Source organism: Pseudophryne corroboree, chromosome 4, assembly GCF_028390025.1.
Source record: "Pseudophryne corroboree isolate aPseCor3 chromosome 4, aPseCor3.hap2, whole genome shotgun sequence".
In the NCBI taxonomy this organism is placed as follows: Eukaryota; Metazoa; Chordata; class Amphibia; order Anura; family Myobatrachidae; genus Pseudophryne; species Pseudophryne corroboree.
In genome coordinates, this window is record NC_086447.1 from 918607466 (window position 1) to 918751644 (window position 144179).

Here is a 144179-nt window from a genome sequence, read left to right on the forward strand (position 1 = left end):
AATAGCAACACTCTAGTGTCCCGCAGTAATGCTTCTGCCCCAGGGGAGGGGTATTGGCTCCAGCTGAGGCCCGTTTTGGATAATTCATGAACATCTCAATTCATGAGGATCTAATACGTAATAACAGTTGAAGGCAATAAATAAACAGATCATTACTCAGAGCCACTGGCTGCTGACGCCCTGACACCTCTCTCCCTGACCGCTGGGTAACGGTGCTGGTTTGTGTTCAGTTGGGACCAAACCCTTCTGGTTACACAGGGTACAATGTGGCTGGTCAGTTTATACAGGCCGCACTACATCTGGGACCATAGCCAGATTAAGGTGGGGGCGTAGGGGATAATGTACCCCAGGCCCCCCAGCTGAAGAATACTGACCTCACTAGCTCTCCCTCTTGTGCAGCAGCAACAGTACAAGGCAGCCAGAATGTGAGCAGGACAGCATGCAGTGCAGGCATAGACAAAGGAGTATCAGGTTTCACGAGCTACTGCCAGAGCTTTCTAAACAACATAACTAGGAGGGGGGGGTGCGGTTGTAAGTGACTCAGGGGTCCCAGCTTCTCGCTACCTGTGTGTCTGGGTCCTATGTAACCTGTTATCTAATGAGAGCATTTGGATCTAGAGACACACACACACAGAGTCCTCCTGAGTCCTGTCCCAGTGTGTAAGTAGTATAGAGGCTGCTGCTATTGCATTTTTGCAAGATACATTATAGATTTTTATTTTTCTATATACATTTTAAGGTTGTCTTTGTTCCACTATAAGAAAACATTATAAAATAGGTGTCTCTCAATTAGATGGAGCTATAAACAGTACCCAGGCATTATTAACTTAGAAATTATTATTAGTTTAAATCTTATATACAGCATTGCTTTAAATTTTATACACAATCCATAGCTCTCTACATGACCCATTCCAGGAGGGACGAAATGCTCTCTACTTGGGACTTCCCTCCTGGAATGGATAATGTTGAGACGTATGCACAGTCTGATATACACCCTTCCTCCAGGGTCCCCCTGACTTAATTGCCCCGGGCTTAATCCAGCCCTGTCTGGGACGGGCAAGCTGCAAGGTGGGACCACCAGGCCCTGATAGTGCTTAGTAGTAGTTGCCAGTGATGATACTTTGCTACTGGAATTGGTTAGGTTCAGCTATAATGTGCATTGTGCGGCACTAAAGTCTACTCTATCTGCATGCAGGTGCAGAACATAGATTGGCAAAAGAAAAGAGCTTGGCTTCATTACATTGCTGCTAGCTGCCATCTATCTAGCACAGTCTATAAAATTAGTTGATTGGTTGCTATGGGCAACTTCACCTTATTTGTCAGTGGTTTGATACATCTCCTTAGACTATACAAGGAGCGTATTACTAAATTGATTGAGCACCATTTTATATTGCTGTTCTGAGAGGCATAGATTTGGCCAGCATTTGGAAGGCATGATGGTTCTTGTAGTGCCATTTGGAGGAACTAGGGGGTGACTCCAGGTGATTTGACTCAATTTAGATAATATTTTTGTATGTGTTATTATCATCAAGTAGCATAACAATAAGCAATCATATGAGCCAGAGTGGGTGCTGTTACCAGGCAGCGTTAGTGACCACCAGTATCAGAGAAGCCGTGCCGAGGTCTGGTGGTGTAACCATATCTGTGCAAATACATGTAACCAAGATCGCTGAATTTTCTATGACTCTGTAGCATTCAAGTAACCCATAGCAACCACATTTTCACTCTTAGTGCACATCTGTTTGGTTGAGACACCAGCATAGTGTAAACACTGCGTCACAAATATGCCTGGCAGTGTCAGGCCATGTTTTCGGTGTCTCCACTAATACAGATTAAGAGTTTATGAGGCGTGTGACATTATAGGGGGAGATGACTGGCCAAGATCACGTCTCTGGGGTGAATAACTTGCAGCAACACATGTCTTCTAATTAGCTGGAGCCAGGGGGTGAAGGGGGGTGGGCGAGAGCAGGAGACAGCTGCTCAGAGAGATGGAGTTATTGTTTTGCCTCCCAACTATGGTGTAACAGGAACAGATGAATAGTGAGATCTTTGCCTACGCTGAGTGACGCTGTGAAATGCAGATTAGCTGCCCAGTAAATATTATCTTCTTTGTATAGCGCCAACATATACCGCAGTGTTGTACAATGAGATTACTGTTCAGTCCCACTCTGACGTTTCCAATCTAATTGTCTTGCTCCAGCTCCCAAATTACTACACACCCACACCTCTTTAATCACAAGCAAAGTAACCTACCACTATGGCTTTGGACAGCCGGAAGAATGAAAGCACTCAGAAGCGACAACACGTGAGAACATACAAACTCCACACAGATTGCAATTTTATGCTGGTGCTTATTGAGAAACCCGAGGACCGCAGCAGCGCTAACCACCATCAGTGAGTTACTGGTGCCAGTGAATTTATGCAACATTTCCACTATCGCAGATCGTTTTGATGGTGCAATTGTGCGCACGTGCACCGCTGCTATGCGAGCGTTTCTGTCCATGGTGTATTACATCACACATGGGGACAACACACATTGAAAAGAAGCGTGTTCATTGCAATCGCAGCACTGAATAGCAAAAAGCATCTATCGCATCGGAAACATCAATACTTGTGAACCATCCGTATCCGATGCCCATCCTCTTTACTATTTCATGTCCCCCAATTGATAATTTTTTTAAAAATATTTATATATATATATATATATATACACACACACACACACACACACAAGGCTTTTACACATTAAATGGCTGCACACCGGCCCTTGCAGAAAGAGCCTCATTACTGTGTTCATACCGTGTTGGAAACCATATTCCGTGAAACAAGGAATTCCTCTCCCGGTTACGTGATTTACAAAACTTTATTAACAACGTAACATTACAATCAGATCGTCTACGTTAAATTGCTTCAATCATTTGCTTATTGGAAAAAAATACAAAAATAGAAAATCAAAAGTATCAAAAGAAAGAAACAAAAAGAAGAATGTTGCTACTACAGGAAAGGATGAAACGGCACAAGGAGAACACGTTCTAGTATTCAGGGTTCGGAGAAGCCGCACGGCTGGTTCAGTCCAGGTTTGTTCATGAATTTTAATTCCATAACACCACATTTCCGGATGGCATGTGCCAATCCAGTCTCTCACCTCAGCGCGTGTGTGGCCCAATCAGATGAGATTTGGTTGTTCGTCTCCCAGGATGTCCTTCTGCGGTTGCTACAGCTTATTGGCAGGAGGGGGGGATTTATCAATCATTCCGATGAGGCAACCAGATTATGGATATCATCTATCCTGTACATTGTACAACATGCTAGCTGATTGCCCATAGCAACCAACACCCCCCTTGTTCTCTTTAGAAGAACTGTTGAATCTCCCCCCATAGTGCAGCTGGAAGGGGATTACTGATAGATATCGATCTTCCAAACACAGATTCCGTAATGCCTGACAGTGACGCTACAGCATGCAATAGGATCACTGTCTGGCAGTGCGGCATTTTTAGGGCCACAGGTGGTGTTCTAGGCGGGTAATGGACCCGATATCACAGGTATAACGCTGCATCATGATTATGGGCAGATGTACTAAGCCTTTTAAAGTGAGAGAGTGGAGAGAGAGAAACTATCAACCAACCAGCTCATTTTTACAGCCTGTAGTATGGCAGTTAGGAGCTGAGTGACTTGTACTTTATCTCTCTCCACTTTCTCTCCAGAGCTTAGTACATCTCCCCCAAAGGAGGTGACCTTGGACATGAGAGAACTATGTTGAAAGACTGACAGCAAGACTATTACTATAAACTGCCACTAGAGGGTGCCAGACCCCCAGTAAGTAAAATCTCAATGAATCAGCCCATATAGGAGCAGTGGCCCCAGTGGGCAACTCCGACAGATCTCATTACCCACTAGTGACCAGTCTCGTAAAGGATTTATTTCCGTGCACAGATATCTCAAGGGAATGGAAGCCTAAAGGCACTGTGGATTGTACGGCTACAGGAGACCTATACAATCAGATACAACCAGATTGTACGAGTCTCACCCTCTCTGTTCTAAGGCAATACTTGTAATTTCCATCTATGTTTAAGGCACAATTCTTATTTCCTGAATGATAACAGCATTCTCCTGTATACTGGTGATTATTACTATGTAATTACATATACCGGTGACTAGCCCCCCGGCCACGCAGTGTGACGCTGTAAGCGCTATCCGTGTACTGATATAGAATATCCTTCCCCCTCCTCTCACATGACAATAACGACCAGTAGTTTATATAGAGAATTTCTCTGTTCTATATCGGCACACGGATTCCTGGACTGTAGAGCAGCCTGTAGTGTCCGGATATCTGCTGCGGGTTACATTCTGCCTCCCGTCTCCCCCTTATTTCTGTTCCACCTTCCTTACAAACTGCTGGATGTCTTTCGCCAGAATCTCCGGCTCCTCGAAGGCAGCGAAGTGACCCCCTCGGGGCATGTAGCTGAAGGAGACGATGTTGATGTATTTCTGCTTGGCCCACAGGAGGGGACAATGCAGCAGGTCATTGGGGAAAGAAGCGATGCCCGTGGGGACCTTGACGAGTACTCTGGAAGACATTAGGAGACAGCGATAATAAATAGCATGAACATCACCATTACATAAGCCACAGACAGCCAGACTGAGCGTTACGGGGCACAGGGGTCTATGTAATAAGACTCGCAGAGAGAGAAACAACCATACAGTCAGCTCCTATCACCTTCCAGGCTTAATACATCTGACCATACCCTGATATTTCTCTAACGTCCTAGTGGATGCTGGGGACTCCATAAGGACCATGGGGAATAGACGGGCTCCGCAGGAGACAGGGCACTTTAAGAAATAATTTGGATACTGGTGTGCTCTGGCTCCTCCCCCTATGTCCCTCCTCCAGACCTCAGTTAGAATCTGTGCCCGGACGAGCTGGGTGCTACTTAGTGAGCTCTCCTGAGCTTGCTATAAGAAAGTATTTTGTTAGGTTTTTTATTTTCAGGGAGCTCTGCTGGCAACGGACTCCCTGCATCGTGGGACTGAGGAGAGAGAAGCAGCCCTACTCTCTGCAGATAGGTCCTGCTTCTTAGGCTACTGGACACCATTAGCTCCAGAGGGATCGTACAGAGGATCTCACCCTTTGTCGTCCGATCCAGGAGCCGCGCCGCCGTCCCCCTCGCAGAGCCGGAAGACAGAAGACGGGTGAAAGAAGCAAGAAGACTTCGAAATCGGCGGCAGAAGACTCCAGTCTTCACTGAGGAAGCACACAGCACAGGGAGGGGGGGGGGGGGGGCGCCCTGGGCAGCAATTAGGACCTCTTGGCAAAAGATGGACATATATACAGTTGGGCACTGTATATATGTATGAGCCCCCGCCATAATATTGTACAGAAACGTGGGACAGAAGCCCGCTGCTGAGGGGGCGGGGCTTCTTCCTCAGCACTCACCAGCGCCATTTTTTCTCCACAGCACCGCTGAGAGGAAGCTCCCCAGGCTCTCCCCTGCAGATTCACGGTAGAAGAGGGTGAAAAGAGAGGGGGGGGGGGGGGCATATAAATTAGGCGCAAAAACATAATATACAGCAGCTACTGGGTTAACACTAAGTTACTGTGTTATTCCTGGGTTATAGCGCTGGGTGTGTGCTGGCATACTCTCTCTCTGTCTCTCCAAAGGGCCTTGTGGGGGAACTGTCTTCAAAAAAGAGCATTCCCTGTGTGTGTGGTGTGTCGGTACGCTTGTGTCGACATGTCTGATGAGGAAGGCTATGTGGAAGCAGAGCGGGAGCAAATGAATGTGGTGTCTCCGCAGACGGCGCCGACACCTGATTGGATGGATATGTGTGGAAGGTTTTAAATGATAATGTTAATTCCTTGCATAAAAGGTTGGATAAAGCTGAAGCCTCAGGACAGTCAGGGTCCCAACCCGTGCCTGATCCTATGTCGCTTAGGCCGTCAGGGTCTCGGAAGCGCCCACTATCCAAACTTGTTGACACAGATAACGACATGGATTCTGACTCCAGTGTCGATTACGATGATGCAAAGTTACAGCCAAAATTGGCTAAAGCCATCCGTTATATGATTATAGCAATTAAGGATGTGTTGCACATCACAGAGGAAACCCCAGTCCCTAAAAAGAGGGTACATATGTATGGGGAAAAGAAGCCACAGGTAACCTTTCCCCCCTCACACGAGCTAAATGAGTTATGCGAAAAGGCTTGGGAATCTCCAGATAAAAAACTGCAGATTTCCAAACGGATGCTTATGGCGTATCCTTTCCCGCCAACGGACAGGTTACGCTGGGAATCCTCCCCTAGGGTGGACAAATCTTTAACACGCTTATCCAAGAGGGTAGCCCTACCGTCACAGGATACGGCCACCCTAAAAGATGCTGCGGATAGAAAGCAAGAGGGTACTCTGAAGTCCATTTATACACATTCAGGTACCGTACTAAGGCCGGCAATTGCGTCGGCCTGGATGTGTAGCGCTGTAGCAGCATGGACAGATACCTTATCTGAGGAACTTGATACCTTGGACAAGGATACTATATTACTAACCCTGGGGCATATAAAAGACGCTGTCCTATATATGAGAGATGCTCAAAGAGACATTAGCCTACTGGGCTCTACAATAAATGCAATGTCGATTTCTGCCAGAAGGGTCCTGTGGACTCGGCAATGGACAGGCGATGCCGACTCGAAAAGGCACATGGAGGTTATACCTTACAAGGGTGAGGAATTGTTTGGGGAGGGTCTCTCGGACCTGGTCTCCACAGCTACTGCTGGAAAGTCTAATTTTTTGCCATATGTTCCCTCACAACCTAAGAACGCACCGTATTACCAAATGCAGTACTTTCGATCACAAAAAGGAAAGAAAGTCCGAGGTGCGTCCTTTCTTGCCAGAGGCAGGGGCAGAGGAAGGAAGCTGCACAACACAGCTAGTTCCCAGGAACAGAAGTCCTCCCCGGCTTCCACTAAATCCACCGCATGACGCTGGGGCTCCACAGGCGGAGCTAGGCCCGGTGGGGACGCGTCTCCGAAATTTCAGCTACAAGTGGGTTCACTCCCAGGTGGATCCCTGGGCAATAGAGATGGTGTCTCAGGGATACAAGCTGGAATTCGAAAAGATGCCCCCTTACCGATAACTCAAATCGGCCCTGCCAGCTTCCCCCTTAGAGAGGGAAACAGTGTTAGCTGCAATTCACAAATTGTATCTTCAGCAGGTGGTGGTCAAGGTTCCCCTCCTTCAACAAGGAAAGGGTTATTATTCGACCATGTTTGGGGTACCGAAACCGGACGGTTCGGTCAGACCCATATTGAATTTAAAATCCCTGAACATATACCTGAAAAGGTTCAAGTTCAAGATGGAATCGCTCAGAGCGGTCATTGCAAGCCTGGAAGGGGGGGATTTTATGGTGTCTCTGGACATAAAGGATGCATACCTGCATGTCCCCATTTATCCACCTCATCAGGCGTACCTCAGGTTTGTGGTACAGGATTGTCATTACCAATTCCAGACGTTGCCGTTTGATCTCTCCACGGCACCAAGAATATTTACCAAGGTAATGGCGGAAATGATGGTGCTCCTGCGAAAGCAAGGGGTCACAATTATCCCATACTTGGACGCAGGGCCGGTACCGGGGCTTCGGGGCCCCAGGCGGCATTGGGGGGCGTGGCTTCATACAGGGGGCGTGGTCAGTTACGCCCCCTGTACTGCTGTAGGATGTGCGGTGCGCGATGACGTCATCGCGCACCGCACAGCAAAGGTCCTTTCCACAAAGGTAAACTAGACGCTAAGCGTCTAGTTCCCTTCGTGGAGAGGACCTTTGCTGTGCGGTGCGCGATGACGTCAACGCGCACCGCACTTCATTACAGTGAAGGTCCTCTCCAGGAAGGGAAATTAGACGCGTAGCGTCTAGTTTCCCTTCACTGCGGGCAGCCCACGAAGGGAAACTAGACGCGTAGCATCTAGTTTCCCTTCACAACAGAACGGACAACGGGACAGCGGGCCACGGCAGCGGGGGGGCACCACAGCAGCAGCGGATCTTGCCATGGTGCGGCGCCCTCCGGATGGCGCCGGCGCCCTCCGGAAGGCGGCGCCCCGGGCAAAAGTCCTGCTTGCCCGTGGGAAGATCTGCTACTGCTTGGACGATCTCCTCATAAAGGCGAGGTCCAGAGAGCAGTTGCTGATCAGCGTAGCACACTCTCGGGAGGTGTTACAACAGCACGGATGGTTTCTAAATATTCCAAAGTCGCAGTTGATTCCTACGACTCATCTGGGCATGATTCTGGACACAGACCAGAAGAGGGTTTATCTCCCGATGGAGAAGACTCAGGAGCTCATGACACTGGTCAGAGACCTATTAAAACCAAAACAGGTGTCGGTGCATCACTGCACGCGAGTCCTGGGAAAGATGGTGGCATCGTACGAGGCCATTCCCTTCAGCAGGTTCCATGCGAGGACCTTTCAAAGGGATCTGTTGGACAAGTGGTCCGGATCACATCTTCAGATGCATCGGCTGATCACCCTATTCCCCAGGGCCAGGATGTCTCTCCTGTGGTGGCTGCAGAGTGCTCACCTTCTCGAGGGCCGCAGATTCGGCATTCAGGACTGGGTGGGGGGCAGTCACACAGGGAAGAAGTTTCCAAGGTCTGTGGTCAAGTCAGGAGACTTGCCTTCACATCAACATCCTGGAACGAAGGGCCATATACAACGCCCTACGTCAAGCGGAGACCCTGCTTCGCGACCAAGCGGATCTGATTCAGTCAGACAACATCACCGCAGTGGCTCATGTAAACCGCCAGGGCGGCACAAGGAGCAGGGTGGCGATGGCGGAAGCCACCAGAATTCTTCGCTGGGCGGAGAATCACGTAAGCGCACTGTCAGCAGTGTTCATTCCGGGAGTGGAGAACTGGGAAGCAGACTTCCTCAGCAGGCATGACCTCCACCCGGGAGAGTGGGGACTTCATCAAGAAGTCTTCGCGCAGATTACAAGTCGGTGGGAACTGCCACAGGTAGACATGATGGCATCCCGCCTCAACAAAAAGCTACAGAAGTATTGCACCAGGTCAAGAGACCCTCAGGCGATAGCTGTAGACGCACTAGTGACACCATGTGTGTTCCAGTCGGTTTAGGTATTTCCTCCTCTTCCTCTCATACCCAATGTGCTGAGAATCATAAGAAAACGAGGAGTGAGAACAATACTCATTGTTCCGGATTGGCCAAGAAGGACTTGGTATCCAGATCTGCAAGAAATGCTCACAGAGGACCCATGGCCTCTGCCTCTAAGACAGGACTTGTTGCAACAGGGGCCCTGTCTGTTCCAAGACTTACCGCGGCTGCGTTTGACGGCATGGCGGTTTAACGCCGGATCCTAGCAGAAAAAGGCATTCCGGATGAGGTTATTTCTACGCTGATAAAGGCTAGGAAGGACGTGACGGCTAAACATTATCACCGTATATGGCGAAAATATGTTGCTTGGTGTGGCCAGGAATGTCCCCACGGAGGAATTCCAGCTGGGCCGTTTCCTTAACTTCCTACAGTCGAGAGTGACTTTGGGCCTAAAATTAGGTTCCACTAAGGTCCAGATTTCGGCCCTGTCTATTTTCTTTCAAAAAGAACTGGCTTCTCTTCCTGAAGTTCAGACGTTTGTAAAGGGAGTGCTGCATATTTAGCCCCCTTTTGTGCTTCCAGTGGCACCTTAGGAATTTAACGTGGTGTTAAGTTTCCTGAAGTCACACTGGTTTGAGCCACTTAAAACCGTGGAATTAAATTTCTCACGTGGAAGGTGGTCATGCTATTAGCCTTGGCTTCAGCTAGGCTTGTGTCAGAATTAGCGGCTTTGTCACATAAAAGCCCCTATCTGGTTTTCCATATGGACAGGGCAGAATTGCGGACCCGTCCACAATTTTTGCCAAAAGTGGTGTCATCTTTTCATTTGAACCAACCTAATGTGGTGCCTGCGGCTACTCGTGACTTGGAGGATTCCGAGTTACTAGATGTGGTCAGAGCTTTGAAGGTTTATGTAACCAGAAGGGCTGGAGTCAGGAAAACTGAGTCGCTGTTTATCCTGTATGCATCCAACAAGCTGCGTGCTCCTGCTTCAAAGCAAAATAATTGCTCGCTGGATCTGTAACACGATTCAGCAGGCTCATTCTGCAGCTGGATTGCCGCTGCCAAAATCAGTAAAAGCACATTCCACAAGGTAGGTGGGCTCTTCTTGGGCGGCTGCTGGAGGGGTCTCGGCATTACAGCTGTGCCGAGCGGCTACTTGGTCAGGTTCGAACACTTTTGCAAAGTTCTACAAGTTTGATACCCTAAAAAAAAAAAAAAAAAAAAAAAGAATCAGCTGCGCAAATTAGCAGGGAAAAAGATATTGAAAAGGAATTAGAGAGCCGATGTATAAATATGATAGATTTAATAACTAAAAATAATAATAGCTAAAATGTGACAATACACCAATAAAAATGAAAGCACACCTTGACTCAATGTATCAAATTCAATAGACACCAGCTGTGTCAGTTCTCTAGATAGAAAAGTCCACTGAAATTAAAGTCCAGCTGATGTTTAAAGCTGTGAGTGGTAATAGCCGCAGAGCTGGAGGCTGGAGGTACAGTGAATAACCATATGGATGAATGTCCCAAATATTCAGATTGCGGGTAAACTCGGTGTTGAGCACAGTACAATACCTCTCCTTTTGTGGGCTGGTTCCAGAGCCGAGCGTCTTCGGCGAGGTGTCCTGCAGTGCCCACTGATGCGACTGCCGCAATGGAGAGGGAACCGTGAGTTCACTGGCGGAGAGCCGTATGATGATGTGAACGGCTGGAGGGAGAGACCCAAGTCCGCGGCTATTCAGAAATCTCTGTGGAGAGTATGAGGCGACTAGCGGGGAGAACAAACCCGCAGTTACTTCCAAGAACGGTTACCTTGGCAAGGTGTGCTGGAGGAGGCGTGGCCTAACGCGTTTCGTCACGTGACCCGTGACTTTATCAAAGCATACTCCTTTGATAAAGTCACGGGTCACGTGACGAAACACGTTAGGCCACGCCTCCTCCAGCACACCTTGCCAAGGTAACCGTTCTTGGAAGTAACTGCGGGTTTGTTCTCCCCGCTAGTCGCCTCATACTCTCCACAGAGATTTCTGAATAGCCGCGGACTTGGGTCTCTCCCTCCAGCCGTTCACATCATCATACGGCTCTCCGCCAGTGAACTCACGGTTCCCTCTCCATTGCGGCAGTCGCATCAGTGGGCACTGCAGGACACCTCGCCGAAGACGCTCGGCTCTGGAACCAGCCCACAAAAGGAGAGGTATTGTACTGTGCTCAACACCGAGTTTACCCGCAATCTGAATATTTGGGACATTCATCCATATGGTTATTCACTGTACCTCCAGCCTCCAGCTCTGCGGCTATTACCACTCACAGCTTTAAACATCAGCTGGACTTTAATTTCAGTGGACTTTTCTATCTAGAGAACTGACACAGCTGGTGTCTATTGAATTTGATACATTGAGTCAAGGTGTGCTTTCATTTTTATTGGTGTATTGTCACATTTTAGCTATTATTATTTTTAGTTATTAAATCTATCATATTTATACATCGGCTCTCTAATTCCTATTCAATATCTTTTTCCCTGCTAATTTGCGCAGCTGATTCTTTTGTTTTTATTGTCTTCAATCAAACACCCACATAGTGTTTTTCAGCTGCGCATTTATCAGGGGAATTTGATTTATTCAGTCCGTGAGGCGCTGTTAAAGCAGTTTATTGTTGTTAAGTTTGATACCCTGGCTGAGGAGGACCTTGTGTTTGCTCATTCGGTGCTGCAGAGTCATCCGCACTCTCCCACCCGTTTGGGAGCTTTGGTATAATCCCCATGGTCCTTACAGAGTCCCCAGCATCCACTAGGACGTTAGAGAAAATAAGATTTTACTTACCGGTAAATTTATTTCTCGTAGTCCGTAGTGGATGCTGGGCGCCCGTCCCAAGTGCGGACTTCTTCTGCAATACTTGTATATAGTTATTGCTTAAATAAGGGTTGTGTTATAGTTGCATCAGGGTTGATCTGATGCTCTGTTGTTTGTTCATACTGTTAACTGGGTAAGTTTATCACAAGTTATACGGTGTGATTGGTGTGGCTGGTATGAGTCTTGCCCTGGATTCTAAAATCCTTTCCTTGTACTGTCAGCTCTTCCGGGCACAGTTTCTCTAACTGAGGTCTGGAGGAGGGACATAGAGGGAGGAGCCAGAGCACACCAGAATCCAAATTCTTTCTTTAAGTGCCCTGTCTCCTGCGGAGCCGGTCTATTCCCCATGGTCCTTACGGAGTCCCCAGCATCCACTACGGGCTACGAGAAATAGCTTTTAACGGTAAGTAAAATCATATTTTTGGCAATGCTGTATACCAGGCTGAGCAACAGGATTAGGTGGTGATATTGCACCGCACGTGGCCATTTGAGGAGAGCCGCCATTATCTACCAGCCGGTGCAGGAGGAAGACAGCGGCCACCTGCAATCATCTGCGTCGCATGCAGTTGCAACTACTTTAGCTCCTTTTTGGCGCAGTCCCATCTGAGGTTTTATGCTATTATCAGCCCTTCTCCTGGTGTTCAAGTCTGCGCCTGAAGAGAGTGATTAACCAATCGTGCAGCATGTCTGCATCACGCCCTGAAGATGGACCATCTTTGTGCATCTGAATAGCCCCCTCCAAGTCACCGCCAAGGACAGCAACAACGGCTCTGCATGAACACGCTGTGTAACGCACGCTCTGTATGAGCTTTTAAGGATTTTCCGCGCACACACAGTGACAGTCGCACAACTCCGTGAACTTCGGCATTGTCCTAAATGTCTGACGTATCTATACCAAGTATTTTAGATGGGAATCGCTCCAGCAGAACACATATCAGATTTTGCCCTTTAACCTCAGTACTTTCTAATAGACATATTTTCTCTTACGTCCTAGAGGATGCTGGGGTCCACATTAGTACCATGGGGTATAGACGGGTCCCTACTCCCCCCTTAAGTCCCTCTATGCCCCTCCTACCAGACTCAGTTTAGAAAATGTGCCTGGAGGAGCCGGTCACAGCTAGGGGAGCTCCTAGGAGTTTTTCCAGTTTTATTATTTTTCTGAGTTAGTTAGGTACAGGCAGACTGCTGGCAGCAGCCTCCCTGCTTCGTGGGACTTAGGGGGGAGTAGGAACCAACTCTAGAAGTTAATGGTTCTCTATCTCCGCTGACAGGACACTGAGCTCCTGAGGGTGCTGATTGCAAGCCCACAAGGCGACTGCTCACTTCCGCAGCACGGCCGCCACCTCCTAACAGAGCCAGAAGAAAAACAGTGGCGAGTGGAAAAGGCGACACAGGGGTTAGAGCGCGGTCCTGACAGGCTGCACTCCGGCAGCTCAGCACACACTGGATGTATGGCGCTGTGAGGGGCTTCTGGGCCATCACAAATATCCTAACACTGGTCAACTATGCTAACGGGCTAATCCCGCTGTTAGCAGCAAGATACCTCAGGCCAGTATAATTCTATAAGTGCGGGAAGACGCGCCATTACAGGGCCATCTCCTTCGGCAGGTTTCAGGCAAGGACTTTTCAGTGGGACCTTCTGGGCAAGAGGTCCGGGTCCCATCTTCAAATTCATCAGAAAATAAGCCTGTCCCCCCAGAACCAAGGTGTCTCTCCTGTGGTGGCTGCAGAGTGCTCACCGTCTAGAGGGTCGCAGGTTCGGCATTCAAGACTGGGTTCTGGTGACCACGGACGCGAGCCTCCGAGGATGGGGAGCAGTCACACAAGAAAGAAACTTTCAGGGACTATGGTCAAGCCAGGAGGCTTGTCTACACATCAACATACTGGAATTAAGGGCCATATACAATGGCCTATGACAAGCGGAAAAATCTTCTTCGCAACCTACCGGTTCTGATTCAATCAGACAACGTCACAGCCGTGGTTCATGTAAACCGCCAAGGCGGGACAAGGAGCATAGTGGCAATGGTGGAAGCCACCAGGATTCTTCGCTGGGCGGAAAATCACGTAAACGCTCTGTCAGCAGTCTTCATTCCGGGAGTGGACAACTGGGAAGCAGACTTCCTCAGCAGACACGATCTCCATCCAGGAGAGTGGGGACTTCATCAAGAAGTTTTTGCAGAGATAACAAGTCTTTGGGGATTTCCTCAAATAGACAAGATGGCGTCACGCCTCAACAAGAAGCTTCGGAGGTATTGTGCCAGGTCAAGGGACCTTCAGGCAGTAGCGGTAGACGCCCTGGTGACACCATGGGTGTTTCAGTCGGTCTATGTGTTCCCTTCTCTTCCTCTCATCTCAAAAATATTGAGAATCATAAGATGAAAAAGAGTGCAGACAATACTCATTGTTCCAGATTGGCCTCGAAGGGCCTGGTATTCGAATCTTCGGGAGATGCTCGCAGAAGATCCATGGCCTCTTCCTCTCAGGGAGGACCTGTTGCAGCATGGGCCCTGCGTGCTCCAAGACTTACCGCGGTTACGTTTGATAACATGGCGGTTGAACACCGAATCCTAGCTGGGAAAGGTATTCCGGAAGAAGTCATCCCTACTCTGATAAGGGCTAGGAAGAGGTGACGGCAAAACATTATCACCGTATCTGGAGGAAGTATGTATCTTGGTGTGAAGCCAAGAATCCTCCTACGGTAGATTTCCATCTGGGCCGTTTTCTCCAATTTCTACAGACAGGAGTGGATATGGGCCTGAAGTTAGGCTCCATTAAGGTACAGATTTCGGCCCTATCTATATTCTTTCAGAAGGAATTGGCTTCTCTCCCAGAAGTCCAGACTTTTGTAAAGGGAGTGCTACACATCCAGCCTTCTTTTGTGCCCCCAGTGGCACCATGGGACCTTAACGTGGTGTTACGGTTCCTAAAATCTCACTGGTTTGAATCTCTTCAAACGGTTGAATTAAAATTTCTCACTTGGAAAGTGGTCATGTTGTTGGCCTTGGCATCTGCAAGGCGGGTGTCCGAATTGGCTGCTTTGTCTCACAAAAGCCCCTATCTGATTTTCCATGTGGATCGAGCAGAGTTGAGAACTCGTCCTCAATTTCTACCAAGGTGGTTTCGTCATTTCATATGAACCAACCTATTGTGGTGCCTGTGGCTACAGGTGACTTGGAGGATTCCAAGTGCCTTGATGTAGCCAGGATGGCTCGGGTTAGGAAAACAGAGGCACTGTTTGTCCTGTATGTTGGCGCTCCTGCTTCTAAACAGACCATTGCTCGCTGGATCTGTAACACGATTCAGCAGGCTCATTCTACGGCTAGATTGCCGTTAGCAAATTCGGTAAAGGCCCATTCCACTAGGAAGGTGGGCTCTTCTTGAGCAGCTGCCCGAGGCGTCTCGGCATTACAGCTTTGCCGAGCGGCGACTTTGTTGGGGTCAAACACTTTAGCTAAATTCTACAAGTTTGATACCTTGGATGAGGAGGACCTCCTGTTTGTTCAATCGGTGCTGCAGAGTCATTTGCACTCTCCCGCCCAGGCTGGAGCTTTGGTATAATCCCCATGGTCCTTACGGAGTCCCCAGCATCCTCTAGGACGTAAGAGAAAACAAGATTTTAAACCTACTGGTAAATCTTTTTCTCCTAGTCCGTAGAGGATGCTGGGCGCCCGTCCCAGTGCGGACATATTTCTTCAAGGCTTGTATATAGTTGTTGCTTACATAAGGGTTATGTTACAGTTAAGATCAGTCGTTGGTTGATACTGTTTTGTTCATACTGTTAACTGGTTCGTATATTCCATGTTATACGGTGTGATTGGTGTGGGCTGGTATGAATCTTGCCCTTAGATTAACAAAAATCCTTTCCTGGTACTGTCCGTCTCCTCTGGGCACGGTTTCTCTAACTGAGGTCTGGAGGAGGGGCATAGAGGGAGGAGCCAGTGCACACCCATTCTAAAGTCTTAGAGTGCCCATGTCTCCTGCAGAGCCTGTCTATACCCCATGGTCCTTACGAAGTCCCCAGCATCCTCTACGGACTAGGAGGAAAAGATTTACCGGTAGGTTTAAAATCTTATGTTTTAACCTATTGAGGTTGTTATATCAGCGCCGGGCTTATACTGTATTATTACACGGCCTACTGAAGCTCCTTATACTCTGTCTCTCTCCGAAGGTACTCTGGGGGAAACTGTGTCTGACATTTTCCTGTCTGTCTGTGTGTGTATATGTATATATATATATATATATATATCACATTATCATGTCTAGGGAATCTGTGTCTTTTGCAGCAGACTGTCTTTCTTCACCTGGTGAATCTATTCCATGTACACAGGATTGCAGTGTGCTTTCCTAGCCCTTTGAATCTGAACCCCCCATGGGTGGATTCTTTGAGGAATGATATCACAGATTTCATCTAGGATGTCATATAATTAGTGATGAACGGATTCGGTTTTACTCGGTTCTCAAAACGGCATCTTATTGGCTATCCAAAACACGTGACATCCGTGAGCCAATAAGATGCCTTTTTGAGAACAGTTAAAAACCGAATCCGCTCATCACTACATATAATGAGAAGCAAACGCAGGTTTTGAAGAATTCTGTAGAAGTATTGCAGTGTTCAACTCCGACTACCTCATCTAGCAACCCTCCTATTTACCGTAAGAAGCGTGCTCTTGCCCAGATAATGCAAGCTGACACTGATACCGACTCTGATACAGGGGACGGTGATGGGGATATGCAGGGGGGAGATGCATCCCTTGCTAAGAGGGTGCAATTAATAACTGAGGCCATTAGGGACATTTTACACATTACTGAGAAAGTGCCTGAGCAGGTTGAGGAGGCTTACTTTACAGACAATAAGAAATCCTCCCTTACATTTCCTGCGTCCAAGGAATTAAACGTATTGTTTGAAAAATCCTGGGAAAACCCGGAGAAAAAGTTCCAAATCCGTAAAAGGGTTCTCATTGCTTTTCCTTTCCCTGAGTATGGGAAACTCTGCCTGTAGTAGACGCTTCTGTATCTAGGTTGTCTAAAAAGGTGGTTTAACCTGTCCCTGGGTCCACCGCTTTAAAAGAGCTGTCTGACTGCAAGATTGAGACTACGCTCAAATCCATATACACTGCTAATGGTGTAGCTTTAAGACCCACTATTGCTTGTGCATGGATTTCTAAAGCCATAGTAAAGTGGTCAGGCACATTAGTAGAGGAATTAGATTCTATGTATAGAATTGACATTGAATTATTTTTACGTCACATACAGGATTCCACAGGTTTCATGGTGGAAGCCATGAAGGACCTTGGACATCTTAATGCGAGGGCTTCTTCCATGGCTGTCTCGGCACGCAGGGGACTCTGGCTGCGCCAATGGTCTGCGGATGCAGAATCCAAGAAAAGTGTGAAGAATCTACCCTTCACAGGTCAGGCTCTGTTTGGGGAAGCATTAGACGCGTGGATCTCCACGGCAACTGCGGGTAAGTTGACTTTTCTTCCCTCAGCAACACTGGCAACTAGGAAATCTTATCCTATGTCTACAATGCAGTCCTTTTGGACTGCGAAAGTTAAAAAGTCCAAACCCCCTTCCACTTTCTTTAGAGAAGGTTCGGGGAAATCCGAAAACCTGCACCAATAGGTTCCCAGGAACAGAAACCTAGTTCTTCTTCCTCAAAATCCTCGGCTTGAAGGTGGACCTCCCAGCCTGGAGATCGGGCAGGTGAGAGCAAGACTAAGAACTTTCAGTCATGTCTGGGCGACCTCATGCCTGGATCCCTAGGTACAGAATATTGTTATCCAGGGGTGCTGACTGGAATTTCAAGATCTCCCACCTCACAGATTCTTCAAAACAGGCTTACCAGCTTCGCTGACAGAAAGCGCTATCCTACAGGAAGCCATTCAAAAATTTCTAAGGTCAAATGTCATTGTTCCAGTTCCACCTCACCTAACACACAAGGGTTATTACTCAAACCTGTTTGTGGTACCGAAACCGGATGGTTCGGTCAGGCCAATATTGAACCTAAAGTCATTGACCCCTTATTTGAGGGAATTCAAATTCAAGATGGAGTCTCTGAGAGCGGTGATCTCAGGTCTGGAGGAAGGAAAATTTCTGAGTATCCCTAGATAAAGGATTCGTACCTTCACATTCCGATCTGGCCACTTCACCAGGCGTATATAAGATTTGCGCTACTGGACTGTCACTATCAGTTACAGGCACTACCGTTTGGCCTATCCACGGTACTGAGGGTGTTCACCAAGGTCATGACGGAAATTATGGTGTTCCTCCGCAAGCAGGGTGTGAACGTAATTCCTTATCTGGACGATCTGATGATAAAAGCGTCTTCCAGGGAGAAGTTGTTACAGAGCATTGCTCTCTCGATTCAACTGCTCCAGGATCATGGATGGATCCTGAATCTTCCAAAGTTGCATTTGGAGCCGACAAGGAGGCTGTCCTTCCTGGGGATGATCCTCGACACGGATGTACAGAGGGTGTTTCTACCGGAGGAGAAAGCGTTGGTGATTCCAACAATGGTCTGGGATGTCTTGAAGCCAGCCCGGGTGTCAGTTCATCAGTGCATTCGCCTTCTGGGGAAGATGGTGGCCTCCTATGAGGCTCTACAGTACGGACAATTTCATGCACGGTCCTTCCAACTGGATCTCCTGGACAAATGGTCGGGATCTCATCTTAACATGCACCAGATGATACATCTGTCGCCGAAATCCAAGATTCTTGCTCCTCTGGTGGCTGCAAACTTATCACCTACTGGAGGGCCACGGGTTCAGGATTCAAAATTAGATCCTTCTAACCACGGATGCGAGTCTCATAGGTTGGGGAGCAGTCACCCAAGGGGAAAACTTCCAAGGAAGGTGGTCAAGTCTGGAATCCATCCTTCCGATAAACATTCTGGAACTAAGGGCCATGTACAACGGCCTTCTACAAGCTACACATCTTCTAAAAGATCAGGTCATTCAAGTTCAGTCGGACAATGTAACGACAGTGGCTTACATAAACCAACAGGGCGGAAAGAAGAGCAGAGCTGCAATGTTAGAGGTAACAAGAATCCTCCTCTGGGCAGAAAAGCACGCGGTGGCGCTGTCAGCAATCTTCATTCCGGGAGTGGACAACTGGGAAGCAGACTTCCTCAGCAGACACGATCTCCATGCAGGAGAGTGGGGCCTCCACCCGGAGGTGTTCGCGGAGGTGACAGGTCAAGAGACCCACAGGCAGTGGCGGTGGATACCCTGGTAACTCCGTGGGTATTCAAGTCAGTGCATGTGTTTCCTCCACTTCCACTCATCCCAAGAATTCTCAAACTAATAAAGAGAACAAGAGTTCAGGTGATTCTCATTGCTCCGGACTGGCCAAGAAGGGCTTAGTAAGCAGATCTTCTGGAGTTACTGCTGGAAGATCCGAGGCCTCTTCCTCTTCGAGGGGACCTTCTGCAACAGGGGCCATTCGCTTATCAAGACTTACCACGGCTACATTTGACGGCATGGAGGTTGAACACCAGATCTTAGCTCGGAAAGGCATTCCGAACAAAGTTATTCCTACCCTGATACAGGCTAGGAAAGGAGTTACGTCTAAATTACCATCGAATTTAGAAAAAGTATGTGTCTTGGTGTGAATCCAAGAAGTTTCCTACGGTGGAGTTTCAACTTGAGCGGTTTCTCCTCTTTCTGCAAGCAGGTGTGGATGTAGGCCTGCGTTTTGGCTCCATAATAGTCCAGATTTCGGCCTTGTCCATTTTCTTCCAGAAACAATTGGCTGCCCTCCCTGAGGTTCAGACTTTTCTGAAAGGGGTTCTGCACATCCAACCTCCCTTTGTGCCTCCTACGGCACCTTTGGATCTTAATGTGGTGCTGCAGTTCCTGCAATTGGATTGGTCGAACCTTTACAGGAGGTTGATGTCAAGTTTCTTACTTGGAAGGCAGTCACACTATTGGCATTGGCATCTGCTAGACGTGTGTCTGAATTGGGGGCATTGTAATGCAAGAGCCCCTACTTGATTTTCCATGAAGATAGAGCTGAGCTCAGGACACGTCAGCAATTTCTTCCGAAGGTTGTGTCGGCTTTTCATATCAACCAACCTATTGTGGTGCCAGTGGCTACTGACTCCTCAATTACCTCAAAGTCCTTGGATGTTGTGAGGGCTCTGAAGATTTATGTGCAGAGAACTTCTCGTCACAGAAAGTCGGATGCTCTGTTTGTCCTTTATGATCCCAACAAGGTTGGGTGTCCTGCTTCTAAGCAGACGATTTCTCGCTGGATCAGGTTTACTATCCAGCATGCTTATTCTACAGCAGGATTGCAGTGTCCAAAATCTGTTAAGGCCCACTCTATTGTAAAGTGGGTTCTTCCTGGGCGGTTGCCTGGGGTGTCTCGGCTTTACAGCTTTGCAGAGTGGCTACTTGGTCAGGGTCGAACACGTTTGCTAAGTTCTACAAGTTCGATAGCTTGGCCTCTGAGGACCTCAAGTTTGGTCAATCGGTGCTGCAGGAGCCTCGGTGCTCTCCCTCCCGTACTGGGAGCTTTGGTACATCCCCATGGTACTAATGTAGACCCCAGCATCCTCTAGGACGTAAGAGAAAATAAGATTTTAATTACCTCCCAGTAAATCCTTTTCTTGTAGTCCGTAGAAGATGCTGGGTGCCAACCCAGCGCTTCGTTTTCCTGTTTGTTACTTGGTTAAGTACTGCATTGTTACTTGGTTAAGAACGGCTGAACAACAGTAGATGAATTGTTTCAAGCTGGTTAGCTTGGCTTTCTGTTATGTGTGAGCGGGTGTGAATCTCACCACTATCTGTGTATTTCCTTTTCTTAAAGTATGTCTGTCTCCTCGGCCACAGTTTCTAGACTGAGTCTGGTAGGAGGGGCATAGAGGGAGGAGCCAGCCCACACTATTAAACTCTTAAAGTGCCCATGGCTCCCAATGGACCAGTCTATACCCCATGGTACTAATGTGGACCCCAGTATCCTCTACGGCCTACGAGAAAAGAATTTACCTGTAGGTAATTAAAATCCAATTTACACTTTATATATGGTTTTAACCTCAAGATGCCATCTATTAAATACACTTCATGCATGGCGCACAGAAGTTACTACACATATATAACTGGGGCATCATTCGGACCAGATCGCTGCTGTGCGTTTTAGCACAGCAGCAATCGGGTCTGAACTGTCCATGCGCCGACCGGCAGAGGCGTTCGCTGGGCGGGAGGGCGGCTATAAGCTGCCGTTTAGGGGGCGAGATCCGGCCAACGCAGGCGTGGCCGGACCGTAAATTTAGCACAGCTACGATCAACTCTGAATCTCCCCCTGCATCCAGGGCAGAGCACAGATATGTCATGCACAAGGGAACTGAAAATAAAACTAAAGTAACTGGGGAGAGAGCAATATAGTTAGTAAATGTTGCAGGGGGGCGTGTGTAAATGACATAATAAAGTTACCTGCAGGTGGTCCATAACCTATATATAATATGTATTTGTGTCCTTATTACACACAATATGCAATTAGCGGCGAATCGCGGCAAATTTTCGCCCGTTTTTTAATTCGACACAATTCGACCGTCCAATTTCAGAAAGTGGTTGCCGAAATTCACCATATTCAATGGAAAACGGATTTGACAGTCCCGCGGGCGAAAAACAGCCGATTAGGCGGATTTTGCTGCGATTTAAAAAAAAATGGGAAAAACGGTAAAAAACCCGGGGGGAAAATTGCGTGGGGTCCCCCCTCCAAAGCATAACCAGCCTCGGGCTCTTCAAGCCGGTCCTGGTTCTAAAAATCCGGTGGAAAAATGGACAGGGGATCCCCCGTATTTTTAAAACCAGCACCGGGCTCTGCGCCTGGTGCTGGTGCAAAAAATACGGGGGACAAAAAGAGTAGGGGTCCCCCGTATTTTTTACACCAGCATCGGGCTCCACTAGCTGGACAGATAATGCCACTGCCGGGGGTCACTTTTATACAGTGCCCTGCGGCCGTGGCATTAAATATCCAACTAGTCACCCCTGGCCGGGGTACCCTGGGGGAGTGGGGACCCTTTCAATCAAGGGGTCCTCCCCCAGCCACCCAAGGGCCAGGAGTGAAGCCCGAGGCTGTCCCCCCCATCCAAGGGCTGCGGATGGGAGGCTGATAGCCTTGAGGAAAATGACCGAATATTGTTTTTTCCAGTAGTACTACAAGTCCCAGCAAGCCTCCCCAGCAAGCTGGTACTTGGAGAACCACAAGTACCAGCATGCGGGAGAAAAACGGGCCCACTGGTACCTGTAGTACTACTGGAAAAAAAATACCCAAATAAAAACAGGACACAGACACCGTGACAAGTACAACTTTATTACATACTGCCGACACACACATACTTACCTATGTTGACACGCCGACTGCCACAGTCTCCGACGATCCGAGGGTACCTGTGAAAAAAATTATACTCACCTGATCCAGTGTCCAGAGATACATCCACGTCCAGAGTATAATCCACGTACTTGGCAAAAAAAAACAACGCAAAAACCCGATCCAGCGGACTGAAAGGGGTCCCATGTTGACATATGGGACCCCTTTCCCCGAATGCAGAGACCTCTCCGTGACAGCTGTCACTGAAAGGTCTCTTCAGACAATCAGCGAGTGCAACGTCCTTGCACTCTGCTGATTGGCTGTGCGCGTCTGAGCAGACAGCGCATCGCACAGCGCCCTCCATTATATTCAATGGTGGGAACTTTGCGGCTAGCGGTGAGGTCACCCGAGGTCAGCGGCTGACCGCGGGTAACCCCCCGCTGACGGCAAAGTTCCCACCATTTAATATAATGGAGGGCGCTGTGCGATGCGCTGTCTGAGTTCAGACAGCGCACAGCCAATCAGGTGAGCGCCACGAAGTAGCGCTTCCTGATTGGCTTAAGAGACCTTTCTGTGACAGCTGTCACGGAGAGGTCTCTGCATTCGGGGAAAGGGGTCCCATGTGTCAACATGGGACCCCTTTCAGTCCGTGTGGTACGGGTGTCCGGTTTGTTTTTTTGACAAGACCGTGGATTTATCTCTGGACCCTGGAACAGGTGAGTATATTTATCTTTTCTTTTCAGGTACCCCTGGATTCTACTTGGAGAAGAGGACCGATGTCGGCGTGTGAACATAGGTAAGTATGTGTGTGTCGACGTATGAAATAAAGTTTTACTTTCACGGTGTCTGTGTCCTGTTTTTATTTGGGTATTTTTTTTTCAGTAGAACTACAGGTACCAGCGGGCCCGTTTTTCTCCCGCATGCTGGTACTTGTGGTTCTCCAAGTACCAGCTTGCGGGGGAGGATTGCTGGGACTTGTAGTACTACTGGAAAAAAACAATATTCGGTCATTTTCCTCAAGGCTATCAGCCTCCCATCCGCAGCCCTTGGATGGGGGGGACAGCCTCGGGCTTCACCCCTGGCCCTTGGGTGGCTGGGGGGGACCCCTTGATTGAAGGGGTCCCCACTCCCCCAGGGTACCCCGGCCAGTGGTGACTAGTTGGATATTTAATGCCACGGCCTCAGGGCACTGTATAAAAGTGACCCCCGGCTGTGGCATTATCTGTCCAGCTAGTGGAGCCCGATGCTGGTGTAAAAAATACGGGGGACCCCTACTCTTTTTGTCCCCCGTATTTTTTGCACCAGGCGCAGAGCCCGGTGCTGGTTTTAAAAATACGGGGGATCCCCTGTCCAATTTTTCCCCGGATTTTTAGAACCAGGACCAGCTCGAAGAGCCCGAGGCTGGTTATGCTTTGGAGGGGGGACCCCACGCCATTTTTTTTCGGGATTTTACCATTCCAGCTATAAAAAAAAATATATATATTTTTTTTTTTTTTAATATAGAAATAATACTTGTGCCTCCAAAAAAGACAAACCAAGTACCTAATCCCTTCTAATATAAATAGATATGCTATTACCAAAAAAAAATACACCCAAAAAAACATGTTTACATTTTTTTTATTGGTTTCACCCTCCAAAGTGTGGCGGATTGAAAAAGACGAATTTACTGTCTAAAAGCACTGTTGTCGAATTTCCAAACTTCAATTGAATATACTTTGGTCGAATTGCAGCATTTGTATCATTGCAAAAAAGTCGAATTTCAAAAAGTCGAATTTTTAAAGTCCGTTTTTTTTTAGAAAAGTACTGAATTGCATTGGCGAATTTTTTGGGGGGGCGAAAAAGTGCAGTTTTTCACCAATTTCGGGAATTCGCCGCTAATTGCATATACCCCAAAGACTCCACTATGATCCCCTTACAGCTCCGACACTAGTGAACGCACAGCAACCTGCGCAGTACGAGACACGTACCTATCATGTTTGGACACGCCAATTCCTTTGCCGATGTTCTCCTTGTAGAACCTCATGGAAGACACAATGGAGCCGGTCAGCCAGTAAATCATGATGTTGGTCAGAAGGTCGTCCAGGGAGAACTTTCTATAATGTGTGGAAACATGGCGTCAGCGCGGGAAGTAATCACCATTTACAAAAAAAGCTAAAAAGGATTAAAGCGGAATTAATTCTAAACACAGCCTCATATTATACTTTACACCAGGGATGGGGAACCTTTGGCCCTCCAGCTGCTGCTAAACTACACGTACTAGCATGCCTTGCAACAGTTTTGCTATTTGGGCATGCTAAAACTGTAGCAGGGCATGCTGGGATGTGTAGTTCAAAAACAGCTGGAGGGCCAAAGGTTCTCCATCCCTGCTTTACACCATAGATTCGGAATACTGTACAATAGAGATTTCCTCGTCTACCTCTCCAGGCCTCCGTCCTCATAATCACGGAAATCGGGTTCTGTCCAGGTCGAGAACTTCTCCAGAATATACGCGGCGAGCCCAACGGGGGAGTTATTTAATCCGCAGCCTGAAGGAGAAACATTTGACATTGAAAATATTACTAACACCTGTTCTACCCATTATTCACACGGGAGTGTCATTTTCACGGTTGTACATATAAATGAGTTAAATAATTTGGTAAATCTATAGAGATGTAAATTTGAGACGTGTTGATGTAAGTAAATACACTGCTCAAAACAATAAAGGGAACACATAAACAACACAATGTAACGCCAAGTCAATCACACTTCTGTGAAATCAAACTGTCCACTTAGGAAGCAACACTGACTGACAATCAATTTCACATGCTGTTGTGCAAATGGAATAGACAACAGGTGGAAATTATAGGCAATTAGCAAGACATTCCCATTAAAGGAGTTGTTCTGCAGGTGGTGACCACAGACCACTTCTCAGCTCCTATGCTTTCTGGCTGATGTTTTCGTCACTTTTGAAAGCTGGCGGTGCTTTCACTCTAGTGGTAGCATGAGACGGAGTCTACAACCCACACAAGTGGCTCAGGTAGTGCAGCTCATCCAGGATTGCACATCAGTGCGAGCTGTGGCAAGAAGGTTTGCTGTGTCTGTCAGCGTAGTGTCCAGAGCATGGAGCCGCTACCAGGAGACAGGCCAGTACATCAGGAGACGTGGAGGAGGCTGTAATAGGGCAACAACCCAGCAGCAGGACCGCTACCTCCGCCTTTGTGCAAGGAGGAACAGGAGGAGCACTGCCAGAGCCCTGCAAAATGACCTCCAGCAAGCCACAAATGTGCATGTGTCTACTCAAACAATCAGAAGCAGACTCCATGAGGGTGGTATGAGGGCCCGACGTCCACAGGTGGGGGCTGTGCTTACAGCCCAACACCATGCAGGACGTTTGGCATTTGCCAGAGAACACCAAGATTGGCAAATTCGCCACTGGCGCCCTGTGCTCTTCACAGATGAAAGCAGGTTCTCACTGAGCACATGTGACAGAGTCTGGAGACGCCAAGGAGAACGTTCTGCTGCCTGCAACATCCTCCAGCATGACCGGTTTGGCAGTGGGTCAGTAATGGTGTGGGGTGGCATTTCTTTGGGGGGCCGCACAGCCCTCCATGTGCTCGCCAGAGGTAGCCTGACTGCCATTAGGTACCGAGATGAGATCCTCAGAACCCTTGTGAGACCATATGCTGGTGCGGTTGGCCCTGGGTTCCTCCTAATGCAAGACAATGCTAGACCTCATGTGGCTGGAGTGTGTCAGCAGTTCCTGCAAGACGAAGGCATTGATGCTATGGACTGGCCCGCCCATTCCCCAGACCTGAATCCAATTGAGCACATCTGGGACATCATGTCTCGCTCCATCCACCAACGCCACGTTGCACTACAGACTGTCCAGGAGTTGGCGGATGATTTAGCCTAGGTCTGGGAGGAGATCCCTCAGGAGACCATCCGCCACCTCATCAGGAGCATGCCCAGGCGTTGTAGGGAGGTTATACAGGCACGTGGAGGCCACTCACACTACTGAGCCTCAATTTGACTTGTTTTAAGGACATTACATCAAAGTTGGATCAGTCTGTAGTGTGTTTTTCCACTTTCATTTTGAGTGTGACTCCAAATCCAGACCTCCATGGGTTAATAAATTTGATTTCCATTGATAATTTTTGTGTGATTTTGTTGTCAGCACATTCAACTATGTAAAGAACAAAGTATTTGATAAGAATATTTCATTCATTCAGATCTAGGATGTGTTATTTTAGTGTTTCCTTTATTTTATTAAGCCATGGATCTTGGCGTTACCCGAGGATCTCCCGTAGCCGATACGGTAAAAAGTGACAGGACCATTTTTGATGTTTATTAAATTCTACCCTCTGGAGGCGCAATCCAAATTTTGGTCCGTTTGGGTGTTATCGTTCACGCAACACAAGCCACGCATCGGTAATGACGTCATTATGTCAACCCCCTTTTCATCCCATTAGGGAATTCTAATTGCGTTGTTTTCCTATTTCCCACCTGCAGAATACATACGTTATATTTCATCTGCCTAACATATCGGGAGGTAAGAGAATTAGTGGTAGTTACAAAAAAACAAGTTACTGATAAATGTTTTAATGTTAGGAATGTATTCTGCATAGCCTTTGTGTGAGAAACAGCCAATCGCTGCCTATCTGCGCCCTACAGTCTATGCAATGAGCCCCCTGGGCACACAATAGTTAATCTGTGAAATAATGGTGTATATGGAAGTGACTGGAGCAGATTACGAGTAGACACACACACACACACACACACACGCAAAAAGGTACTGCACACACACACACACTCACACACACACACACACACACACACACACAGCCAGTGACTGACTTGGCGTACTGCTGCTAGTTCATTAATAATTGTCTTTAACAAGAGCAGATGTCGTTAGGAAATGGATCAAAGTTCCATTTAGCAACCAATTTACATTGAGGTGAAAGAGCCTGACCTCCGATCAACGGGCTTTATTCATGAAAATGACACCGCAGATGTTCCCGGTGCCATGTATGTGTTCCGTCAGCGCACAGTCTGCGTCATCAGAACTTGCGGATCATTCAGATATTTGCAATTAACCCTTTAAAAGAACGCAGCTAGGCTCACAGGGAGCTGTTCCAACTCTGCTCGTAGGTTAAAGGATAAAGAGGTCACTTAGCGGACACGTGTAATATAATACAACCAGTCACAGCTCATGTTTCTATCATAATCTCAGAAATAAAACATAAGCCAGAACAAGGGTCACGGCCTCTGGTAAACCGGCTGCGATTACAGAGGAGACAGAGATTGTGCAACAGGACAAAACACCCGCACTGGTTGGAGATACAAGTGGCCAGGTATTTAGTAATGCATTCCGCCTCCTAACTAGGAAACGTAAAACATATTCTCTTTTTAGGACCCATCTTTGGTTAAAGGCATATAAAGGCAGCCGGCAACCATGCGTGGATCTCGGTGGTCCTGAAAACATGGCCTGTTGGGGTACTGAGCACTTGAGGATTAATGGTATCATCAACATAGGTCTTTGTAGTATCAGAGCTGGACCGAGATCTCTGTAAGAGTCTGAGGAGGATATTTATCAAGTCTTGGAGAGAGCGATACAGTATCGACCAATCAGACTGCGCTAGAAAAATGACAGAAGCCAATTGGTTACTTTGAGCAACTTCTCAATGTTTTCTTTCTCCAAGGCTTGATACATCTCCCCTGAGTGGGTGGTCCAGTGGAGAATTTGCCCATAAAAACCGATCAGCGTCTGCCTATCATTTTAGAGAGTATACTTGCTAATTGCTAGCTAGGAGCTCATTGGTTGCTATGGGCAACGACTTCACCCTTTAAAATAATTGATCTTTGGCCAGTTCCCAAGCAGCATTCCAGTCGAGACCTATAACCACCGATCTAGAACAGGAGAAGGCAACGCGTGGTACTCCAGCTGCTGTGGAACTATATATCCCAGCATGCCCTGCCACAGTTTTTCTGTTATGGCATGCTAAATCTGTGGCAGGGCATGCTGGGATGTGTAGTTCTGCACATTGACTACCCCTGATCCAGTACCTCCTCTGATCGATGGCATATGTTATTAGGCATAGTATATATTGTGGGGTGTTGCTGTATACTGTAGTATTACCTATACCTGACACTCGTATACAGAACATATGCTGCCTTATCTGTGTTCCCACTCAGGGCTGCGTACGTCGCCAGTGCCAGATAACATGTAGGATGTCTCACCGATCAAGAAGCACAGATGGCACCAAGAATAGCTGGAGCCAGAGGTATTATTCTATGTAAAAGTGCGCTACGCCCTAAGTAAAGATGGCTCCCGCCCCCTCACATCATAGTAACACACATGGGTGGAAATCATTCATGTGCAGTGAATATTTTATATTTATAAACACTGGTTACTGTAACGTTCATCATCAGCTAATAGGGATTTATTATTACTGTTTAGTTATATGGCGCCACAGAGCGTACGCAGCGCCGCACAGAGTAACATATAAAACATTTCACAATAACAAGGTATTCCATCATAAATACAAGAAATATACGTTATGGTAAGAACTTACCGTTGATAATGGTATTTCTCCTAAGTCCACAGGTTCCACAGGATAACAATGGGATATGATGGAGCGACAGTGGATTTGCACCAATCAGTCAAAGCTTTCCGGCCTCCCAGCATGCAACGGGCCCATCCATATATCCCCGCCCCCTGGCTCAGGCAAATCAGTTGTATTCCAAAGCTCAAGGCAGGAGCATCATAGATAGCCCTAATCAGGCGAGAAGAACACACATGCACACCCTTCCGTACAAGAAGGAAGAGGTTAGTGAGTAAATAGGATCCTCAAATCAGGTGCGTCAGGGTGGGATCTCTGTGGAATCTGTGGACTTAGGAGAAATACCGTTATCAACGGTAAGTTCTTACCGTAACGTATATTTCTCCGGCAGGGTCCACAGGTTATCCACAGGATAACAATGGGATTTCTCAAAGCAGTTTAGTGGTGGGGACGCTCCTGATGCTCAGGAGAATCCTTTGCCCGAATTCAGCATCTTGAGAGGCAAAGGTATCCAAGGCATAATGTCTAATGAATGTGTCAACGGAAGCCAATATGGCTGCCTTACATACCTGTTCTGTTTAAGCACCACATTGTGCTGCTCATGAAGGACCTACCTTATAAGTAGAGTGAACAGAGACATTAGCCGGCCCAGGGAGATCAGCTTGAGAATATGCTTGGTCATCCGAAGTCATCTTGCCAGTGTCTGCTTACCAGCAGGCCATCCTCTCTTGTGAAATCCATACAGAATGAAGAGAGAATATGGTTTTCTGATGACACTGGTACAATCCACGTAGATCCTTAATGCCCGTATTACGTCCAGTGATGTATCTCCCGCAGACAAGGCCCGGAACCTAAAGGCCGGGACAACATTTTCTTTGTTAAGGTGGAACTTAGTCATCATCTTAAGAAGATACCCAGATCTAGTTCTGAGAACTACTTTATCTAGATAAACAATCAGAAATGGGGAACAATATGACAATATCCCTAAGTCTGATATTCTTCTAGCTGACGCCCTAGTCAATAGAAATGACACTTTAGCTGTCAACCATTTATGATCCATAATATTAAGTGGTCCAAATGGGGCAACTTGAAGAGCTTCCACGACATTTGTAGGAGAAGCAACCCAAGGTTGCATGCGCAGCATACCCTGGAAAAAAGTACACACATCCTGTAAGTTGGTCATTTACTTTTGTTACTCTACAGTCGGTGCCGACCCTTGCTCTCTCAAGAAAGACATCTATTCCTGCCTGAAGGAATGCTAAGACCCTGAAAACTCTGGAAAATATTTTTGAGGTCCCATTCACCTACAGCACCTGGTATTCATAGACTCACCAGGCCCAACACTGCATAGCTTCCAAGATCTGGTGAGATTGGGCATATCCAGTGTGGTGTGGCTATAGATTTTCTTTCACTGCACCAATGAATATAGGCTTGCCATATTTGGTGATAAATGCGAGCTAAGAAAGGTTTCCTTGCTCTGAACACTGTTTGAAAGTATCCTCTTGACCTCAGGATAGAGGTTTCATTGGGCACGCTGTTAAAAACAGTTGATCCACATGTCTGTGATAACCAGGACCCTGCGTTAGTAGGTCTGAACGTTGATGGAGCAGAAGTAGAGCATCCATTGCTATTCTCTGCTGGTCTTCCTGTTTAAACTTTCTCACCACCCTGGGTAATAGTGTAATTAGAGGAAAACCCATCCACCAGATGAAGGTCCTGTCTCACCGATAAGGCATCCACAACGATCGCCCTGGGATCCTTTGTTCTTGACCCGTATGGGAGCACTTTGTTGTTCAACCAAGACGCTATGAGATATATCTCTAGTAAGCACCTCTTGTTTACTAGAGTCCGGAAGATCTCTTGGTGTAGAGCCCATTCACTTCCCTGAATGGTGTGTTGACTTGAGAAAGTCCGTTTCCCCATTTAGGATTCCCGGAATGAGAACGGCGGACAAGGTTGGATGATGAAGTCCTGCTCACTTAGGTATCTGACTTACCTTCTTCATCACATTTCGGCTGAGAGTTCCTCCTGGATTTTGATGTACACTACTGCCATCGCATTGTCCGAGCTGAACTGGACTGGTTTTCACTGAAGACCTTCTTACTTTTATCATAAGTGCCATAGTCCGTCTTTATTATCTGATGCAATCCATTAATCTTACAACACTCTGTATTCCCAGCTGGTCCCTCCAGGTACCAACCAGGCCCACACTGCTCCTCTTCCATGATCCAATGAAATCTGGGCATATTCAGTGTGGTGTGACTGTAGATTCTACTTGGTAAGAATCAGATGCTGCAGAGACCTGGGGGTAAATTTACTAAGGTGGGAGATTTTTTAGAACTGGTGATGTTGCCCATGGCAACCTATCAGATTCTACTTACCATTTATCTAGCTGCTTCTAGCAGATAATGGATATAATCTGATTGGTTGCTATGGGCAACATCACCAGTTCTAAAAATCTCCCACCTTAGTAAATTTACCACCTAAGAGTGGAATTGTGTATATTCCCTTCTGTCTGCAGATACCATCAAACCCATCCACGCATTGCTGCGTCAATGGATACCATTTGACTGTGTGGTGAGTCCTGAATCCTATAGTGAACCCTGGATATCTTGTTGCGAGGTAAAAAATTACTCTCTGCAGCCTGATTCAATACAGCCCCCAAGTGAGTCATCCGATGTGACGAAACTGGAGACGATTTTCCCCAAGTTATTGTTCACTTGCCCCTGCAAACTCGTTATTGCTGTTGCCGATGACAAAGAGCAATCTCTGTGACTGTCTAGGTATGAGAAAAAACATTAACCCCTGCTGGCGGAGATAAGGTGTTCTTACCCCCATATTCCTGGTAAATACTATGGGGACTGTGGCTAACCCAAGGGAAAGGCCTAGAACTGAAAATGCTGTTTGGAGGATAGCAAACCTTGGATAACACGGATGGACAGTGGTCTAGGAACATGTAGGTAAGCGTCCTGTATATCCAGGGATACCATAAAACCCCTGGCTCCATGCCACACATAAGAAACGTAACTTCCAAATGTATTTGTTCAGCATTTTAGGATTGCGCATGGTCCGAAATTACATATTAAAACCAGGTTGAAGTAAAACCTTGTCCTTGTTTGCCATAGGAACTGGAATGACTATTCCTGACCGAAGCAATTTATGACCAGCTTCTTGCAAAGCCATGACCTTCGTCTCTAGCCGAGACAGGCTGTTTTGAAGACGAAGGCATACCTAAAGATACCGTGCCAGATCTGTGTGACCTGAGGATGTCGGCCCCCCCAACCTGGGGTCTCTCAGGCGGAGTCCATACCATCAAACTGATGGTTTAATTTTTCTACAGCACCTGGTATTCCATGATGGTCTCCCATCCGAGTACTAACCAGTCCCAACCCTGTAGATCTTCTGGTAGCCCATTGCTTTCCTAGTCTTCGACTTGTTAGATACCAAAAGAGCGCCGAAATGCAGAACTGTTAGGTTTGAACTGTATGTGGAAGGAACCTGACCTTCTTAGAGTCTGCTTCTGACTCCAGAATATCTGTCAATTCTTACCAAAAAGAATAATTTCAGAAAAGACAATGATTCCACCTACAGCACCTGGTAGTCGTAGATGTTTCCCATCCAAGTACTCACCAGGCCCAACACTGCATAGCTTCCAAGATCTGGTGAGATTGGGCATATCCAGTATGGTGTGGCTGTAGATCTCCACGTACCCAGCTAAACTGCTCTACGAGCAGGTATAGTTAAGGCTGATGCCCTGGAGTAAATATTTTGTCCATATCTAATGCAGTCCTTCGGGTAGCCCAAACATATGAGCCATATGAGATTCTTGCGCTACTGAAAAATCTCCTTCCATTGCATCAGCCCAGGCAACCACTGCCTTTGCCGTTGACTGCCCTAGACAGGAAAAAATAGTTTTTTTTGAAACCCATCTACTCTCCTATCCATGATGTTGAAAGCAAAGCTAATGTAGATTATACATATCTACGTTAGGAGCCACCTCCCCTTTTTTTAAACAATTCCCAGCTGGAAGCGGATCATTGGAATTCCATTTCTTAGGAATTCTAAATTCTTATTGGGCGTAACCCAAGCCTCTTCCATGATTTCCGTCAGCTGATATGACCCTGGAAACTCAGGTTTTGGTATGTTTAAACACAGGTGCCTTGGTTTTTAACACAGGATCTGCTGTATCCTCTAAGGATAAGATGGCTTAATTGCTTTAATTAACTCAGCTATATTCCAGAGCTGAGACCTGCCTCTTTTTCACATGATGAAGTAGAATAAATTGGGCTTTCATCTTCTGATGAATTTAAACAATGTGTAGCCTGTGATGGTGAAGGTTTACTTACCACTGTTTCTGAGAAGCTGCTGCTGCATGTAAGGGCTAATAGTGTAACCCTATACCTGGTACAGGATTTTGGGGGATTATCCATTTAACTTATTGGATAAAGCTTGTGCAAAGATAGCCCAAGAAGGATACACTTGTACCTGTATCCGCCTTGTATCCCTGCTGAGCTAAAACATTATGCATACAAGCCATCCTGGACCAGCTCATAAGAGCTTTGCAAAACAAACATGGTATGAGTGTCCTCACCATTGCCGTTTTATTACATAATAAACAATCAGCACTTCCACAGTGTACTACACAATTTTGTGACTGGAATCACTTTAACCTTTTTTCTTTAAAATGATATCCATCTGACCCTACTCATGCACCAGCATTGAGGATCTGTAAAACAAACTGACAAACATATAGTAAAGTCAGCATCATACTAGCAGTCGGTCACATGTTATACATTAGTATAATAAGCAATATGAGTACAACATCAACTACAATCACATTTTAAGTATGCAGAACACATTTACTGAATCATGTTTAACAGAACTAACGTATTCAGGCGCAATGCGAAAGAAACAACAGTAATGGAATACAAACTCATATGCAATATGCACTTATCTAACTTATTCGTACTCAAAAGGTAGATAGAGATTTAGGGGTACATTATCTAAGCAGTGATAAGAGCGGAGAAGTGAGCCAGTGGAGAAGTTGCCCATGGCAACCAATCAGCACTGAAGTAGCATCTATAATTTGCATACTATAAAATGATACAGAGTTGCTGATTAGTTGATGTGGAAATTTCTCCACTGGCTCACTTCTCCACTCTTATAACTGCTTAGTAAATGTAACCCTTAGTGCTGTATAACCCGTACTCAGTAGAGTGGGATACAGGGAGACTCACCTCGCTTCCAGGATCGATCATACGTTAGCGAACGCTGAGTGGATCCAGATACTACTAGTGTACACGGACGCACCAGTCACACAGCCGCCTATGGTGCGACCGGATCCTCTCGTGGTAGCGCTGAGTGAACACAGACGCTCCAGTCACACAGCCGCCTATGCTGCGACCAGGTCCCATCGTGGTAGCGTCTGAGACGGAAGTGAGGAAACAGTTTGTGGCGGAAACTGGGCATGAACCGGGGGGAGGGGCGACCAGGAAGGCGTCTGACACCCCCTGCCGACATCAACCATAGGGATCGCGGCCTCATGCTATTACTGGGGCCTCTGATCCCTAAGGCCTAGCGCTGGTGCACCCGCGGTGGCGGCGCGTCAGCTACTGTTTGGTATTCTCCTTCCAATACAGTGCGGCTGTGTCCGTATTCTCCTTCTAAGCAGAATCGATGCCTTACCTTCTCCCCGTGCTCCGGCCACAGCCTGGTAACGTCTGATGGACCTGCTAGTATATCCGACACAGACGCCCGCCGAAACAGCACTGTACTTGTGGGTAAGCGTTGTCACAACCCGGCGGAGAGTTGTTGGAGCGACTCTTTCTAACATGCGTGTAAGACGCTGTTTAGAAAGGTCACTCAAAAAACTAGTAAGACTATAACAATAATATAAGAAAGCTTATGGCTGCTAAAAAACCAGCAGCCCTCTGACCATGGTCCGGCTCCTGCCGCACCAAACAAAAAGCTGATTTGCCTTAGCCAGGGGGATATATGGACGGGCCCATTGCATGCTGGGGGGCCAGAAAACTTTGGCTGATTGGTGCAAATCTGCGTCGCTCCATCTTATCCCATTGTTATTCTGTGGATAACCTGTGGACCCTGCCGGAGAAACAGTGGAATTTCATGGGGGCTGTAACTATGACACATTGTTAATACCCCTGTGCATGGAACTCCTCCCCGTGTGGGCGGAACTTGCCATGTAGTGAGCGCCGCTGATCCGAAGCTCAAACCCCACAAATGTGACATTGGAACAAATAAGGCCTCAGGCAGAAACACGAGCCTGGTCTTTCCGGATAGGCCACCCACAGAGGTGCGCTCTTCCTCAGGACAGCAGGGAGGGATGCGGGGGGGGAGGAAGGTCTGTGCGGCCAATGCACGCTAGTAGTTACGTCATACAGTTTTTGTGGTAGTATAAAACTACAGGTGAAGACACAGCTGGTCGTACACTGTCAGCGATGCTTATTTCTGGCTCTGGCCTGGTACACTTGTGGGTAGGATGAAGAATACCTGGAACGGATTGTTAGATAGGCTCTGCCTCTAAGCTTTAGGACACTGCAACTTCCCCATTTTGAGTCATCTCTTCTAGGCATGGCCTACTCCACCCATGGTAACCTATGTAACGCATCCAAAATGGCTGCCTCGTCTGGTTCTTTCTGTGGGTGGGTTATGTAACCTGTGGTATTTAATAATCTAAGTGGCTGCATTAACCTGGTATTAAGCTCGTTGTGCCAGTTATGTTCACTGTTTTTGGGTTTGATTTTCTGTAATACTAAACCCCTATGCAGCGATTTTCCTGCTTGTAAAGTCATGATACAAAAAAGCGCTACATAAATTAAACTATTATCATCTTCACTAGTCACCAGCCCGCCAAAATGACGGAACATAACAGTAATGTCATCGCCAGCGGCTGTGCGCGCTCGAACGCAGCAACACTTGAATTGCTCCCTCAGGCGCCATCTAGTGGCTGCCGGCGCGCAGCACACTTTAATTCCACCCCTAGAGGTGAGGAGCAGCGTTATCCTTTTATTATATAGGATTTTACATTTAAAAAAAAAAAAAAAAGCTTTTACAAACATGTCGCCCAGTTTATACTTTCACAGATTTTACACCAATGTTTCCTGGCCCATTGAAAAACATGAATTTGGGATTTTTACTGTACCTGCAATAACGGAAGTGTTTGTTCTGCGCTGTATCTGCGCAATGCGTTGGCAGTTTTATGCCTTTCACAGCTGCACAATTAAATTGTTTGTTACGGATAAACAGCTTTTAAAAACCAGAACTGTTGGGAGCGATTCCCAGCTCCGCTAGCAACAGCTGCCATCTTGGCCGGAAGGTACCCAATACTGATGGAGAAGTGGCATCTACACGGTCTGACTAGTGAACGGATAATTCAGAGGTCAGTATAATGTGAGTGCGGTATATAATGTACCAGAAAGGCTGCACCGATTACACCAACATTCCATATTGTCTTGTGCGGTTCTCGATTAAAAGATTTGACATACTCCGTATAACGGGTAGCATGAAAACCCGCCAACTCTTCCCTCTAGCACCAAGTACAGATCCTTAATATAAAGTTTTTTGTTTTGTTTTGTGTTATTTTGGATGTTTCATCACCTGTGACCCCAATTAGTGGTAACGTAGACTCTTGTGGTCTCACTTCACTCACCATCAAGGATACCATTCTCAATCTTAGCCCAAGTGGATGGTAAACCAAGTAAAAAGTTTTGAATTTTTTTTTTCTTTTTTTAAAAACCCCCAAAAACAGTGCCTGGATTAGGTGTGGGACAGACGGATTGTCAGCTCTTCCCCATAGTGAGGCCTCTCACCTGCGGTGTCGGGCTTGGTGGCCTGGATGTGCATGTACCCGCTCTCACACATAGAGTAGTTGACGACTTTCTTCGTGAAGGGGAACATCCGCCTTACATCCTCATCCTGGAACCCGAACAGCCCCGGGAAGTACTGACCCAGCAATATGGAGAGCAGCACGAGCAGTTTACCATTGAACGCATCCACCATGTTCAGGTGCAGACCCTTCACGTTGCTTAAAGGACACACAGATAAAATAAAAACATTGGAAATAGAATTTGCGTTTCCCTGATCATGTGCCAGTCATTCGCGTACAGCTGAGGCAAAGCAGCGATGGCGGAAACAATTTGCCCACTTTTGAAATTTATCTTAACTTTAGTAGCTGCCAAATTACTTTGCCAAAGAACTGAAGGAATCAGAGTGAGGACCTCCCCTTCTCCTGTCCCCTCGTACTTCCCACCAGCCTCCCTCCCCCAATCTACCACTGGCCTGAGCCCTACACCACCAGGGCTGGGTTAACATGGAGGCCACAAGTGTGAGGCTTCCAAGTCATTGTGAAACCCAAGCTGGTCAGTGTAACCCTGGTGCCTCTCTAGCAGGGAAGGGGGCACTAAATATATAAAGTACAGGTTGAGTATCCCATATCCAAATATTCCGAAATACGGAATATTCCGAAATACGGACTTTTTTGAGCGAGAGTGAGATAGTGAAACCTTTGTTTTCTGATGGCTCAATGTACACAAACTTTGTTTAATACACAAAGTTAATAAAAATATTGTATTATATGACCTTCAGGCTGTGTGTACAAGGTGTATGTGAAACATAAATGAATTGTGTGAATGTAGACACACTTTGTTTAATGCACAAAGTTATAAAAAATATTGGTTAAAATGACCTTCCTGCTGTGTGTATAAGGTGTATATGAAACATAAAAGCATTCTGTGCTTATATTTAGTTCCCATCACCATGATATCTCATTATGGTATGCAATTATTCCAAAATACGGAAAAATCCCATATCCAAAATACCTCCGGTCCCAAGCATTTTGGATAAGGGAGACTCAACCTGTACTGGGACTGTAAAGGTGGGATTTGGGGGCTCCAGCCTCCTTGTTGCCCCAGCCCCCACAGCAGCGTTACCCCAGCCCCCACAGCAGTATGGGAGAGAGACAGCGATGGGCTGGTACCCTCTCCATAAGTGCGCCAGTCTCGTGCCGACCAGCCTATGGCTCTGTCCAATCTGCCTAGTATTTGGGCTGGTTGGAGAGTTTGCCGCCTTTCAGCTGGTCACACATTACAGTACGGGCCCGAAAACGCCCTCAACCCAGTCATAAAACCAATACATAACAAAATGGACAGAACCCACAGGAACCCAACAGGAAGTCCCGTAAACTGGACTATAAGGGCAGCCTGACTGGCTGATACTGGAATGGGGCGGGCTTTGTTCCTCCAATGTGAGGGACTGGTGGTGCACTGTCCTGGATGTAGGGATACCGAAACATAATTACATAGAATAAAGTAATTGCATATAATAGTGTTCCCAATGCAAAATACTGGGGTGTATGTTTAAAACCCAATTATTATCTGTCTCAATGGCATCAACATAAAACATGAATAATCCAATACATTAGTGATTTACATAGGATTCCCAGTGGATCCTTACCTAGGAGCGATCTGTGCAAGATTTGTGCAGATAGTGGCTCCCCAATCTCCCCCCTGAGCGTAGAACTCCCGGAACCCCAACCTCTGCATCAACTTGTAAAAGATCCGGGCGACAGCGACCGAGTTACATCCTGGGAGAGGGAGAGACACAAATAATGACATAAAGACCATAATTGGTGACAAATGTTTGCCCAAATTTACTATCAGACCCTGCTGAGAATCCCTAACAATACCGACGCTATAGACTGAGCTCTCACGAGCAGGGCCCTCTTCCCACATGAGCTTTTCCTTCCCTCACTTACACTGTGATCTCCTCTCCGCTGCCTACAATAGCACCTACCCATCGGGTGCTGCCGCCCTGCTGCTTACTGGGTGCTATGACAGCTGCTACAGGAATATCTATAAACTGTGTCTCTATCCTGCAATGCTCTGCGCTGTTCATCCTGTTTTGTTTATACTGCAGCGGATCCTTTGTGGCACCATATAGGAGGAAGAAGAAGAGGAGGGGGAGGAGTAAAAGGAAGAAGAGAAAGAAGAAGAAGACGATATGGTGGAAAAGGAAGAAGACAAGGAGGAAGAGGAAAAGTAATCTCAGTAATCACAATATTATGCTGGCCTAGAAAGATACATTACTTTAGATTTCCTATGAGGAAGATGTTCGGATAGTTGTCCTCCCCATTTGTGTGTAACGTTGCAATATCTGGTTCCTGAATTCTTGTTCTACCTAAATCCTGCAAACAGAGCTGCATTTGGGAGTAAGACACATATTTTCTTTGGGCATATAAAAACCCAGAGAAGAGAGACACAATCATTTGTGAGAACAACGACGCTCAGCTGCGGCTGCCTAAGCGGTCTCTGGCGCGTTTCATTAGAAGATGCCACGGAGATAAAAGGCATTCCTCCCGTCTCAGTAATACCTTGCTTGTGAGACGCCTCCGAGAATCCATATCCGGGAATGGATGGGCAGATAACCTCAAAGTGTTCACTCAGACCGTGGCTGGTGGGATCCGTAAGGAGCGGGATTATTCTGTAGAACTCGTAGAAGGATCCTGGCCAGCCGTGGACCATGATAAGGGGCTTGGCTTTGCGGCCGGGTGGGAGGTTTACCGGCTTCACGTGAAGAAAGTGAATGTCAATACCTGGCGGAACAGACGAGCAGTAAAATTGGTTAGACCTACATAAGAAAACCATATTGACAGTATATCACAATTCCACACAGCCACTAGACATAACAGGATGATAATTACAGGAAACACACGGTGCCCTCTATGTAATATCAGAGTTGAAGAACGCAAATATATCCGCTCAGTCTGCTACGCAGTGTTCCGGGTCAATGTGTAAAAAGTAATAAGCCTGCGACAAGTCGGAGGTGCGGGACTTCGTGCGAGTCTGACTGGATTGGTAAAGCGCCAATAAGTAATACGGCAAAATCAACCTGATTTTACCGCGTGACTGACAGCCGCTTTAAAATTCCGTCCAGACTCGCACAAAGGGGGTCATTCAGAGTTGTTCGCTCGTTACCGATTTTCGCAACGGAGCGATTAAGGCAAAAATGCGCATGCGGTTAGTATTTTAGCACAAAACTTGGTAGATTTACTCACGTAGAAGTGATTGTAGTGTGATTGACAGGAAGTGGGTGTTTCTGGGCGGAAACTGACCGTTTTCTGGGAGTGTGCGGAAAAACGATGGCGTGTCAGGGAAAAACGCGGGAGTGTCTGGAGAAACGAGGGAGTGGCTGGCCGAACGCTGGGCGTGTGTGTGACGTCAAACCAGGAACGAAACTGACTGAACTGATCGCTATTTGTGAGTAAGTTTCGAGCTACTCAGAAACTGCTAAGAAATTTCTATTCGCAATTCTGCTAAGCTAAGATACACTCCCAGAGGGCGGCGGCCTAGCGTGTGCAATGCTGCTAAAAGCAGCTAGCGAGCGAACAACTCGGAATCACCCCCAAAGTCCGCACCTCCAGCAACACACGGACTTATTATATTTTACCCCTTGACTCCGTTACGCTAAAGCATTAGGATGTGTATAAACACGTTATATCAAATGCAACATGGACAGTACAGCGGAGATTTAAGAGACTAGTTGTCAAAGGATTCTGGCAAAAAAAATGGTGAAAACTACAAGGAATCCCTCGCACCAATGGTGACGCGCATAACCATAAATGTGTCACACTTTGCATGTGTCAGAAATTGCGCAAACACGTCCTATGTTAGATGGCTCTCTCGCACTCCAGGCACAGTAATGAGAAAGTGGCAGAAGCACGCAGCCCGGTTTCTGGCCAGACCCACGCAGGATAAGTTACGCCAATGTAGCGCTTCGTCAGGCACTTTGCAGGAATGGGCGGCTTCTAACCCTTCCTGCAGCTGGAGTTTCTTCCAAGGGGGGTGGTATATTCTGTTGACATTCGTAATGTCCTATGTCATCCCTGGTGGTCTAGTGGCGACATACCTGGTCCAACAGCTCCAGCAAAGTCTTCCCAGCTTCAGCGGTGATGTCAGGAGGACTTTCAGTGGATCCTGTGCGCCTTCTAGCGGTAAGTATGACTGATCCTAACCCCTACACCTCTATACAGTATAGTGCCTAACACCCCCCCCCCAGTGCCTAACCCCTAACCTCCCCTCCTGTATCGTAACCCTCCCCAAAGTGCCTAACCCCTAACCTCCACTCCTGTAACATAATCCTCCCCCTAGTGCCTAACCACTATCCTCCCCTCCTGTAACCTAACCCTCCCCCTAATCTCCCCCCCTGTAACCTAACCCTTCCCCTAGTGCCCAACCCCCTAACCTCCCCTCCTGTAACCTAACCCTTCCCCTAGTGCCTAACCCCTAACCTCCCCTCCTGTAGCCTAACACTCCCCCTAGTGCCTAACCCTAACCTCCCCTCCTGTATCCTAACCCTCCCCCTAATATCCCCCCCCTGTAACCTAACCCTTCCCCATTGTGCCTAACCCCTAACCTCCCCTCCTGTATCCTGACCCTCCCCCAAGTGCCTAACACCTAACCTCCCCTCCTGTAACCTAATCCCCCCCCTAACTCCCCTCCTGTATCCTGATCCTCCCCCTAGTGCCCACCCCCTAACCTCCCCTCCTGTAACCTAATCCCCCCCCTAACTCCCCTCCTGTATCCTGACCCTCCCCCTAGTGCCTAACCCCTAACCTCCCCTCCTGTATCCTGACCCTCCCCCTAGTGCCTAACCCCTAACCTCCCCTCCTGTATCCTGACCCTCCCCCTAGTGCCCAACCCCCTAACCTCCCCTCCTGTAACCTAACCCTTCCCCTAGTGCCCAACCCCCTAACCTCCCCTCCTGTATCCTGACCCACCCACTAGTGCCTAACCCCTAACCTCCCCTCCTGTATCCTGACCCACCCACTAGTGCCTAACCTCTAACCTCCCCTCCTGTATCCTGACCCTCCTCCTAGTGCCTAACCTCTAACCTCCCCTCCTGTATCCTGACCCTCCCCCTAGTGCCTAACCCCTAACCTTCCCTCCTGTATCCTGACCCTCCCCCTAGTGCCTAACCCCTAACCTCCCCTCCTGTATCCTGACCCTCCCCCTAGTGCCTAACCCCTAACCTTCCCTCCTGTATCCTGACCCTCCCCCTAGTGCCTAACCCCTAACCTTCCCTCCTGTATCCTGACCCTCCTCCTAGTGCCTAACCTCTAACCTCCCCTCCTGTATCCTGACCCTCCCCCTAGTGCCTAACCCCTAACCTTCCCTCCTGTATCCTGACCCTTCCCCTAGTGCCTAACCCCTAACCTCCCCTCCTGTATCCTGACCCTCCCCCTAGTGCCTAACCCCTAACCTTCCCTCCTGTATCCTGACCCTCCCCCTAGTGCCTAACCCCTAACCTTCCCTCCTGTATCCTGACCCTCCTCCTAGTGCCTAACCTCTAACCTCCCCTCCTGTATCCTGACCCTCCCCCTAGTGCCTAACCCCTAACCTTCCCTCCTGTATCCTGACCCTCCCCCTAGTGCCTAACCCCTAACCTTCCCTCCTGTATCCTGACCCTCCCCCTAGTGCCTAACCCCTAACCTTCCCTCCTGTATCCTGACCCTCCTCCTAGTGCCTAACCTCTAACCTCCCCTCCTGTATCCTGACCCTCCCCCTAGTGCCTAACCCCTAACTTTCCCTCCTGTATCCTGACCCTCCCCCTAGTGCCTAACCTCTAACCTCCCCTCCTGTATCCTGACCCAAACCCTCTGCTGCCTGTCAGTGCAGAATGTTGAAATTTCACGTTTGACACTGGGAACACGCCGACATGCTCCATGTTGACATTAAGGGCGGGATTCAATTCTTTTCACCCCTTTACACACCCGTTCTGTTTCATTATTTCAGCTCGCTACCCCCGGAGTAGCGAGGCACCCAACCCTTTACACAGCTAAACCCGATTACTATAGGCGCGATAACGGAGATCATTTTAGAAAGGAAATTGGGCGTGATATATCACTTGAATCTCACACTAAATGTCTACATCATAATGGTTGACACTGTTATGCCGACATTAGGAGTACATCCTCTTCCAAGTATGTGGGAGTGATCTTGTGATTCCTGCAGCGACCAGACTCTTCCCCGGCAGACGTACAGTAGGAACATGGGCGCACATCATGCGTAAGGGCCTGTGCTGATCTTATGCTGCGCCAATTACACCCTCCACACCAGTGGCAGTGAGCTACAAGGCAGCGATGCCCACTCCATATTCTGTGGTCACGTCGATGCTTCATTGCTATCCGTACGGATATCTTGAGCGGCGCTGTATACAGATCAATAAGCCCCTCGGATGGTGCTAATTAGCGTCGTATTCGCATTGCTTGTCGTTGGGAAAGTAAAATCAGATTTTTTCACAGATAAAAGCGCGTGATAAATAAATACTTCAAAAGAGGCGACGCGAGAATCTGCATATTTTAAAATTAATTAAACATGAACTATTTTTACAAGTGCCGTCCGTCTGTAACTAATTCTGGGAGAATCATATTTAATTAAAACCCTACACTTTTCCCACGTGTAATATTCCCCCTGGACGTGGGCAGAAAGTAGGGCAAAAATGACAGAAGATAATGGAGGCGAGGGAGGTAATTAGACCGCACTCATTAACGAGGATCTGTAAACCTGCTCAGCGCGTCTCCGCTCACAGATAATCTGTCTGCATCATGGCGAGGCGTTTATAAACAGTTATCTAACGTCTATCTGATACTGTAACCGTACAGGGGTTGTCATTCCGAGCTGATCGCTAGCTGCATTTGTTCGCTGTGCAGCGATGAGGAAAAAAAAGGCACTTCTGCGCATGCAGCGCAATGCGCACGCGGGACGTACTATTACAACGAACGATGTAGTTTCACACAGGGTCTAGCGAAGCTTTTAATTCACACTGCTGGCCGCAGAGTGATTGACAGGAAGTGGGCGTCTCTGGGTGTCAACTGAGCATTTTCAGGGAGTGTTCAGAAAAACGCAGGCGTGCCAGGAAAAACGCAGGCGTGGCTGGGTGAACGCAGGGCGTGTTTGTGACGTCAAAACAGGAACTGAACAGTCTGAAGTGATCGCAAGCGCTGAGTAGGTCTGGAGCTACTCTGAAACTGCACAAAAAACAAACTTTGCCGCCGCTCTGCGATCCTTTCGTTCACAGTTCTGCTAAGCTAAAATACACTCCCAGTGGGCGGCGGCATAGCGTTTGCACGGCTGCTAAAAACTGCTAGCAAGCGAATAACTTGGAATGACCACCAGGGTTAGTAAATAGCTGCATACAAAACATATTTGCTGAATTTATAAATAGCACTAAGGGCCTAATACAGATCTGATCGCAGCAGCAAATTTGTTAGTTAACAGGCAAAACTTTGGGGGTCAGACCCGATCGCTCGCTAGTTTTTTTGCAGCGGTGCGATCGGGTCTGAACTGTGCATGCGTATGCATTGCAATGCGCAGGCGCATCGGCCGCCGGAGACGGGCATCACCGGACAGCGATGGTTATTACGAAGAAAACGATCGCAGCGGCGATCGCAAGAAGATTGACAGGAAGAGGCTGTTTGTGGGTGTCAACTGACAGTTTCTAGTGAGTGTCCGGAAAAACGCAGCCGCTTGGAGGGAGGATTCCGGACGTCAGCTCCTGGCCGGATCATTGCAGCGGCTGAGTAAGTCCTGAGCTGTGCAGAGACAAGCGTTCGCACCCCTGCACATGAACTACCCCCTCCCCCTGTAGGCGGCGACTACCTGATCGCAGCACTGCAAAAAAAATGCCTGCATGCGATCAGGTCTGAATCACCCCCTATGTGCACTGCATGTGGGGCAGATTTAACATGTGCAGAGAGAGTTAGATTTGTGTGGGTTCTATTGTTTATGTGCAGGTGTGGCAGATGTAACATGTGCAGAGAGAGTTAGATGTGGGTGGGTTATATTGTTTCTGTGCAGGGTAAATACTGGCTGCTTTATTTTTACACTGCAATTTAAATTTCAGTTTGGACACACCCCACCCAAATCTAACTCTCTCTGCACATGTTACATATGACCCCCCCCCCCCCCCCCTGCAGTGCACATGGGGGCCGATTCAGACCTGATTGCTGCTGTGCGTTTTCGTACAGCAGCGATCAGGTCTGAACTGCTCATGCGCCGCAGTGCGCCAGCGCATGCCAAACAGCCGACGGCTGTCATAGCCCTGCGATCACCTCTGCCTGATTGACAGGCAGAGGCGGTCGCTGGGCGGGAGGGGGCGGGCCAGCGGAGTTTGGCCGCCGTTTAGGGGGCGCCATCTGGGCAACGCAGCTGTGCCCGGACGGTCAAAGACCAAGAAAATGAAAAGGAGAACATACTGTATTACGGCCACATTTCTCCAATAAGCTCCCCACTTGTAAGATTTAAGGAACCAACTATGTACTGGGGAAATACGGCACTCGGCACCTTATCCACGAATGAGCACAGATGGATAAATCAAATTAACTGAGGAACGAATTGAGTAACCTGCGCTCAAACATGGTTATCTTCAAATCCTGAACCATTAGTGTGAATTGAGGACAGAGTTTGGGAACCTTTGCACTAGGGTGTGGGGCTCAAAACATAATACACTGCTCAAAAAAATAAAGGGAACACTAAAATAACACATCCTAGATCTGAATGAATGAAATATTCTTATTAAATACTTTGTTCTTTACATAGTTGAATGTGCTGACAACAAAATCACACAAAAATTATCAATGGAAGTCAAATTTATTAACCCATGGAGGTCTGGATTTGGAGTCACCCCTGATCCAACTTTGATGTAATGTCCTTAAAACAAGTCAAAATGAGGCTCAGTAGTGTGTGTGGCCTCCACGTGCCTGTATGACCTCCCTACAACGCCTGGGCATGCTCCTGATGAGGTGGCGGATGGTCTCCTGAGGGATATCCTCCCAGACCTGGACTAAAGCATCCGCCAACTCCTGGAGAGTCTGTGGTGCAACGTGGCGTTGGTGGATGGAGCGAGACATGATGTCCCAGATGTGCTCAATTTCATTCATTCAGATCTGTTATTTTAGTGTTCCCTTTATTTTTTTGAGCAGTGTATAATCAGAGGAGCGTTGAATAGGACTCATGTACACTACAGCTGTAACTGTTCTGAATATAGTCAGTAAATTAAAAAAAGTAGCACATAAGTATACAGACAATGGTGCGTAAAATGAGCGCACATGATATGTAAAAGATTGTTACTTCATTTAATGAAGGAAATCAAAATATCCTACACCTGACATAAAGGCAGGTCTGATCTTCCCGCACGTTCAGCAGTTACATGAAGCCTATATACTGTAAAAAGGTAAGCATGGCATCAAGACAGAAACAGACAAAACTGCAACATTTTTTTTTTTTTTGAGAAAAATGTTTATTCATTTTTAGCGTTTAACAACGCATGTGGAAAGCAGAAGATACATTCAACAAAAAGAGCACACATTGCGTTCGGTTACAATGAAACAATAACAACATATCTGCACAAAAATGATAGAGATATTGAAACAGATCAATCAAGGAGGCATGTCTGAGTATGTGCAACCACGATAGGCTGGAAGAAGGCACATTGGAAAGCCAACGAAGGGCAAGAGATTACCTCTCATTGAAACAACAACATGGAATACAAGAGAAAAGAAAAATAGAAGGTAGCAGAAAGAAGAAGAAAAGAAAAAGGGAGAGATAAAAAAAAAGGGGGTGGGGCTTCGGCTTGGTCCCCGGAGACGAAGCCATGCAACAGGTTGATATGTAGTGAACATGAGCACGGAGTAATAGAACTCGTAAGCAGAAACATAAGCCATAGGGTATTATATGGTAGCTAACGGCGGTTCAGCACCAAAGAACGTCGTCCAGGGAGTCAGAGTTGCAGTAAAGTGAGTAAAGTGGACAGGGGTATCGTGGAGCACTGCTGTGATACGTTCTAGCCTATAAGTTTGCCAGATAGCGTTTATAGTGGCAGGAACAGTAGGGGGTGACACTGATTTCCAGTTAGCCGCAATTTGGCATTTAGCTGTATTCAAAATATGCTTAACTAATTTCTGCTGTTGGCGGGGGGGGGGGGGGGGGGGGGTGAGGTAGCGGACGGGAGAGCAAATTGTAGAGAGGTGATGTCGGAACTGATATCCCCAGAATGTCAAAGATTAATTTATGAATTTTAGTCTAATAAACTTTAATCCGTGGACAACTCCACCATATGTGCAGCAGGGTACCACGTTGACCACATAGGCGCCGCCGCCAACACCTATCTGAGCAGGAGGGGTAGATTGAATGAAGACGTGCAGGTACCAAGTACCAACGATAGTATAATTTGTAAGAATTTTCTTTAATTCGAACTGAAATGGAGCTCGTGGAGATTTCTGTCATGATAACGGACCAGTCCTCGGTCGTCAGAGTCTCACCCACGTCCCCTTCCCAGGCCAACTCATGCGGTTCCTTTTGGGGCAAATTATGAGCAAGCAAAATTTGATATATGGCTGAAAGCAATCCCTTGGTTGATCGGCCAGTGTAGCACAAAGATTCAAAGCTCGATTTACCTCCCGAAGAGGATGGTTTGGGGAGAGAGGAAAAAAAGTGGCGTAGCTGTAAGAACTGATAAAAAGCTGAGTGTGGGAGGCAGAATCGGGATTGTAAATCAGCAAACGATGGGAACGAATGAAGGGGAGCAGCGTCCAATAGGAATAGTACGTTGTAGTTAGTCCAAGAATCAAACGCTGAATGGTTTTCAACCGGCGGGAAGCTAGAGTTATTCCACAGAGGGGTGAGGAAGGGGTGGAAGGAACACAACTGGTAGAGCCGCGAACAAAGGGCCCAAATGGACAGAGTAAATCGTACAGTGGGCAATAAAGAGGAAGCCGTTGGGTGGGTTTTCGGGTGACGCCATAATAAGCTATAAGAAGACTACTTTTGAAGTGAGGCTGCTTCTAGATGCGTCCAGACTCTATGGCCAGGGATAGCGTGCCAAAGGACACACGCAGTTAAGTGAGTAGCTCTATAATATTTAAGGAGATCAGGAACTCCCACACCTCCCGCCAGGTGGTGCTTTTGGAGAATACGCATCTTCACCCTGGGTCTTCTCCCCGCCCAGATAAATTTAGTAATATCAGCTTGAAGATTTTTAAGAATTTTAGTAGGGATATGGATGGGAAGAGTTTGCCACAGGTACAGCAGACGCGGTAGCAGGGTCATCTTAACAGCAGTCATTCGCCCAAACCAGGATAGGATATATTTATTCCACGTGGTCATATCGTGTTTAAGAGAAGAGAATAATCTGGGAAAGTTGGCAGCATAGAGGCCAGAATAAGATTTAGTTAAATTGATACCCAGGTATTTGAGTTGATCAGATTGCCAAGTACACTGGAAGGAAGCCTGAAGAAGTCGGAGGTCCGGGTCCGGAATGTGCAAGGCCAAGATTTCGGTCTTATCTGAATTTATGTTATAGTTCGAAAAACGGCTGTATGTAGAGATTTCCTCCAACAGGTTTGGGAGGGAGATATGTGGGTCCGTAAGGGTAAGAATAACGTCATCGGCATACAGTGCTATTTTATGATTCTGATTACCCAATATATTACGATTGAATCGAATTTTAGCTGCCAGCGGCTCCATAATGAGGGCAAAGAGCAGGGCGAAAAGGGGACAACCCTGTCGGGTGCCATTTCTTATAGGAAGGGGATCAGGAGATAAGCCTTTGACTAAGATGGAGGCTGAGGGATTATGATAAAGCGAAGTGACGCCTCTGTAAAAGGCCCCATGCAAGCCCATATTGATAAGCGTCTGTTGCAAAAATGGCCAGGCTACCCTATCGAAGACCTTTTCTGCGTCAAGGGCCACCACCAGGGTCAGAAGAGACTTGTCCTGCGCCAGGTGAATAAGATCAATGAGGCGCCTGGTGTTGTCCGCAGCCTGTCTACACTGGACAAAGCCGACTTGGTCTGGATGAATAAGGGAGGGTAAGAAGGGAGCAAGTCTGTTGGCCAGGATTTTAGCAAAGAGCTATAGGTCAATATTTAGGAGTGAGATAGGTCTGTAGTTCTTCATCTCTAAGGGATCCCTATCCGGTTTGGGAATAATAATGTTAGCTCTGGTGGTGGCTTCATCAAAGGAGCCCCCTTCTAGGATTGAATTAAATAGAGATTGAATAATGGGAAGCAAAGGGGTCGTAAATTTTTTATAGTATAAGGCGGTGAAGCCATCGGGACCAGGGGCTGCAGAACGGCGTAGTTGTTTAATGGCCGCCGAGATTTCCTCTATAGAGATAGGGGCATTAAGCTTCGACACGTCTGACTCGGAGAGCTTAGGGAGACTACAAGAGGAAAGATAGTGTTGAAGTCCGATGACATGGTTGGAGTCAGAGTCAGCAGCAGGCGGAAGATTATACAAAGATGTATAATAGTCCCGAAATTGGGAGGCCATACGCGTCGGGTCAAACGTAGTGGAACCGTCAGCGCATCGTAGAGAGCCAATCCGGTTTTGGGTGCGCTTCGCTCGCAGCTTCTGGGCAAGCAAAGTGTCAGCCTTATCAGACTTCTCATAGAACCTCTGGCGTGTCCACAAGAGCGCCTTGACTGCCTTTTTGGTTAGGATTTGGGACAATTGGCCCTTAACTGCCAAAAGTTTGGAGTATGTTTTTTTCTTGGGGCGGCGTTGATGGAGATGGGTCAGGGCGACAAGCTCCGACTCCAGTTGTCGGATACGCTGTGTCTCGGCTTTCCTCTGGGCAGATGAAAGGCTTATAAGGAAACCGCCAATGGTAGCCTTGTGTGCCTCCCACAACAAGGAGGGGGCGATGTCCGGAGATGCATTATCAGAGTAATAATGTGTCAGTGTGGTAGTAATATCCGCAACAGTGCATTTCTTGAGGAGAAGGGATTCATTCAAGCGCCAGGAGCGGAGAGAGGGGTGCGGGTCTCAAAGAACACCGCCGAGTGGTCCGATCAGGAGATGGGGAGCGTCTGAGCACTGAGGAGTTTTCGGGTCGTGTCGCGGTCGACAAATGCATAGTCAATACGGGTATAGAGATCATGAGGCAGGGAGTAGTGGGTAAATCCCCTCGCCGAGGGGTACAAAGTTCTCCAACCGTCGTATAGGTTATAGAGTGACAATTGAGATTGTAGACGATTAGCTAGGTTGTTGGGAGTAACCGGAGTAGCGCCAGAATGGGACCTGTCCATAAGGGGGTCTATAGTAACATTACAGTCTCCACCAATGATAGTCATACCAGTAGGGAGCCGGGAAAGGCTGTCAAAAAAGGCAGTAAAAAGGGAACCCTGCTGCACATTAGGAGCATAAACAGAAGCCAAAATAAGAGGAACCTGGTTATAGGAACATGAGAGGATAATGTAGCGGCCCTGGGGGTCCGACACAGTATCATGGACAACTATGGGAAGGCCACGACGTATCATGATAGCAGTGCCCCTACGTTTAGCAGGCATATTAGAGTAGTAAACATGTGGAAATTGTTTACAGGACATAGAGGGGTGGGGGGATTTAAAATGAGTCTCCTGAATTAAGATAATGTCGGACTTCCGTCTATTAAATAATTGGATAGCCATGGCTCGCTTGGTGGGAGAATTAAGGCCGTTAGCATTAACCAACAAAATGTTAAAAGTCATGGTGGGAAAAGATGCGGGTGAAAACTGCAACATTTCAATGGCCATGAACTACTGGTGAAACTCAGAAAATTAGAATATCGTGCAAAAGTTAATTTATTTCAGTAATTCAACTTAAAAGGTGAAACTAATATATTATATAGACTCATTACATGCAAAGTGAGACAGCTCAAGCCTTTATTTGTTGTAATTTTGATGATTGTGGCTTACAGCTTAAGAAAACCCCAAATCCAAAAACTCCAAAAATTTGAATATTACATAAAATAAAAAATAAAATAAAAAAAAAGAAGGATTTTAAATACAGAAATGTCGGCCCTCTTAAAAATAGGATTTTGGTTATCTACCGGTAAATCCTTTTCTCGTAGTCCGTTAAGGATGCTGGGGTCCACATTAGTACCATGGGGTGTAGACGGGTCCACCAGGAGCCATTGGCACTTTAAGAGTTTGAGAGTGTGGGCTGGCTCCTCCCTCTATGCCCCTCCTACCAGACTCAGTTTAGAAACTGTGCCCGATGAGACGGACATCTTCGAGAGAAGGATTTAACACAGATAGTGGCGAGATTCACACCAGCTCACACATAAAAGGCACGTCAAGCTAACCAGCTTGAAACTCAGCAACAGCTGATACATTACTTACCAAGTAACAATGCAGTACTCAACTAAGAACAAAGTCGTACTGAACCAGATAACCACTGCAGGATAACGAAGCGCTGGGCGAGCGCCCAGCATCCTCTACGGACTACGAGAAAAGGATTTACCGGTAGGTAACCAAAATCCTATTTTCTCTTACATCCTAGAGGATGCTGGGGTCCACATTAGTACCATGGGGATGTACCAAAGCTCCCAGAACAGGAGGGAGAGCATGGAGGCTCCTGCAGAACTGATTGACTGAATTTCAGATCATCAGAGTCCAAAGTATCAAACTTATAAAACTTTGCTAACGTGTTCGACCCAGACCAAGTTGCAGCTCGGCAAAGTTGCACTGCCGAGACACCCCGAGCAGCCGCCCAGGAAGACCCCACCTTCAAGTAAGGGCTTTTACAGGATAAAGCCCCCAATTCGGACACGCGTCTAGCAGAAGCTAAGGCCAACAACGTGACCACCATCCATGTAAGAAATTTGACCTCAACCTCCTGTAGAGGCTCAAACCAATCCGACTGGAGTAACTGCAACACCACGTTAAGGTCCCAAGGCGCCGTAGGTGGTACAAAGGGAGGTTGGATGTGCAGAACTCCCTTCAAAAAAAGTCTGAACCTCAGGGAGGGCAGCCAATTGTTTCTGGTAGAAAATAGATAGGGCCGAAATCTGTACCTTCACAGATCGCAACCTCAGGCCCACATCCACACCTGCCTGCAGGAAGAGGAGAAAACGTCCGAGTTGAAACTCCACCGTAGGAAACTTCTTGGATTCATACCAAGAGACATATTTCTTCCAAATACGATGGTAATGTTTAGACATTACCCCTTTCCTAGCCTGTATCAGGGTAGGAATGACCTTCTTCGGAATGCCCTTCCGAGCAAGAATCAGGTGCTCAACTTCCATGCCGTGAAACGTAGCCGAGGTAAGTCTTGATAGACGAACGGCACCTGCTACAGCAGGTCCTCCCGAAGAGGAAGAGGCCTCGGTTCTTCTTGCAGTAGATTCAGAAGGTCCGCGTACCAAGCCCTTCTCGGCCAGTCTGGAGCAATGAGGATCGCTTGAACCCTTGTTCTCCTTATGAGTTTTAGGATTCTTGGGATGAGTGGGAGTGGTGGAAACACGTACACTGACTGGAACACCCACGGAGACACCAGGGCGTCCACTGTTTGTGGGTCCCTCAACCTGGAACAATAACGCTGAAGCTTCTTGTTGAGATGAGAGACCATCATGTCTATTTGGGGTAATCCCCAAAGGTCTGTAATTTCCTTGAATACCTCCGGATGGAGACCCCACTCCCCTGGATGGAGATTGTGTCTGCTGAGGAAGTCTGCTTCCCAGTTGTCTACTCCCGGAATGAAGATGGCTGATGGCGCCAACGCATGTTTTTCGGTCCAGAGGAGTATTCTTGTCACCTCTGACATTGCCGCTCTACTCTTCGTTTCGCCCTGTCGGTTTATGTAAGCCACTGTTACGCTGTCCGACTGCACTTGAATGGGCCGATTATTTAGAAGAGGGGCCGCCTGAAGAAGACCGTTGTAGACGGCTCTTAGTTCCAGGATGTTGATGGGCAGGCCTGCTTCCAGGCTTGACTACCGTCCTTGGAAAGTTACTCCTTGAGTGACTGCTCCCCAGCCCCGAAGGCTCGCATCCGTGGTTAGGACACAATCCTGAATCCCGAACCTTCGGCCCTCCAGAAGGCAAGATAATTGCAACCACCAGAGGAGCGAAATCCTGGCCTTCGGCGATAGACGAATTCTCTTGTGCATGTGGAGGTGAGATCCCGATAACTTATCCAGAAGATCCAGTTGGAAGGTCCGAGCATGGAACCTCCCGTACTGGAGAGCTTTGTAAGAGGCCACCATCTTTCCCAACAGGCGAATGCATTGATGAACAGACACCCGGGCTGGCTTCAGGACATCCCGGACCATAGTCTGTATCACCAACGCCTTTTCCTGTGGAACAAACACCTTCTGCACTTCCGTGTCCAGGATCATTCCCAAAAAGGACAACCTCTGGGTTGGTTCCAAATGTGACTTTGGAAGGTTCAGAATCCAACCATGACTCTTCAGGAGTCGTGTTGTGAGAACAATGGACTGCAGCAGCTTCTCCTTGGATGATGCCTTTATCAGCAGATCGGCCAGATATGGAATGATGTTCACCCCTTGTTTGCGGAGGAGAACCATAATCTCTGCCATCACCTTGGTAAACACCCTTGGTGTTGTGGAGAGGCCGAATGGCAGGGCCTGGAACTGGAAATGACAGTCCAGCAATGCGAAACGGAGATAAGCCTGATGCGGCAGCCATATCGGAATGTGGAGGTACTCATCCTTGATATCCAGGGATACCAGGAATTCCCCTTCTTCCAGACCTGATATCACCAGCTAGAGAGACTCCCTCTTGAACTTGAACTCCTTTAGAAAGGGGTTCAATGATTTTAGGTTGAGAATGGGCCTGACCGAACCATCTGGTTTCGGTACCACGAAAAGGTTAGAATAGTGGGGGTCATTCCGAGTTGTTTGCTCATTATATTTTTCTCGCAACGGAACGTTTAGTCGCTAATGCGCATGCGCAAAGTCCGCAGTGCGACTGCGCCAAGTAAATTTGCTATGCAGTTAGGTATTTTACTCACGGCATTACAAGGTTTTTTCTTCGTTCTGGTGATCGTAGTGTGATTGACAGGAAGTGGGTGTTTCTGGGCGGAAACTGGCCGTTTTATGGGTGTATGCGAAAAAACGCTACCGTTTCTGGGAAAAACGTGGGAGTGGCTGGAGAAATGGAGGAGTGTCTGGCCGAACGCTGGGAGTTTTGTGACGTCAAACCAGGAACGAAACTGACTGAACTGATCGCAGTTGCCGAGTAAGTCTGGAGCTACTCAGAAACTGCTAAGAAGTGTCTATTCGCAATTCTGCTAATCTTTCGTTCGCAAATCTACTATGCTAAGATACACTCCCAGAGGGCGGCGGCTTAGCGTGTGCAAAGCTGCTAAAAGCAGCTTGCGAGCGAACAACTCGGAATGAGGGCCAGTATCCTGTGGTTTGCGAATGAGGAGGAACTGGCACAATGGGCCTAATTCTGAGTTGATCGCAGCAACAACTTTGTTAGCAGTTGGGCAAAACCATGGGGGTCATTCAGAGTTGTTCGCTCGTTGCTGATTTTTGCAACAGAGCGATAAAGGCAAAAATGTGCATGCGCACGGTACGCAGTGCGTATACGCTAAGTATTTTAGCACAAAACTTAGTAGATTTACTCACGTCCGAACGAAGAATTTTCATAGTTGAAGTGATTGTAGTATGATTGACAGGAAGTGGGTGTTTCTGGGCGGAAACTGACCGTTTTCTGGGAGTGTGCGGAAAAACGCAGGCGTGCCAGGATAAAATGCGGGAGTGTCTGGAGAAACAGGGGGGTGGCTGACCGAACGCAGGGCGTGTTTGTGACGTCAAACCAGGAACGAAACGGGCTGAGCTGATCGCAGTGTAGGAGTTTGTCTGGAGCTACTCAGAAACTGCTAAGAAATTTCTATTCGCAATTCTGCTAATCTTTCGTTCGCAATTCTGCTAAGCTAAGATACACTCCCAGAGGGCGGCGGCCTAGCGTGTGCAATGCTGCTAAAAGCAGCTAGCGAGTGAACAACTCGGAATGAGGGCCCATGTGCAGTGCAGAAGGAGCAGATATAACATGTGCCGAGAGAGTTAGATTTGGGTGGGGTGTATGCAAACTGAAATATAAATTGCAGTGTAAAAATAAAGCAGCCAGTATTTACCCTGCACAGAAACAAAATAACCCATCCAAAGCTAACTCTCTCTGCACAGGTTATATCTGCCCCCCCTGCAGTGCACATGGGCCCTCATTCCGAGTTGTTCGCTCGCAAGCTGCTTTTAGCAGCATTGCACACGCTAAACCGCCGCCTACTGGGAGTGAATCTTAGCTTAGCAAAATTGCGAACTAAAGATTCTCAAAATTGCGAATAGAAATTTCTAAGCAGTTTCTGAGTAGCTCGACACTTACTCTGCCACTGCGATCAGTTCAGTCAGTTTCGTTCCTGGTTTGACGTCACAAACACGCCCAGCGTTCGCCCAGACACTCCCCCGTTTCTCCAGCCACTATCGCGTTTTTCCCAGAAACTGCAGCGTTTTTTCACACACTCCCATAAAACGGCCAGTTTCCGCCCAGAAACACCCACTTCCTGTCAATCACACAACGATCACCAGAACTAAGAAAAACCTTGTAATGCCGTGAGTAAAATACCAAACTTCTTAGCAAATTTACTTGGCGCAGTCGCAGTGCGAACATTGCGCATGCGCAGTTTGCAGAAAATCGCTGCGATGCGATGAAAAAGAACGAGCGAACAACTTGGAATGAGGGCCATGGTTTTGCCCAATTGCTAACAAACTTGCTGCTGCGGTCAACTCAGAATTACCCCCAATGACCTGTGCCTCCACCAACTTTTGGACAGCTTCTTGTAGGACAGTGCTGTCTGCCAGCAGAGTTGGTAAGCCTGATCTGAAAAAACGATGAGGAGGGAGACTTTGAAATTCCAGCCTGTTTCCCTGGGATACAGTATCTATCACCCAGGGATCTAGTCCGGACGATACCCAGATGTGTGGTCCACCGTCATGCGGAGGACTTTGGCGTACCTGAAGCAGGCTTTTGTTCCTGGGAACCTGCAGCGGCAGGTTTCTTGGACTTAACTCGACCTCCCCTAAAGAAGGTATTGGACGGTCTGGCCTTTCTAGGCCTGTTAGGCCGAAAGGACTGTGTTGCAGGTGAAGAGAAGGATTTCTTCGGAGCAGGTGCTGCTGAGGGAAGAAACTGAGACTTACCTACCCGCTGTAGCCGTGGATATCCACGCGTCTAGAGCTTCCCCAATGAGAGCCTGAACTCTATATTGTAGGGACTCTACACTTTTTCCTGATTCCGCGTTGGCCGACCACTGGCGCAGCCACAGTCCCCGACGTGCTGAAACAGACATGGAAGATGTTCCCGCAGCCATGGAACCCAGGTCTTTCATGGATTCTGCCATAAAACCTGCAGAATCATATATGTTGCGTAAAAAAACAATGCAACATCATCCTTATCCATCGTATCCAAATCCTCAAGTAAGGTAGCCGACCACTTCACTATTGCCTTTGCAATCCATGCACTAGCAATAGTGGGACGTAATATGGCCCCAGAGGCAGTATACAGTGATTTAAGTGTGTTATCAATTTTCCGATCAGCCGGCTCCTTTAAGGCGGTAGATCCTGGAACAGGTAAAACCACCTTCTTTGAGAGTCTGGACACAGATGCGTCAATAATCGACGGGTTTTCCCATTTTTTTCTATCCTCCTCAGGGAAAGGAAATGCCACCTGTACCCGTTTAGGGATCTGGAATTTTTTCTCAGGGTTTTCCCATGCGGACCCCCGCGACACATCCCCATCACCGTCGGTGGTGTCAGAATCGGTATCCGTGTCATCGCGTGTGACATGCACAAGCGCACGCTTATGGGGGTATATAGCGGAGCGTCCTGAGGTACCAGACAAGGGCCATACAGCCATAGAGGTCTGCAATACCTGGGTTGCAGATTCATTACTAGCAACCCTGTCAGAAATCTGAGAAATCCAAGATTTGATAGAGGAAAACCACTCTGGCTCCCTTGCTGGTATCTGTGCTAAACCAGTGCTATCCTGATTACATGTAATGGGATCATCCTGGGAGGACAAATCCTCCTTTAGCTATGTCCAGGGACACTGTGTCATATGCAGCATATGACACAGTGTCCCTGGACATAGCTAAAGGAGACCACCAAACATTACACACACACACACACACACACGTGAGGGCAGACAGAGTTTCCCCCCCAAGAATGGCAGAGAGACACAGAGATTGGAGCCAACCCACACACAGCGCTTTTACCAAAGGGAGACCCCTTATCAGCGCTGACTGTGCACCTTAATAGGACACACAGTCAAATTACAACCTCCCCTCCCTTCTACAACCCCCTGGTACCGTGTACAGAAAGCTGGAGTTGCTGTGGAGGGACCTGATTCTCCTTCCTGCAGGCAGGAAAATGGCGCTGAAACGCTGCTGGGTCCACTCTGAGGAGAAGCTCCGCCCCCTTAATGGCGCTGTCTTCCCGCTCTTCATGGATTATACTGGCCTGAGGAATTAGTGCTGGCTGAGATCCGAAGATCTCGACAGGCTTCTGGACCAGTGCAGGGGGTAAGCGCTGGCCTAGGGCGCCCCTTACAGCGCCGCACCATGTACTGCTGAGCCTTCCCAGGAGCACAGCTGTCGCCATCTTCACACCGGCCCCCCGCTTGCTAGGGGGGGTTGGTGTCTCACTCGCCACTTCTTCAGCTCTGTAAGGGGGTGGCGGCATGCTGCTGGGGCGAGCGATCCCCTGTAGCGGGGAGCGATCCAACCCCTCTGGAGCTCAGTGTCCAGTCAGCGGAGACAGTGGCTCAGACCCCGCAGGGTGAACACTGCTCCCCCCCCCCCTCAGTCCCTCGCTGCAGGGAGGCTGTTGCTAGCAGCCTCCCTGTAAAATAAAAAACTCTAACAAAACTTTTTACTAGGAAAACTCTGGAGAGCTCCCCTAGCTGTGACCGGCTCCTCCGGGTACATTTTCTAAACTGAGTCTGGTAGGAGGGGCATAGAGGGAGGAGCCAGCCCACTCTCTCAAACTCTTAAAGTGCCAATGGTTCCTGGTGGACCCGTCTACATCCCATGGTACTAATGTGGACCCCAGCATCCTCTAGGGTGTAAGAGAAAGTATGATCATGCATATGTACTCAGTACTTGGTTTGGGCCCCTTTTGCATGAATTACTGCCTCAATGCGGTGTGGCATGGATTCTATCAGCCGGTGGCACTGCTGAGGTATTATGGAAGACCAGGATGCTTCAATAGCGGCCTTCAGCTTTTCTGCATTGTTCCTCTCATGTCTCTCATCTTTCTCTTGGCAATGCCCCATAGATTCTCTATGGGGTTCAGGTCAGACGAGTTTGCTGGCCAATCCAGCACAGTAATCCCACGGTCATTGAACCAGGTTTTGGTACTTTTGGCAGTGTGGGCAGGTGCCAAGTCCTGCTGGAAAATGAAGTCAGCATCTCCATCTCTTGTCAAGCTGCTCCTGAACAACAAACAACGTCAGAAGCGTCTTACCTGGGCTAAAGAAAAAAAGAACTGGTCTGTTGCTCAGTGGTCCAAAGTCCTCTTTTCTGATGAGAGCAAATTTTGCATCTCATTTGGAAACCAAGATCCCAGAGTATGGAGGAAGAATGGAGAGGCACACAATCCAAGATGCTTGAAGTCCAGTGTGAAGTTTCCACAGTCTGTGTTGATTTGGGGAGCCATGTCATTTGCTGGTGTTGGTCCATTGTGCTATTTAAGTCCAGAGTCAACGCAGCCGTCTACCAGGACATTTTAGAGCACTTCATGCTTCCTTCAGCAGACCAGCTTTATGGAGATGCTGACTTCATTTTCCAGCAGGACTTGGCACCTGCCCACACTGCCAAAAGTACCAAAACCTGGTTCAATGACCGTGGGATTACTGTGCTCGATTGGCCAGCAAACTTGCCTGTCCATAGAGAATCCATGGAGCATTGCCAAGAGAAAGATGAGAGACATGAGACGGAACAATGCAGAAGAGCTGAAGGCCGCTATTGAAGCATCCTGGTCTTCCATAACACCTCAGCAGTGCCACAGGCTGATAGAATCCACACCACGCCGCATTGAGGCAGCAATTCATGCAAAAGGGGCCCAAACCAAGTACTGAGTACATATGCATGATTATACTTTTCAGAGGGCCGACATTTCTGTATTTAAAATCCTTTTTTTATTGATTTTATGTAATATTGTCATTTTCTGAGATTTTGGATTTGGGGTTATCTTAAGCTGTAAGCCACAATCATCAAAATTATATCAAATAAAGGCTTGAAATGTCTCACGTTGCATGTAACGAGTCTATATAATATATTAGTTTCACCTTATAAGTTGAATTACTGAAATAAATGAACTTCTGCACGATATTCTAGTTTTCTGCGTTTCACCTGTAATTCACAAATACCAGTGTTGTCCACAATTTGCGTCATATTTCCGGACGACCATAAATACAGCAGAATTCTGCATACAAAAAAGGTACCTTCAATTTTGGTCTTGAAATGCGGGTACTGGTTAATGATTTCCAGTTGTTTCTCCCAGTTAAACGTATTCCTCCAGTAAGACACCACTTTCCTGAGATGGGTGGAGTTGACTCCGTAGTTAAACCGGCTGCCCTCTAGCGGCTCGGAGAAACGCGTTTGGTCAATCCGACTAAATAAGTCCTGCAGAAGTGGTAAAAGCGGAGGACATAATTACAGAAGTGAAACCAAGTGGAACCCCACCCCGGCACTTTAAAACCCCGATCATGCAGCCGGCATTCTCAATTTAAAAAATTAAAGCGGTGAGATGAATACGAGCTGTAAATGACCTGTCAAGTTATTTTCTCTTACGTCCTAGAGGATGCTGGGGATTCCGTAAGGACCATGGGGTATAGACGGCTCCGCAGGAGACATGGGCACTTTAAGGCTTTAGAATGGGTGTGCACTGGGTCCTCCCTCTATGCCCCTCCTTCAGATCTCAGTTAGATCCTGTACCCAGAGGAGACTGGATGCACTGCAGGGGAGGTAACCTGAATTTCTCTGAAAAGACTTTTATTAGGTTTTTTATTTTCAGGGAGCTCTGCTGGCAACAGGCTCTCTGCATCGTGGGACTGAGGGGAGAGAAGCAGCCCTACTTAACTGATAGGCTCTGCTTCTTAGGCTACTGGACACCATTAGCTCCAGAGGGTCGGAACACAGGTGTCGTCCTCGCTGTTCGTCCCGGAGTCGCGGCGCCGTCCTCCTCACAGAGCCGGAAGATAGAAGCCGAGGGAGTATTAAGAAGAAAAGAAGACTTCACAGGCGGCAGAAGACTTCAGATCTTCACTGAGGTACCGCGCAGCGGTCACGCTGCGCGCCATTGCTCCCAACACACACACACACAGAAGGCACTGTAAGGGTGCAGGGCGCAGGGGGGGCGCCCTGGGCAGCAATTATTACCTCAAAAACAGCACTGGCACAGGTCTCAGATACTGCGGAGGCAGTATAGTATAAAACCCCCGCCAGTATAAAGAAATTGAGCGGGACCGAAGCCTGCCGTCGAGGGGGCAGGGCTTGATCCTCCAGCACTAACCAGCACCATTTTCTCCACAGCATACTGCAGAGAAGTGCTCCCGGACTCTCCCCTGCTGAACAATAACGGGGCAAAAACGAGGTGGGAGGCACATTTATTTGGTGCAAATTGTACATATATATATATATATATATATATATATATATATATATATAAAGCGCTGTACAGGCTGGGACCTTGGTTTCAGTATATTGTGGCGCTGGGTGTGTGCTGGCATACTCTCTCTCTCTGTCTGTCTCTCCAAAGGGCCTTATTGTGGGTCAGTCCCCATATTTATTTATCCCAGTGTGTGTGGGGGTGTCAGTACGTGTGTGTCGACATGTCTGAAGCGGAAGGCTCGCCTTGGGAGGTAGCAGAGCAGATGGTGGTGGTGTCTCCGTTGGCACAGCCGACACCTGATTGGGTGGACATGTGGAATGTTTTGAATGCTAATGTGGCTTTATTACATAAGAGATTGGACAAAGCAGAATCCAAAGACAAGCAGGGAATTAACCCATGGCTTTTACTGTGTCATAGGACCCTTCAGGATCCCATAAACGTCCCTTTACCCAGTTAGCAGACACTGATACCGACACGGATTCCGACTCCAGTGTCGACTAGGATGATGCAAGGTTGCACCCATGAGTCGCGAAAGTATTCAATATATGATTATTGAAATAAAAGATGTTTTGCATATCACAGAGGACTCCTCTGTCCCTGACACGAGGGTCGGCATGTTTGAAGAAAAGTAACCTAACTCATCTCATGAGCTGACCGTTTTATTAAAAAAAAATGGGAGACTACAGGTTCCCAAGAGAATTATTATGGCGTATCCTTTCCCCTCAAAGGACAGGTTACGGTGGGAATCCTCACCCACGCTGGACAAGGCCTTAACGCGCTGGTCCAAAAAGGTAGCACTACCGTCCCCTGATACGGCGGCCCTATAGGATCCTGCGGATCGTAGGCAGAAATCTACCTTAAAATCAATTTATGCGACTACGGGAGCCCTGTTTAGACCTGCAGTAGCGTCGGCATGGGTGGGTAGCGCAATTACAGCTTGGGCTGATAACTTGTCATCTGACATTGACACCCTAGATAAAGATAGTATGGTGTTGACCTTAGGTCACATCAAGGACGCAGCACTATATATGAGAGAGGCTGCGAGAGATATTGGGCTTTTGGGTTCAAGAGCTAATGCCATGGCAGGTTCTGCGAGAAGGTCCCTGTGGACCCGTCAATGGACTGGTGATGCTGACTCAAAGAGACATATGGAGGCTTTACCTTACAAGGGTGAAGTTTTATTTGGGGAGGGCCTCGCGGACCTGGTTTCCACAGCTACCGCGGGTAAGTCGTCTTTTTTGCCTTACGTTCCCCCACAGCAAAAGGGAACACCCCAATAACAGATGCAGTCCTTTCGGTCGCGTAAGTTCAGAAAGGGGCGTGGCTTTCTTTCCTCGCCAGAGGTAGAGGGAAAAGAACACCGGCTACGGCTAGTTCACAGGAAACATGTCCTCCCCGGCCTCTACCAAATCCATCAAAGAGGTGCTCCCACACCGATTTTCAAATCGGCCTTGCCAGCTACTTCCCCGGAGAGGAAAATAGTTTTGGCTTCCAATCTAAAGCTGTGTCAACAGCAAGTGATTATCATGGTTCCCCTAGTGCAGGGGTGGGGAACCTCCGGCCCGCGGGCCATATACGGCCCGCAAAGCCGTTTGGTCCGGCCCACCAGCTTGTGTCAGTGAGACACGCTGCCGCTCAGTCCGGCGGCAGCGTGTCTCAGCTGTCAGAACAGGGAGACAGGGAGGAGAGCGCGGCTGTCGAGTGGGAGCGGCGGCGTGTAGTACTGCAAACCAGCCGCCGGTCTGTGAGCCAATCAGAGCTCGCGGACCGGCAGCCAATCAGGAGCCGCGGCTGCCGGTCCGCGAGCTCTGATTGGCTCTCGAACCGGTGGCTGGTTTGAAGTACTCCACGCCGCCGCTCCAGTCCCACCCGACAGCCGCGTCCTCCTCCGTGTCCCACGGTAAGCAGCACGGAGGGGAGGGGGGAGGGCATCTGTATACCTGGCACTGTGGGGGCATCTGTATATCTGGCACTGTGGGGGCATCTGTATACCTGGCACTGTGGGGGGCATTTGTATACCTGGCACTGTGGGGGGCATTTGTATACCTGGCACTGTGGGGGGCATTTGTATACCTGGCACTGTGGGGGCATCTGTATACCTGGCACTGTGGGGGGCATTTGTATACCTGGCACTGTGGGGGCATATGTATACCTGGCACTGTGGGGGCATCTGTATACCTGGCACTGTGGGGGGCATTTGTATACCTGGCACTGTGGGGACATCTGTATACCTGGCACTGTGGGGGGCATTTGTATACCTGGCACTGTGAGGACATCTGTATACCTGGCACTGTGGGGGGCATTTGTATACCTGGCACTGTGGGGTGCATTTGTATACCTGGCACTGTGGGGGCATCTGTATACCTGGCACTGTGGGGGCATCTGTATACCTGGCACTGTGGGGGGCATTTGTATACCTGGCACTGTGGGGACATCTGTATACCTGGCACTGTGGGGGGCATTTGTATACCTGGTACTGTGGGGGGCATTTGTATACCTGGCACTGTGGGGGGCATTTGTATACCTGGCACTGTGGGGGGCATTTGTATACCTGGCGCTGTGGGGGCATCTGTATAACTGGCACTGTGAGGGGCATTTGTATACCTGGCACTGTGGGGGCATCTGTATACCTGGCACTGTGGGGACATCTGTATACCTGGCACTGTGAGGGGCATTTGTATACCTGGCACTGTGGGGGCATCTGTATACCTGGCACTGTGAGGGGCATTTGTATACCTGGCACTGTGAGGGGCATTTGTATACCTGGCACTGTGGGGGCATTTGTATACCTGGCACTGTGGGGGCAATTGTGGATCTGGCACCGCACTATTGGGGGCATATGTGTATCACATCCAATTTTAACTGGCCACACCCATTTTTTTGGCGCGTGCGCGCCTCCGGCACGCACACACAGTACCTCTAAGGGGCAGACCTACTGGGGGGCAGGGTAATTTTTTAAGTTGAGAATTTTTGTATGGCCCCCGAAGGATTTTATAAATATCCAAATGGCCCTCGGTAGAAAAAAGGTTCCCCACCCCTGCCCTAGTGCAACAGGGGAAAGGGTTTTATTCAACCCTATTTGTGGTCCCAAAGCCGGATGGCTCGGTCTGACCAATTCTGAATCTAAAATCCCTAAACCTATATTTAAAGAGGTTCAAATTCAAGATGGAATCTCTCCGGGCAGTGATCTCCAGCCTGGAAGGGGGGGATTTTATGGTGTCACTAGACGTAAAGGATGCATACCTTCATGTCCCCATATATCCTCCTCATCAGGCGTACCTGAGATTCGCTGTACAGGATTGTCATTACCAGTTTCAGACGTTGCCGTTTGGGCTTTCCACGGCCCCGAGAATTTTCACCAAGGTAATGGCGGAAATGATGGTGCTCTTGCGCAAGCAATGATGGTGCTCTTGCCCAAGACAATTATCACATACTTGGACGATTTCCTGATAAAAGCGAGTTCAAGGGAACAGTTATTAAAAAGCGTGTCTCTCTCCCTGAGAGTACTACAACAGCACAGCTGGATTCTAAATCTACCAAAGTCGCAGTTGGTTCCGACAACTCGGCTGTCTTTTTTGGGCATGATTCTGGATACGGAAAAACAAAGGGGTTTTTCTCCCAGTGGAAAAAGCCCAGGAACTCCAGAACATGATCAAAGACCTGTTAAAGCCAAAAAGAGTGTCAGTTCATCAATGCACTCGAGTATTGGGAAAGATTGTGGTGGCCTACGAGGACATTCCATTCGGCAGGTTCCATGCAAGGATTTTTCAGTGGGACCTTCTGGACAAGTGGTCAGGGTCCCATCTGCAGATACATCGGAAGATAACCCTGTCCCCCAGGGCCAGGGTCTCTCTCCTGTGGTGGCTCCAGAGTACTCCCCTTCTAGAGGGTCGCAGGTTCGGCATTCAAGATTGGGTTCTTGTGACCACGGACGTGAGCCTCCGAGGATGGGGAGCAGTCACACAGGAAAACAATTTTCAGGGAATATGGTCGAGCCAGGAGGCTTGTCTACACATCAATGTGCTGGAATTAAGGGCCATATACAACGTCCTCCGTCAGGTGGAGAATTTCCTTTGCAACCTACCTGTTCTGATACAGTCAGACAACGTCACAGCCGTGGCGCATGTAAACCGCCAGGGCTTGACAGGAAGCAGAGCAGCAATGGCAGAAGCCACCAGGATTCTTCGCTGGGCGGAAAATCATGTAAGCGCTCTGTCAGTCGTCTTCATTCCGGGAGTGGACAACTGGGAAGCAGACTTCCTCAGCAGACACGATCTCCATCCAGGAGAGTGGGGACTTCATCAAGAAGTCTTTGCAGAGGTGACAAGTCGTTGGGGACTTCCTCAAATAGACATCATGGCGTCACGCCCCAACAGAAAGCTTCGGATGTATTGTTCCAGGTCAAGGGACCCTCAGGCAGTGGCAGTGGACGCCCTGGTGACACCGTGGGTGTTTCAGTCGGTCTCTATGTTCCCTCCACTTCCTCTCATCTCAAGGATATTGAGAATCATAAGACGAACAAGCGTGCAGACAATACTCGTTGTTCCAGATTGGCCTCGAAGGGCTTGGTATTCAGATCTTCAGGAAATGCTCTCAGAAGATCCGTGGCCTCTTCCTCTCAGGGAGGACCTGTTACTACAGGGGCCCTGTGTGTTCCAAGACTTACCGCGGTTACGTTTGACGGCATGGCGGTTGATCACCAAATCCTAGCTAGGAAAGGTATTCCGGATGAAGTCGTCCCTACTCTTATTACAGCTAGGAAGGAGGTAACGGCGAAGCACTATCACCGTATCTGGAGAAAATATGTGTCTTGGTGTGAAGCCAAGAATGCTCCTACGGATGATTTTCAACTGGGTCGTTTTCTCCATTTTCTACAGACAGGAGTGGATATGGGCCTGAAGTTAGGCTCCATTAAGGTGCAGATTTCGGCCTTATCTATATTCTTTCAGAAGGAATTGGCTTCTCTCCCAGAAGTCCAGACTTTTGTAAAGGGAGTGCTGCACATCCAACCTCCTTTTGTGCCTCCGGTGGCACCATGGGACCCTAACGTGGTGTTACAGTTCCTTAAATCACACTGATTTGAACCTCTTCAAACAGTTGAATTGAAGTTTCTCACTTGGAAAGTGGTCATGTTATTGGCCTTGGCATCTGCAAGGTGGGTGTCCGAATTAGCGGCTTTGTCTTACAAGAGCCCCTATCTGATTTTCCATGCGGATAGAGCAGAGTTGAGGACTCGTCCTCTTTTTCTGCCTAAAGTGGTTTCGTCATTTCATTTGAACCAACCTATTGTGGTGCCTGTGGTTACGGGTGCCTTGGAGGATTCCAAGTCCCTTGATGTAGTCAGGGCCTTAAAGATTTATATAGCGTTGGGTTAGGAAAACAGAAGAACTGTTTGTCCTGTATCCAGCCAACAAGGTTGGCGCTCCTGCGTCTAAGCAGACTTTTGCTTGCTGGATCTGTAACACGATTCCACAGGCTCATTCTACGGCTGAATTGCCGGTTCCAAAATTCGGTAAAGGCCCATTCCACTAGGAAGGTGGGCTCTTCTTGGGCGGCTGCCCGAGGCGTCTCGGCATTACAGCTTTGCCGAGCTGCTACTTGGACTGGTTCAAACACTTTTGCAAAATTCTACAAGTTTGATACCCTGGCTGATGAGGACCTCATGTTTGCTCAATCGGTGCTGCAGAGTCATCCGCACTCTCCCGCCCAGTCTGGAGCTTTGGTATAAACCCCATGGTCCTTACGGTGTCCCCAGCATCCTCTAGGACGTAAGAGAAAATAAGATTTTAAACCTACCAGTAAATCTTTTTCTCCTAGTCCGGAGAGGATGCTGGGCGCCCGTCCCAGTGCGGACAAATTCTGCAAGGCTTGTATATAGTTGTTGCTTACATAAGGGTTATGTTACAGTTAAGATCAGTCGTTGGCTGATGCTGTTTTGTTCATGCTGTTAACTGGTTTAGAATATACCATGTTGTACGGTGTGGATGGTGTGGGCTGGTATGTATCTCGCCCTTAGATTAACAAAAATCCTTTCCTCGTACTGTCAGTCTCCTCTGGGCACAGTCCTAACTGAGGTCTGGAGGAGGGGCATAGAGAGAGGAGCCAGTGTACACCCATTCTAAAGTCTTAGAGTGCCCATGTCTCCTGCGGAGCCGTCTATACCCCATGGTCCTTACGGAGTCCCCAGCATCCTCTACGGGCTAGGAGAAAAAGATTTTCCGGTAGGTTTAAAATCTTATTATTTCTACTGAACCTGCAACAAACTGCGGCATATATCAGCTGAGGGCTGGTGCCTAGAATCAGACTGGAAGCATTCACAAAGCGACCGTGAAGCTGGACCACAAGTGAACAAGTGTCGACACAGCAGATCATAGGACTAAATAAATAAGTCACCCACAAAATGTCCTTACATTTAGTTCTTCCTCCGATGTTTCAATTTTAAAAGGACGGATGTCCTCATTCTCATCGTCTTGTCTATGCCCGGCACCCCACCAGCCATCTCCCATAGGCAGGGTCTCCTCTTCTCCTCCGAAAAGATATTTGTAGAGGAGCACCCCCAGTGTCAGGGCGATAGCAATCTCCAGCAGCATTATACCTGAAACAAATAACAGCATATTCAGCACAGGCAAAAGACACGTATTTCACAAAAGGGTTTTCTTGTTCCCTCTAAGCCTTTTCAGCCATGTTGTTATATCATCAGGTCTTTATTCTCGGCTGTACTCTGATACAAGACTAAGCCTCGCTCAGCATACCAATATATACATTCCAAAGAGTAACATTGTAACAACATAAATACATCCAGTAGGATATAAAAATATGGCTGAAAAGCACAGAGTTAAGAGTTAAATCAATGTTTTTAGTAAAAGTTGTAACAAAGAATGTACAAGCTAATAACACAAGCTAATGGCAGTCCCTTTATCCCTTTCACACCTCCGAATCAGAATGCTCCAACTATGGGGGTCATTCCGAGTTGATCGCTCGCTAGCTACTTTTAGCAGCCGTGCAAACGCATAGTCGCCGTGCACAGGGGAGTGTGTTTGCGCTTTGCAAGTGTGCGAACGCCTGTGCAGCCGAGCAGGAGCTGAGTAGCTCTGGACTTACTCAGCCCTTGCGATCACTTCAGTCTTTTTGGTCCCGGAATTAACGTCAGACACCCGCCCTCCAAACGCCTGGACACGCCTGCGTTTTTCCAAACACACCCAGAAAACGGTCAGTTGACACCCACAAACGCCCTCTTCCTGTCAATTTCCTTGCGATCGGCAGTGCGAATGGATTCTTTGCTAAATCCATCGCCCAGCAACAATCCGCTTTGTACCCGTACGACGCGCCTGCGCATTGAGGTGCATACGCCAGCGCAGTAGTAACCTGTTCGCTGCGCTGTGAAAAACGTCAGCGAGCGATCAACTCGGAATGACCCCCTAAGTACACTGCACCCTACCAATCCTTCTAATCTGCTCTATTCAAAATGTATGTGCTAAACCGACACCGTTTCCCTACATAGATCTGCACTGACAGAGCGCTCAGCGTTGTTTGTTTTCAGGAAGGGCGGCTCTGCAAGCTGGCACAGTACAGAACCTGGAGACGTGGTGATCATGTTAATCCTATTACATTACAAGAGCTAAAGAAGGTGCTTCACAGAAACCCCGTACAGAGCAAGTGATCCCACCATGGGATTACCGGGCTAAATAATAAAGCCTGGAACAGATGAGGCGGCCTTCATTACATCGGCCCAATGTGCCACTAGCGAGAGCAGGTAGGTCTGATGCTGCAGGTGGGAAGGGGGTGGCGGGCCTTCTCCATCTTGCAGCATTCTGGAATTAGGAGACAAGGATTAAAGGCCTATACTTTCATAAATAATTGACAACTGGCTTGCAGTCTCCTATGTAACAAAGACAGGGCAGTGATGTCACAGCAAGTTCAAAGGGGAATAACGGACAAGCCATGCTTCGTTACAGCAATCTGCGTATTCTGCACAGACTCCTACTCCACAACACAATGAGGTTAGTGCGGTTCCATCCTGCAAGATAACACTACAGTGCAAGTGTTTCCCTGAACAACCAGAAACAACAGAGAACAACAGGGTTTGGTTAGGTTTCAATAAAAGAGGAAGCGTCCGGGAAACTCTCGCTGCGGAGTCAGAACATTGGACGACAACAAGCAGGGCAGAGTTTTGCATACTCCATATTGAGAAAATTCCACACGACAACAGGGTCATGTCTGAGTTGTGGTGGTGTGGACTAGATGGCGCCATCGCTCAAGCGGTGATGGTGAATATGAGAGTGCTCAAAAAAATACTTAGCTGTGCCGTCTCCGGACGGAAAGTCAAGGGTGTTCAATGTTCAAATTTTGATAGAGAGCTTAACCGTGTTCAAAAAATAGGAAAATGAAACAGAAGTATACAATGTGTAGTATTATCGCGTGAAACAAAATGAGGCAATAACATAGTCTACGGTTTTTGCCGATAGGCTAGTAGGCTTCACTAGGCAATGTGAATGGTCACAGAATTGGTGATCTTTTTAAACCAACAAATTGAGACAGTGTTCTCATATAAACACACCTGACTTACAAAAAGACAGGTGTTGACATGCCCATAAAGGTATCTTTTCAAGATGTGACGTGCCATCTTGGCGGAGGGAACGGCAGTTTTAAGGAGGAACAGGCCTGGCACGAAAGCTCAGGATTTTTACAACTGGCCTGATGAATCTTTTGAAGAGATGGACAGTACGCTGGCAGTTCAACAGTATATTCAACAAAATATAAGAACAGATTGTTCCAACATTGACAAAATACTAGAGCCCCCTGAAGGTCAAGATGAAGGTGTGTGGAAGTATGAACATCTTCGTATTCCAGCATCGGATATTTAACCACCATGATAACCCCTTTGGAACGATGTCCTTGAAAGTAACCGCTATATGAGGATATCGACCGTCCCTCACGTGAGTGTTAGGTACGCCCCTCTCTCACAATAGCAGATACCATTTAGATCCTGGTCTTCAACCACCAATTGATAAAGAGCACGTCACATATTGAAAAGATACCTTTATGGGCATGTCAACACCTGTCTTTTTGTAAGTCAGGTGTGTTTATATGAGAACACTGTCTCAATTTGTTGGTTTAAAAAGATCACCAATTCTCTGACCATTCACATTGCCTAGTGAAGCCTACTAACCTATCGGCAAAAACCGTAGACTACGTTATTGCCTCATTTTGTTTCACGCGACAATACTACACATTGTATACTTCTGTTTCATTTTCCTATTTTTTGAACACGGTTGAGCTCTCTATCAATAATTGAACATTGAACACCCTTGACTTTCCGTCCAGAGACGGCACAGCTAAGTATTTTTTGGAGCACTCTCATATTCACCATCACCGCTTGAGCGATAGCGCCATCTAGTCCACACCACCACAACTCTTTCTGTTCCACTTTTGGACTACCTGGGATAAGTCCACCGTTGGACCAAGAAGGCAGCAATCGGTTTACTAGAAGCGCCATTAAGGATTTCACCCTCCCTTTTTCACAGGGTCATGTCTGCGTCTCTATATTCAAGACAATTTCTGCGTATTTCTTATTGAAGATTATGGGCTCTATTTATGAAGCAGTGAGAAGACAATTTTCTGCAAAATCTCTAGAAACTTACGTTTTTCACTGCTTTGGGCCATTTATCAGTTCACGCCAATTACTGCTACAATGACAGATCTTCTGGGGACGGTGGCTTAACTGTATTTGTGAAGACTGGCGCTACCAATATGATCCCCATTGCTTGTAATGAGGCCTCAACGCTGCGGGGTTGCGTAGACAGTCACCACGCATGCGCATTTGACAGTCACCTGTCTCTGGCAATGTTAGGATGCTGGAAACACAGGAGAGGACACCACTGTAGAGACAGAGACACCACTGGGCAGCACCAGACCGGTAAGCAGTGGTGCCGTCCTGGTGGATGGTGGCATCTGACAGGTATCAGCAACAATCAGATCCTCATTCTTTCATCTGAGGAACATACAGCAGCCAGAACCCAGCACTGACCAGAAGTTATCCATGCATTTGTATCATCACGCCTGGACTACTGCCATGCTCTCTACGTGGGTCTCCCAGCAAAAGAATTGCACCGCTTACAGATGGCACAACACACAGCTGCCAGGCTACTAACCAACCAGCCCTGTTCCTGGCACATAACACCCATCCTCCACTCCCTCCAGTATCCGGATGATAGACAGTGTCTAGTTAGACAGACACCATATGTTAGACAGACATTAGGTCGACAGGGTCAAAGTGTAGACATGAAAATGGTCAACATAAAAAAACGACAGGTGTTTTTTTTTTCTTTTATTTGACATGTTTTTGGACTTTTTCATACCTTCTCTATCCATGACAGCACAGAGTTGGTCATAAATCTTGTGGCGAGCGACGCGAGCCCCGTGAGGAACGCCTTTCTACAACTGGGGGTTCCCAGATGACAAAACTATCCACACAAACCCCCCAAAATAATAATAAAAAAAATATAAAAAATGGTGTCTACCTTTTTCATGTCGACCATTTTCACGGCGACCATTTTCACCGTCGACCATTTTCACCGTCGACCTTTTGACTGCCTAACTAGACACTGTCTATCTATTATACCACACGCACTCCCTCCACTGCCTGCCTGTAAGATGGCGAATCGTTTTCAAGATTGGCGTGCCGACTTTAACAGCCCTACATAACCAGGGTCCAAGGTACCCGACGCAGCTTCTGTTCCCTTACTGTAATGCTCACTTACTGCGATCTGTAGATGGAGGGCTATTAGCAGTACCTAGAATCTTCCAGAATTCATCTGGGAGCCGAGGATTTAGCCATCCGGCTCTGACACTGTGGAACTCATTTCCCCGCACAGTTCCAAAGGACCCCACGCTAGAATCCTTCAAAAACAAACTCAAAACCTGTCACTCACGCGTTTCACTAATGTCCCTTTAGTAAAAAAAAAAAAAAAATGGACCAAAAAATACTACCCAAATACTTTGATTTTTGTTAAGCTTATTTTGTTTCTTGTAGTTTTTAAATGCAAATGTAAAGCACTTTGGGGCCGATTCATTTGTTTTACCCTGTGGCTACCACTAGGGGGTGCAAAATATAGCAATTCAATTGGTGCTCCGTTTAGACGCAGGTGGCTGCGGGGATGACATTTCTTCTGAAGGTACGAGAAGAATGTGCACTAAGTCAGCACTTTGGGCATCCGAGTGGAAGTTTGGATGCCCGAAGCAGGACATTAGACGGTTTTAGCCGTTTTACGCTGTTAAACCCTGTTTGGGCGCGACATGTGCAATGGGCATGTGCGCCCAAACAACTGAATTCTGCGTAATCCCGTGCCCAACAACCACCTGTGCTCTGCGTAACCCTGCGCCCAACAACCACCTGTGCTCTGCGTAACCCTGCGCCCAACAACCACCTGTTCTCTGCGTAACCCCGTGCCTAACAACCACCTGTGCTCTGCGTAATCTTGCGCCTAACAACCACCTGTGCTCTGCGTAACCCTGCGCCTAACAACCACCTGTATTCTGTGTAACCCCGTGCCTAACAACCACCTGTGCTCTGCGTAACCCTGCGCCTAACAACCACCTGTATTCTGTGTAACCCCGTGCCTAACAACCACCTGTGCTCTGCGTAACCCCGTGCCTAACAACCACCTGTGCTCTGCGTTTCCCCGCGCCTAACAACCACCTGTGCTCTGCGTGACCCCACGCCTAACAACCACCTGTGCTCTGCGTAACTCCACGCCTAACAACCACCTGTGCTCTGCGTATCCCCGCGCCTAACAACCACCTGTGCTCTGCGTGACCCCACGCCTAACAACCACCTGTGTTCTGTGTAACCCTGCGCATAACAACCACCTGTGCTCTGCGTAACCCTGTGCCTAACACTTGTCACCAGTAATGCTGGAACAGATGGGCAGAACGGTTAGTGGAATGGTTAGCACTGCTACCCCAAAGCACTGAGGTATTGGGTTCAATTCCCACAAGATCCTATGTGTGTGGAGTTTGTCGTACAACCAGCCAAAAACATACTGGCAGGATAACTGGACTGGACAGAGAAAGTGACATGTGCGCACCCGTCCATGTGATAATGAATATAGGGGTCTATTTACTAAGCCACGGAGGGAGATAAAGTGCCAGCCAATCAGTTCCTGTCTGTCATTTTTTTTTTTAAAACAGCCTGTAACATGGCAGTTAAGAGCTGACTGGCTGATACCTTATCTCTCTCCAAGGGGTAAATGTAATAGGGTCCGAGTTGGCAAAGTACATGACAGCCGCTTTAAAAAGATGGGCATTCAGGCACCTCTGGCAACTCTGACCTATTATTTAGCCCCAAGGCTAAGTACATAGACCCCAGATAGTGTGGCAGGGACTGATGAGAGCGGCTGGAATACTCTCTGCGATGTGCTGCAGAATGTTATAAGTAACTTAATAAAAATAAAGTACATCTTGAGCGATAAACTTCACCATCTCATTCCAATTGGCCAATGGTGGCGGCAGTAATATATTTTTAGGGGGGGGGGGGGGGGATGTTTCTTGTTTTAGCATTGAAAATGATGACAAAGAGCAAAGGAGTTTGTTACGCATTATTACCTGTATCAGGATTAGCTTTATTTTCTGAGGCGCCACAGAGTGTGGGCTGCGCCGTACCGGGTGAGGGGGGGTGGGGGGGGGGTTACGGATCACAGTTCCATTAATAAAAATATAAAACTGCAACAACAACAAAAAAGTTGGAAAAACTAAATAAGAATATACAATATTTCCACTACTTCTCTCTTCATGGATAATCACAGTGATAAACAGTAACTTTTCTCCGCAATGTATGAATATTTTATCACCAGGGCAGCCCAGCTATACTCAGCTACGCTGATAAAAGCACCTGTCTGTGCGTTGGGGCGGCCTTACTGTAGTTGTAGATATAGGGGGCTGATGCAGACAGGCCGTGTTCAGCTTACCTCAGACCTGTGCGTACGCAGGGATGCGCCTGTTTTGCAGATCTCTTGCACTAGGGATACGTATTGCTGGTACAAGTGTGTGGAGATAGTGATGACCGCTGTGCCACCAGTGCAGACGGTCATATAAAGGGCAGGGCAGGAAGAGACACCCGTTCTCACCCTTCTACAAGTCTGGCTATGTTTATGTACAGTGTAGTACTACAGGCTCAGGTAACTGCCCTCGGGAGGAATCACATAAACCATGTACCAGCCCCAGCTGAGGGATTATCCCATCAGCAGTTATAATAAGGCACATTCTCTCCCCTGCCTGGCACTAACTGTACCGGCCCATGAGGGGCAAATGCCCTCCTGCTCCCTGGTCTAGACTGTTCATAGGCCTAGATTTGGCTATCATTGACAGGGCTGTGCTATGCTATGTTATATTGAATGTAAAAGTGTTACTAAACTGTGGTCAGGGGTTAACAGATGCAGGAGGCGGACCATCACTTCTGTATCGCTCAGGGCCCAATGTGATCTTATCCCACCACTGGGCCTGTCCCCTGTAAGTAATGACAGAACAGGTTCCCCTGTAACACACCGCCGGGATCTCTTACCTATGCCCAGATGCACCTGGTATGAAGTGACGGGCCTGGAAATCCTACAGACAAGTCTATATCTGTGCTGCCCCCTCCTCACTCCCACAATTCCTCCAGCTATCAGAGAGTAGCACAAGCTGAGCTGTAACACTGCCAATGACAATACACAATCAGAGGGGAGGGAGTGGGTGCTATAGCCAGGGCGTGAGTGTGGAAAGCCTTAACCCCGTCACTGCCCACAACGTTACACAATGCCAGGCGTTGGCGAGGGTAGAGCCTATTAACCCCTTACACAGCCAATACAAATACACTCAAACAATAGGGTACACACGCCAAATATCAATATCTCACGTTCTGCGCATGTATGTGAACTTATACACACACACACACAATAACTATGGCCCTCATTCCGAGTTGTTCGCTCGCAAGCTGCTTTTAGCAGCTTTGCACACGCTAAGCCGCCGCCTACTGGGAGTGAATCTTAGCTTATCAAAATTGCGAACGAAAGATTAGCAGAATTGCGAATAGACACTTCTTAGCAGTTTCTGAGTAGCTCCAGACTTACTCGGCAACTGCGATCAGTTCAGTCAGTTTCGTTCCTGGTTTGACGTCACAAACACACCCAGCGTTCGCCCAGACACTCCTCCGTTTCTCCAGCCACTCCCGCGTTTTTCCCAGGAACGGCAGCGTTTTTTCGCACACACCCATAAAATGGCCAGTTTCCGCTCAGAAACACCCACTTCCTGTCAATCACATTACGATCACCAGAACGAAGAAAAAACCTTGTAATGCCGTGAGTAAAATACCTAACTGCATAGCAAATTTACTTGGCGCAGTCGCACTGCGGACATTGCGCATGCGCATCAGCGACTAATCGCTCCGTTGCGAGAAAAATATAACGAACGAACAACTCGGAATGACCCCCTATATTATATATACCACTCATGACCACCCACTGAAATTACCTCTCTATGCATCCAAATTTGTTCTGTGCCCCAGGCGCTAAGCATCGAACGCGTGCACAGACTTAAAACATTCGCCGCTGGCATCAGACATCGATGATGCATCCACCTTTCAATGAGGCCCTACTCAGAACACTGCCCAGTGTAAGTATGGGGCCTATTTACCAAGAAGAAGAAGCTGCTCCCGCACGATTAACGCCCGTTTTCAATATCGCTGCAGTTGAACACACAATATCAGCGACACCCCCTGCGTTCAGCCGAGTAACTCGGAAGGCTGGAGAACCCACTTTCAACGCTGCTCGTACCCTCTGGAGGTGAAAAATAAGTGATATTAAGCCCAGGGCCGGTGCTATGGTGTTCGGCGCCCCCCTGCAAACTATAAATTTGCGCCCTCCCTCTCATACCGTAGTTAATAAAATGAGAGCGTGCGTCGGAGGCCGCAAAAAAGGATTATGGTTTCCCACGGGGTGTGACCACACAACAGTACCCCCCAATTCAAATTATGTCACACAGTAGCACAATCATATTCACATTTTACCGCACATAGAGTGAGACGAAATTCACATTATACCGCACACAGAGTGAGACGAAATTCACATTATAGCACACACAGAATGAGCCGAAATTCACATTATAGCACACAGAATGAGCCGAAATTCACATTATAGCACACAGAATGAGCCGAAATTCACATTATAGCACACAGAATGAGCCGAAATTCACATTATAGCACACAGAATGAGCCGAAATTCACATTATAGCACACAGAATGAGCCGAAATTCACATTATAGCACACAGAATGAGCCGAAATTCACATTATAGCACACGGTAGGACCCGAAATTCACATTATAGCACACAGAATGAGCCAAAATTCACAGTATACCACACGGTATGAGACGAAATTCAAATAATAGCACATAGAATGAGCCGAAATTCACATTATAGCACACAGAATGAGCCAAAATTCACAGTATACCACACGGTATGAGACGAAATTCAAATAATAGCACATAGAATGAGCCGAAATTCACATTATAGCACACAGAATGAGCCGAAATTCACATTATAGCACACAGAATGAGCCGAAATTCACATTATAGCACACAGAATGAGCCGAAATTCACATTATAGCACACAGAATGAGCCGAAATTCACATTATAGCACACAGAATGAGCCGAAATTCACATTATAGCACACGGTAGGACCCGAAATTCACATTATAGCACACAGAATGAGCCAAAATTCAAATGATGCCATATGGAGACAAAATTCAGGGAGAGTGACAGCAGGGACAGGGAGAGAGAAAGAGGGAAAGTGACAGCAGGGACATAGGGACAGGAAGAGGGAAAGTGACAGCAGGGACATAGGGAAAGGGAGCATGACAGAGAGAGGGATAGTAGGGGCATACAGTAGGGACTAGGGAGAGAGAAAGGCAGCAGGATAAGATTACCTATTTAGCAGCGGCGGTGCTGAGGATGCTGTGGTCTGCTGTGCAGTGGATGAGGAGGCTGTGGTCGGCACGGTGCGGAACTGCAGAGAAGGAGTGAGGGCGGCGGCGGTGTAGCAGAGGAGGAGGCAGAGGGCGGTGCAAGGAGGAGGAAGCTGTGGTTGGCGGCACTGCGGCTCCTATGACCACAGCGCCACTATTTCAAATCCGCCGTGGACCTGCAGCCAATCCGGAGGGGGCAGGATAAGATCAGTGGTGAGGAGCAGGAGGGGACAGGATGGGAGCAGGAGGGGGCAGGATGGGAGCAGTGGTGCGCAGCAGGAGGGGGCAAGATGGGAGTAGTGGTGCGGAGCAGGATGGGAGCAGTGGTGTAGAGCGGGGGGGGGACAGGATAGGAGCAGTGGTGCGGAACAGGGGGGGGGGGGCAGGATGGTAGTGAAAGGTACTCGCTCTCGCTCGCTAAGTTAAACAAGAATGTCACCTGCTCCCCACAGCTCCCAGGTCCCGGCCGCCGTTGTTCCCTCTGTGGACAGTGGCAGCAGCCTCACACAGGAGCCGCGGCGCTAAGACAGATAGCCAGAGCAAGTGTGATTAGAGCTCCCGTCATGTCCTGCTCCTCCGTCTCCTCACAAGTCCCATCAACAGAGCAGCTCTCCTGTGCTCCAGGAGCCTCATACCGGGGAGTCGACAGGAGAAGCGTGGAGACACTACATGGCACACGAACGAGACGTGACCGGGCGCCTCGAGTGCGCATTAATCGGCAGCATGGGGGGACACATTAACCGGCGGCAAGCTTGTGAGTGGGGGGGTGCCATGATGCCTATGGTCTGCACACTGCTATTAGTAAAATAAAAACAAAAAACTTTCATACATATATTACACATACATTATAAATAATTATACATACATTACATATACGTTATACATAATTATACATACCGTCCACAGGAGGGGACGGGTGCAGTGCGGTGCTGAACAATTAATTAAGAGGTGGGGAGGAGAGGGGAGGGAGACTGTGACCTCACCAGAGAAAAGAGCCGTGTGGACCGGTGAAGAAGAGCCGCTTCTCGTTGCCGGAGACGCAATGAGAAGAGGGAGTAAGGTAGCCGACGCCAGGACGCTACAGTGTGACAAGCGCACAGCAGCAGGGATGCAGAGCAGGGACAGCGCCTCTCCAGCCCAGTGCTCCGTGCTTTGCATCCCTTCGCTGAGCGTGTTATGCCGGGCCTGGTGACAGGAGGGGCAGGTCAGGGACGGGAGGAGACCACCTTTCTCCTTGTAGCCCATGGCTAGCAGCAGCGCAACGTTATTAGTCCTGCTGACTGAGCCATTGGTTGAGGGCCCCCAAGTGCTGTGGGCCCCCATGCATTGCACTGGCTGCTGCAGCGAAAGTTCCACCTCTGCCATCTACCGTTAATGCCTGCAGACAGGCCCGGCGCTACCTGCTCAGCAAAGAGATGCAAAGCAAGTAGGCGCCTGATAGGAGAGGCGCCTTCCTGCTCTGCATCCCTGTGCTGCGCTGCCCTGAGCCTGGCCTGACCCCCTGCTGCTGCCGCCTGCAAATGCAGAATGCAACGGCACCAGGAGCCAATGTTCTGGTATCTGGGATAGAAAGGTCAGGAGGAAAAAGTATAGCAGTTAGATGGCACCGCCGGGCCCTGGAAGGGGGCTTTGGTCCTCGATGTGTGACAGTAGGACCCTTATAGAGCATATTAGCAAATGCAGGTGAAAGATGACTATTATCATCTATCATGTCATCATCCATCTGTGTACTAACAGGCCACAGCAAAACCAGATATGATTCAACTATTTAGCCCAATTGGCAAACTGAGCCGAGTTTAGACAAGTGGCTGTATCAGCCGATGTGTGACATTGTAACGTACATCTATACAGATTCTTCCCTCACTCTGCTTATGTTTACCAGTAACTGGTAAATACTGCATGAGTAAGGGATTGTAAGCGCTTGCAGCTTGATACCAACTTGTGGTGGAGGCGTCCTGCACCCTGTTCTCTGCATTATAAGCAGACTTTATACAGTAGGGATTTATTGATTTATACGAAGTTTGTTGTTTATACCACCTGGATGCTGGATAGGCCGAAAATAGAGGCGTTCATTCATCATGCAGTGAGTTTAGACATCAACTTGTTTATAGGGCGGAATCGGAGTTGTATGATAATCCTGCTGCAACTGCAACCCCATACTCAGGAAAAGTGCTAAAATGCTAGTTTAAGTTTCCCCCACATGTACAAGCGTGAAATGGACTGTGTAATACGTGAAACACGTACTTTACTTATCTGAGCACTGTGCAGATCCCTCAGCTGGCCCATGCACTCCCCCAGGCTGCAGAAGTGAAACTTATACACACACAAACACAAATACATACATATACACATACATACACACATATACATATATACAGACAGTACATACACACACTTTCTCTGACGTCCTAAGTGGATGCTGGGGACTCCGTCAGGACCATGGGGAATAGCGGCTCCGCAGGAGACAGGGCACAAAAATAAAGCTTTAGGATCAGGTGGTGTGCACTGGCTCCTCCCCCTATGACCCTCCTCCAAGCCTCAGTTAGGTTTTTGTGCCCGTCCGAGCAGGGTGCAATCTAGGTGGCTCTCTTAAGGAGCTGCTTAGAAAAAGTTTTTAGGTTTTTTATGTTCAGTGAGTCCTGCTGGCAACAGGCTCACTGCATCGAGGGACTTAGGGGAGAGAAGTTCAACTCACCTGCGTGCAGGATGGATTGGCTTCTTAGGCTACTGGACACCATTAGCTCCAGAGGGAGTCGGAACACAGGTCTCACCCTGGGGTTCGTCCCGGAGCCGCGCCGCCGACCCCCCTTGCAGATGCTGAAGATTGAAGGTCCAGAAACCGGCGGCAGAAGGCTTTTCAGTCTTCATGAAGGTAGCGCACAGCACTGCAGCTGTGCGCCATTGTTGTCACACACTTCACACCATAGGTCACGGAGGGTGCAGGGCGCTGCTGGGGGCGCCCTGGGCAGCAATGTATAATACCTTTTATGGCTAAAAAATACATCACATATAGCCCTTGAGGCTATATGGATGTATTAAACCCATGCCAGATATCTCAAACTCCGGGAGAAAAGCCCGCCGGAATAGGGGGCGGGGCTTATTCTCCTCAGCACACAGCGCCATTTTCCTGCTCAGCTCCGCTGTGAGGAAGGCTCCCAGGACTCTCCCCTGCACTGCACTACAGAAACAGGGTAAAAAAACAGAGAGGGGGGGCACTTTTTTTGGCGATATTTTATATATTTAAGCTGCTATAAGGATACAACACTTATATAAGGTTGTTCCCATATATATTATAGCGCTTGGGTGTGTGCTGGCAAACTCTCCCTCTGTCTCCCCAAAGGGCTAGTGGGGTCCTGTCTTCGATAAGAGCATTCCCTGTGTGTCTGCTGTGTGTCGGTACGTGTGTGTCGACATGTATGAGGACGATGTTGGTGTGGAGGCAGAGCAATTGCCGATAATGGTGATGTCACCCCCCAGGGAGTCGACACCGGAATGGATGGCTTTGTTTATGGAATTACGTGATAATGTCAGCACATTACAAAAATCAGTTGACGACATGAGACGGCCGGAAAACCAGTTGGTACCTGCCCAGGCGTCTCAGACACCGTCAGGGGCTGTAAAACGCCCTTTACCTCAGTCGGTCGACACAGACCCAGACACGGACACTGAATCTAGTGTCGACGGTGAAGAAACAAACGTATTTTCAAGTAGGGCCACACGTTATATGATCACGGCAATGAAGGAGGCTTTGCATATCTCTGATACTGCAAGTACCACAAAAAGGGGTATTATGTGGGGGGTGAAAAAACTACCTGTAGTTTTTCCTGAATCAGAGGAATTGAATGATGTATGTGATGAAGCGTGGGTTAACCCAGATAGAAAAGTGCTAATTTAAAAAAAGTTATTGGCATTATACCCTTTCCCGCCAGAGGTTAGGGCGCGCTGGGAAACACCCCCTAGGGTGGATAAGGCGCTCACACGCTTATCAAAACAAGTGGCGTTACCGTCTCCTGATACGGCCGCCCTCAAGGATCCAGCTGATAGGAGGCTGGAAACTACCCTAAAAAGTATATACACACATACTGGTGTTATACTGCGACCAGCCATCGCCTCAGCCTGGATGTGCAGTGCTGGGGTGGTCTGGTCGGATTCCCTGACTGAAAATATTGATACCCTGGATAGGGACAGTATTTTATTGACTATAGAGCAATTAAAGGATGCTTTTCTTTATATGCGAGATGCTCAGAGGGATATTTGCACTCTGGCATCGAGAGTAAATGCGATGTCCATATCTGCCAGAAGAAGTTTATGGACGCGACAGTGGTCAGGTGATGCGGATTCTAAACGACATATGGAAGTATTGCCGTATAAAGGGGAGGAATTATTTGGCGTCGGTCTATCGGATCTGGTGGCCACGGCAACTGCCGGAAAATCCACCTTTTTTACCTCAGACCCCCTCCCAACAGAAAAAGACACCGTCTTTTCAGCCGCAGTCCTTTCGGTCCTATAAGAACAAGCGGGCAAAAGGACAGTCATATCTGCCCCGGGGCAGAGGAAGGGGTAAGAGAGGACAGCAAGCAGCCCCTGCCCAGGAACAGAAGCCCTCCCAGGGTTCTGCAAAGCCCTCAGCATGACGCTGGGGCTTTACAAGCGGACTCAGGAGCGGTGGGGGGTCGACTCAAGAATTTCAGCGCACAGTGGGCTTGCTCACAGGTGGACCCCTGGATCCTGCAGGTAGTATCTCAGGGTTACAGGTTGGAATTCGAGAAGTCTCCCCCTCGCCGGTTCCTAAAGTCTGCTTTGCCAACGTCTCCCTCAGACAGGGCGACGGTATTGGAAGCCATTCACAAGCTGTTTTCTCAGCAGGTGATAGTCAAGGTACCCCTCCTACAACAAGGAAAAGGGTATTACTCCACGCTATTTGTGGTACCGAAGCCGGACGGCTCGGTAAGACCTATTCTAAATCTGAAATCTTTGAACCTGTACATACAGAAATTCAAATTCAAGATGGAGTCACTCAGAGCAGTGATAGCGAACCAGGAAGAAGGGGACTTTATGGTGTCCCTGGACATAAAGGATGCTTACCTGCATGTCCCAATTTGCCCTTCACATCAAGGGTACCTCAGGTTCGTGGTGCAAAACTGTCATTATCAGTTTCAGACGCTGCCGTTTGGATTGTCCACGGCACCTCGGGTCTTTACCAAGGTAATGGCCGAAATGATGATTCTTCTTCGAAGAAGAGGCGTATTAATTATCCCTTACTTGGACGATCTCCTGATAAGGGCAAGGTCCAGAGAACAGCTGGAGGACGGAGTAGCACTAACCCAATTAGTGCTGCAACAACACGGGTGGATTCTGAATTTTCCAAAATCTCAGTTGACACCGACAACACGTCTGCTGTTCCTGGGAATGATTCTGGACACGGTTCAGAAAAAGGTGTTTCTTCCGGAGGAGAAAGCCAAGGAGTTATCCAAACTTGTCAGGAACCTCCTAAAACCAGGAAAAGTGTCTGTGCATCAATGCACAAGAGTCCTGGGAAAGATGGTGGCTTCTTACGAAGCGATTCCATTCGGCAGATTCCACGCACGAACTTTTCAGTGGGATCTGTTGGACAAATGGTCCGGATCGCATCTGCAGATGCACCAGCGGATAACCTTATCACCACGGACAAGGGTGTCTCTTCTGTGGTGGTTGCAGAGTGCTCATCTGTTAGAGGGCCGCAGATTCGGCATACAGGACTGGGTCCTGGTGACCACGGATGCCAGTCTGAGAGGCTGGGGAGCGGTCACACAGGGAAGAAACTTCCAGGGAGTATGGTCAAGCCTGGAGATGTCTTTTCACATAAATATACTGGAGCTAAGAGCGATTTACAATGCTCTAAGTCTGGCAAAACCCCTGCTTCAGGGTCAGCCGGTGTTGATCCAGTCGGACAACATCACGGCAGTCGCCCACGTAAACAGACAGGGCGGCACAAGAAGCAGGACAGCAATGGCAGAAGCTGCAAGGATTCTTCGCTGGGCGGAAGATCATGTGATAGCACTGTCAGCAGTGTTCATTCCGGGAGTGGACAACTGGGAAGCAGACTTCCTCAGCAGACACGATCTACACCCGGGAGAGTGGGGACTTCATCCAGAAGTCTTCCACATGATTGTGAACCGTTGGGAAAAACCAAAGGTGGATATGATGGCGTCCCGCCTCAACAAAAAACTGGACAGGTATTGCGCCAGGTCAAGAGACCCTCAGGCAATAGCTGTGGACGCTCTGGTAACACCGTGGGTGTTCCAGTCAGTGTATGTGTTCCCTCCTCTGCCTCTCATACCAAAAGTACTGAGAATTATACGGCAAAGGGGAGTAAGAACGATACTCGTGGCTCCGGATTGGCCAAGAAGAACTTGGTACCCGGAACTTCAAGAGATGCTCACGGAGGATCCGTGGCCTCTACCTCTAAGACGGGACCTGCTTCAGCAGGGACCGTGTCTATTCCAAGACTTACCGCGGCTGCGTTTGACGGCATGGCGGTTGAACGCCGAATTCTAAGGGAAAAAGGCATTCCGGAAGAGGTCATTCCTACACTGGTAAAAGCCAGGAAGGAGGTGACTGCACAACATTATCACCGCATTTGGAGAAAATATGTTGCGTGGTGTGAGGCCAGGAAGGCCCCCACGGAGGAATTTCAACTGGGTCGATTCCTACATTTCCTGCAAACAGGATTGTCTATGGGCCTCAAATTGGGGTCCATTAAGGTTCAAATTTCGTCCCTGTCGATTTTCTTCCAGAAAGAATTGGCTTCAGTTCCTGAAGTCCAGACTTTTGTAAAAGGAGTACTACATATACAGCCCCCGTTTGTGCCCCCAGTGGCACCGTGGGATCTTAATGTAGTTTTGGATTTTCTCAAATCCCATTGGTTTGAGCCACTCAAATCGGTGGAGTTGAAATATCTTACATGGAAAGTAACCATGCTACTGGCCCTGGCTTCAGCCAGGAGAGTATCAGAATTAGCGGCTTTATCATATAAGAGCCCATATCTGATTTTCCATTCGGACAGGGCAGAACTGCGGACGCGTCCTCATTTTCTGCCTAAGGTGGTGTCAGCGTTTCACCTGAACCAGCCTATTGTGGTGCCTGCGGCTACTAACGATTTGGAGGATTCCAAGTTGTTGGACGTGGTCCGGGCATTGAAAATATATATTTCAAGAACGGCTGGAGTCAGAAAGTCTGACTCGCTGTTTATATTGTATGCACCCAACAAGCTGGGTGCTCCTGCTTCTAAGCAGACGATTGCTCGTTGGATTTGTAGCACAATTCAACTTGCACATTCTGTGGCAGGCTTGCCACAACCAAAATCTGTCAAGGCCCATTCCACAAGGAAAGTGGGCTCATCCTGGGCGGCTGCCCGGGGGGTCTCGGCATTACAACTCTGCCGAGCAGCTACGTGGTCGGGGGAGAACACGTTTGTAAAATTCTACAAATTTGATACCCTGGCTAAAGAGGACCTGGAGTTCTCTCATTCGGTGCTGCAGAGTCATCCGCACTCTCCCGCCCGTTTGGGAGCTTTGGTATAATCCCCATGGTCCTGACGGAGTCCCCAGCATCCACTTAGGACGTCAGAGAAAATAAGATTTTACTTACCGATAAATCTATTTCTCGTAGTCCGTAGTGGATGCTGGGCGCCCATCCCAAGTGCGGATTGTCTGCAATACTTGTACATAGTTATTGTTACAAAAAAATCGGGTTGTTATTGTTGTGAGCCGTCTGTTCAGAGGCTCCTACGTTTGTCATACTGTTAACTGGGTTCAGATCACAAGTTGTACGGTGTGATTGGTGTGGCTGGTATGAGTCTTACCCGGGATTCAATATCCTTCCTTATTGTGTACGCTCGTCCGGGCACAGTATCCTAACTGAGGCTTGGAGGAGGGTCATAGGGGGAGGAGCCAGTGCACACCACCTGATCCTAAAGCTTTATTTTTGTGCCCTGTCTCCTGCGGAGCCGCTATTCCCCATGGTCCTGACGGAGTCCCCAGCATCCACTACGGACTACGAGAAATAGATTTATCGGTAAGTAAAATCTTATTTTCTCTCACCTTTTTTCCATCCACTTACAGACAGTATCACAGGCTGGTTGGAGGGAAGGGATCTGCCTCAGCTTGGGGATCCCGTTTAGCCCCGCCCCTTTTCGTTCGTGTAACCCCGCCCCCTTTAGTCAGTGTAGCTCCGCCCAGACGGATCCGCAGGAGCTTGGGCACACTACAAAGACTTAAACTGGGTGTGAACTGGCTCCTCCCTCTATGCCCCTCCTCCAGACCTCAGTTAGAAAACTGTGCCCAGGAGAGACGGACATTTCGAGGAAAGAATTTATAATTTAAACACGGTGAGTGTTATACCAGCTCCCACCACGAACATACCGCAAGACATGGCATTCAACAGAATACCAGCCCACAGTATGAAAAATATACAGCCACATGCTGAGAGAATATGTAACACAACCTGTGAGTCAACACAACCAATAATAAAAAACCACATGCCATGGCATGAACAACGTCAGCGATAGCCTGACAGAGAAGGAACACCACAAAGTGCAACCAACCTCAATAATCTGCAGATACAGTACGCACTGGGACGGGCGCCCAGCATCCTCTACGGACTAGGAGAAAAGGATTTACCGGTAGGTACTAAAATCCTATTTTCTCTTACGTCCTAGAGGATGCTGGGGACTCCGTAAGGACCATGGGGTTTATACCAAAGCTCCAGAACGGGCGGGAGAGTGCGGACGACTCTGCAGCACCGAATGAGCAAACATGAGGTCCCCATAAGCCAGGTTATCAAACTTGTAGAACATAGCAAAGGTGTTTGAAACCCCCACCAAGTAACTGCTCGGCAAAGTTAACCCGCTGAGACTCCTCGGGCGTCCTTCCAAGAAGAGCCCATCTTCCTAGTAGAATGGGTCTCCCCCTTCTTCAGTAACGGCAATCCAGCCGTAGCACTAGGACACCGAATCGTATCACAGATCCAGCGTGTAACAGACCGCAGAGACGCAGGCGCCCCAAGCACGCTGGGAGCATACCGGACAAACAGAGCCTCTGTTTCCCCAAACTGAGCCCAATTGGCGGCATAACTCTTCAAAACCCTGACTACATCGAGAGACTTTGAATCAGTCACTGCTGAAATTTCACATACTCAGCCTCCCCCATTTATCACGTCTGTTTTTCCATAAGGAGGAACAGGTAAGGATCAACCTCACTGATGATCTTGATAACACCGAAAACCCTCTTCGGCAGAACTACTCTCCGAGTTCTCCCTTCTATCCACTTGGAAGATCAAACAGGGGCTCTTGTGAGACCAAGCTGCTACTTCCTACAACCGCCTTGCGGTCGCCCAGAATGTACCAACATGACCACTCTCTAAGAGAGAAATTTTAACACAACCTTTAATAAAAGGTTCCAATCAGTGACACACAAGCAACGCAACACCACGTCAAGATCCCACTGTGCCAATGGGGCACAAATGGAGGCCGGACGTGCAGTACTCCTTTTACGAAAGACTGAACTTCCAGAAAGGTGGCCAATTCTTTATTTTTTTTAAAGAAAATTTATAATGCCAAAACTGCCCTGAAACAGAGCCTAACATTAGGCCTGCATCCACGCCTGCTTGCAAGGAATGGAGAAAAACGACTCAGCTGAAAGTCTTCCGTAGGAACCTTCGTAGATTCACACCAAGACACATAGTTACACCAAATGCGGTGGCAAGGCTTTGCCGTAACTTATTTTCTAGCCTGAGGAAGTGTGGAACCGACCTCACTGGGAATACCCATTCGGACTAGGACATGTCATTCAACCGCCACGCCGTCAAACGCAGCCGCTGTAATTCCTGATACACGCCCGGATCTTGCTGTAACAGTTCCTCCCGTAGAGGAAGAGGCCAGGGATCTTCTATGAATAAATCTTGAAGAACTGGATACCAAGCCCTCCTTGGCTATACCGGAACAATGAGGATCGCCGGAACCTCTGTTCTTCTTACGGTTATCTCCTTCAGCAGAGTGAACGCGGAGGGGACACCTAGACCTACTGAAAACACCCAAGGTGTCACGAAGGCATCTACTGCTATAGCTTGAGTGTCCCTTGACCTGGAACCATATTCCGGAGGTCCCTCGTTGAGGTGAAACGCCAACATGCCCAATTGAGGCACACCTCAAAGACTTGCCACTTCTGTGAGACTTCTTGATGACGACAGTATGTCTCCCGGATGGAGAGCGCGTCTGCAGGGGAAATCCATTTCTCCATCGGTCATGTCCGGAACGAAGACTGCTAATATAACGTCTTCCAGTCTTTCCACCCAGCGGAAACTATTTCAGCTTCTGCCAGTGCCGCTTTGCTCCTTATTCCGCCCTAGCGGCTTACTTATGCCACTGCTGTCAAGACGTCTGACAGAGTTAACACGGGCAGGTCACGAAGAATATGTTAGTTAAAAATAGCTCTTAATTCAAGAAACTTATTGTATACAAGCTTCGCAGCTTGACCTTTTCCTCTGGAAATACTTCCCAAGCAAGGACTGTTCCCCAGCCTCGAATATCAGCATATATGGACACTAGGATCTAATCCTGGCTCCCGAACCGTCGTCCTCTAGGAGGTGAGAACTGAGCAGACCCCCCAGGAGCGATATCCTGGCAATTAGAAATAAAACCCGGACCACATTCCCAACAGGTCCCGTGAAAACCACTCTGGCATTTGACCTGTACACCGAAAAGGCCTCTTAGGCCGCATCCAAAGTCTTCATCAACGGAACATATTGATGGATTGGCACTGTAAATCTGATCCAATTCCGGATCCTCAGACCTCTGTCCACAGGAAACCACCGAACCGCAACCGTTCAGTATCTACCCTGATACTACCTCCGACATCTGCGCCGTTGGGAACAATAGCCCTTCCCTGTGTTGAAGCACAGTCAGAGAGAAACAACGATTTCTTTACCTCGCCTCAATCAGGCGAACATCTCAGTACAGAATAACAATGGTTCTTACTTTTTTTATAACCGGGACCGGAGGACGAGGCCCTGAACCTGACGCCCTCTGGTATGGCATCGCGTACTACCTCCCCTTCCAGAGGGAAATAGCAATATCCATTAGAAAATTTAGTGAGGGGAAACATCTGTAACTCCAGAATGTTCCCCTCTGAATTCTATAAGTAACTCACCGGTCCTAGTCCATTCCTGGACTAACTGAAAATAGTAACTGAGTCCTCACCGGAGCGGGGTCCCGTCATATAGACACTGCGACATGTGGTGAATGTGGTAGAAACAGACACGACATCCTCTTCTCCGAACCTAACAAGGCTGCAGAACGCTTACCTTTTCACCGTCCCCAGGGTGTATAGAAAAGGGAAAAAGAACTGTATCGAACCGATTAAAATGACTGGATCCCATAAAGGAATGCGTCAACAACCGTTGTGGGGGACTCTAACTCCCAACACTAGACTTACCAGCAGGATCCACCGAGATTGACTGAACTGAAGCATCCCCCCAAACAGCGGTACACCGTCCCAGGTAAAAAACTCCAGTAACTCTCGGAGTCAGCCTCAACAATCCCCTGGCCAAACTACCTGTATACGCACTGCAGCCGCCGCAATGTTATAGAGAAGAACCAACATAAGGAAACTCCCCTCTCTCTTCAGGGTAAATCTATCTGAAGTCTTACCGAATACAAACACTCCCTCATGTGCATGTAACGCAAATAAGCTCACAGTATAGAAATAAAATATCACTTAGCTTCCTGTGTACGATCCTTTGAGACAAGGCCCCGTGTCGACCAGGAGTTACTTTCACAGTATTCTATCCGCGTCAGGAAAAGAATAAACCTTCGGACTCCTTGTGAGGATCTGAGACCAACTCGTCCCGGCCGACCTAGAGCTTCATCAACAGAGCAACCAGCACATGAGAAGGAATACTATTACTACAGTCGACATTAGAAATCATAATGTAATACACAAATACACACGTATCCCATATATATATATATATATAACATACATATAAGTGGATTGTCCCGAACCGTAGGGTCTTTAGTGACAGTATTGTGTACTGTATGTATATGAATGTGTGATGACATGCCCCAATTGTGGATCAGACAGGAAACCGTATGGTCGACACTAGAAACCCTAGTATTTGTCAACAAACCGGGAATAGTAACCAGGTAAAAATAACCATCTGGCGACCCTGAGAGGTCCGAGTGGAAAATACCTATATAAACTTTCTAAGACTCTTCCACACCTACTACCATATCAGTGCTTGAGCTACATGCCCAAGGAACCGTACCATACATATACATACAAATATATATATATATTGACATAAGGCAGTTACAGCATGTTAAGTTACTCTCAGTAAAAAACAGTTGGTGCCGACAGGGTCACCCGCCTACAACTGTGTCACCCAAATAGGTTTCCCTTTAGACAAGCAACCACTACCAACCTGCTGACACTGCATAAACTGCATCGAGGACCAATAGGCGTCAATGATGCCGACAGCGATCCCCTTTAGTGACAGATTATGGAATCCTGTCGACATATGTCGACTAAAAAGCTATAGTGGGCATTCTGACCAGGGAAACACAGGGTACATGCTATACTCCCATTTAACCAACCAAGTGTTATAATCTAAACACTGTGCCCCCCCCCCCCCCCCCCCACGATTGAACAATGGCGGGGACATGGAGGAAAATGGCGCTGAAAGAGTTGTGAGGGTGAAGCCCCGCCCCTTCTCTGCGCTTCAGCCCGCTAAAAATATACCTTTCTTTTCTCCAGCGGGGAACCCTATACAGTGTTTACACACTGTATATAAGGTCCACACCGTTAAAACAGTGTTCATCATGCTGCCCAGGGCGCCCCCCTTGCGCCCTGCACCCTTGAGAGCCTTCGGCGCGGGAGTAAGTGGCGCGCAGCGCTGCTTCATGCTGGCCGGGGATGGGACACGGACTACCCCTATATCTATTGTCTACACCCTGAACAAGTGTATATCATGCTGCCCAGGGTCCCCCCCCCCTGCGCCCTGCACCCTTATGAGCCGTTGGCGCGGGAGTCACTGGCGCGTATGATGCGCTATGCTGGCGGGGGTATGGGACACGGTGCCGAGGCACCGAGAAAGCTTTTAATGCCAGCCTTGTGAAAAGATCAGTAACTTGCTGCCCAGAGCGCTCCCCCCCCAGCGCCCTGCACCCTGTGAGTGCCGTAGTGTGGGAGCATGGAGCACAGCGCTACCGCTGCGCTTACCTCTGTTACCGAAGTCTTCTGCCGTCACTGAAGTCTTCTGTTCTTCACATACTCACCCAGCTTCTTTCTTCTGTCTTCTGTGAGGGGGGTGACGGCGCGGCTCCGGGAACATGCAGCTAGGCGCACCAAGTGATCGAACCCTCTGGAGCTAATGGTGTCCAGTAGCCTAAGAAGCAGAGCCCTTAACTAAGAAGAAGTAGGTCTGACTTCTCTCCCCTCAGTCCCACGAAGCAGGGAGACTGTAGCCAGCAGGTCTCCCTGAAAATAAAAAACCTAACAAAGTCTTTTTCCAGAGAATCTCAGTAGAGCTCCCCTAGTGTGTGTCCAGTCACTCCTGGGCACAGTTTTCTAACTGAGGTCTGGAGGAGGGGCATAGAGGGAGGAGCCAGTTCACACCCAGTTTAAGTCTTTGTAGTGTGCCCAAGCTCCTGCGGATCAGTCTATACCCCATGGTCCTTTGGAGTCCCCAGCATCCTCTAGGACGTAAGAGAAACCATGTTTGATCTAGTCCCTGGAACGCGTGTGCCAGAGCGGAGGATCACATGACTGTGCTCCAATGCACCCAACCAGAAATTCCAGCTCAAAACCTTGTTTCCCCCTGAGGAATATCCCGTAGTCTAACGCTGCACACAAAAGCATTAAGGGACAGATGTATTAAGGATGGAGAAGTGATAAGTGCAAGGTGATAACGCACCAGCCAATCAGCTCCAATTTGTAAATTGACAGTTATGAGCTGATTGGCTGGTGCGTCACCTTGCACTTATCACTGGTTTATCACTTCTCCAGGCTTAATACATCTGCCTCACAGCCTGTAACATGACAGCTAGGAGCTGATTGGCTGGTGCCTTGCACTTATCACTCATTGCACCACCTACCCTAACCCCTCACATCGTTTCTCAGGAACTGCAGGACAATCTGTGCAGCATCTGTAAGTGCCCCCCTCCTCCCCAGATATCTAGCGTCAATGCTTCTAATACCTCCGAAAGTTACTCCACGGACTAAGAACCTGTGGTTGATTGAGAGGTCTTATGCAGGCACCACGTCCACAAATACCCCCATTACAAATCTACTGCCCTTTATGGAGCCTTAGTGCTGGTGGGATACAGTCGGTGAGGCACACATTTCCATACTATGAAAATGTACAGAGCAGCTGATTGGTTGCCATGGGCAACTTCTCCACTAGCTCACTTCTCCACTTGTATCACTGCTTAGTACATGTCCCCCTTAGTGCTGGTGGGATACAGTCGATGAGGCACACATTTCCATACTATCCCACTGCCTGACAGCGAACATTTATTCACCGACTTCAGGCAGACGTTCCAGTGACATCAGCGGGATGCGTCAGGATTCCGGCAGTCGGAATCCATACAGTCAGAAAACCAGCAGATCCTGTAGGTAAGTACAGAGGTTAGGGGTAGGCACTAGGGTGTTTGGTAAAAATACTGCGATTTATCGGGATAACGCTGAAGGTAATCTGACTGCCAGGATTTTGTACCCAGCCTGCATCAGCACTGGCGTATTAAAGTAGCACCCGTATAATTAGCAACTAACCTTTAATCACAGACTTTACGGTCGGATTATAAACCTGGGTGTGTGAAGATAAAACATTCAGACATGTATGATCTGGCAGTAACTTTTCTAGACTACAATTCACAAAGCATTATAGAGAATGGTTCACATATCATTCCCTTATAATACACAAGGAATGTTAATCTGTGTATACGCGCCTGTATGTAAAAGCTGCAAAAACAGTGGTAAGGCCAAACACATTCCGTGCTAGAAATTATTAGAGGTGTAGAAAGTCTCTCCCCACATCTGTGATCCGTATAAAGCCTTCCACTTCAACCCCGCACTTATATAATCACAGGGTATGAGGTCGGGACCACTAGGATTTCATCCCCAACCCTATCACAGACCACCATGGCGAGTCCAAATCTGTACAGAATCTAAATGCATAGTAAAAGAGAACGCCGAATTGTCTGTTAGATGGGGCTAATCCCATCATCCTCGTTAGCAACCAATAAATGTCACCATTTTATTTAGGAGATGTGCCCGTTACAGTACAGGCCGTAGGGGGGGGTGCTGGCTGGACCCAGAAGTAAGACTCCTGGACTAGTCCTGGCTGAGGCGGATTATCGTGAAAATATGACATTAAGTGCAATGATCTCTAGATCTTGTTTATAAGAACTGGCGCAAGTGCGCTGGAATAGTGCCGCAACCTAGCACGAGATTTCGTTTTCGCAACTGTTGGCATGCGATTGGTTAAAATCCCTATGTTGTACTTACTGAAGCCACGGACCAGCGCTTACAAATGTCCCCCCGCTCTACCTGCAGGGCAGCATGGATGGTGTAATGGTTAGAATTACTGCCTCACAGCACTGAGGTCATGGGTTCAATTCCCACCAAGGTCCTAACTGTGTGGAGTTTGTATATTCTCCCCGTACTTGCGTGGGTTTCCTCCAGGTACCCCGCTTTCCTACCACAATCCAAAAATATACAGGTAGGTTAATTGGCTCCCAACAAAAATTAACCCTCGCGTGAATGTGTCTGTGTGTACATGTGGTAGGGAATATAGATTGTAAGCTCCACTGGGGCAGGGACTGAGATGAATGGACAAATATTCTCTGTAAAGCGCTGCGGAATATGCGTGCGCTATATAAATAACTGGTAATAAATAAATCACGTTACACCAGCCGACAAGGGCTACTTACTGGCAGGATACAGAAGGCAGGGGCTGGGTTTGGACGGCTTGTCTAGTGCCTGGAGCTGAAAAAACAATGACTGTAAATAATGACAAAGCGTATCCTTGAATGGAGACTGTGTATTCAGCACTGATATTTGTTATCTATATCACATGCAAAGTTTATACGAGTTTATACACCATGATAAGAAGCGGGCGAGAGAACTGCAAACTTTTCAAGCTTGCATTCTGATGCTCGCCCGAAGCCGTACTCAATAATAGCTGGATCTCATTCTATACGGCCACCAACCAGACATTGGGTCCAACGTCCAGCCACAGCCGACGCGTGTCCTCATTCAGCCCAGAAGCTGCAGCAGCTGGCAAATTCTGATTTACTATTGCTAGTACAGGTGGAGTATCCCATACCCAAATATTCCGAAATACGGAATTTTTGAGTGATAGTGAGATAGTGAAACCTTTGTTTTCTGATGGCTCAATGTACACACATTTTGTTTAATACACAAAGGTGTTGAAAATATTGTATTAAATGACCTTCAGGCTGTGTGTATAAGGTGTGTATGAAACATAAATGCATTCTGTGCTTAGACTTGGGTCCTATCGCCATGATATCTCATTATGGTATGCAATTATTCCAAAATACGGAAAAATCCGATATCCAAAATACTTCTGGTCCCAGACATTTTGGATAAGGGATACTCAACCTGTATTCATCAGCAGGAGAGAAACGCTGGCTTATACAAAGGCGACCAATAACGCTCACACATACACAGCCAAGTCACATTATTATGACCACCTCCTATATTTCATGTCGGCAGCGCGTAGCCCATTAATTGCGTCACACGTTGTGCGCTGGATGGGTGGGTATATAAGATGTGCGATAGGCCGTCTGCACACATATCACTCGTTGCTGTCATGGGTAAAAGGGGCGATTTATCAGAGTTGCAGAAAGGGATGATTACCGGCTTTCGGGCCAAGGGCGGCGGTATGTCTAACACAGCGCAGTGTGTGACCTGTCTGCGTGCTGCTGCGGTGATGGTGTATCGTGACTGGACAAATGGCACCACTACGTATAACCAACGTGTAAACTGCGGAGCACCACGTGCTATTGATGTAAGAGGTGAAAGTCGGCTACAAAGGTGCGTGATGGCCGACCGACACGCTACAGTGTAGGAGCTCACCGGCACAGTGAACCTGGGCTAGAATAGCTTTGAAATATCTTCTTTACATTATTCTAAACATTTTTATAGCCAAAACTCTGGAGTAAAAAGTCTGACATATGAGGCAGTGACCCCCCTCCCTCCCCCACAACCTTCTCCACACATCTCTGATCAAAATGCACCAAATTTCCAGGAGTTTATACTGCTGCACCTGCGTATGCTGCCCACATGTATGTATACTGCTGCACCTATGTATGCTGCCCAGATGTATGTATACTGCTGCACCTGTGTATGCTGCCCACATGTATATACACTACTGCACCTGTGTATAATGCCCACATGCATATATACTGCTGCACCTGTGTATAATGCCGACATGCATATATACTGCTGCACCTGTGTATGCTGCCCACATGCATATAGACTGCTGCACCTGTGTATGCTGCCCACATGCATATAGACTGCTGCACCTGTGTATGCTGCCCACATGCATATATACTGCTGCACCTGTGTATGCTACCCACATGCATATATACTGCTGCACCTGTGTATGCTACCCACATGCATATATACTGCTGCACCTGTGTATAATGCCCACATGCATATATACTGCTACACCTGTGTATAATGCCCACATGCATATATACTGCTACACCTGTGTATGCTGCCCACATGCATAAATACTGCTGCACCTGTGTATAATGCCCACATGCATATATACTGCTGCACCTGTGTATGCTGCCCACATGCATATATACTGCTGCACCTGTGTATGCTGCCCACATGTATATATACTGCTGCACCTGTATATATACTGCTGCACCTGTGTATACTGCCCACATGTATATATACTGCTGCACCTGTGTATGCTGCCCACATGTATATACACTGCTGCACCTGTGTATAATGCCCACATCTATATATACTGCTGCACCTGTGTATAATGCCCACATGTGTATAATGCCCTGATGTACCCTTTGGCTCATATATTGTGTCTAAATTTGGATAATTTAGCTAACCGCATGTCCCTGCTCAACCGTGTATATACAGTGGGGATTGAAAGTTTGGGCACCCCAGGCAAAAATTAATTTTAATGTGCAAAAAGAAGCCAAAGAAAGATGGAAAAATCTCCAAAAGGCATCAAATTACAGATTAGACATTCTTATAACATGTCAAAAAAAGTTTGATTTTGTTTCCATCATTTACACCATGGGTCTTCAACCTGTGGCCCTCCAGCTGCTGTGGAACTACACATCCCAGCATGCCCTGCCTCAGTTTTAGCATACATTAATAGCAAAACTGTGGCAGGGCATGCTGGGATGTGTAGTTTCACAGCAGCTGGAGGGCCACAGGTTGAAGACCCATGATTTACACTTTCAAAAGAACAGAAAACAAAAAATGGCGTCTTCAAAAGTTTGGCCACCCTGCAGAGTTAATACCTTGTACTGCCCCCTTTGGCAAGTATCACAGCTTCTAAACACTTTTTGTAGCCAGCCAAGAGTCTTTCAATTCTTGTTTCAGGTATCTTTGCCCATTCTTCCTTACAAAAGTCTTCCAGTTCTTTGAGATTCCTGGGCTGTCTGTGATGCACTGCTCTTTTAAAGTCTATCCATAGATTTTCAATTATGTTGAGGTCAGGAGATTGTGATGGCCATGGCAAAATCTTCAGTTTACGCCTCTTGATGTAATCCACCATGGATTTTGAGGTGTGTTTGGATCATTATCCATTTGTAGAAGCCAGCCTCTCTTTAACTTCAGCTTTTTCACAGATGGCATCAAGTTAGCGTCCAAAATTTGCTGGAATTTTATTGAATCTTATTGAATCCATTTTTCCTTCTACTTCTAAATGTTCCCTGTGACACTGGCTGCAATACAACCCCAAAGCATGATTGATCCACCCCCATGCTTAACAGTTGGACAGATATTTTTTTAATTAAATTCTGTGCCCTTCCTCCTCCAAATGTACCTTTGCTCATTCCGGCCAAAAAGTTCGATTTTAACCTCATCGGTCCACAGAACTTTATTCCAAAATGCATCAGGCTTGTCTATATGTTCATTTGCAAACTTCAAACGCTGTTTTTTTGTGGTGAGGACGTAGAAGAGGTTTTCTTCTGATGACTCTTCCATGAAGACCATATTTGTACAAGTATCTCTTTATAGTGGAATAGTGTACCACAACTCCAGTGTCTGCCAGATCTTCCTGGAGGGATCGTGCAGTCAAACGTGGATTTTGACTTGCTTTTCTCACAATCCTGCGAGCTGTTCTGTCTATTTATTTTTCTTGGTCTTCCAGATCTTGCTTTAACTTACACTGTTCCTGATGACTGCCATTTCTTAATTACATTCCTAACAGAGGATATGGGCATCTGATAACGCTTTGCTATCTTCTTATAGCCTTCTCCTGCTTTGTGAGCGTCAACTATTCTCAGTTTCAGTTTTCTACACAACTGCTTAGAGGAACCCATGGTGCTGATTGTTGGAGCAAGGTCAGATGAGTCTGGGCTTTTAAAACCTTTGAGATTGACATCACCTGGTCTTTCCAGACGATGATTGAGAACAATCCATGACACTGCCAGGTCTCAGCTGTCCAAGGGGGGCAGTACACGGAATTAACTCTGCAGGGTGGCCAAACTTTTGCAGACGCCATTTTTTGTTTTCTGTTCTTTCAAAAGTGTAAATGATGGAAATAAAATCAAACTTTTTTTGACATGCTATAAGAATGTCTAATCTGTAATTTGATGCCTTTTGGAGATTTTTCCATCTTTCCTTGGCTTCTTTTTGCACATTAAAATGAATTTTTGCCTGGGGTGCCCAAACTTTCAATCCCCACTGTATTGTCTGTGGAATGCTCCAGAGCTTGCTAAAGGTGAAAGTATTTGAGATAAATGGGTCGATTTAACCAGTCAAGTGATGATGTTGCCGATAGCAACCAGATTTTCTATAACGCAATAGAGAAATAATAGCTAAAATCTGGTTGCTAGGGGAAACATCTCCTTCATTTTTGGAAGCTTTACTAAACCTGCAACAAAGAGGTGATTGAAGAGGAGGGGGGCGGGGGGGATTTATTCCACTACACATTAGACATCATGTCAGTAATCGCAGCGGAAGACAGGGGCCCTTTAAAATGTTGATAGACAAAGTAATTCCTGCGGTGCGACCGCGGACCAGGCAGCTCCCACGCCGCACCCGCGGACCAGGCAGCTCCCACGCCGCACCCGCGGACCAGGCAGCTCCCGCGCCGCACAACTAGTGGTTTCTTGATATACAGAGAAATGGCGAGCTCATAGTAGTAGTTCATTAGCCCCACATCTCTCATTGGAGTAAATAAGGTGGGAGTTTTTTTTTTTTTTTAGAACTGGTGATTATGCCCATAGCAACCAATAACATTTATCTAGTTGCTTATAGAAGAGAATAGACAGAATCTGAATGGTTGCTATGGGTAACATCACTAGTTCTAAAAAAAAACTCCCACCTTACAAAATTTACCCCATTGTATCAGGACAGGACACATCATTGTAACAAAACATTATTGGGGGGATTTCGCCTGTGGGCATCACTATGGGGCAGATGTACTAAGACTTGAAGAGTGATAAAGTGGAGAGAAGGTAACTACCAACCAATCAGATCCTGGCATTTTTGTAAACATATCCTGTTACATGACAGGAGCTGATTGGTTGGTACTTTATCTCTCTCCACTGCTTAGTACAACTACCTATCTATCTATTCTGCATGGCTAGAGACCCACCACTCCAAAACTGCAACTGGAGTCACCAAAGTGGCACATTTAAGAAAAAAATAATAATAAACATAATTTTATATATATATATATATATATATATATATATATCCTATATATTAGGCCAAATCTGTGCCTGGCCGTAACGCTGGGTGGAGTCACAGGGCTGGGCGGTGAGCACACCACTACCTACACGTTGCCGGCAGGTGGACAGCCACACAATCCGCCCACCATCATCAGAGGGAAGCACCACTGGCCGGACGCCCCACCGTGCACGGTACCACACACCCCACCCTATACACCCCTCCTTTGGTTTCCCCGCAACACACAGCCACCCGCACCCCTAATGACACCCGCACCGAAGCCTCCTTCCCCAACACCTGCCCACTGGCTCCCACTGACACCCGCACCGCCACAGCCTGCCTGCGCAACACCCCGTCCACACCTCCAGCCGCTCATATCACACGCTGCACGGGAGCCGCCCGCACCCCGCACCACCACAGCCTGCCTCCGCAACACATCCTCCCGTGCTCCCACATGTAGTGTGTGTGAGCTGGCATGCTGCAACGGAGCCACACATTGCTCTACATGCCGCCCACCATCCCCACGACTACACGCCGCACCTGCCTACCTTCCAGCCTCCGCTGCCTGCTGCCCCCAAAGCCCTCTACTGCATGTGCCTGGGGAGTGCTGTGATCGGTGTGGGGAGGGGGGGTGCAGGTGATCGGCTGGGGAGGGAGCGCTGGTAATGGGCTGTGGAGGGGGGGGGGGGGGTGCTGATGATCGGTGCGGGGAGGGGGGGAGGCTGGTAATCAGCACCGGGGGGGGAGTGCTGGTGATCGATGTGGGGAGGTGGGTGTGCTGGTGATTGGGGGGGGGGGGGGTTTGCTGGCAATCCGTGCGGGGGGGGGGGGTGCTGGCAATCCGCGCGGGGGGATGCTGGTGATCGGGGTGGGGAGGGGGGGGAGTGCTGGCGATCCGCGCGGGGGGGGGTTGATGGTGACCGGCAGAGGGGGGAGCGCTGGTAATCTGACGCAGGGAGGGGGTGTGCTGGTGATCGGTGGGGGGGGGGATGCTGGCAATCCGTGCGGGGGGGGGGGGTGCTGGCAATCCGCACGGGGGGGGGATGCTGGTGATCGGGGGGGGGAGTGCTGGTGATCCGCGGGGGGGGGGGGGGGGGGGTTGATGGTGACCGGCGAGGGGAGGGGGGTGCCGGTGATCGGCAGAGGGGGGAGCACTGGTAATCTGACGCAGGGAGGGGGTGTGCTGGTGATCGGTGGGGGGGGTTGCTGGTGATCGGTGTGGAGATGGGGGGACGCTGGTGATCTGCCGCGGGGGGGAGTGCTGGTGATCGATGTGGGGAGGGGGTGTGCTGGTGACTGGCGGGGGGGGGGTGCTGGTGATCCACGGGGGGGGGATGCTGGTGATCGGCAGGGAGGGGGGGAATGCTGGTGATCGGTGTGGGGAGAGGGGTGCTGGTGATCCGCAGGGGGGGGGGACTGGTGATTTTTTTTTTCGGGGGGGTTGATGGTGATCAGTGTGGGGAAGGGGGATGCTGGTGATCGGCGGGGGGGGGGGGAATGCTGGTGATCAGTGTGGGGAGAGGGGTGCTGGTGATCCGCAGGGGGGGGGAAACTGGTTATTTGGGGGAGAGGTTGATGGTGATCAGTGTTGGAAGGTGGGGGGTGCTGGTGTTCGGCAGAGGGGGGAGCGCTGGTGGATGGAGGGGGGGGGGGCACTGAGGGCTTAATCCGGCCATGTATATGTGACATCCCACTACATCCCATCTTTCTGTGGAGTTCCTGCTTTATTATAATAGACTTTTTAGGAAAAACAACACTGGTAAATACATTGATGACAGTGGAAAAATGGGTGGCCGTGGCCACATATAGTGCATATTTGGGGCAATAGTTGGATCAGTGAAGGGAGCCAGCGCGTGGTAAAGGACTGGTGGATTGAACCCACGCGCTGGTCACATAGGAACTCGTGCCCGGCCAACCGTTAATAAAAGAAAAAAACTGCGCACTTGCCCCCTGGAGCCTGCTGAGACGGGAGCAGTACTACACAGCTCCGTTCATGGTTGTCACGATCCGGGTATCTGGACGCCATTTCTTACCCATCAGATGCCTCCTAAGGCTGGCTCAGCGCTCCAGGACCGGCTCCCATCTGTTATCCTAATGTTCACATTCCTGCATCCTCTCCTGTCTCTCTGAGACGCTGTCACAGTAACGCCTTATTACATCTGGCATGGCGTCTCCCGCGGCCTCCGCCGCCATTACTGTTTTCATTACCACATGGATTACAAACCAAACTTCCCTCCAAGTGTCTGCATGGGCGCAGCCATCTTGGATTCTGTCAGCTGATCATTTCCTCCAATCTGTTGTCAGTATTGTTAATCTGCATAATTGCCTAGCCAATCCCTTCCTTGCTGCAGGTATAAATACACTGTGCCTGAGCAAGGAAGGCGTCAGTGCTTTGGTTGTCAAACCTAGTTCCTGTTTGTCTCTCTCCTGTGATTGTCTTCCAGGTTCCAGCTCCTGTCTCAAGACTTCCACCATAGAGACCCGCACCAGCATTCCACCTGCGGTGTAGCCTGACTCTCCAATCCATTGTGGATTCATCTGTTTCCAGCTACAACATTACCTGCTTCCAGCTCAGCTTCCAGCAGAGTACAGCTTCTCTTAAAGGGCCGGTGTCCTTTCTACACTTTACCACTCTCCACCGGTATTATTATTTCTCCGCTCTCAAGTTCTACATTTCAGTTCATATTTCATCGCTCCCAAGTTCATTTATTATTTAACTGGTTCCAGCCAGTATCCACTCCGTGCTAACAACAGTCTGGTTCCAGCCAGTATCCACAGCAGCCGTTTTATCTTCAGCAACCCAGCTTTTCCTGGAACACCAGCTGGTACAATCCTGGGTTATCTCCATTGCTACAGTCGGGCCTGGTAAGGACTTTCCATCTAGAAGATTATAAGAACTATCTCACACTACCAGTGCCCTGTGGCTCCTGCCATCCTGTAGTACCCAGGAACTGTATTTATTCTTTGCTGACTTTTACGTTTTCTTTTACTGCTGCTGTGTTGCGGAGTTGTCATAATAAACATCATTGATTTTTATCCAAGTTGTCGTGGTCACGCCTTCGGGCAGTTATTATTCATGTTACTTACATGTCCAGGGGTCTGATACAACCTCCCAGGTTCCGGTACATCTCAGCCCCTACAACTGAGGCTGCCTCCCGTCAGCTCAGGCCCTCAGTTGTGACAGTAAGCACTGACCTAATGAATCCAGCCGGAGACCAGGATCAAGCGACCAGGCCGATGCAAGAACTGGCAGCCCGACTAGAACATCAGGAGGCTGCACAGGGCCACATCATCCGCTGTCTCCAGGATTTCTCTACTCGGCTGGATGGGATTCAGACAACTCTCCGTGGATCAGGCGCGTCTGGTGCGTCAACCACAGTGACTCCAGCTATAACCCCACCCACCTTACCCATTTCTGCTCCACGTCTTCATCTTCCAACGCCAGCAAAATTTGACGGATCTCCAAGATTCTGCAGGGGATTTCTCAACCAGTGTGAGATTCAGTTTGAGCTACAACCTGGCAATTTTCCCAGTGACCGTACAAAAATTGCCTACATTATTTCTCTTCTCAGTGGCTCAGCCCTTGATTGGGCATCACCGTTATGGGAGAGGTCCGACACCCTGCTATCTTCCTACACTGCCTTCGTGTCAACATTCAGGCGCATCTTCGACGAGCCAGGCCGGGTAACCTCAGCTTCATCCGAGATTCTCCGTTTACGCCAGGGGTCACGTACTGTAGGACAATATCTGATACAGTTCCAGATCCTGGCATCCGAACTGGCATGGAACGACGAGGCCCTGTATGCTGCATTCTGGCATGGCTTATCTGAGCGTATTAAAGATGAGTTAGCTACCAGAGACTTACCTTCTAAGTTAGATGAGCTAATCTCACTCTGCACGAAAGTTGATTTACGTTTCAGAGAGAGAGCAACTGAGCGTGGAAGATCATCTGCTCCAAAATCTTCTGCTCCTCTTCCTCGTCAACTGTCACCATCTAAAGATGAGCCCATGCAACTTGGCCGTTCCCGTTTAACTCCTGCTGAGCGCCGAAGACGTCTCTCTGTCTCTATTGTGCAGCTCCGTCTCACACCATTAATGCCTGTCCCAAACGTCCGGGAAACTCCAAATCCTAGCTCGCCAAGGAGAGGGCCGGCTAGGAGTAATGATCTCCTCTCCATCTCCTCAAGATTGTAATCTCCCAGTCTCGCTTCAAGTTGCTCAACGTTATCGGAACGTCATTGCCCTCCTTGATTCCGGAGCAGCTGGGAACTTTATTACCGAAGCCTATGTTAAACGGTGGTCCCTACCCACCGAGAGACTTCCTTCGTCCATTTCTTTAACTGCCGTGGATGGCAGCAAAATTTTTGATGCAGTTATTTCTTTAAGGACTCTACCAGTTCGTCTGAGAGTGGGAGTTCTTCATTCCGAACTTATTTCTTTTTTAGTGATTCCAAGAGCCACACATCCTGTGGTCCTGGGCCTTCCATGGCTCCGTCTTCACAATCCTACAATTGATTGGACGACTACGCAAATCCTGGCATGGGGTTCCTCCTGTGCTGAGACATGTTTGTTTAAAGTATTGCCTGTCTGTTCTTCCTCCCCCAGGTCGTCTGATGTTCCACCTCCTCCATATCAAGATTTCACGGATGTGTTCAGTAAAGCTTCTGCTGATATCCTTCCTCCTCATAGAGAATGGGACTGCCCGATTGATCTCGTTCCAGGGAAGGTTCCACCTCGAGGCCGAACTTATCCGTTGTCTCTGCCTGAGACGCATTCTATGGAGGAATACATTAAAGAGAACCTAGCAAAGGGGTTCATTCGACCTTCTTCTTCCCCAGCCGGCGCAGGCTTCTTTTTTGTAAAAAAGAAAGATGGTGGTCTGCGGCCGTGCATCGACTACAGAGGTTTGAACGACATTACCATCAAGAACCGTTATCCTTTACCCCTGATTACTGAGCTCTTTGACAGAGTTAGCGGAGCTACCATCTTTACAAAGCTGGACTTGAGAGGTGCATACAATCTCATCCGGATCCGTGAGGGTGACGAGTGGAAGACCGCCTTTAACACCCGTGACGGACATTATGAGTACCTCGTCATGCCCTTCGGATTGAGTAATGCTCCAGCTGTCTTCCAGCATTTTGTCAATGAGATCTTCAGAGACATTCTATACCGTCATGTCGTGGTCTATCTAGACGATATCCTCATTTTTGCCAACGATTTAGAGGAACATCGTTTTTGGGTTAAAGAGGTTCTGTCCCGTCTCCGTGTCAATCATCTCTATTGCAAATTAGAGAAATGCGTCTTTGAAGTCAAGTCCATTCCGTTTCTAGGGTACATTGTGTCCGGTTCCGGACTAGAGATGGATCCTGAGAAACTACAAGCAATCCAAAATTGGCCGATACCCTTAACCCTCAAAGGGGTCCAGAGGTTCTTGGGGTTCGCCAACTATTACCGAAAGTTTATACGAGACTTTTCCACCATTGTGGCGCCTATTACTGCTTTCACTAAGAAGGGTGCTAACCCGTCCAAGTGGTCTGAAGAAGCCATGCAAGCATTTCATCTTTTAAAACAAAGGTTCATCTCTGCGCCTGTTCTGAAACAGCCTGACATCGACTCTCCTTTCATCTTAGAGGTGGATGCCTCCTCCGTTGGAGTAGGAGCGGTGTTATCTCAGAGGGCTAAAGATGGCCATTTACACCCTTGCAGTTTCTTCTCCCGGAAGTTCTCCCCAGCTGAGCGCAACTATGCCATTGGCGACCAGGAGTTGCTAGCCATCAAGCTCGCTCTAGAAGAGTGGAGGTATCTGTTGGAGGGAGCTTCTCATTCAATCACCATACTTACAGACCACAAGAACCTTTTATATCTGAAAGGCGCACAATGTCTCAACCCTCGTCAGGCCAGATGGGCACTTTTCTTTTCCAGGTTCGACTTTAAACTCCAGTTCTGTCCGGGCTCTCAGAATCGCAAGGCCGATGCCCTTTCCCGCTCATGGGAGCAAGAAAATGAGTCAGAGTCTTCAGACAAGCATCCTATTATAAATCCGTTGGCATTCTCCACGGTAGGGATGGACTCTACGCCCCCATCAGGGAAAAGTTTTGTGAAACCGATGCTAAGGAAGAAGCTCATGCATTGGGCCCATGCTTCCCGTTTTGCCGGACATACAGGTATCCAAAAAACCCTGGAGTTTATCTCTAGGTCCTATTGGTGGCCAACTCTGAAAAAGGACGTCTTGGAGTTTATTGCATCTTGCCCAAAGTGTGCTCAACATAAGGTATCCCGCCAGTCGCCTGCGGGGCAACTGGTTCCACTATCTGTTCCCCGTCGACCTTGGACCCATTTGTCGATGGATTTTATTACAGATTTACCCATGTGCAACAAGTTCAATACCATCTGGGTGGTAGTTGACCGGTTCACCAAGATGGCACACTTCATTCCTCTCACCGGTCTTCCGTCAGCTTCCAAGTTGGCTCAATTATTCATACAAGAGATCTTCCGACTCCACGGTCTTCCTGAAGAAATTATCTCAGATCGAGGAGTTCAATTCACAGCCAAATTCTGGCGAAGTTTATGTCAAGTCCTTCAAGTCAAGCTAAAGTTTTCCACGGCTTACCATCCTCAGACCAATGGTCAAACCGAGAGGGTGAATCAGGACTTGGAGGCCTTCCTCCGCATCTATGTGTCCTCCTCTCAAGATGACTGGGTTCAATTACTTCCCTGGGCCGAGTTCTGTCATAACAACCAGTATCATTCTTCATCTGCTTCAACACCATTCTTCACTAACTTTGGATTCCACCCTAAAGTCCCTGAGTTCCAACCGCTTCCAGCAACTTCTGTTCCCGCAGTGGATATCACCTTGCATCAGTTTGCCAATATCTGGAAGAGCGTACGATCAGCTCTGCTCAAGGCATCGTTCAGGTACAAGAAGTTTGCGGATAAGAAGCGTCGAGCAGTTCCTGCTCTCAAGGTGGGTGATCGGGTATGGTTATCCACGAAGAATTTGAGGTTAAGAGTTCCCAGTATGAAGTTTGCACCTCGCTATATCGGTCCTTTCAAGATTGAACAAGTCATCAATGTTGCTTACAGACTTCAGTTGCCTCCCTTCTTAAAAATACCCAGGACATTCCATGTTTCCCTGTTAAAACCGCTGATCTTGAATCGGTTTCATTCCTCACTTCCTCCAACTCCGAAAGTCCAAACTCAACGAGGCGTTGAGTATGAAGTGGCCAAGATCCTGGACTCACGTCACCGTTACGGTCAACTACAGTATCTTATTGACTGGAAGGGTTACGGCCCTGAGGAACGTTCATGGACCAATGCTTCTGATGTCCATGCTCCTGCCTTGGTCCGGAGATTCCATTCCAAGTTTCCTCAAAAGCCAAAGAAGTGTCCTGGGGCCACTCCTAAAGGGGGGGGGGTGCTGTCACGATCCGGGTATCTGGACGCCATTTCTTACCCATCAGATGCCTCCTAAGCTCCTAAGGCTGGCTCAGCGCTCCAGGATCGGATCCCATCTGTTATCCTAATGTTCACATTCCTGCATCCTCTCCTGTCTCTCTGAGACGCTGTCACAGTAACGCCTTATTACATCTGGCATGGCGTCTCCCGCGGCCTCCGCCGCCATTACTGTTTTCATTACCACATGGATTACAAACCAAACTTCCCTCCAAGTGTCTGCATGGGCGCAGCCATCTTGGATTCTGTCAGCTGATCATTTCCTCCAATCTGTTGTCAGTATTGTTAATCTGCATAATTGCCTAGCCAATCCCTTCCTTGCTGCAGGTATAAATACACTGTGCCTGAGCAAGGAAGGCGTCAGTGCTTTGGTTGTCAAACCTAGTTCCTGTTTGTCTCTCTCCTGTGATTGTCTTCCAGGTTCCAGCTCCTGTCTCAAGACTTCCACCATAGAGACCCGCACCAGCATTCCACCTGCGGTGTAGCCTGACTCTCCAATCCATTGTGGATTCATCTGTTTCCAGCTACAACATTACCTGCTTCCAGCTCAGCTTCCAGCAGAGTACAGCTTCTCTTAAAGGGCCGGTGTCCTTTCTACACTTTACCACTCTCCACCGGTATTATTATTTCTCCGCTCTCAAGTTCTACATTTCAGTTCATATTTCATCGCTCCCAAGTTCATTTATTATTTAACTGGTTCCAGCCAGTATCCACTCCGTGCTAACAACAGTCTGGTTCCAGCCAGTATCCACAGCAGCCGTTTTATCTTCAGCAACCCAGCTTTTCCTGGAACACCAGCTGGTACAATCCTGGGTTATCTCCATTGCTACAGTCGGGCCTGGTAAGGACTTTCCATCTAGAAGATTATAAGAACTATCTCACACTACCAGTGCCCTGTGGCTCCTGCCATCCTGTAGTACCCAGGAACTGTATTTATTCTTTGCTGACTTTTACGTTTTCTTTTACTGCTGCTGTGTTGCGGAGTTGTCATAATAAACATCATTGACTTTTATCCAAGTTGTCGTGGTCACGCCTTCGGGCAGTTATTATTCATGTTACTTACATGTCCAGGGGTCTGATACAACCTCCCAGGTTCCGGTACATCTCAGCCCCTACAACTGAGGCTGCCTCCCGTCAGCTCAGGCCCTCAGTTGTGACAATGGTGAACTCTCCCCAGCGCGACACTAAGCGTGGGATCCCCCGTGTGACCCGGCGAACAGCGGAGAAGGAAGAGAGCCTTACCGCGATCTGGAGGACGGAGGCGGCGGTGGTATCTGATCCCTGATCTGGCCGGGACGTCCGTGCGGCTCCTGCAAGTCCGTTCAGGTGGGGTTGTCAGCGGCAGGGACGCGGGTGTTTCCCCGGCCACGGACGGAGTAACTGCGGCAGCGTTAAAAGCTTCCCAGCGTGACAGTGGTGGGCGGCCTTGAAGGGTGGAGTCCTCCCCATAGAGACTCGCCCGGAGGCGGAGTTTAGGGTTGCAACCATCCCACCTAAGAAGATAGCTGCTGTAGCAGGGGAGACCCTGCCCCCTGGAGTTGAAAAGCCTCATTACATGACCTATCCGACTGGTAGAGGATAATCGACCCCAGTAAGTGAAACAGGGCAGTTGGGTTATACTCAGGACAGACAGTTAATTATAAGGAAACATCAGGGACAGTCTGCTCTAATCCACGATTTCTATTATCTTCACTGTCTGGCTATAGACAGCGGTAACCAGAGTACTGACCTATGTTACCATCATATGTCACTTCGTGAGTAATTATAGATAGACATTAGAAAATCTCACTGCAGAAGCGGATTAAAAGATCCCCACCGAAAGTCACAAATTAGCTCTGGGATACTTAGCTTCTCGGCTTTACGGTGTGAATATTATGCCCTTTATCCTCGACACTGGCAGGAATTGCTATTAGACTTATAATAGAAACATAACCCAGATCGTGAGAGACCTGTAGTCTTTAAGTAGTCGGTGGCATATCATTGGGCAGAAATCGTATTCTCATTACTTATCGTTTTCTAGAAGAACAGGGATCTCATTGCAGAAGATGTCATTACGTCCCATAACATGTACTTTAGTGACGTAGCGAAAGCAAGGAAACCATAGCGTTGAAGCATCTTGCAGTAATCCCCGTTAGATGTAACAAAGGGTTCGTAAAATACTACATACATTTTTAGAAAGATTGATTGTCTTAACCTCGGAGCCCGTAGTGTTTGACAGCGACAGTAAATCGACATCTCCATCGAGAACCACTAACAAACCCGGGTTTGCAACATTCAAGTGTCGACTATGACATCACTCTGACTTCTGACACCTTAATTCTTCAACACATACCATTTACAACAGGGATAGTGACTTCACCCTTAAGTAAAGGAAGTGAACAGTTCTCACCCTAAGCGCGCCAACGGTATGTCAGTCAGCTGAACGGTCTTAAGTGAGCTCAGGGGAGAATATTTAGTATAACTGATTCTTGAAGGGAAAACAATGGGTCAGATACTTACTGTTCCTATGTATGTATATAATATCTAATTCTTCATACAAAGTCTAAAAGGTAGTAGCTACAAAATTGTTATTATAAAAGTCTTGTATAACAATAGATAAGTAATCCATTGTATACACGTGCTAGTATATACAATATATTCATTTGAGTTAAACGAGATTATTTACATGTGATTTCGAACTCCGATTAAAGAGAGGATACCCGTTCCAGTATAATAAAGTTTATTATTTATTCTGTTATAACCAATTATTATTCTGTCAGGATATTCCGAATGGTCCGAAGACCTACTATTCTTACCTTCAAAAAGGCGGAAAGCTAGAACATCTAGTCTATCGATTCAGGTAACCGAGATTTACAAACATTCCGTGTCCGGGTATTACATAAAATTTTCGTGGCGTCCACGAACAGGATATCAACAAAATGTCGGCCCCACAGACTCCAGCATCGACGTCAGGCAGGAGGCGTCTTCCAACGTCCCCCAGGGAGGGAAATTCGGCTACTACTACGACTACAATGACATCACCTATAACTATGCCGTACTATTTTGGGGCACCTTGGTTGCCTACATATGCCGGAAACGTACAATCAGCTGGCTCCAGCACACTTAAAGAGTTTAAAGACAAACTGTATTCTTTGTTTAGGTTATACCCACTTAGCGCGAAACAACAAGTGGAGATTTTGATGGGACAATTAAAAGATTCTGCCCTACGTGAGGTGAAAGCCTGGGAAGATGAGGAAAAAGAGACAGTGGAGGATATTTTCCAAAAACTCGGGAGTAGATTTGATTCAAAAACTGTAGCAGAAGTAAAAAGTCGACTTTACGCAAGGAAACAGCGACCCAATGAGTCATTACGGGATTTCGCCTTGGGATTACAGGAGGCAATGAAAGCCGTCAAAGCCATCGACGCCCGAGAGATCATTCAGGCTGATGAGACCCTCATCAACTTATTTATAGAGGGAGCTCAAGGTGAGGCGGTTCGTTCTCAATTACGGATGTGGAGGCGCCAACAGCCGAATTGTTTGTTTTCTGAGTTTAAAGAGGACATCCTCCAAATCCTCGGACTAAACCAAAGTGACGATGCCGACCACGAACCAGCAACTGAAAGACTTGAGGAGGAGAGTCCATACGAAGACAAATCGTGCCCCAGGTTTGAGACCGTGACACAGAAAGGGGCCGTTTCTCAGCAGGCCCAAACTCCATCGGGAACAGACCCTATCAGTGTACTTGGCAGCAAGCTTACGGAACTCACGCTAAATTTGGCCAGGATGAACCAACGAATAGATCAGTTAAGTGGAGAGCAAGGGGATAACCGACGAAGAGAATGGCGTCAAGGGCGCAGTGGCCGGACTCGACCTCGTTGGGACATAGCTAGAGAGTCAGGCCGACGGCCCACTGATCAGTTTGACCCCCAAGGAAGGCCGATCTGCCGGGGTTGTCAACAAAGTGGACATATCGAGCGAAACTGCCCAAATGTCGATTTAAACCGGGACACCCCGAGGCAAGGGACCGACCCTCGGGAGGAAACCCAATAAACGGTCCGTCGTCGCAGGAATGGTGGCCCAGGTACGTTGGCGAGTGCCCGCATATGAAGATCCAGATTAATGGGGTGGAAGTAACAGCCCTCCTGGATACGGGTTCTCAGGTATCTACCATACGTCTTTAACTGAGTTCCTCCGACATTGGGATAAAAATACCATCATAACTCCACCAACTACCTGGCTTCACCTACTGGCCAGCAACGGGCAACCCATCACATACCAAGGATATTGGGAACCCGATATGAAGATAGGAAAGGCCAAGCTATATCGCCAGGGATGCCTAGTTACCACTGCGCCTAGTACTCATTTACCTCCGGTTATCTTAGGTATGAATATCTTAAAGAACTGTCCTGAAGAGATGGTGGAAGCTTTGCGATGTGAAATGAGGAATGCGACTCCTAGAGAACGGAGGGCCCTACAGCAGACCATACGGTTGTTAGAAAAACAGAAGAGGTTTACCAACGTTCGGGGAGAGATAGGGAAGGCCCGAGTTACCGATCGACAACCAGTCTTGTTAGAGCCCAACTCCGAACAGGTGGTGTGGTGTAAGACCAGGATAGGTCCCCTGGGACGTAATTACGAAGCCTTGGTCGAATCCTGCGACTATGACGGACAACAGCCTTTTGCGGTAGCCAGAACTTTGGCAATTGTGGAGCATGGAAGGGTGCCTGTGCGTGTACTTAACCCACATAATTATCCTGTCCGACTTTACAAACACTACCCAGTAGCAAGAGTAAGTCTAATAGACTTCCAGGATATAGTGGGACAAAACGGGATCACGACTCCCAGTGACGATGCAGCGGAGGAATCAGTCAACAAAATGGAAACTCCGTGGTGGACAGAAGTTCAGATCGGCGATGAGGACACATCGGAAGTGCAACGAGAAGGGGTATTACAAGTGATACGACAAAACGCTGAGGTCTTTAGTCAACACCCTTCTGATTTTGGTAAGGCTGAGAAAGTGTTTCATCATATACCTACGGGCACAACCTCTCCGATTAAAGAGAGACATCGTCCTTTACCTCCAACTATGTATCAGCCTGTGAGAAACATGCTAACCGAAATGAAGGAGGCTGGAGTCATTAGAGAAAGCCATAGTCCATGGGCGGCTCCGATTGTAATCGTGAAGAAAAAAGATGGCAGCCTCCGATTCTGCGTAGATTATCGCAGGTTAAATGCGGTCACTCACAAGGATGCTTACCCGCTACCGAGAATAGAAGAGTCCTTAACAGCCTTGAAAACAGCCGCATACTTCTCTACGCTAGATCTTACCAGCGGATACTGGCAGATTCAAATGGCCCCTGAAGATAGAGAAAAGACCGCTTTCACCACCCCGATGGGCCTATTTGAATTTGATCGGATGCCCTTTGGGCTCTGTAATGCACCAGCTACATTCCAAAGAGTCATGGAACATTGTCTTGGCCACCACAACTTTGAGACCGTGTTGTTATATCTCGATGATGTCATAATTTTTTCCAAAAATTATGAGGATCACCTTAGACATCTGGGAGAGATATTCGGTTTACTGATTAAGGCTGGACTAAAGTTAAAACCAGCCAAGTGCCATCTACTTAAACCAAAAGTTCGGTACCTTGGTCATGTTGTCAGTGCCGAAGGAGTGATGCCTGACCCAGAGAAAATTGATGTGGTACAGGACTGGCCGGTGCCTCGAACCGTCCGGGATGTCCGGAGTTTCCTGGGATTCGTCGGTTATTACAGGAGGTTTATTGCACAATTTGCCAGGGTAGCCGCCCCCTTGCACGAACTTCTAAGGGGTAGAGCAGGTATTGAGAGAAGAGGCTCGGCTTTCGTGGATTGGAGAGGAGAACATCAAACGGCCTTTGATCAACTGAAGGTTGCATTAACGGAAGCTCCACTACTCGCTTATCCAGACTATGATAAGCCCTTCGAGGTATATACCGACGCCAGTCACCGTGGTTTGGGGGCTGTTTTGTCCCAGAAGCAGGATGGACGTGAGCGAGTTATTGCATATGCAAGTCGGGGACTTCGCAAAACGGAGCGAAACAGTGAAAATTATAGCACCTTCAAGCTGGAATTGTTAGCCCTTGTCTGGGCCATCACGGAAAAATTTAAGGATTATTTAGCCGCCACCCCATTCATCATCATGACGGATAATAATCCTTTGGCTCACCTGTCTACTGCTCGACTGGGAGCCCTCGAACAAAGGTGGGTATCCCGCCTAGCCAATTTCAATTACACGGTCTCATACCGAAGTGGAAAGTTGAACGGCAATGCTGATGCCCTTTCACGTCTGCCAGATACCGATGTCGCAGAACAAGCTGAAGATCTTAACGAGGACATTGAGACCCCAGCCTTCAAATTTTGTGGGACCGGTCGAACTGTCACTTCTGACCCCTTGTCTGCCTCCATTGAGTTACAGGATGGGGACTCACCGAGTGATCCGATCCCCTATGATTGGTCAAATCTTCAACGGCGGAGCCCCGTGTTAAGATAACTATTAGCCTTACTCCAACAGAACCGCCAGTTAAATAAGCTCCAACGAGCTGAAGCCGATCCAGAATTGGTAAAATGGCTGCGACATAGGGATCGTATCCAGATGAAACAAGGCCTTCTAGTACGAGTCAGCACAGATCCCGGCACTCATCAGATAATTACTCAAATTGTCGTTCCCAGAGAACAGGTACCCATGCTATTAGAGGCCTATCATGATCGATCCGGACACTTCGGAATGCAGAAGTCAGAAGCGATACTGAGGAAGAGATACTTCTGGATTAGCATGAGAGAGGATATTGAAAAGTGGTGCCGGAACTGTGTGCCGTGTAGTCTCAAGCGACATCCTGTTGCTAGTCAGAAAGATGTATTACACCCCATTAAGAGTCGATACCCATTGCAGATTGTCGCATTGGACCACGTGAAGCTTGAACCTAGCGCCAGTGGGTATCAGTATGCCCTGACTATGACTGACCATTATAGTAAATTCCTGATCGTAGTCCCGGCTAAAGATCTTACCGCAAAGACCACTGCTGAACTGTTCCTCAAGCATTTCGCTAGGCCATATGGGTACCCTGATTGTATCCTGACGGACCAGGGTCCTGCGTTTGAATCGCAACTTTTTCAGGAACTTTGTTCTTATTATGGTTGTCAGAAGGTGAGAACTACAGTCTACCACCCACAGGGGAATGGCCTGTGCGAACGAGCTAATCAAACCGTCATTAGTATGTTGAGGAGTCTGCCGACGAGGGATCGGACCAAATGGCCAACTCTACTTCAGGAGCTTACATATCTGTACAACAATACGGAACATTGCTCCACAGGATTTACACCTTACTACCTTATGTTTGGCCGACGGGGAAAGTTGCCCCAGGACTTGGAATTGTTACCTACGGAGAGTCATACTGATAATCCCCAAACCGACTGGATCCGTGAACACCAACGGAGGATAAAAACAGCTCAAGCCATTGTAGAAAGGCGACTACGGGTGGTCCATCAGCGTCAAGAAGAAAATTATAATACACATAGCCGGCCCGTGCCTATACAAGTCGGGGATAGCGTCTGGAGAAGACGAAACCATCGCCGTAGTAAATTGGACACGTGGTGGGAACATCTCCCTTATGTCGTGATTGGTGTTCCAGACGGTGAACACTATAATTATAAAATCCGCCGCGATCCAGAGGGGCCAGTCAGTGTTGTGTCTCGTGAACAAATCAAACCTTGTACCGCAACCTTTCATGAGGAAAGACGAAACTTACCTGTAGTGGATGGTCCGGGAGCCTCGGAACTCATACCCTTCCACGATCCCATGGAACTCTTATTGTTCATGGGCGGCCCGGCTACGATGAGTTCGGGAGAATCTACAGCCCCAGATCCCCTAGAAGAAGGGTCCCCTGAACGTCATGACTCCGTTTGTAACAAAAGTGTTTCGAAAAACAAGGGACTGCTTACTCCAGTAAAGTGGAGTTCAAAACGCAGTACTCGAGGTATACTACCCTTAAGGTATCGAGATTAAATTACTTGGTATATAATATATGGTCTGTGTATGATATTGATATTGTGTGACCCGGCGAACAGCGGAGAAGGAAGAGAGCCTTACCGCGATCTGGAGGACGGAGGCGGCGGTGGTATCTGATCCCTGATCTGGCCGGGACGTCCGTGCGGCTCCTGCAAGTCCGTTCAGGTGGGGTTGTCAGCGGCAGGGACGCGGGTGTTTCCCCGGCCACGGACGGAGTAACTGCGGCAGTGTTAAAAGCTTCCCAGCGTGACAGTGGTGGGCGGCCTTGAAGGGTGGAGTCCTCCCCATAGAGACTCGCCCGGAGGCGGAGTTTAGGGTTGCAACCATCCCACCTAAGAAGATAGCTGCTGTAGCAGGGGAGACCCTGCCCCCTGGAGTTGAAAAGCCTCATTACATGACCTATCCGACTGGTAGAGGATAATCGACCCCAGTAAGTGAAACAGGGCAGTTGGGTTATACTCAGGACAGACAGTTAATTATAAGGAAACATCAGGGACAGTCTGCTCTAATCCACGATTTCTATTATCTTCACTGTCTGGCTATAGACAGCGGTAACCAGAGTACTGACCTATGTTACCATCATATGTCACTTCGTGAGTAATTATAGATAGACATTAGAAAATCTCACTGCAGAAGCGGATTAAAAGATCCCCACCGAAAGTCACAAATTAGCTCTGGGATACTTAGCTTCTCGGCTTTACGGTGTGAATATTATGCCCTTTATCCTCGACACTGGCAGGAATTGCTATTAGACTTATAATAGAAACATAACCCAGATCGTGAGAGACCTGTAGTCTTTAAGTAGTCGGTGGCATATCATTGGGCAGAAATCGTATTCTCATTACTTATCGTTTTCTAGAAGAACAGGGATCTCATTGCAGAAGATGTCATTACGTCCCATAACATGTACTTTAGTGACGTAGCGAAAGCAAGGAAACCATAGCGTTGAAGCATCTTGCAGTAATCCCCGTTAGATGTAACAAAGGGTTCATAAAATACTACATACATTTTTAGAAAGATTGATTGTCTTAACCTCGGAGCCCGTAGTGTTTGACAGCGACAGTAAATCGACATCTCCATCGAGAACCACTAACAAACCCGGGTTTGCAACATTCAAGTGTCGACTATGACATCACTCCGACTTCTACTGACACCTTAATTCTTCAACACATACCATTTACAACAGGGATAGTGACTTCACCCTTAAGTAAAGGAAGTGAACAGTTCTCACCCTAAGCGCGCCAACGGTATGTCAGTCAGCTGAACGGTCTTAAGTGAGCTCAGGGGAGAATATTTAGTATAACTGATTCTTGAAGGGAAAACAATGGGTCAGATACTTACTGTTCCTATGTATGTATATGATATCTAATTCTTCATACAAAGTCTAAAAGGTAGTAGCTACAAAATTGTTATTATAAAAGTCTTGTATAACAATAGATAAGTAATCCATTGTATGCACGTGCTAGTATATACAATATATTCATTTGAGTTAAACGAGATTATTTACATGTGATTTCGAACTCCGATTAAAGAGAGGATACCCGTTCCAGTATAATAAAGTTTATTATTTATTCTGTTATAACCAATTATTATTCTGTCAGGATATTCCGAATGGTCCGAAGACCTACTATTCTTACCTTCAAAAAGGCGGAAAGCTAGAACATCTAGTCTATCGATTCAGGTAACCGAGATTTACAAACATTCCGTGTCCGGGTATTACATAAAATTTTCGTGGCGTCCACGAACAGGATATCAACAAAATGTCGGCCCCACAGACTCCAGCATCGACGTCAGGCAGGAGGCGTCTTCCAACGTCCCCCAGGGAGGGAAATTCGGCTACTACTACGACTACAATGACATCACCTATAACTATGCCGTACTATTTTGGGGCACCTTGGTTGCCTACATATGCCGGAAACGTACAATCAGCTGGCTCCAGCACACTTAAAGAGTTTAAAGACAAACTGTATTCTTTGTTTAGGTTATACCCACTTAGCGCGAAACAACAAGTGGAGATTTTGATGGGACAATTAAAAGATTCTGCCCTACGTGAGGTGAAAGCCTGGGAAGATGAGGAAAAAGAGACAGTGGAGGATATTTTCCAAAAACTCGGGAGTAGATTTGATTCAAAAACTGTAGCAGAAGTAAAAAGTCGACTTTACGCAAGGAAACAGCGACCCAATGAGTCATTACGGGATTTCGCCTTGGGATTACAGGAGGCAATGAAAGCCGTCAAAGCCATCGACGCCCGAGAGATCATTCAGGCTGATGAGACCCTCATCAACTTATTTATAGAGGGAGCTCAAGGTGAGGCGGTTCGTTCTCAATTACGGATGTGGAGGCGCCAACAGCCGAATTGTTTGTTTTCTGAGTTTAAAGAGGACATCCTCCAAATCCTCGGACTAAACCAAAGTGACGATGCCGACCACGAACCAGCAACTGAAAGACTTGAGGAGGAGAGTCCATACGAAGACAAATCGTGCCCCAGGTTTGAGACCGTGACACAGAAAGGGGCCGTTTCTCAGCAGGCCCAAACTCCATCGGGAACAGACCCTATCAGTGTACTTGGCAGCAAGCTTACGGAACTCACGCTAAATTTGGCCAGGATGAACCAACGAATAGATCAGTTAAGTGGAGAGCAAGGGGATAACCGACGAAGAGAATGGCGTCAAGGGCGCAGTGGCCGGACTCGACCTCGTTGGGACATAGCTAGAGAGTCAGGCCGACGGCCCACTGATCAGTTTGACCCCCAAGGAAGGCCGATCTGCCGGGGTTGTCAACAAAGTGGACATATCGAGCGAAACTGCCCAAATGTCGATTTAAACCGGGACACCCCGAGGCAAGGGACCGACCCTCGGGAGGAAACCCAATAAACGGTCCGTCGTCGCAGGAATGGTGGCCCAGGTACGTTGGCGAGTGCCCGCATATGAAGATCCAGATTAATGGGGTGGAAGTAACAGCCCTCCTGGATACGGGTTCTCAGGTATCTACCATACGTCTTTAACTGAGTTCCTCCGACATTGGGATAAAAATACCATCATAACTCCACCAACTACCTGGCTTCACCTACTGGCCAGCAACGGGCAACCCATCACATACCAAGGATATTGGGAACCCGATATGAAGATAGGAAAGGCCAAGCTATATCGCCAGGGATGCCTAGTTACCACTGCGCCTAGTACTCATTTACCTCCGGTTATCTTAGGTATGAATATCTTAAAGAACTGTCCTGAAGAGATGGTGGAAGCTTTGCGATGTGAAATGAGGAATGCGACTCCTAGAGAACGGAGGGCCCTACAGCAGACCATACGGTTGTTAGAAAAACAGAAGAGGTTTACCAACGTTCGGGGAGAGATAGGGAAGGCCCGAGTTACCGATCGACAACCAGTCTTGTTAGAGCCCAACTCCGAACAGGTGGTGTGGTGTAAGACCAGGATAGGTCCCCTGGGACGTAATTACGAAGCCTTGGTCGAATCCTGCGACTATGACGGACAACAGCCTTTTGCGGTAGCCAGAACTTTGGCAATTGTGGAGCATAGAAGGGTGCCTGTGCGTGTACTTAACCCACATAATTATCCTGTCCGACTTTACAAACACTACCCAGTAGCAAGAGTAAGTCTAATAGACTTCCAGGATATAGTGGGACAAAACGGGATCACGACTCCCAGTGACGATGCAGCGGAGGAATCAGTCAACAAAATGGAAACTCCGTGGTGGACAGAAGTTCAGATCGGCGATGAGGACACATCGGAAGTGCAACGAGAAGGGGTATTACAAGTGATACGACAAAACGCTGAGGTCTTTAGTCAACACCCTTCTGATTTTGGTAAGGCTGAGAAAGTGTTTCATCATATACCTACGGGCACAACCTCTCCGATTAAAGAGAGACATCGTCCTTTACCTCCAACCATGTATCAGCCTGTGAGAAACATGCTAACCGAAATGAAGGAGGCTGGAGTCATTAGAGAAAGCCATAGTCCATGGGCGGCTCCGATTGTAATCGTGAAGAAAAAAGATGGCAGCCTCCGATTCTGCGTAGATTATCGCAGGTTAAATGCGGTCACTCACAAGGATGCTTACCCGCTACCGAGAATAGAAGAGTCCTTAACAGCCTTGAAAACAGCCGCATACTTCTCTACGCTAGATCTTACCAGCGGATACTGGCAGATTCAAATGGCCCCTGAAGATAGAGAAAAGACCGCTTTCACCACCCCGATGGGCCTATTTGAATTTGATCGGATGCCCTTTGGGCTCTGTAATGCACCAGCTACATTCCAAAGAGTCATGGAACATTGTCTTGGCCACCACAACTTTGAGACCGTGTTGTTATATCTCGATGATGTCATAATTTTTTCCAAAAATTATGAGGATCACCTTAGACATCTGGGAGAGATATTCGGTTTACTGATTAAGGCTGGACTAAAGTTAAAACCAGCCAAGTGCCATCTACTTAAACCAAAAGTTCGGTACCTTGGTCATGTTGTCAGTGCCGAAGGAGTGATGCCTGACCCAGAGAAAATTGATGTGGTACAGGACTGGCCGGTGCCTCGAACCGTCCGGGATGTCCGGAGTTTCCTGGGATTCGTCGGTTATTACAGGAGGTTTATTGCACAATTTGCCAGGGTAGCCGCCCCCTTGCACGAACTTCTAAGGGGTAGAGCAGGTATTGAGAGAAGAGGCTCGGCTTTCGTGGATTGGAGGGGAGAACATCAAACGGCCTTTGATCAACTGAAGGTTGCATTAACGGAAGCTCCACTACTCGCTTATCCAGACTATGATAAGCCCTTCGAGGTATATACCGACGCCAGTCACCGTGGTTTGGGGGCTGTTTTGTCCCAGAAGCAGGATGGACGTGAGCGAGTTATTGCATATGCAAGTCGGGGACTTCGCAAAACGGAGCGAAACAGTGAAAATTATAGCACCTTCAAGCTGGAATTGTTAGCCCTTGTCTGGGCCATCACGGAAAAATTTAAGGATTATTTAGCCGCCACCCCATTCATCATCATGACGGATAATAATCCTTTGGCTCACCTGTCTACTGCTCGACTGGGAGCCCTCGAACAAAGGTGGGTATCCCGCCTAGCCAATTTCAATTACACGGTCTCATACCGAAGTGGAAAGTTGAACGGCAATGCTGATGCCCTTTCACGTCTGCCAGATACCGATGTCGCAGAACAAGCTGAAGATCTTAACGAGGACATTGAGACCCCAGCCTTCAAATTTTGTGGGACCGGTCGAACTGTCACTTCTGACCCCTTGTCTGCCTCCATTGAGTTACAGGATGGGGACTCACCGAGTGATCCGATCCCCTATGATTGGTCAAATCTTCAACGGCGGAGCCCCGTGTTAAGATAACTATTAGCCTTACTCCAACAGAACCGCCAGTTAAATAAGCTCCAACGAGCTGAAGCCGATCCAGAATTGGTAAAATGGCTGCGACATAGGGATCGTATCCAGATGAAACAAGGCCTTCTAGTACGAGTCAGCACAGATCCCGGCACTCATCAGATAATTACTCAAATTGTCGTTCCCAGAGAACAGGTACCCATGCTATTAGAGGCCTATCATGATCGATCCGGACACTTCGGAATGCAGAAGTCAGAAGCGATACTGAGGAAGAGATACTTCTGGATTAGCATGAGAGAGGATATTGAAAAGTGGTGCCGGAACTGTGTGCCGTGTAGTCTCAAGCGACATCCTGTTGCTAGTCAGAAAGATGTATTACACCCCATTAAGAGTCGATACCCATTGCAGATTGTCGCATTGGACCACGTGAAGCTTGAACCTAGCGCCAGTGGGTATCAGTATGCCCTGACTATGACTGACCATTATAGTAAATTCCTGATCGTAGTCCCGGCTAAAGATCTTACCGCAAAGACCACTGCTGAACTGTTCCTCAAGCATTTCGCTAGGCCATATGGGTACCCTGATTGTATCCTGACGGACCAGGGTCCTGCGTTTGAATCGCAACTTTTTCGGGAACTTTGTTCTTATTATGGTTGTCAGAAGGTGAGAACTACAGTCTACCACCCACAGGGGAATGGCCTGTGCGAACGAGCTAATCAAACCGTCATTAGTATGTTGAGGAGTCTGCCGACGAGGGATCGGACCAAATGGCCAACTCTACTTCAGGAGCTTACATATCTGTACAACAATACGGAACATTGCTCCACAGGATTTACACCTTACTACCTTATGTTTGGCCGACGGGGAAAGTTGCCCCAGGACTTGGAATTGTTACCTACGGAGAGTCATACTGACAATCCCCAAACCGACTGGATCCGTGAACACCAACGGAGGATAAAAACAGCTCAAGCCATTGTAGAAAGGCGACTACGGATGGTCCATCAGCGTCAAGAAGAAAATTATAATACACATAGCCGGCCCGTGCCTATACAAGTCGGGGATAGCGTCTGGAGAAGACGAAACCATCGCTGTAGTAAATTGGACACGTGGTGGGAACATCTCCCTTATGTCGTGATTGGTGTTCCAGACGGTGAACACTATAATTATAAAATCCGCCGCGATCCAGAGGGGCCAGTCAGTGTTGTGTCTCGTGAACAAATCAAACCTTGTACCGCAACCTTTCATGAGGAAAGACGAAACTTACCTGTAGTGGATGGTCCGGGAGCCTCGGAACTCATACCCTTCCACGATCCCATGGAACTCTTATTGTTCATGGGCGGCCCGGCTGCGATGAGTTCGGGAGAATCTACAGCCCCAGATCCCCTAGAAGAAGGGTCCCCTGAACGTCATGACTCCGTTTGTAACAAAAGTGTTTCGAAAAACAAGGGACTGCTTACTCCAGTAAAGTGGAGTTCAAAACGCAGTACTCGAGGTATACTACCCTTAAGGTATCGAGATTAAATTACTTGGTATATAATATATGGTCTGTGTATGATATTGATATTTGTAATTAATCCTTATCAACTGCAAGAGTAGTTTCGGTAATGTATGTTGAGATGGTCAAATGCGTGAGGACACGCATCGTTCTACTGGGGGTGTATGTGACATCCCACTACATCCCATCTTTCTGTGGAGTTCCTGCTTTATTATAATAGACTTTTTAGGAAAAACAACACTGGTAAATACATTGATGACAGTGGAAAAATGGGTGGCCGTGGCCACATATAGTGCATATTTGGGGCAATAGTTGGATCAGTGAAGGGAGCCAGCGTGTGGTAAAGGACTGGTGGATTGAACCCACGCGCTGGTCACATAGGAACTCGTGCCCGGCCAACCGTTAATAAAAGAAAAAAACTGCGCACTTGCCCCCTGGAGCCTGCTGAGACGGGAGCAGTACTACACAGCTCCGTTCATGGTGAACTCTCCCCAGCGCGACACTAAGCGTGGGATCCCCCGTGTGACCCGGCGAACAGCGGAGAAGGAAGAGAGCCTTACCGCGATCTGGAGGACGGAGGCGGCGGTGGTATCTGATCCCTGATCTGGCCGGGACGTCCGTGCGGCTCCTGCAAGTCCGTTCAGGTGGGGTTGTCAGCGGCAGGGACGCGGGTGTTTCCCCGGCCACGGACGGAGTAACTGCGGCAGTGTTAAAAGCTTCCCAGCGTGACAGTGGTGGGCGGCCTTGAAGGGTGGAGTCCTCCCCATAGAGACTCGCCCGGAGGCGGAGTTTAGGGTTGCAACCATCCCACCTAAGAAGATAGCTGCTGTAGCAGGAGAGACCCTGCCCCCTGGAGTTGAAAAGCCTCATTACATGACCTATCCGACTGGTAGAGGATAATCGACCCCAGTAAGTGAAACAGGGCAGTTGGGTTATACTCAGGACAGACAGTTAATTATAAGGAAACATCAGGGACAGTCTGCTCTAATCCACGATTTCTATTATCTTCACTGTCTGGCTATAGACAGCGGTAACCAGAGTACTGACCTATGTTACCATCATATGTCACTTCGTGAGTAATTATAGATAGACATTAGAAAATCTCACTGCAGAAGCGGATTAAAAGATCCCCACCGAAAGTCACAAATTAGCTCTGGGATACTTAGCTTCTCGGCTTTACGGTGTGAATATTATGCCCTTTATCCTCGACACTGGCAGGAATTGCTATTAGACTTATAATAGAAACATAACCCAGATCGTGAGAGACCTGTAGTCTTTAAGTAGTCGGTGGCATATCATTGGGCAGAAATCGTATTCTCATTACTTATCGTTTTCTAGAAGAACAGGGATCTCATTGCAGAAGATGTCATTACGTCCCATAACATGTACTTTAGTGACGTAGCGAAAGCAAGGAAACCATAGCGTTGAAGCATCTTGCAGTAATCCCCGTTAGATGTAACAAAGGGTTCGTAAAATACTACATACATTTTTAGAAAGATTGATTGTCTTAACCTCGGAGCCCGTAGTGTTTGACAGCGACAGTAAATCGACATCTCCATCGAGAACCACTAACAAACCCGGGTTTGCAACATTCAAGTGTCGACTATGACATCACTCCGACTTCTACTGACACCTTAATTCTTCAACACATACCATTTACAACAGGGATAGTGACTTCACCCTTAAGTAAAGGAAGTGAACAGTTCTCACCCTAAGCGCGCCAACGGTATGTCAGTCAGCTGAACGGTCTTAAGTGAGCTCAGGGGAGAATATTTAGTATAACTGATTCTTGAAGGGAAAACAATGGGTCAGATACTTACTGTTCCTATGTATGTATATAATATCTAATTCTTCATACAAAGTCTAAAAGGTAGTAGCTACAAAATTGTTATTATAAAAGTCTTGTATAACAATAGATAAGTAATCCATTGTATGCACGTGCTAGTATATACAATATATTCATTTGAGTTAAACGAGATTATTTACATGTGATTTCGAACTCCGATTAAAGAGAGGATACCCGTTCCAGTATAATAAAGTTTATTATTTATTCTGTTATAACCAATTATTATTCTGTCAGGATATTCCGAATGGTCCGAAGACCTACTATTCTTACCTTCAAAAAGGCGGAAAGCTAGAACATCTAGTCTATCGATTCAGGTAACCGAGATTTACAAACATTCCGTGTCCGGGTATTACATAAAATTTTCATGGCGTCCACGAACAGGATATCAACAAAATGTCGGCCCCACAGACTCCAGCATCGACGTCAGGCAGGAGGCGTCTTCCAACGTCCCCCAGGGAGGGAAATTCGGCTACTACTACGACTACAATGACATCACCTATAACTATGCCGTACTATTTTGGGGCACCTTGGTTGCCTACATATGCCGGAAACGTACAATCAGCTGGCTCCAGCACACTTAAAGAGTTTAAAGACAAACTGTATTCTTTGTTTAGGTTATACCCACTTAGCGCGAAACAACAAGTGGAGATTTTGATGGGACAATTAAAAGATTCTGCCCTACGTGAGGTGAAAGCCTGGGAAGATGAGGAAAAAGAGACAGTGGAGGATATTTTCCAAAAACTCGGGAGTAGATTTGATTCAAAAACTGTAGCAGAAGTAAAAAGTCGACTTTACGCAAGGAAACAGCGACCCAATGAGTCATTACGGGATTTCGCCTTGGGATTACAGGAGGCAATGAAAGCCGTCAAAGCCATCGACGCCCGAGAGATCATTCAGGCTGATGAGACCCTCATCAACTTATTTATAGAGGGAGCTCAAGGTGAGGCGGTTCGTTCTCAATTACGGATGTGGAGGCGCCAACAGCCGAATTGTTTGTTTTCTGAGTTTAAAGAGGACATCCTCCAAATCCTCGGACTAAACCAAAGTGACGATGCCGACCACGAACCAGCAACTGAAAGACTTGAGGAGGAGAGTCCATACGAAGACAAATCGTGCCCCAGGTTTGAGACCGTGACACAGAAAGGGGCCGTTTCTCAGCAGGCCCAAACTCCATCGGGAACAGACCCTATCAGTGTACTTGGCAGCAAGCTTACGGAACTCACGCTAAATTTGGCCAGGATGAACCAACGAATAGATCAGTTAAGTGGAGAGCAAGGGGATAACCGACGAAGAGAATGGCGTCAAGGGCGCAGTGGCCGGACTCGACCTCGTTGGGACATAGCTAGAGAGTCAGGCCGATGGCCCACTGATCAGTTTGACCCCCAAGGAAGGCCGATCTGCCGGGGTTGTCAACAAAGTGGACATATCGAGCGAAACTGCCCAAATGTCGATTTAAACCGGGACACCCCGAGGCAAGGGACCGACCCTCGGGAGGAAACCCAATAAACGGTCCGTCGTCGCAGGAATGGTGGCCCAGGTACGTTGGCGAGTGCCCGCATATGAAGATCCAGATTAATGGGGTGGAAGTAACAGCCCTCCTGGATACGGGTTCTCAGGTATCTACCATACGTCTTTAACTGAGTTCCTCCGACATTGGGATAAAAATACCATCATAACTCCACCAACTACCTGGCTTCACCTACTGGCCAGCAACGGGCAACCCATCACATACCAAGGATATTGGGAACCCGATATGAAGATAGGAAAGGCCAAGCTATATCGCCAGGGATGCCTAGTTACCACTGCGCCTAGTACTCATTTACCTCCGGTTATCTTAGGTATGAATATCTTAAAGAACTGTCCTGAAGAGATGGTGGAAGCTTTGCGATGTGAAATGAGGAATGCGACTCCTAGAGAACGGAGGGCCCTACAGCAGACCATACGGTTGTTAGAAAAACAGAAGAGGTTTACCAACGTTCGGGGAGAGATAGGGAAGGCCCGAGTTACCGATCGACAACCAGTCTTGTTAGAGCCCAACTCCGAACAGGTGGTGTGGTGTAAGACCAGGATAGGTCCCCTGGGACGTAATTACGAAGCCTTGGTCGAATCCTGCGACTATGACGGACAACAGCCTTTTGCGGTAGCCAGAACTTTGGCAATTGTGGAGCATAGAAGGGTGCCTGTGCGTGTACTTAACCCACATAATTATCCTGTCCGACTTTACAAACACTACCCAGTAGCAAGAGTAAGTCTAATAGACTTCCAGGATATAGTGGGACAAAACGGGATCACGACTCCCAGTGACGATGCAGCGGAGGAATCAGTCAACAAAATGGAAACTCCGTGGTGGACAGAAGTTCAGATCGGCGATGAGGACACATCGGAAGTGCAACGAGAAGGGGTATTACAAGTGATACGACAAAACGCTGAGGTCTTTAGTCAACACCCTTCTGATTTTGGTAAGGCTGAGAAAGTGTTTCATCATATACCTACGGGCACAACCTCTCCGATTAAAGAGAGACATCGTCCTTTACCTCCAACCATGTATCAGCCTGTGAGAAACATGCTAACCGAAATGAAGGAGGCTGGAGTCATTAGAGAAAGCCATAGTCCATGGGCGGCTCCGATTGTAATCGTGAAGAAAAAAGATGGCAGCCTCCGATTCTGCGTAGATTATCGCAGGTTAAATGCGGTCACTCACAAGGATGCTTACCCGCTACCGAGAATAGAAGAGTCCTTAACAGCCTTGAAAACAGCCGCATACTTCTCTACGCTAGATCTTACCAGCGGATACTGGCAGATTCAAATGGCCCCTGAAGATAGAGAAAAGACCGCTTTCACCACCCCGATGGGCCTATTTGAATTTGATCGGATGCCCTTTGGGCTCTGTAATGCACCAGCTACATTCCAAAGAGTCATGGAACATTGTCTTGGCCACCACAACTTTGAGACCGTGTTGTTATATCTCGATGATGTCATAATTTTTTCCAAAAATTATGAGGATCACCTTAGACATCTGGGAGAGATATTCGGTTTACTGATTAAGGCTGGACTAAAGTTAAAACCAGCCAAGTGCCATCTACTTAAACCAAAAGTTCGGTACCTTGGTCATGTTGTCAGTGCCGAAGGAGTGATGCCTGACCCAGAGAAAATTGATGTGGTACAGGACTGGCCGGTGCCTCGAACCGTCCGGGATGTCCGGAGTTTCCTGGGATTCGTCGGTTATTACAGGAGGTTTATTGCACAATTTGCCAGGGTAGCCGCCCCCTTGCACGAACTTCTAAGGGGTAGAGCAGGTATTGAGAGAAGAGGCTCGGCTTTCGTGGATTGGAGGGGAGAACATCAAACGGCCTTTGATCAACTGAAGGTTGCATTAACGGAAGCTCCACTACTCGCTTATCCAGACTATGATAAGCCCTTCGAGGTATATACCGACGCCAGTCACCGTGGTTTGGGGGCTGTTTTGTCCCAGAAGCAGGATGGACGTGAGCGAGTTATTGCATATGCAAGTCGGGGACTTCGCAAAACGGAGCGAAACAGTGAAAATTATAGCACCTTCAAGCTGGAATTGTTAGCCCTTGTCTGGGCCATCACGGAAAAATTTAAGGATTATTTAGCCGCCACCCCATTCATCATCATGACGGATAATAATCCTTTGGCTCACCTGTCTACTGCTCGACTGGGAGCCCTCGAACAAAGGTGGGTATCCCGCCTAGCCAATTTCAATTACACGGTCTCATACCGAAGTGGAAAGTTGAACGGCAATGCTGATGCCCTTTCACGTCTGCCAGATACCGATGTCGCAGAACAAGCTGAAGATCTTAACGAGGACATTGAGACCCCAGCCTTCAAATTTTGTGGGACCGGTCGAACTGTCACTTCTGACCCCTTGTCTGCCTCCATTGAGTTACAGGATGGGGACTCACCGAGTGATCCGATCCCCTATGATTGGTCAAATCTTCAACGGCGGAGCCCCGTGTTAAGATAACTATTAGCCTTACTCCAACAGAACCGCCAGTTAAATAAGCTCCAACGAGCTGAAGCCGATCCAGAATTGGTAAAATGGCTGCGACATAGGGATCGTATCCAGATGAAACAAGGCCTTCTAGTACGAGTCAGCACAGATCCCGGCACTCATCAGATAATTACTCAAATTGTCGTTCCCAGAGAACAGGTACCCATGCTATTAGAGGCCTATCATGATCGATCCGGACACTTCGGAATGCAGAAGTCAGAAGCGATACTGAGGAAGAGATACTTCTGGATTAGCATGAGAGAGGATATTGAAAAGTGGTGCCGGAACTGTGTGCCGTGTAGTCTCAAGCGACATCCTGTTGCTAGTCAGAAAGATGTATTACACCCCATTAAGAGTCGATACCCATTGCAGATTGTCGCATTGGACCACGTGAAGCTTGAACCTAGCGCCAGTGGGTATCAGTATGCCCTGACTATGACTGACCATTATAGTAAATTCCTGATCGTAGTCCCGGCTAAAGATCTTACCGCAAAGACCACTGCTGAACTGTTCCTCAAGCATTTCGCTAGGCCATATGGGTACCCTGATTGTATCCTGACGGACCAGGGTCCTGCGTTTGAATCGCAACTTTTTCGGGAACTTTGTTCTTATTATGGTTGTCAGAAGGTGAGAACTACAGTCTACCACCCACAGGGGAATGGCCTGTGCGAACGAGCTAATCAAACCGTCATTAGTATGTTGAGGAGTCTGCCGACGAGGGATCGGACCAAATGGCCAACTCTACTTCAGGAGCTTACATATCTGTACAACAATACGGAACATTGCTCCACAGGATTTACACCTTACTACCTTATGTTTGGCCGACGGGGAAAGTTGCCCCAGGACTTGGAATTGTTACCTACGGAGAGTCATACTGATAATCCCCAAACCGACTGGATCCGTGAACACCAACGGAGGATAAAAACAGCTCAAGCCATTGTAGAAAGGCGACTACGGGTGGTCCATCAGCGTCAAGAAGAAAATTATAATACACATAGCCGGCCCGTGCCTATACAAGTCGGGGATAGCGTCTGGAGAAGACAAAACCATCGCCGTAGTAAATTGGACACGTGGTGGGAACATCTCCCTTATGTCGTGATTGGTGTTCCAGACGGTGAACACTATAATTATAAAATCCGCCGCGATCCAGAGGGGCCAGTCAGTGTTGTGTCTCGTGAACAAATCAAACCTTGTACCGCAACCTTTCATGAGGAAAGACGAAACTTACCTGTAGTGGATGGTCCGGGAGCCTCGGAACTCATACCCTTCCACGATCCCATGGAACTCTTATTGTTCATGGGCGGCCCGGCTACGATGAGTTCGGGAGAATCTACAGCCCCAGATCCCCTAGAAGAAGGGTCCCCTGAACGTCATGACTCCGTTTGTAACAAAAGTGTTTCGAAAAACAAGGGACTGCTTACTCCAGTAAAGTGGAGTTCAAAACGCAGTACTCGAGGTATACTACCCTTAAGGTATCGAGATTAAATTACTTGGTATATAATATATGGTCTGTGTATGATATTGATATTTGTAATTAATCCTTATCAACTGCAAGAGTAGTTTCGGTAATGTATGTTGAGATGGTCAAATGCGTGAGGACACGCATCGTTCTACTGGGGGTGTATGTGACATCCCACTACATCCCATCTTTCTGTGGAGTTCCTGCTTTATTATAATAGACTTTTTAGGAAAAACAACACTGGTAAATACATTGATGACAGTGGAAAAATGGGTGGCCGTGGCCACATATAGTGCATATTTGGGGCAATAGTTGGATCAGTGAAGGGAGCCAGCGTGTGGTAAAGGACTGGTGGATTGAACCCACGCGCTGGTCACATAGGAACTCGTGCCCGGCCAACCGTTAATAAAAGAAAAAAACTGCGCACTTGCCCCCTGGAGCCTGCTGAGACGGGAGCAGTACTACACAGCTCCGTTCATGGTGAACTCTCCCCAGCGCGACACTAAGCGTGGGATCCCCCGTGTGACCCGGCGAACAGCGGAGAAGGAAGAGAGCCTTACCGCGATCTGGAGGACGGAGGCGGCGGTGGTATCTGATCCCTGATCTGGCCGGGACGTCCGTGCGGCTCCTGCAAGTCCGTTCAGGTGGGGTTGTCAGCGGCAGGGACGCGGGTGTTTCCCCGGCCACGGACGGAGTAACTGCGGCAGTGTTAAAAGCTTCCCAGCGTGACAGTGGTGGGCGGCCTTGAAGGGTGGAGTCCTCCCCATAGAGACTCGCCCGGAGGCGGAGTTTAGGGTTGCAACCATCCCACCTAAGAAGATAGCTGCTGTAGCAGGGGAGACCCTGCCCCCTGGAGTTGAAAAGCCTCATTACATGACCTATCCGACTGGTAGAGGATAATCGACCCCAGTAAGTGAAACAGGGCAGTTGGGTTATACTCAGGACAGACAGTTAATTATAAGGAAACATCAGGGACAGTCTGCTCTAATCCACGATTTCTATTATCTTCACTGTCTGGCTATAGACAGCGGTAACCAGAGTACTGACCTATGTTACCATCATATGTCACTTCGTGAGTAATTATAGATAGACATTAGAAAATCTCACTGCAGAAGCGGATTAAAAGATCCCCACCGAAAGTCACAAATTAGCTCTGGGATACTTAGCTTCTCGGCTTTACGGTGTGAATATTATGCCCTTTATCCTCGACACTGGCAGGAATTGCTATTAGACTTATAATAGAAACATAACCCAGATCGTGAGAGACCTGTAGTCTTTAAGTAGTCGGTGGCATATCATTGGGCAGAAATCGTATTCTCATTACTTATCGTTTTCTAGAAGAACAGGGATCTCATTGCAGAAGATGTCATTACGTCCCATAACATGTACTTTAGTGACGTAGCGAAAGCAAGGAAACCATAGCGTTGAAGCATCTTGCAGTAATCCCCGTTAGATGTAACAAAGGGTTCGTAAAATACTACATACATTTTTAGAAAGATTGATTGTCTTAACCTCGGAGCCCGTAGTGTTTGACAGCGACAGTAAATCGACATCTCCATCGAGAACCACTAACAAACCCGGGTTTGCAACATTCAAGTGTCGACTATGACATCACTCCGACTTCTACTGACACCTTAATTCTTCAACACATACCATTTACAACAGGGATAGTGACTTCACCCTTAAGTAAAGGAAGTGAACAGTTCTCACCCTAAGCGCGCCAACGGTATGTCAGTCAGCTGAACGGTCTTAAGTGAGCTCAGGGGAGAATATTTAGTATAACTGATTCTTGAAGGGAAAACAATGGGTCAGATACTTACTGTTCCTATGTATGTATATAATATCTAATTCTTCATACAAAGTCTAAAAGGTAGTAGCTACAAAATTGTTATAAAAGTCTTGTATAACAATAGATAAGTAATCCATTGTATGCACGTGCTAGTATATACAATATATTCATTTGAGTTAAACGAGATTATTTACATGTGATTTCGAACTCCGATTAAAGAGAGGATACCCGTTCCAGTATAATAAAGTTTATTATTTATTCTGTTATAACCAATTATTATTCTGTCAGGATATTCCGAATGGTCCGAAGACCTACTATTCTTACCTTCAAAAAGGCGGAAAGCTAGAACATCTAGTCTATCGATTCAGGTAACCGAGATTTACAAACATTCCGTGTCCGGGTATTACATAAAATTTTCGTGGCGTCCACGAACAGGATATCAACAAAATGTCGGCCCCACAGACTCCAGCATCGACGTCAGGCAGGAGGCGTCTTCCAACGTCCCCCAGGGAGGGAAATTCGGCTACTACTACGACTACAATGACATCACCTATAACTATGCCGTACTATTTTGGGGCACCTTGGTTGCCTACATATGCCGGAAACGTACAATCAGCTGGCTCCAGCACACTTAAAGAGTTTAAAGACAAACTGTATTCTTTGTTTAGGTTATACCCACTTAGCGCGAAACAACAAGTGGAGATTTTGATGGGACAATTAAAAGATTCTGCCCTACGTGAGGTGAAAGCCTGGGAAGATGAGGAAAAAGAGACAGTGGAGGATATTTTCCAAAAACTCGGGAGTAGATTTGATTCAAAAACTGTAGCAGAAGTAAAAAGTCGACTTTACGCAAGGAAACAGCGACCCAATGAGTCATTACGGGATTTCGCCTTGGGATTACAGGAGGCAATGAAAGCCGTCAAAGCCATCGACGCCCGAGAGATCATTCAGGCTGATGAGACCCTCATCAACTTATTTATAGAGGGAGCTCAAGGTGAGGCGGTTCGTTCTCAATTACGGATGTGGAGGCGCCAACAGCCGAATTGTTTGTTTTCTGAGTTTAAAGAGGACATCCTCCAAATCCTCGGACTAAACCAAAGTGACGATGCCGACCACGAACCAGCAACTGAAAGACTTGAGGAGGAGAGTCCATACGAAGACAAATCGTGCCCCAGGTTTGAGACCGTGACACAGAAAGGGGCCGTTTCTCAGCAGGCCCAAACTCCATCGGGAACAGACCCTATCAGTGTACTTGGCAGCAAGCTTACGGAACTCACGCTAAATTTGGCCAGGATGAACCAACGAATAGATCAGTTAAGTGGAGAGCAAGGGGATAACCGACGAAGAGAATGGCGTCAAGGGCGCAGTGGCCGGACTCGACCTCGTTGGGACATAGCTAGAGAGTCAGGCCGACGGCCCACTGATCAGTTTGACCCCCAAGGAAGGCCGATCTGCCGGGGTTGTCAACAAAGTGGACATATCGAGCGAAACTGCCCAAATGTCGATTTAAACCGGGACACCCCGAGGCAAGGGACCGACCCTCGGGAGGAAACCCAATAAACGGTCCGTCGTCGCAGGAATGGTGGCCCAGGTACGTTGGCGAGTGCCCGCATATGAAGATCCAGATTAATGGGGTGGAAGTAACAGCCCTCCTGGATACGGGTTCTCAGGTATCTACCATACGTCTTTAACTGAGTTCCTCCGACATTGGGATAAAAATACCATCATAACTCCACCAACTACCTGGCTTCACCTACTGGCCAGCAACGGGCAACCCATCACATACCAAGGATATTGGGAACCCGATATGAAGATAGGAAAGGCCAAGCTATATCGCCAGGGATGCCTAGTTACCACTGCGCCTAGTACTCATTTACCTCCGGTTATCTTAGGTATGAATATCTTAAAGAACTGTCCTGAAGAGATGGTGGAAGCTTTGCGATGTGAAATGAGGAATGCGACTCCTAGAGAACGGAGGGCCCTACAGCAGACCATACGGTTGTTAGAAAAACAGAAGAGGTTTACCAACGTTCGGGGAGAGATAGGGAAGGCCCGAGTTACCGATCGACAACCAGTCTTGTTAGAGCCCAACTCCGAACAGGTGGTGTGGTGTAAGACCAGGATAGGTCCCCTGGGACGTAATTACGAAGCCTTGGTCGAATCCTGCGACTATGACGGACAACAGCCTTTTGCGGTAGCCAGAACTTTGGCAATTGTGGAGCATAGAAGGGTGCCTGTGCGTGTACTTAACCCACATAATTATCCTGTCCGACTTTACAAACACTACCCAGTAGCAAGAGTAAGTCTAATAGACTTCCAGGATATAGTGGGACAAAACGGGATCACGACTCCCAGTGACGATGCAGCGGAGGAATCAGTCAACAAAATGGAAACTCCGTGGTGGACAGAAGTTCAGATCGGCGATGAGGACACATCGGAAGTGCAACGAGAAGGGGTATTACAAGTGATACGACAAAACGCTGAGGTCTTTAGTCAACACCCTTCTGATTTTGGTAAGGCTGAGAAAGTGTTTCATCATATACCTACGGGCACAACCTCTCCGATTAAAGAGAGACATCGTCCTTTACCTCCAACCATGTATCAGCCTGTGAGAAACATGCTAACCGAAATGAAGGAGGCTGGAGTCATTAGAGAAAGCCATAGTCCATGGGCGGCTCCGATTGTAATCGTGAAGAAAAAAGATGGCAGCCTCCGATTCTGCGTAGATTATCGCAGGTTAAATGCGGTCACTCACAAGGATGCTTACCCGCTACCGAGAATAGAAGAGTCCTTAACAGCCTTGAAAACAGCCGCATACTTCTCTACGCTAGATCTTACCAGCGGATACTGGCAGATTCAAATGGCCCCTGAAGATAGAGAAAAGACCGCTTTCACCACCCCGATGGGCCTATTTGAATTTGATCGGATGCCCTTTGGGCTCTGTAATGCACCAGCTACATTCCAAAGAGTCATGGAACATTGTCTTGGCCACCACAACTTTGAGACCGTGTTGTTATATCTCGATGATGTCATAATTTTTTCCAAAAATTATGAGGATCACCTTAGACATCTGGGAGAGATATTCGGTTTACTGATTAAGGCTGGACTAAAGTTAAAACCAGCCAAGTGCCATCTACTTAAACCAAAAGTTCGGTACCTTGGTCATGTTGTCAGTGCCGAAGGAGTGATGCCTGACCCAGAGAAAATTGATGTGGTACAGGACTGGCCGGTGCCTCGAACCGTCCGGGATGTCCGGAGTTTCCTGGGATTCGTCGGTTATTACAGGAGGTTTATTGCACAATTTGCCAGGGTAGCCGCCCCCTTGCACGAACTTCTAAGGGGTAGAGCAGGTATTGAGAGAAGAGGCTCGGCTTTCGTGGATTGGAGGGGAGAACATCAAACGGCCTTTGATCAACTGAAGGTTGCATTAACGGAAGCTCCACTACTCGCTTATCCAGACTATGATAAGCCCTTCGAGGTATATACCGACGCCAGTCACCGTGGTTTGGGGGCTGTTTTGTCCCAGAAGCAGGATGGACGTGAGCGAGTTATTGCATATGCAAGTCGGGGACTTCGCAAAACGGAGCGAAACAGTGAAAATTATAGCACCTTCAAGCTGGAATTGTTAGCCCTTGTCTGGGCCATCACGGAAAAATTTAAGGATTATTTAGCCGCCACCCCATTCATCATCATGACGGATAATAATCCTTTGGCTCACCTGTCTACTGCTCGACTGGGAGCCCTCGAACAAAGGTGGGTATCCCGCCTAGCCAATTTCAATTACACGGTCTCATACCGAAGTGGAAAGTTGAACGGCAATGCTGATGCCCTTTCACGTCTGCCAGATACCGATGTCGCAGAACAAGCTGAAGATCTTAACGAGGACATTGAGACCCCAGCCTTCAAATTTTGTGGGACCGGTCGAACTGTCACTTCTGACCCCTTGTCTGCCTCCATTGAGTTACAGGATGGGGACTCACCGAGTGATCCGATCCCCTATGATTGGTCAAATCTTCAACGGCGGAGCCCCGTGTTAAGATAACTATTAGCCTTACTCCAACAGAACCGCCAGTTAAATAAGCTCCAACGAGCTGAAGCCGATCCAGAATTGGTAAAATGGCTGCGACATAGGGATCGTATCCAGATGAAACAAGGCCTTCTAGTACGAGTCAGCACAGATCCCGGCACTCATCAGATAATTACTCAAATTGTCGTTCCCAGAGAACAGGTACCCATGCTATTAGAGGCCTATCATGATCGATCCGGACACTTCGGAATGCAGAAGTCAGAAGCGATACTGAGGAAGAGATACTTCTGGATTAGCATGAGAGAGGATATTGAAAAGTGGTGCCGGAACTGTGTGCCGTGTAGTCTCAAGCGACATCCTGTTGCTAGTCAGAAAGATGTATTACACCCCATTAAGAGTCGATACCCATTGCAGATTGTCGCATTGGACCACGTGAAGCTTGAACCTAGCGCCAGTGGGTATCAGTATGCCCTGACTATGACTGACCATTATAGTAAATTCCTGATCGTAGTCCCGGCTAAAGATCTTACCGCAAAGACCACTGCTGAACTGTTCCTCAAGCATTTCGCTAGGCCATATGGGTACCCTGATTGTATCCTGACGGACCAGGGTCCTGCGTTTGAATCGCAACTTTTTCGGGAACTTTGTTCTTATTATGGTTGTCAGAAGGTGAGAACTACAGTCTACCACCCACAGGGGAATGGCCTGTGCGAACGAGCTAATCAAACCGTCATTAGTATGTTGAGGAGTCTGCCGACGAGGGATCGGACCAAATGGCCAACTCTACTTCAGGAGCTTACATATCTGTACAACAATACGGAACATTGCTCCACAGGATTTACACCTTACTACCTTATGTTTGGCCGACGGGGAAAGTTGCCCCAGGACTTGGAATTGTTACCTACGGAGAGTCATACTGACAATCCCCAAACCGACTGGATCCGTGAACACCAACGGAGGATAAAAACAGCTCAAGCCATTGTAGAAAGGCGACTACGGGTGGTCCATCAGCGTCAAGAAGAAAATTATAATACACATAGCCGGCCCGTGCCTATACAAGTCGGGGATAGCGTCTGGAGAAGACGAAACCATCGCCGTAGTAAATTGGACACGTGGTGGGAACATCTCCCTTATGTCGTGATTGGTGTTCCAGACGGTGAACACTATAATTATAAAATCCGCCGCGATCCAGAGGGGCCAGTCAGTGTTGTGTCTCGTGAACAAATCAAACCTTGTACCGCAACCTTTCATGAGGAAAGACGAAACTTACCTGTAGTGGATGGTCCGGGAGCCTCGGAACTCATACCCTTCCACGATCCCATGGAACTCTTATTGTTCATGGGCGGCCCGGCTACGATGAGTTCGGGAGAATCTACAGCCCCAGATCCCCTAGAAGAAGGGTCCCCTGAACGTCATGACTCCGTTTGTAACAAAAGTGTTTCGAAAAACAAGGGACTGCTTACTCCAGTAAAGTGGAGTTCAAAACGCAGTACTCGAGGTATACTACCCTTAAGGTATCGAGATTAAATTACTTGGTATATAATATATGGTCTGTGTATGATATTGATATTTGTAATTAATCCTTATCAACTGCAAGAGTAGTTTCGGTAATGTATGTTGAGATGGTCAAATGCGTGAGGACACGCATCGTTCTACTGGGGGTGTATGTGACATCCCACTACATCCCATCTTTCTGTGGAGTTCCTGCTTTATTATAATAGACTTTTTAGGAAAAACAACACTGGTAAATACATTGATGACAGTGGAAAAATGGGTGGCCGTGGCCACATATAGTGCATATTTGGGGCAATAGTTGGATCAGTGAAGGGAGCCAGCGTGTGGTAAAGGACTGGTGGATTGAACCCACGCGCTGGTCACATAGGAACTCGTGCCCGGCCAACCGTTAATAAAAGAAAAAAACTGCGCACTTGCCCCCTGGAGCCTGCTGAGACGGGAGCAGTACTACACAGCTCCGTTCATGGTGAACTCTCCCCAGCGCGACACTAAGCGTGGGATCCCCCGTGTGACCCGGCGAACAGCGGAGAAGGAAGAGAGCCTTACCGCGATCTGGAGGACGGAGGCGGCGGTGGTATCTGATCCCTGATCTGGCCGGGACGTCCGTGCGGCTCCTGCAAGTCCGTTCAGGTGGGGTTGTCAGCGGCAGGGACGCGGGTGTTTCCCCGGCCACGGACGGAGTAACTGCGGCAGTGTTAAAAGCTTCCCAGCGTGACAGTGGTGGGCGGCCTTGAAGGGTGGAGTCCTCCCCATAGAGACTCGCCCGGAGGCGGAGTTTAGGGTTGCAACCATCCCACCTAAGAAGATAGCTGCTGTAGCAGGGGAGACCCTGCCCCCTGGAGTTGAAAAGCCTCATTACATGACCTATCCGACTGGTAGAGGATAATCGACCCCAGTAAGTGAAACAGGGCAGTTGGGTTATACTCAGGACAGACAGTTAATTATAAGGAAACATCAGGGACAGTCTGCTCTAATCCACGATTTCTATTATCTTCACTGTCTGGCTATAGACAGCGGTAACCAGAGTACTGACCTATGTTACCATCATATGTCACTTCGTGAGTAATTATAGATAGACATTAGAAAATCTCACTGCAGAAGCGGATTAAAAGATCCCCACCGAAAGTCACAAATTAGCTCTGGGATACTTAGCTTCTCGGCTTTACGGTGTGAATATTATGCCCTTTATCCTCGACACTGGCAGGAATTGCTATTAGACTTATAATAGAAACATAACCCAGATCGTGAGAGACCTGTAGTCTTTAAGTAGTCGGTGGCATATCATTGGGCAGAAATCGTATTCTCATTACTTATCGTTTTCTAGAAGAACAGGGATCTCATTGCAGAAGATGTCATTACGTCCCATAACATGTACTTTAGTGACGTAGCGAAAGCAAGGAAACCATAGCGTTGAAGCATCTTGCAGTAATCCCCGTTAGATGTAACAAAGGGTTCGTAAAATACTACATACATTTTTAGAAAGATTGATTGTCTTAACCTCGGAGCCCGTAGTGTTTGACAGCGACAGTAAATCGACATCTCCATCGAGAACCACTAACAAACCCGGGTTTGCAACATTCAAGTGTCGACTATGACATCACTCCGACTTCTACTGACACCTTAATTCTTCAACACATACCATTTACAACAGGGATAGTGACTTCACCCTTAAGTAAAGGAAGTGAACAGTTCTCACCCTAAGCGCGCCAACGGTATGTCAGTCAGCTGAACGGTCTTAAGTGAGCTCAGGGGAGAATATTTAGTATAACTGATTCTTGAAGGGAAAACAATGGGTCAGATACTTACTGTTCCTATGTATGTATATAATATCTAATTCTTCATACAAAGTCTAAAAGGTAGTAGCTACAAAATTGTTATTATAAAAGTCTTGTATAACAATAGATAAGTAATCCATTGTATGCACGTGCTAGTATATACAATATATTCATTTGAGTTAAACGAGATTATTTACATGTGATTTCGAACTCCGATTAAAGAGAGGATACCCGTTCCAGTATAATAAAGTTTATTATTTATTCTGTTATAACCAATTATTATTCTGTCAGGATATTCCGAATGGTCCGAAGACCTACTATTCTTACCTTCAAAAAGGCGGAAAGCTAGAACATCTAGTCTATCGATTCAGGTAACCGAGATTTACAAACATTCCGTGTCGGGGTATTACATAAAATTTTCGTGGCGTCCACGAACAGGATATCAACAAAATGTCGGCCCCACAGACTCCAGCATCGACGTCAGGCAGGAGGCGTCTTCCAACGTCCCCCAGGGAGGGAAATTCGGCTACTACTACGACTACAATGACATCACCTATAACTATGCCGTACTATTTTGGGGCACCTTGGTTGCCTACATATGCCGGAAACGTACAATCAGCTGGCTCCAGCACACTTAAAGAGTTTAAAGACAAACTGTATTCTTTGTTTAGGTTATACCCACTTAGCGCGAAACAACAAGTGGAGATTTTGATGGGACAATTAAAAGATTCTGCCCTACGTGAGGTGAAAGCCTGGGAAGATGAGGAAAAAGAGACAGTGGAGGATATTTTCCAAAAACTCGGGAGTAGATTTGATTCAAAAACTGTAGCAGAAGTAAAAAGTCGACTTTACGCAAGGAAACAGCGACCCAATGAGTCATTACGGGATTTCGCCTTGGGATTACAGGAGGCAATGAAAGCCGTCAAAGCCATCGACGCCCGAGAGATCATTCAGGCTGATGAGACCCTCATCAACTTATTTATAGAGGGAGCTCAAGGTGAGGCGGTTCGTTCTCAATTACGGATGTGGAGGCGCCAACAGCCGAATTGTTTGTTTTCTGAGTTTAAAGAGGACATCCTCCAAATCCTCGGACTAAACCAAAGTGACGATGCCGACCACGAACCAGCAACTGAAAGACTTGAGGAGGAGAGTCCATACGAAGACAAATCGTGCCCCAGGTTTGAGACCGTGACACAGAAAGGGGCCGTTTCTCAGCAGGCCCAAACTCCATCGGGAACAGACCCTATCAGTGTACTTGGCAGCAAGCTTACGGAACTCACGCTAAATTTGGCCAGGATGAACCAACGAATAGATCAGTTAAGTGGAGAGCAAGGGGATAACCGACAAAGAGAATGGCGTCAAGGGCGCAGTGGCCGGACTCGACCTCGTTGGGACATAGCTAGAGAGTCAGGCCGACGGCCCACTGATCAGTTTGACCCCCAAGGAAGGCCGATCTGCCGGGGTTGTCAACAAAGTGGACATATCGAGCGAAACTGCCCAAATGTCGATTTAAACCGGGACACCCCGAGGCAAGGGACCGACCCTCGGGAGGAAACCCAATAAACGGTCCGTCGTCGCAGGAATGGTGGCCCAGGTACGTTGGCGAGTGCCCGCATATGAAGATCCAGATTAATGGGGTGGAAGTAACAGCCCTCCTGGATACGGGTTCTCAGGTATCTACCATACGTCTTTAACTGAGTTCCTCCGACATTGGGATAAAAATACCATCATAACTCCACCAACTACCTGGCTTCACCTACTGGCCAGCAACGGGCAACCCATCACATACCAAGGATATTGGGAACCCGATATGAAGATAGGAAAGGCCAAGCTATATCGCCAGGGATGCCTAGTTACCACTGCGCCTAGTACTCATTTACCTCCGGTTATCTTAGGTATGAATATCTTAAAGAACTGTCCTGAAGAGATGGTGGAAGCTTTGCGATGTGAAATGAGGAATGCGACTCCTAGAGAACGGAGGGCCCTACAGCAGACCATACGGTTGTTAGAAAAACAGAAGAGGTTTACCAACGTTCGGGGAGAGATAGGGAAGGCCCGAGTTACCGATCGACAACCAGTCTTGTTAGAGCCCAACTCCGAACAGGTGGTGTGGTGTAAGACCAGGATAGGTCCCCTGGGACGTAATTACGAAGCCTTGGTCGAATCCTGCGACTATGACGGACAACAGCCTTTTGCGGTAGCCAGAACTTTGGCAATTGTGGAGCATAGAAGGGTGCCTGTGCGTGTACTTAACCCACATAATTATCCTGTCCGACTTTACAAACACTACCCAGTAGCAAGAGTAAGTCTAATAGACTTCCAGGATATAGTGGGACAAAACGGGATCACGACTCCCAGTGACGATGCAGCGGAGGAATCAGTCAACAAAATGGAAACTCCGTGGTGGACAGAAGTTCAGATCGGCGATGAGGACACATCGGAAGTGCAACGAGAAGGGGTATTACAAGTGATACGACAAAACGCTGAGGTCTTTAGTCAACACCCTTCTGATTTTGGTAAGGCTGAGAAAGTGTTTCATCATATACCTACGGGCACAACCTCTCCGATTAAAGAGAGACATCGTCCTTTACCTCCAACCATGTATCAGCCTGTGAGAAACATGCTAACCGAAATGAAGGAGGCTGGAGTCATTAGAGAAAGCCATAGTCCATGGGCGGCTCCGATTGTAATCGTGAAGAAAAAAGATGGCAGCCTCCGATTCTGCGTAGATTATCGCAGGTTAAATGCGGTCACTCACAAGGATGCTTACCCGCTACCGAGAATAGAAGAGTCCTTAACAGCCTTGAAAACAGCCGCATACTTCTCTACGCTAGATCTTACCAGCGGATACTGGCAGATTCAAATGGCCCCTGAAGATAGAGAAAAGACCGCTTTCACCACCCCGATGGGCCTATTTGAATTTGATCGGATGCCCTTTGGGCTCTGTAATGCACCAGCTACATTCCAAAGAGTCATGGAACATTGTCTTGGCCACCACAACTTTGAGACCGTGTTGTTATATCTCGATGATGTCATAATTTTTTCCAAAAATTATGAGGATCACCTTAGACATCTGGGAGAGATATTCGGTTTACTGATTAAGGCTGGACTAAAGTTAAAACCAGCCAAGTGCCATCTACTTAAACCAAAAGTTCGGTACCTTGGTCATGTTGTCAGTGCCGAAGGAGTGATGCCTGACCCAGAGAAAATTGATGTGGTACAGGACTGGCCGGTGCCTCGAACCGTCCGGGATGTCCGGAGTTTCCTGGGATTCGTCGGTTATTACAGGAGGTTTATTGCACAATTTGCCAGGGTAGCCGCCCCCTTGCACGAACTTCTAAGGGGTAGAGCAGGTATTGAGAGAAGAGGCTCGGCTTTCGTGGATTGGAGGGGAGAACATCAAACGGCCTTTGATCAACTGAAGGTTGCATTAACGGAAGCTCCACTACTCGCTTATCCAGACTATGATAAGCCCTTCGAGGTATATACCGACGCCAGTCACCGTGGTTTGGGGGCTGTTTTGTCCCAGAAGCAGGATGGACGTGAGCGAGTTATTGCATATGCAAGTCGGGGACTTCGCAAAACGGAGCGAAACAGTGAAAATTATAGCACCTTCAAGCTGGAATTGTTAGCCCTTGTCTGGGCCATCACGGAAAAATTTAAGGATTATTTAGCCGCCACCCCATTCATCATCATGACGGATAATAATCCTTTGGCTCACCTGTCTACTGCTCGACTGGGAGCCCTCGAACAAAGGTGGGTATCCCGCCTAGCCAATTTCAATTACACGGTCTCATACCGAAGTGGAAAGTTGAACGGCAATGCTGATGCCCTTTCACGTCTGCCAGATACCGATGTCGCAGAACAAGCTGAAGATCTTAACGAGGACATTGAGACCCCAGCCTTCAAATTTTGTGGGACCGGTCGAACTGTCACTTCTGACCCCTTGTCTGCCTCCATTGAGTTACAGGATGGGGACTCACCGAGTGATCCGATCCCCTATGATTGGTCAAATCTTCAACGGCGGAGCCCCGTGTTAAGATAACTATTAGCCTTACTCCAACAGAACCGCCAGTTAAATAAGCTCCAACGAGCTGAAGCCGATCCAGAATTGGTAAAATGGCTGCGACATAGGGATCGTATCCAGATGAAACAAGGCCTTCTAGTACGAGTCAGCACAGATCCCGGCACTCATCAGATAATTACTCAAATTGTCGTTCCCAGAGAACAGGTACCCATGCTATTAGAGGCCTATCATGATCGATCCGGACACTTCGGAATGCAGAAGTCAGAAGCGATACTGAGGAAGAGATACTTCTGGATTAGCATGAGAGAGGATATTGAAAAGTGGTGCCGGAACTGTGTGCCGTGTAGTCTCAAGCGACATCCTGTTGCTAGTCAGAAAGATGTATTACACCCCATTAAGAGTCGATACCCATTGCAGATTGTCGCATTGGACCACGTGAAGCTTGAACCTAGCGCCAGTGGGTATCAGTATGCCCTGACTATGACTGACCATTATAGTAAATTCCTGATCGTAGTCCCGGCTAAAGATCTTACCGCAAAGACCACTGCTGAACTGTTCCTCAAGCATTTCGCTAGGCCATATGGGTACCCTGATTGTATCCTGACGGACCAGGGTCCTGCGTTTGAATCGCAACTTTTTCGGGAACTTTGTTCTTATTATGGTTGTCAGAAGGTGAGAACTACAGTCTACCACCCACAGGGGAATGGCCTGTGCGAACGAGCTAATCAAACCGTCATTAGTATGTTGAGGAGTCTGCCGACGAGGGATCGGACCAAATGGCCAACTCTACTTCAGGAGCTTACATATCTGTACAACAATACGGAACATTGCTCCACAGGATTTACACCTTACTACCTTATGTTTGGCCGACGGGGAAAGTTGCCCCAGGACTTGGAATTGTTACCTACGGAGAGTCATACTGACAATCCCCAAACCGACTGGATCCGTGAACACCAACGGAGGATAAAAACAGCTCAAGCCATTGTAGAAAGGCGACTACGGGTGGTCCATCAGCGTCAAGAAGAAAATTATAATACACATAGCCGGCCCGTGCCTATACAAGTCGGGGATAGCGTCTGGAGAAGACGAAACCATCGCCGTAGTAAATTGGACACGTGGTGGGAACATCTCCCTTATGTCGTGATTGGTGTTCCAGACGGTGAACACTATAATTATAAAATCCGCCGCGATCCAGAGGGGCCAGTCAGTGTTGTGTCTCGTGAACAAATCAAACCTTGTACCGCAACCTTTCATGAGGAAAGACGAAACTTACCTGTAGTGGATGGTCCGGGAGCCTCGGAACTCATACCCTTCCACGATCCCATGGAACTCTTATTGTTCATGGGCGGCCCGGCTACGATGAGTTCGGGAGAATCTACAGCCCCAGATCCCCTAGAAGAAGGGTCCCCTGAACGTCATGACTCCGTTTGTAACAAAAGTGTTTCGAAAAACAAGGGACTGCTTACTCCAGTAAAGTGGAGTTCAAAACGCAGTACTCGAGGTATACTACCCTTAAGGTATCGAGATTAAATTACTTGGTATATAATATATGGTCTGTGTATGATATTGATATTTGTAATTAATCCTTATCAACTGCAAGAGTAGTTTCGGTAATGTATGTTGAGATGGTCAAATGCGTGAGGACACGCATCGTTCTACTGGGGGTGTATGTGACATCCCACTACATCCCATCTTTCTGTGGAGTTCCTGCTTTATTATAATAGACTTTTTAGGAAAAACAACACTGGTAAATACATTGATGACAGTGGAAAAATGGGTGGCCGTGGCCACATATAGTGCATATTTGGGGCAATAGTTGGATCAGTGAAGGGAGCCAGCGTGTGGTAAAGGACTGGTGGATTGAACCCACGCGCTGGTCACATAGGAACTCGTGCCCGGCCAACCGTTAATAAAAGAAAAAAACTGCGCACTTGCCCCCTGGAGCCTGCTGAGACGGGAGCAGTACTACACAGCTCCGTTCATGGTGAACTCTCCCCAGCGCGACACTAAGCGTGGGATCCCCCGTGTGACCCGGCGAACAGCGGAGAAGGAAGAGAGCCTTACCGCGATCTGGAGGACGGAGGCGGCGGTGGTATCTGATCCCTGATCTGGCCGGGATGTCCGTGCGGCTCCTGCAAGTCCGTTCAGGTGGGGTTGTCAGCGGCAGGGACGCGGGTGTTTCCCCGGCCACGGACGGAGTAACTGCGGCAGTGTTAAAAGCTTCCCAGCGTGACAGTGGTGGGCGGCCTTGAAGGGTGGAGTCCTCCCCATAGAGACTCGCCCGGAGGCGGAGTTTAGGGTTGCAACCATCCCACCTAAGAAGATAGCTGCTGTAGCAGGGGAGACCCTGCCCCCTGGAGTTGAAAAGCCTCATTACATGACCTATCCGACTGGTAGAGGATAATCGACCCCAGTAAGTGAAACAGGGCAGTTGGGTTATACTCAGGACAGACAGTTAATTATAAGGAAACATCAGGGACAGTCTGCTCTAATCCACGATTTCTATTATCTTCACTGTCTGGCTATAGACAGCGGTAACCAGAGTACTGACCTATGTTACCATCATATGTCACTTCGTGAGTAATTATAGATAGACATTAGAAAATCTCACTGCAGAAGCGGATTAAAAGATCCCCACCGAAAGTCACAAATTAGCTCTGGGATACTTAGCTTCTCGGCTTTACGGTGTGAATATTATGCCCTTTATCCTCGACACTGGCAGGAATTGCTATTAGACTTATAATAGAAACATAACCCAGATCGTGAGAGACCTGTAGTCTTTAAGTAGTCGGTGGCATATCATTGGGCAGAAATCGTATTCTCATTACTTATCGTTTTCTAGAAGAACAGGGATCTCATTGCAGAAGATGTCATTACGTCCCATAACATGTACTTTAGTGACGTAGCGAAAGCAAGGAAACCATAGCGTTGAAGCATCTTGCAGTAATCCCCGTTAGATGTAACAAAGGGTTCGTAAAATACTACATACATTTTTAGAAAGATTGATTGTCTTAACCTCGGAGCCCGTAGTGTTTGACAGCGACAGTAAATCGACATCTCCATCGAGAACCACTAACAAACCCGGGTTTGCAACATTCAAGTGTCGACTATGACATCACTCCGACTTCTACTGACACCTTAATTCTTCAACACATACCATTTACAACAGGGATAGTGACTTCACCCTTAAGTAAAGGAAGTGAACAGTTCTCACCCTAAGCGCGCCAACGGTATGTCAGTCAGCTGAACGGTCTTAAGTGAGCTCAGGGGAGAATATTTAGTATAACTGATTCTTGAAGGGAAAACAATGGGTCAGATACTTACTGTTCCTATGTATGTATATAATATCTAATTCTTCATACAAAGTCTAAAAGGTAGTAGCTACAAAATTGTTATTATAAAAGTCTTGTATAACAATAGATAAGTAATCCATTGTATGCACGTGCTAGTATATACAATATATTCATTTGAGTTAAACGAGATTATTTACATGTGATTTCGAACTCCGATTAAAGAGAGGATACCCGTTCCAGTATAATAAAGTTTATTATTTATTCTGTTATAACCAATTATTATTCTGTCAGGATATTCCGAATGGTCCGAAGACCTACTATTCTTACCTTCAAAAAGGCGGAAAGCTAGAACATCTAGTCTATCGATTCAGGTAACCGAGATTTACAAACATTCCGTGTCCGGGTATTACATAAAATTTTCGTGGCGTCCACGAACAGGATATCAACAAAATGTCGGCCCCACAGACTCCAGCATCGACGTCAGGCAGGAGGCGTCTTCCAACGTCCCCCAGGGAGGGAAATTCGGCTACTACTACGACTACAATGACATCACCTATAACTATGCCGTACTATTTTGGGGCACCTTGGTTGCCTACATATGCCGGAAACGTACAATCAGCTGGCTCCAGCACACTTAAAGAGTTTAAAGACAAACTGTATTCTTTGTTTAGGTTATACCCACTTAGCGCGAAACAACAAGTGGAGATTTTGATGGGACAATTAAAAGATTCTGCCCTACGTGAGGTGAAAGCCTGGGAAGATGAGGAAAAAGAGACAGTGGAGGATATTTTCCAAAAACTCGGGAGTAGATTTGATTCAAAAACTGTAGCAGAAGTAAAAAGTCGACTTTACGCAAGGAAACAGCGACCCAATGAGTCATTACGGGATTTCGCCTTGGGATTACAGGAGGCAATGAAAGCC

General features: G+C 47.8%; 1 protein-coding gene and 1 pseudogene across 1 annotated transcript; both read right to left on the reverse strand.

Moving 5' to 3' along the window:
* Window positions 1–2844: 2844 nt before the first annotated feature.
* LOC134910678 (epoxide hydrolase 1-like) lies at window positions 2845–73937 on the reverse strand. Its single transcript, XM_063918986.1, has 9 exons — window positions 73823–73937; window positions 66675–66859; window positions 59096–59276; window positions 39183–39404; window positions 38267–38396; window positions 36625–36839; window positions 24673–24781; window positions 24224–24349; window positions 2845–4567 (listed from the first exon to the last, which is right to left on the reverse strand). Exons 2-9 carry the CDS (start codon window positions 66852–66854, stop codon window positions 4366–4368), a joined length of 1365 nt encoding a protein of 454 aa, XP_063775056.1. The 5' UTR covers window positions 66855–66859; window positions 73823–73937; the 3' UTR covers window positions 2845–4365.
* Window positions 73938–85405: 11468 nt separating this feature from the next.
* Window positions 85406–85502, reverse strand: LOC134913614 (U8 small nucleolar RNA; annotated as a pseudogene).
* Window positions 85503–144179: the final 58677 nt, after the last annotated feature.

Excerpts from the sequence above, each read along its gene's own strand:
- LOC134910678 (XM_063918986.1), bottom strand. The coding sequence starts at position 66,854 with ATGCTGCTGGAGATTGCTATCGCCCTGACACTGGGGGTGCTCCTCTAC. Across the intron at positions 59,277-66,674 it reads CATCGGAGGAAGAACTAAAT|GACTTATTTAGTCGGATTGA; the intron begins GTAAGGACATTT and ends CCACTTCTGCAG. Across the intron at positions 24,350-24,672 it reads GAGGACGGAGGCCTGGAGAG|AAAGTTCTCCCTGGACGACC; the intron begins GTAGACGAGGAA and ends CACACATTATAG.